The sequence below is a fragment of the Vicugna pacos genome, unplaced genomic scaffold (genome assembly GCF_048564905.1).
Source record: "Vicugna pacos unplaced genomic scaffold, VicPac4 SAC-SAT, whole genome shotgun sequence".
Classification (NCBI taxonomy): domain Eukaryota; kingdom Metazoa; phylum Chordata; class Mammalia; order Artiodactyla; family Camelidae; genus Vicugna; species Vicugna pacos.
The window spans coordinates 50,093,553-50,236,795 of NW_027328721.1; positions in this window are offsets into that span (position 1 = coordinate 50,093,553).

The following is a 143,243-nucleotide window of genomic DNA, read 5'->3' on the forward strand; positions in this document are numbered from 1 at the left end:
CACTCAGGGGAGTCCAGCTCAGGCATTCCGTTGGAACCCACGCGCTGCCGACCGTTGGAGGAACCACCCCACTCTCAGGGCTCCGGAACCATTGTCAGTGCGTGTGGGAGATCGAGAGACAGCTCCACGCAGCTCTCTTCAGTCACAGGTGTTCCCTGTACGGGGAAGTCCTGGAAATAGCTTCCCTGACCTGGGGGAGGCAGCCGCTCTCACTGGGATTTCCTGCAAACACCCCTAGCAATCCCTGGCACAGAGACATTAGGAAAACCCCCAGGGGAGACCAGCTCAGGCATTCCGTTGGAACCCACGCGCTGCCGACCGTTGGTGGAACCTCCCCACGTTCAGGGTTCCGGAACAATTGTCAGTGCGAGGGGGAGCTCGAGAGACAGCTCCACGCAGCTCTCTTCAGTCACAGGTGTTCCCTGTCCGGGGAAGTCCGAGAAATACCTTCCCTGACCTTGGGGAGGCAGCCTCTGTCACTGGGATTTCCTGCAAACCCCCCTAGCAATCCCTGGCACAGAGACATTAGGAAAACCCCCAGGGGAGTCCAGCTCAGGCATTCCGTTGGAACCCACGCCCTGCCGACCGTTGGTGGAACCTCCCCACGCTCAGGGTTCCGGAACCATTGTCAGTGCGTGGGGGAGCTCGAGAGACAGCTGCACGCAGCTCTCTTCAGTCACAGGTGTTCCCTGTCCGGGGAAGTCCGAGAAATACCTTCCCTGACCTTGGGGAGGCAGCCTCTGTCACTGGAATTTCCTGCAAACCCCCCTTGCATTCCCTGGCACAGAGATATTAGGAAAACCCTCAGGGGAGACAAGCTCAGGCATTCCGTTGGAACCCACGCGCTGCCGACCGTTGGTGGAACCTCCCAACTCTCAGGGTTCCGGAACAATTGTCAGTGCTTGGGGGAGCTCGAGAGACAGCTCCACGCAGCTCTCTTCAGTCACAGGTGTTCCCTGTCAGGGGATGTCCGAGAAATACCTTCCCTAACCTTGGGGAGGCAGCCTCTGTCATTGGGATTTCCTGCAAAACCCCCTAGCATTCACTGGGACAGAGACATTAGTAAAATCCTCAAGAGAGAACAGCTCAGGCATTCCGTTGGAACCCACGCGCCGCCGACCATTGGTGGAACCTCCACACGCTCAGGGTTCCGGAACCATTGTCAGTGCGTGGGGGAGCTCGAGAGACAACTCCAAGCAACTCTCTTCAGTCACAGGTGTTCCCTGTCCGGGGAAGTCCGAGAAATAAATTCCCTGACCTTGGGGAGCCTGCCCCTGTCACTGGGATTTCCTGCAAACCCCCCTAGCATTCCCTGGCACAGAGACATTAGGAAAACCCTCAGGGGAGACCAGCTCAGGCATTCCGTTGGAACCCACGCGCTGCCGACCGTTGGTGGAACCTCCCCACGCTCAGGGTTCCGGAACCATTGTCAGTGCGTGGGGGACCTCGAGAGACAGCTCCACGCAGCTCTCTTCAGTCACAGGTGTTCCCTGTCCGAGGAAGTCCGAGAAATAACTTCCCTGACTTTGGGGAGGCAGCCTCTCTCACTGGGACTTCCTGCAAACCCCCCTAGCATTCCCTGGCACAGAGATATTAGGAAAACCCTCAAGGGAGACCAGCTCAGGCATTTCGTTGGAACACACGCGCTGCCGACCGATGTGGAACCTCCCCACGCTCAGGGCTCCGGAACCATTGTCAGTGCGTGGGGGAGCTCGAGAGTCATCTCCATGCAGCTCTCTTCAGTCACAGGTGTTCCCTGTCCGGGGAAGTCCGAGAAATACCATCCCTGACCTTGGTGAGGCAGCCTCTGTCACTGGGATTTCCTGCAAACCCCCGTAGCATTCCCTGGCACAGAGACATTAGGAAAAGCCTCAGGGGAGACCAGCTCAGGCATTCCGTTTTAACCCACGCGCTGCCGACCGTTGGTGAAACCTCCCCACGCTCAGGGTTCCGGAAACATTGTCAATGCGTTGGGGAGCTCGAGAGACGGCTCCACGCAGCTCTCTTAAGTCACAGGTGTTCCCTGTACGGGGAAGTCCGAGAAAAACCTTCCCTGACCTTGGGGAGGCAGCCTCTGTCACTGGGATTTCCTGCAAACCCCCCTAGCATTCCCTGGCACAGAGATATTAGGAAAACCCACAGGGGAGACCAGCTCAGGCATTCCGTTGGAACCCAAGCGCTGCCGACCTTTGTTGGAACCTCCCCACACTCAGGGTTCCGGAAACATTGTCAGTGCGTGGGGGAGCTCGAGAGACGGCTCCACACAGCTCTCTTCAGTCACAGTTGTTCCCTGTCCGGGGAAGTCCGAGAAATACCTTCCCTGACCTTGGGGAGGCAGCCTCTGTCACTGGGATTTCCTGCAAACCCCCGTAGCATTCCCTGGCACAGAGACATTAGGAAAAGACTCAGGGGAGACCAGCTCAGGCATTCCGTTGGAACCAACGCGCTGCCGACCATTGGTGGAACCTTCCCACGCTCAGGGTTCCGGAACAATTGTCAGTGCGTGGGGGAGCTCGAGAGACGGCTCCACGCATCTCTATTCAGTCACATGTGATCCCTGTCCGGGGAAGTCCAAGAAATAACTTCCCTGATCTTGGGGAGGCAACCTCTGTCACTGGGATTTCCTGCAAACCCCCCTTGCATTCCCCGGCACAGAGACATTAGGAAAACACTCAGGGGAGACCAGCTCAGGCATTCCGTTGGAACCCACGCGCTGCCGTCCGTTGGTGGAACCTCCCCACGCTCAGGGTTCCGGAACCATTGTCAGTGCGTGGGGGATTTCGAGAGACAGCTCCACGCAGCTCTCTTCAGTCACAGGTGTTCCCTGTCAGGGGAAGTCCGAGAAATACCTTCCCTGACCTTGGGGAGGCAGCCTCTGTCACTGGGATTTCCTGCAAACACCCCTAGCATTCCCTGTCATAGAGAAATTAGGAAAACACTCAGGGGAGACCAGCTCAGGCATTCCGTTGGAACCCACGCGCTGCCGACCGTTGGTGGAACCTCCCCACGCTCAGGGTTCCGGAACAATTGTCAGCGCGTAGAGGAGCTCGAGAGACAGCTCCACGCAGCTCTCTTCACTCACAGGTGTTCCCTGTCCGGGGAAGTCCGAGAAATACCTTCCCTGAACTTGGGGAGGCAGCCTCTGTCACTGGGATTTCCTGCAAACCCCCCTACCATTCCCTGGCACAGAGACATTAGGAAAACCCTCAGGGGAGACCAGCTCAGGCATTCCGTTGGAATCCACGCTCTGCCGACCGTTGGTGGAACCTCCCCACGCTCAGGGATCCGGAACCATTGTCAGTGCGTGGGGGAGCTCGAGAGACGGCTCCACGCAGCTCTCTTCAGTCACAGGTGTTCCCTGTCCGGGGAAGTCCGAGAAATAACTTCCCTGACCTTGGGGAGGCAGCCTCTGTCACTGGGATTTCCTGTAAATCATCCCAGCATTCCCTGGCACAGAGACATTAGGAAAAGCCTCAGGGGAGACCAGCTCAGGCATTCCGTTGGAACCCACGCGCTGCCGACCGTTGGTGGATCCTCTCCACGCTCAGGGTTCCGGAACCATTGTCAGTGCGTGGGGGACCTCGAGAGATGGCTCCAAGCAGCTCTCTTCAGTCACAGGTGTTCCCTGTCCGGGGAAGTCCGAGAAATACCTTCCCTGACCTTGGGGAGGCAGCCTCTGTCACTGGGATTTCCTGCACCCCCCCTAGCATTCCCTGGCACAGAGAAATTAGGAAAAGCCTCAGGGGAGACCAGCTCAGGCATTCCGTTGGAACCCACGTGCTGCCGAACGTTGGTGGAACCTCCCTACGCTCAGGGTTACGGAACCATTGTCAGTGCGTGGTGGAGCTCGAGAGACAACTCCACGCAGCTCTCTTAAGTCACAGGTGTTCCCTGTCCCGGGAAGTCCGAGAAATACCTTCCCTGACCTTGGGGAAGCAGCCTCTGTCAGTGGGATTTCTTGCAAACCCCCCTAGCATTCCCTGGCACAGAGACATTAGGAAAACACTCAGGGGAGTCCAGCTCAGGCATTCCGTTTGAACCCCCGCGCTGCCGACCGTTGGTGGAACCTCCCCACGCTCAGGGTTCCGGAACCATTGTCAGTGCGTGGGGGAGCTCGAGAGAAAGCTCCACGCAGCTCTATTCAGTCACAGGTGTTCCCTGTCCTGGGAAGTCCGAGAAATACCTTCCCTGACCTTGGGGAGGCAGCCTCTGTCACTGGGATTTCCCGCAAACCCCCCTAGCATTCCCTGGCACAGAGACATTAGGAAAAGACTCAGGGGAGACCAGCTCAGGCATTCCGTTGGAACCCACGCGCTGCCGACCGTTGGTGGAACCTCCCCACGCTGAGGGTTCCGGAAAAATTGTCAGTGCGTTGGGGAGCTCGAGAGACAGCTAGACGCAGCTCTCTTCAGTCACAGGTGTTCCCTGTCCGGGGAAGTCCGAGAAATACCTTCCCTGACCTTGGGGTGGCAGCCTCTGTCACTGGGAATTCCTGCAAACCCCCCTAGCATTCCCTGGCACAGAGACATTAGGAATAACCTCAGGGGAGACCAGCTCAGGTATTCCGTTGGAACCCACGCGCTGCCGACCGTTGGTGGAACCTCCCCACGCTCAGGTTTCCGGAACCATTGTCAGTGCGTGGGGGAGCTCGAGAGAGAGCTCCACGAATCTCTCTTCAGTCACAGGTGTTCCCTGTCCGGGGAAGTCCGAGAAATACCTTCCCTGACCTTGGGGAGGCAGCCTCTGTCACTGGGATTTCCTGCAAAACCCCCTAGCATTCCCTGGCACAGAGACATTAGGAAAAGACTCAGGGGAGACCAGCTCAGGCTTTCCTTTGGAACCCACGCGCTGCCGACCGTTGGTGGAACCTCCCCACCCTCAGTGTTCCGGAACCATTGTCATTGCGTGGGGAGCTCGAGAGACAGCTAGACGCAGCTCTCTTCAGTCACAGGTGTTCCCTGTCCGGGGAAGTCCGAGAAATACCTTCCCTGACCTTGGGGAGGCAGCCTCTGTCACTGGGAATTCCTGCAAACCCCCCTAGCATTCCCTGGCACAGAGACATTAGGAATAACCTCAGGGGAGACCAGCTCAGGTATTCCGTTGGAACCCACGCGCTGCCGACCGTTGGTGGAACCTCCCCACGCTCAGGTTTCCGGAAACATTGTCAGTGCGTGGGGGAGCTCGAGAGAGAGCTCCACGAATCTCTCTTCAGTCACAGGTGTTCCCTGTCCGGGGAAGTCTGAGAAATACCTTCCCTGACCTTGGGGAGGCAGCCTCTGTCACTGGGATTTCCTGCAAAACACCCTAGCATTCCCTGGCACAGAGACATTAGGAAAAGACTCAGGGGAGACCAGCTCAGGCTTTCCTTTGGAACCCACGCGTTGCCGACCGTTGGTGGAACCTCCCCACCCTCAGTGTTCCGGAACCATTGTCATTGCGTGGGGGAGCTCGAGAGACGGCTCCACGAAGCTCTCTTCAGTCACATGTGTTCCCTGACCGGGGAAGTCCGAGAAATACATTCCCTGACCTTGGGGAGGCAGCCACTGTAACTGGGATTTCCTGGAAACCACCCCTAGCATTCCCTGGCACAGAGACTTTAGGAAAAGCCTCTGGGGAGACCAGCCCAGGCATTCCGTTGGAACCCACGCGCTGCCCACCGTTGGTGGAACCTCCCCACGCTCAGGGTTCCGGAACAATTGTCAGTGCGTGGGGAATCTCGAGAGACAACTCCACGCAGCTCTTTACAGTCACAGGTGTTCCCTGTCCGGGGAAGTCCGAGAAATACCTTCCCTGATCTTGGGGAGGCAACCTCTGTCACTGGGATTTCCAGCAAACCCCCCTAGCATTCCCTGGCACAGAGACATTAGGAAAAGCCTCAGGGGAGAACAGCTCAGGCATTCCGTTGGAACCCACGTGCTGCCGAACGTTGGTGGAACCTCCCTACGCTCAGGTTTCCGGAAACATTGTCAGTGCGTGGGGGAGCTCGAAAGACAACTCCACGCAGCTCTCTTAAGTCACAGGTGTTCCCTGTCCGGGGAAGTCCGAGAAATACCTTCCCTGACCTTGGGGAAGCAGCCTCTGTCAGTGGGATTTCCTGCAAACACCCCTAGCATTCCCTGGCAAAGAGACATTAGGAAAACCCTCAGGGGAGTCCAGCTCAGGCATTCCGTTTGAACCCCCGCGCTGCCGACCGTTGGTGGAACCTCCCCACGCTCAGGGTTCCGGAACCATTGTCAGTGAGTGGGGGAGCTCGAGAGACGGCTCCACGCAGCTCTCTTCATTCACAGGTGTTCCCTGTCCGGGGAAGTCCGAGAAATATCTTCCCTGACCTTTGGGAGGCAGCCTCTGTCCCTGGGATTTCCTGTAAACCCCCCTAGCATTCCCTGGCACAGAGACATCAGGAAAACACTCAGGGGAGACCAGCTCAGGCATTCCGTTGGAACCCACGCGCTGCCGACGGTTGGTGGAACCTCCCCACGCTCAGGGTTCCGGAACCATTGTCAGTGCGTGGGGGAGCTCGAGAGACAGCTCCAAACAGCTGTCTTCAGTCACACGTGTTCCCTGTACGGGGAAGTCCGAGAAATACCTTCCCTGACCTTGGGGAGGCAGCCTCTGTCTCTGGGAATTCCTGCAAACCCCCCTAGCATTCCCTGGCACAGAGACTTTAGGAAAACCCTCAGGGGAGACCAGCTCAGGCATTCCGTTGGAACCCACGCGCTGACGACCGTTTGTGGACCTCCCCACGCTCAGGAATCTGGAACAATTCTCAGTGCTTCGGGGAGCTCGAGAGGCAACTACACGCAGCTCTCTTCAGTCACAGGTGTTCCCTGTACGGGTAAGTCCGAGAAATTCCTTCCCCTGCCTTGTGGAGGCATCCTGTGTCCCTGGGATTTCCTATAAATCCCCTAGCAATCCCTGACACAGAGATTTTAGGAAAAATTTCAGGGGAGACGATCTTAGGCATTTCGTTAGAACCCACGTGCTGCCGACCGTTGGTGGATCCTCCCCACCCTCAGGATTCCGGTAACATTCTCAGTGCGTGGGGAACTCGAGAGGCAACTCCACGCAGCTCTCTTTTGTCACAGGTGTTCCCTGTTAGGGGGAAGTCCGAGAAATACATTCCCTGAACTTGGTGTCGCATCCCCTGAACCTGGGCATTCCAGCCCAGATCCCTAGCATTCCCTGGCAGCCAGAAATTAGGAATAGCCTCAGGGGAGACAGCTTAGGCATTCCGTTAGAACCCACGCGCTGCCGACCTTTGGTGGAACTCCCCAAGCTCAGGATTCTGGAACAATTCTCAGTGTTTGGGGGAGCTCGAGAGGCAACTCCACGCAGCTCTCTTCAGTCACAGGTGTTCCCTGTTAAGTGGAAGCCCGAGAAATATATTCCCTGAACTTGGGGTGGCAGCCCCTGTCCCTGGGCATTCCAGCGCAGATCCCTAGCATTCCCTGGCAGCCAGAAATTAGGAAAACACTCAGGGGAGACGAGCTAAGGCATTCCGTTAGAACCCACGCGCTGCTGACCTTTGGTGGAACCTCCCCACGCTCAGATTCCGGAAAAATTCTCAGTGTGTGGGGGAGCTCGAGAGGCAACTCCACGAAGCACTCTTCACTCACAGGTGTTCCCTGTAAGGGGAAGTCCGAGAAATAACTTCCCTGGCCTTGGGGAGGCATCCTCTATCACTGGGATTTCCTTAAACCCACCTAGCATTCCCTGGCACAGAGACATTAGGAAAATACTCAGGGGAGACGAGTTTAAGCATTCCGTTAGAACCCACGCGCTTCCGACCGTTGGTGGACCTCCCCACTCTCAGGATTCCGGAAACATTCTCAGTGCGTGGGGAGCTCGAGAGGCAAATCCACACAGCTCTCTTCAGTCACAGGTGTTCCCTTTTAGGGTGAAGTCCGATAAATACATTCCCTGAACTTGGGGTGGCAGCCCCTGACCCTGGGCATTCCAGCGAGGATCCCTATCATTCTCTGGCAGCCAGAAATTAGGAAAAAACTCACTGGAGACGAACTTAGGCATTCCCTTTAAACGCACGCGCTGTCGACCGTTGGTGAAACGTCCCTACGCTCAGGATTTCGGAAACTTTCTCAGTGCGTGGGGGAACTCGAGAGGCAACTCCACTAAGCTCCCTTCAGTTCCAGGTGTTCCCTGTTCGGGGAAGTCCGAGAAATACATTCCCTGGCCTTGGGGAGGCAGCCTCTGTCACTGTGATTTCCTGAAACCCCCCTAGCATTCCCTGGCAGAGAGATATTAGAAAAATCCACAGGGAAGACGAGCTTAGGCTTTCCGTTAGAACCCAAGTGCTGCCGACCGTTGGTGGACCTCCCCACGCTCAGGATTCTGGAACCATTCTCAGTGCGTGGGGGAGCTCGAGAGGCAACTCCACGCAGCTCCCTTCAGTTACACGTGTTCCCTGTACGGGGAAGTCCGAAAAATATCTTCCCATGGATTGGTGAGGCATCCTGTGTCACTAGGATTTCCTGAAAACCCCCTAGCATTGCCTGACACAGAAATATTAGGAAAACCCTCTGGGGAGACGAACTTAGGCATTCCGGTAGAACCCATGCGCTGCCGAACTTTGGTGGAACCTCCCCACGCTCAGGATTCCGGAAAAATTCTCAGTGCGTGGGGGAGCTCGAGGGGCAACTCCACGCAGCTGTCTTCAGTGACAGGTGTTCCCTGTTAGGGGGAAGTCCGGGAAATAATTTCCCTGAACTTGGGGTGGCAGCCCCTGACCTTGGGCATTCCAGCACAGATCCCTAGCATTCCCTGGCAGCCAGAAATTAGGAAAACACTCAGGGGAGACGAGCTTAGGCATTCCGTTAGAACCCACGTGCTGCCGACCGTTGGTGGACCTCTCCACGCTCAGGATTCTGGAACAATTCTCAGTGCGTGGGGGAGCTCGAGAGGCAACTCCACGAAGCTCTCTTCAGTTACAAGTGTTCCCTGTATGGGGAAGTCCGAGAAATAAATTCCCCGGCCTTGGGGAGGCATCCTGTGTCCCTGGGATTTCCTGAAAATCCCCTAACATTCCCTGACACAGAGATATTAGGAAAATACTCAGGGTAGACGAGATTAGGCATTCCGTTAGAACCCACGCGCTGCCGACCGTTGGTGGAACTTCCCAACGCTCAGGATTCCGGAACCATTCTCAGTGCGTGTGGCAGCTCGAGAGGCAACTCCACGCAGTTCTCTTTAGTCAAAAGTGTTCCCTGTTTGGGGAAGTCCGAGAAATACCTTCCCTGGCCTTAGGGAGGCAACTTCTGTCACTGGGATTTTATGAAAATCCCCTAGCATTCCCTGGCAGAGAGATATTAGGAAAATCCTCAGGGGAGACGAGTTTATGCATTCCGTTAGAACACAAGCGCTGCCGACCGTTGGTGTACCTCCCCACGCTCAGGATTCCGGAACCATTCTCAGTGCGTGGGGGAGCTCGAGAGGCAAATCCACGCAGCTGTCTTCAGTCACAGGTGTTCCCTGTTAGGGCGAAGTTGGAGAAATTCATTCCCTGAACTTAGTGTGGCAGCCCCTGACCCTGGGCATTCCAGCGCAGATCCCTAGCATTCTCTGGCAGCCAGAAATTAGGAAAACCCTCAGGGGTGTCGAGTTTAGGCAATCCGTTTGAACCCACGCGCTGCCGACCGTTGGTGAAAGCTCCCCACGCTCAGGATTCTGGAAACATTCTCAGTGCTTGGGGGATCTCGAGACGCAAATCCACGCAGCTCTCTTCATTCACAGGTGTTCCCTGTTAGGGGGAACTCCGAGAAATACATTCCCTGAACTTGGGGTGGCAGACCCTGACTCTGGGCATTCCAGCGCATATCCCTAGCATTCTATGGCAGCCAGAAATTAGGAAAATACTCAGGGGAGACGAGCTTAGGCATTCCGTTAGAACCCATGCGCTGCCGAACGTTGGTGGAACCTCCCCACGCTCAGGATTCTGGAAACATTCTCAGTGCTTGTGGGAGCTCAAGAGGGAACTCCACGCAGCTGTCTTCAGTCACAGGTGTTCCCTGTTAGTGGGAAGTCCGAGAAATACATTCCCTGAACTTGGGGTGGCAGCCCCTGACACTGGGCATTCTAGTGCATATCCCTAGCATTCTATGGCAGCCAGAAATTAGGAAAATCCTCAGGGGAGACGAGTTTAGGCATTCCGTTAGAACCCACCCGCTGCCGACCGTTCGTGGAATCTCCCCACGCTCAGGATTCCGGAAAAATTCTCAGTGCGTGGGGGAGCTCGAGAGGCAACTCCACGCAGCTCTCTTCAGTCACAGGTATTCCCGGTTTGGGGAAGTCCTAGAAATAAATTCCCTGCCCTTGGTGGGGCAACCTCTATCACTGGGATATTCTGAATATCCCCTAGCATTCCCTGGCAGAGAGATATAAGGAAAATCCTCAGGGGAGAAGAGCTTAGGCATTCCGTTAGAGCCCACGCGCTGCTGACCGTTGGTGGAACCTCCCACGCTCAGGATTCCGAAACCATTCTCAGTGCGTTGGGGAGCTCGAGAGGCAACTCCACGCAGCTCTCTTCAGTCACAGGTGTTCCCTGTTCGGGGAAGTCCGAGAAATAACTTCCCTGGCCTTGGGGAGGCAACCTCGGACACTGTGATTTCCTGAAAAATTTCTAGCTTTCCCTGGCAGAGAGATATTAGGAAAATCCTCAGGGGAGACGAGCTTAGGCATTCCGTTGGAACCCACGCGCTGCCGACCGTTGGTGGACCTCCCCACGCTCATGATTCTGGAACCATTCTCAGTGCGTGGGGGAGCTCGAGAGGCAACTCCACGCAGCTCTCTACACTTACACGTGTTCCCTGTACGGGGAAGTCCGAGAAATACCTTCCCCTGCCTTGGGGAGTCATCCTGAGTCCCTGGGATTTACTGAAAACCCCCTAGCATTCCCTGACACAGAGATTTTAGGAAACCCTCAGGGGAGACGAGCTTAGGCATTCCGTTAGAACCCACGCGCTGCCGACCGTTGGTGGAACCTCCCCACGCTCAGGATTCCGGAAACATTCTCAGTGCGTGTGGGAGCTCGAGAGGCAACTCCACGCAGCTCCCTTCAGTTACACGTGTTCCCTGTACGGGGAAGTCTGAGAAATATCTTCCCATGCATTGGTGAAGCCTCCTCTGTCACTAGGAGTTCATGAAAACCCCCTAGCTTTGCCTGACACAGAAATATTAGGAAAACCCACTGGGGAGACGAACTTAGGCATTCCGTTAGAACCCACGCGCTGCCGAACGTTGGTCTAACCTCCCCACGCTCAGGATTCCGGTAAAATTCTCAATGCGTGGGGGAGCTCGAGAGGCAACTCCACGCAGCTCTCTTCAGTCACAGGTGTTCCCTGTTAGGGGGAAGTCCGAGGAATACATTCCCTGGACTTGGGGTGGCAGCCCCTGACCCTGGGCATTCCAGCGCAGATTGCTAGCATTCCCTGGCAGCCAGAAATTAGGAAAACCCTCAGAGGAGACGAGCTTAGGCATTCCGTTAGAACCCAACACTGCCGACCGTTCGTGGAACCTCCCCACGCTCAGGATTCTGGAACAATACTCAGTGCGTGGGGGAGCTCGAGAGGCAACTCCACGCAGCTCTCTTCCGTCAGAGTTGTTCCCAGTTCGGGGAAGTCCGAGAAATAACTTCCCTTGCCTTGGTTAGGAAACCTCAGTCACTGGGATTTCCTGAAACCCCCCTAGAATTCCCTGGCAGAGAGATATTAGAAAAATCCACAGGGAAGACGAGCTTAGGCTTTCAGTTAGAACCCAAGTGCTGCCGACCGTTGGTGGACCTCCACACGCTCAGGATTCTGGAACGTTTCTCACTGGGTGAGGGAGCTCGAGAGGCAACTCCACACATCTCCCTTCAGTTACACGTGTTCCCTATACGGGGAAGTCCGAGAAATATCTTCCCATGCATTGGTGAGGCATCATGTGTCACTAGGATTTCCTGAAACCCCCTAGCATTGCCTGACACAGAAATATTAGGAAAACCCTCCGAGGTGACGAGATTAGGCATTACGTAAGAACCAACGCGCTGCCGACCGTTGGTCTAACCTCCCCACGCTCAGGATTCCGGTACAATTCTCAGTACGTGGGGGAGCTCGAGAGGCAACTCCACGCAGCTCTCTTCAGTCACAGGTGTTCCCTGTTAGGGGGAAGTCCGAGAAATACTTTCCCTGGACTTGGGGTGGCAACCCCTGACCCTGGGCATTCCAGCGCAGATTCCTAGCTTTCCCTGGCAACCAGAAATTAGGAAAACCCTCAGAGGAGACGAGCTTAGGCATTCCGTTAGAACCCAACACTGCCGATCGTTCATGGAACCTCCCCACGCTCAGGATTCCAGAACCATTCTCAGTGCGTGGGGGATCTCGAGAGGCAACTCCACGCAAGTCTCTATAGTCACAGGTGTTCCCTGTTTTGGGGAAGTCCGAGAAATATATTCCCCGAAATTGGGGTGGCAGCCCCTGAACCTGGGCATTCCAGCGCAGATCCCTAGCATTCCCTGGCAGTCAGAAATTAGGAAAATCCTCAGGGGAGACGAGCTTTGGCATTCCGTTAGAACCCACGCGCTGCCGACCGTTGGTGGACCTCCCCACGCTCAGGATTCCGGAACTATGCTCAGTGCATGGGGGAGCTCGAGGGGCCACTCCACGCAGCTCTCTTAAGTCACAGGTGTTCCCTGTTAGGGGGAATTCCGAGAAATACATTCCCTTAACGTGGGGTGGCAGCCCCTAACCCTGGGCATTCCAGTGCAGAGGCCTAGCATTCCCTGGCAGCCAGAAATTAGGAAAACCCTCAGGGGAGACGAGCTAATGCATTCCGTTAGAACCCACGCGCTGGCGACTGTTGGTGGAACCTCCCCACGCTCAGGATTCCGGAAACATTCTCAGTGCGTGGGGGAGCTCGAGAGGCATCTCCACGCAAGTCTCTATAGTCACAGGTGTTCCCTGTTTTGTGGAAGTCCGAGAAATATATTCCCTGAATTTGGGGTGGCAGCCCCTGACCCTGGGCATTCCAGCGCAGATCCCTAGCATTCCCTGGCAGCCAGAAATTAGGAAAACCCTCAGGGGAGACGAGCTTAGGCATTCCGTTAGAACCCATGCGCTGCCGAACGTTGGTGGAACCTCCCCACGCTCAGGATTCTGGAAACATTCTCAGTGCTTGTGGGAGCTCAAGAGGGAACTCCACGCAGCTGTCTTCAGTCACAGGTGTTCCCTGTTAGTGGAAAGTCCGAGAAATACATTCCCTGAACTTGGGGTGGCAGCCCCTGACCCTGGGCATTCCAGTGCATATCCCTAGCATTCTCTGGCAGCCAGAAATTAGGAAAATCCTCAGGGGAGACGAGTTTAGGCATTCCGTTAGAACCCACCCGCTGCCGACCGTTCGTGGAATCTCCCCACGCTCAGAATTCCGGAAAAATTCTCAGTGCGTGGGGGAGCTCGAGAGGCAACTCCACGCAGCTCTCTTCAGTCACAGGTGTTCCCGGTTTGGGGAAGACCTAAAATAAATTCCCTGGCCTTGGGGGGGCAACCTCTGTCACTGGGATATTCTGAATATCCCCTAGAATTCCCTGGCAGAGAGATATAAGGAAAATCCTCAGGGGAGAAGAGCTTAGGCATTCAGTTAGAGCTCACGCGCTGCTGACGGTTGGTGGAACCTCCCACGCTCAGGATTCCGAAACCATTCTCAGTGCGTGGGGGAGCTCGAGAGGCAACTCCACGCAGCTCTCTTCAGTCACAGGTGTTCCCTGTTCGGGGAAGTCCGAGAAAAACTTTCCCTCGCCTTGGGGAGGCAACCTCGGACACTGTGATTTCCTGAAAAATTTCTAGCTTTCCCTGGCAGAGAGATATTAAGAAAATCCTCAAGGGAGACGAGCTTAGGCATTCCGTTGGAACCCACGTGCTGCCGACAGTTGGTGGACCTCCCCACGCTCAGGATTCTGGAACCATTCTCAGTGAATGGGGGAGCTCGAGAGGCAACTCCACGCAGCTCTCTTCAGTCACAGGTGTTCCCTGTACGGGGAAGTCCGAGAAATTCCTTCCCCTGACTTGTGGAGGCATCCTGTGTCCCTGGGATTTCCTGAAAAGCCCCTAGCATTCCCTGACACAGAGATTTTAGGAAAAATTTCAGGGAAGACGAGCTTAGGCATTTCGTTAGAACCCACGCGCTGCCGACTGTTGGTGGAACCTCCCCAGCCTCAGGATTCGGGTAACATTCTCAGTGCATGGGGGAGCTCGAGAGGCAACTCCACGCAGCTCTCTTTTGTCACAAGTGTTCCCCGTTAGGGGGAAGCCCGAGAAATACATTCCCTGAACTTGGTGTCGCATCCCCTGAACCTGGGCATTCCAGCGCAGATCCCTAGCATTCCCTGGCAGCCAGAAATTAGGAATAGCCTCAGGGGAGACGAGCTTAGGCATTCCGTTAGAACCCACGCGCTGCCGACCTTTGGTGGAACTCCCCAAGCTCAGGATTCTGGAACAATTCTCAGTGTGTGGGGGAGCTCGAGAGGCAACTCCACGCAGCTCTCTTCAGTCACAGGTGTTCCCTGGTAGGTGGAAGCCCGAGAAATATATTCCCTGAAATTGGGGTGGCAGCCCCTGTTCCTGTGCATTCCAGCGCAGATCCCTAGCATTCCCTGGCAGCCAGAAATTAGGAAAACCCTCAGGGGAGACGAGCTTAGGCATTCCGCTAGAACCCACGCCCTGCCGACCGTTGGTGAAACGTCCCTACGCTCAGGATTCCGGAATCTATCTCAGTGCGTGGGGGAGCTCGAGAGGCAACTCCACTAATCTCCCTTCAGTCACAGGTGTTCCCTGTTCGGGGAAGTCCGAGAAATACATTCCCTGGCCTTGGGGAGGCAGCCTCTGTCACTGTGATTTCCTGAAACCCCCCTAGAATTCCCTGGCAGAGAGATATTAGAAAAATCCACAGGGAAGACGAGCTTAGGCTTTCCGTTAGAACCCAAGTGCTGCCGACCGTTGGTGGACCTCCACACGCTCAGGATTCTGGAACGTTTCTCACTGGGTGGGGGAGCTCGAGAGGCAACTCCACGCATCTCCCTTCAGTTACACGTGTTCCCTGTACGGGGAAGTCCGAGAAATATCTTCCCATGCATTGGTGAGGCATCATGTGTCACTAGGATTTCCTGAAACCCCCTAGCATTGCCTGACACAGAAATATTAGGAGAACCCTCCGAGGTGACGAAATTAGGCATTACGTAAGAACCCACGCGCTGCCGACCGTTGGTCTAACCTCCCCACGCTCAGGATTCCGGTACAATTCACAGTGCGTGGGGGAGCTCGAGAGGCAACTCCACGCAGCTCTCTTCAGTCACAGGTGTTCCCTGTTTTGGGGAAGTCCGAGAAATATATTCCCCGAAATTGGGGTGGCAGCCCCTGACCCTGGGCATTCCAGCGCAGATCCCTGGCATTCCCTGGCAGTCAGAAATTAGGAAAACCCTCAGAGGAGACGAGCTTTGGCATTCCGTTAGAACCCACGCGCTGCCGACCGTTGGTGGAACCTCCCCATGCTAAGGATTCCGGAACAATTCTCAGAGGGTGGGGGAGCTCGAGATGAAAATCCACGCAGCTCTCCTCAGTCACAGGTGTTCCCTGATCTGGGAAGTCCGAGAAATAACTTCCCTGGCCTTGGGGAGGCAACCTCGGTCACAGTGATTTCCTGAAAATCTTCTAGCTTTCACTGGCAGAGAGATATTAGGAAAATCCTCAGGGGAGACGAGCTTAGGCATTCCGTTAGAACCCACGCGCTGCCGACCGTTGGTGGACCTCCCCACGCTCATGATTCTGGAACCATTCTCAGTGCGTGGGGGAGCTCGAGAGGCAACTCCACGCAGCTCTCTACACTTACACGTGTTCCCTGTACGGGGAAGTCCGAGAAATACCTTCCCCTGCCTTGGGGAGTCATCCTGAGTCCCTGGGATTTACTGAAAACCCCCTAGCATTCCCTGACACAGAGATTTTAGGAAACCCTCAGGGGAGACGAGCTTAGGCATTCCGTTAGAACCCACGCGCTGCCGACCGTTGGTGGAACCTCCCCACGCTCAGGATTCCGGAAACATTCTCAGTGCGTGTGGGAGCTCGAGAGGCAACTCCACGCAGCTCCCTTCAGTTACACGTGTTCCCTGTACGGGGAAGTCTGAGAAATATCTTCCCATGCATTGGTGAAGCCTCCTCTGTCACTAGGAGTTCATGAAAACCCCCTAGCTTTGCCTGACACAGAAATATTAGGAAAACCCACTGGGGAGACGAACTTAGGCATTCCGTTAGAACCCACGCGCTGCCGAACGTTGGTCTAACCTCCCCACGCTCAGGATTCCGGTAAAATTCTCAATGCGTGGGGGAGCTCGAGAGGCAACTCCACGCAGCTCTCTTCAGTCACAGGTGTTCCCTGTTAGGGGGAAGTCCGAGGAATACATTCCCTGGACTTGGGGTGGCAGCCCCTGACCCTGGGCATTCAGCGCAGATTGCTAGCATTCCCTGGCAGCCAGAAATTAGGAAAACCCTCAGAGGAGACGAGCTTAGGCATTCCGTTAGAACCCAACACTGCCGACCGTTCGTGGAACCTCCCCACGCTCAGGATTCTGGAACAATACTCAGTGCGTGGGGGAGCTCGAGAGGCAACTCCACGCAGCTCTCTTCCGTCAGAGTTGTTCCCAGTTCGGGGAAGTCCGAGAAATAACTTCCCTTGCCTTGGTTAGGAAACCTCAGTCACTGGGATTTCCTGAAACCCCCCTAGAATTCCCTGGCAGAGAGATATTAGAAAAATCCACAGGGAAGACGAGCTTAGGCTTTCAGTTAGAACCCAAGTGCTGCCGACCGTTGGTGGACCTCCCCACGCTCAGGATTCTGGAACCATTCTCAGTGAATGGGGGAGCTCGAGAGGCAACTCCACGCAGCTCTCTTCAGTCACAGGTGTTCCCTGTACGGGGAAGTCCGAGAAATTCCTTCCCCTGACTTGTGGAGGCATCCTGTGTCCCTGGGATTTCCTGAAAAGCCCCTAGCATTCCCTGACACAGAGATTTTAGGAAAAATTTCAGGGAAGACGAGCTTAGGCATTTCGTTAGAACCCACGCGCTGCCGACTGTTGGTGGAACCTCCCCAGCCTCAGGATTCCGGTAACATTCTCAGTGCATGGGGGAGCTCGAGAGGCAACTCCACGCAGCTCTCTTTTGTCACAAGTGTTCCCTGTTAGGGGGAAGTCCGAGAAATACATTCCCTGAACTTGGTGTCGCATCCCCTGAACCTGGGCATTCCAGCGCAGATCCCTAGCATTCCCTGGCAGCCAGAAATTAGGAATAGCCTCAGGGGAGACGAGCTTAGGCATTCCGTTAGAACCCACGCGCTGCCGACCTTTGGTGGAACTCCCCAAGCTCAGGATTCTGGAACAATTCTCAGTGTGTGGGGGAGCTCGAGAGGCAACTCCACGCAGCTCTCTTCAGTCACAGGTGTTCCCTGGTAGGTGGAAGCCCGAGAAATATATTCCCTGAAATTGGGGTGGCAGCCCCTGTTCCTGGGCATTCCAGCGCAGATCCCTAGCATTCCCTGGCAGCCAGAAATTAGGAAAACACTCAGGGGAGACGAGCTAAGGCAGTCCGTTAGAACCCAAGCGCTGCTGACCGTTGGTGGAACCTCGCCACGCTCAGATTCCGGAAAAATTCTCAGTGCGTGGGGGAGCTCGAGGGGCAACTCCACGAAGCACTCTTCAGTCACAGGTGTTCCCTGTACGGGGAAGTCCGAGAAATAACTTCCCTGGCCTTGGGGAGGCATCCTCTGTCACTGGGATTTCCTTAAACCCACCTAGCATTCCCTGGCACAGAGATATTAGGAAAACCCTCAGGGGAGACGAGTTTAAGCATTCCGTTAGAACCCACGCGCTGCCGACCGTTGGTGGACCTCCCCACTCTCAGGATTCCGGAAACATTCTCAGTGCGTGGGGAGCTCGAGAGGCAACTCCACGCAGCTCTCTTCAGTCACAGGTGTTCCCTTTTAGGGTGAAGTCCGATAAATACATTCCCTGAACTTGGGGTGGCAGCCCCTGACCCTGGGCATTCCAGCGAGGATCCCTATCATTCTGTGGCAGCCAGAAATTAGGAAAACCCTCAGGGGAGACGAACTTAGGCATTCCGTTAAAACCCACGCGCTGCCGACCGTTGCTGAAATGTCCCTACCCTCAGGATTCCGGAACCTTTCTCAGTGCGTGGGGGAACTCGAGAGGCAACTCCACGAAGCTCCCTTCAGTCACAGGTGTTCCCTGTTCGGGGAAGTTCGAGAAATACATTCCCAGGCCTTGGGGAGGCAGCCTTTGTCAATGTGATTTCCTGAAACCCCCCTAGCATTCCCTGGCAGAGAGATATTAGAAAAATCCACAGGGAAGGCGAGCTTAGGCTTTCCGTTTGAACCCACGCGCTGCCGACCGTTGGTGGAACATCCCCACGCCCAGGATTCCGGAACCATTCTCAGTGCGTGTGGCAGCTCAAGAGGCAACTCCACGCAGTTCTCTTCAGTCAAAGGTGTTCCCTGTTCGGGGAAGTCCGAGAAATACCTTCCCTGGCCTTAGGGAGGCAACCTCTGTCACTGGGATTTTATGAAAATCCCCTAGCATTCCCTGGCAGAGAGATATTAGGAAAATCCTCAGGGGAGACGAGTTTATGCATTCCGTTAGAACAAAAGCGCTGCCGACCCTTGGTGTACCTCCCCACGCTCAGGATTCCGGAAATATTCTCAGTGCGTGGGGGAGCTCGAGAGGAAAATCCACGCAGCTGTCTTCAGTCACAGGTGTTCCCTGTTCGGGGAAGTCCGAGAAATAATTTCCCTGACCTTGGGGAGGCAGCCTCTGTCACTGGGATATCCTGCAAACCCCCCTAGCATTCCCTGGCACAGAGACATTAGGAAAACCCTCAGGGGAGACGAGCTTAGGCATTCCGTTAGAACCCACGCGCTGCCGACCGTTGGTGGAACATCCCCACGCTCAGGATTCCGGAACCATTCTCAGTGCGTGTGGCAGCTCAAGAGGCAACTCCACGCAGTTCTCTTCAGTCAAATGTGTTCCCTGTTTGGGGAAGTCCGAGAAATACCTTCCCTGGCCTTAGGGAGGCAACCTCTGTCACTGGGATTTTATGAAAATCCCCTAGCATTCCCTGGCAGAGAGATATAAGGAAAGACCTCATGGGAGACGAGTTTATGCATTCCGTTAGAACAAAAGCGCTGCCGACCGTTGGTGTACCTCCCCACGCTCAGGATTCCGGAAATATTCTCAGTGCGTGGGGGAGCTCGAGAGGCAAATCCACGCAGCTGTCTTCAGTCACAGGTGTTCCCTGTTAGGGCGAAGTTGGAGAAATTCATTCCCTGAACTTAGTGTGGCAGCCCCTGACCCTGGGCATTCCAGCGCAGATCCCTAGCATTCTCTGGCAGCCAGAAATTAGGAAAACCCTCAGGGGTGTCGAGTTTAGGCATTCCGTTTGAACCCACACGCTGCCGACGGTTGGTGAAAGCTCCCCAAGCTCAGGATTCCGGAACAATTCTCAGTGCTTGGGGGATCTCGAGACGCAAATCCACGCAGCTCTCTTCATTCAGAGGTGTTCCCTGTTAGGGGGAAGTCCGAGAAATACCTTCCCTGGCCTTAGGGAGGCAACCTCTGTCACTGGGATTTTATGAAAATCCCCTAGCATTCCCTGGCAGAGAGATATTAGGAAAATCCTCAGGGGAGACGAGTTTATGCATTCCGTTAGAACACAAGCGCTGCCGACCGTTGGTGTACCTCCCCACGCTCAGGATTCCGGAACCATTCACAGTGCGTGGGGGAGCTCGAGAGGCAAATCCACGCAGCTCTCTTCAGTCACAGGTGTTCCCGGTTAGGGGGAAGTCCGAGAAATACCTTCACTGAACTTGGTGTCGCATCCCCTGACCCTGGGCTTTCCAGCGCAGATCCCTAGCATTCCCTGGCAGCCAGAAATTAGGAAAACCCTCAGGGGAGACGAGCTTAGGCATTCCGCTAGAACCCACGCCCTGCCGACCGTTGGTGAAACGTCCCCACGCCCAGGATTCCGGAATCTTTCTCAGTGCGTGGGGGAGCTCGAGAGGCAACTCCACTAATCTCCCTTCAGTCACAGGTGTTCCCTGTTCGGGGAAGTCTGAGAAATACATTCCCTGGCCTTGGGGAGGCAGCCTCTGTCACTGTGATTTCCTGAAACCCCCCTAGAATTCCCTGGCAGAGAGATATTAGAAAAATCCACAGGGAAGACGATCTTAGGCTTTCCGTTAGAACCCAAGTGCTGCCGAACGTTGGTGGACCTCCACACGCTCAGGATTCTGGAACGATTCTCACTGGGTGGGGGAGCTCGAGAGGCAACTCCACGCATCTCCCTTCAGTTACACGTGTTACCTGTACGGGGAAGTCCGAGAAATATCTTCCCATGCATTGGTGAGGCATCATGTGTCACTAGGATTTCCTGAAAACCCCCTAGCATTGCCTGACACAGAAATATTAGGAAAACCCTCCGAGGTGACGAGATTAGGCATTACGTAAGAACCCACGCGCTGCCGACCGTTGGTCTAACCTCCCCACGCTCAGGATTCCGGTACAATTCTCAGTGCGTGGGGGAGCTCGAGAGGCAACTCCACGCAGCTCTCTTCAGTCACAGGTGTTCCCTGTTAGGGGGAAGTCCGAGAAATACATTCCCTGGACTTGGGGTGGCAACCCCTGACCCTGGGCATTCCAGCGCAGATCCCTATCATTCCCTGGCAGCCAGAAATTAGGAATAGCCTCAGGGGAGACGAGCTTAGGCATTCCGTTAGAACCCACGCGCTGCCGACCTTTGGTGGAACTCCCCACGCTCAGGATTCTGGAACAATTCTCAGTGTGTGGGGGAGCTCGAGAGGCAACTCCACGCAGCTCTCTTCAGTCACAGGTGTTCCCTGGTAGGTGGAAGCCCGAGAAATATATTCCCTGAAATTGGGGTGGCAGCCCCTGTCCCTGGGCATTCCAGCGCAGATAACTAGCATTCCCTGGCAGCCAGAAATTAGGAAAACACTCAGGGGAGACGAGCTAAGGCAGTCCGTTAGAACCCACGCGCTGCTGACCGTTGGTGGAACCTCGCCACGCTCAGATTCCGGAAAAATTCTTAGTGCGTGGGGGAGCTCGAGGGGCAACTCCACGAAGCACTCTTCACTCACAGGTGTTCCCTGTACGGGGAAGTCCGAGAAATAACTTCCCTGGCCTTGGGGAGGCATCCTCTGTCACTGGGATTTCCTTAAACCCACCTAGCATTCCCTGGCACAGAGATATTAGGAAAACCCTCAGGGGAGACGAGTTTAGGCATTCCGTTAGAACCCACGCGCTGCCGACCGTTGGTGGACCTCCCCACTCTCAGGATTCCGGAAACATTCTCAGTGCGTGGGGAGCTCGAGAGGCAACTCCACGCAGCTCTCTTCAGTCACAGGTGTTCCCTTTTAGGGTGAAGTCCGATAAATACATTCCCTGAACTTGGGGTGGCAGCCCCTGACCCTGGGCATTCCAGCGAGGATCCCTATCATTCTGTGGCAGCCAGAAATTAGGAAAACCCTCAGGGGAGATGAACTTAGGCATTCCGTTAGAACCCACGCGCTGCCGACCGTTGCTGAAATGTCCCTACCCTCAGGATTCCGGAACCTTTCTCAGTGCGTGGGGGAACTCGAGAGGCAACTCCACTAAGCTCCCTTCAGTCACAGGTGTTCCCTGTTCGGGGAAGTTCGAGAAATACATTCCCTGGCCTTGGGGAGGCAGCCTCTGTCACTGTGATTTCCTGAAACCCCCCTAGCATTCCCTGGCAGAGAGATATTAGAAAAATCCACAGGGAAGGCGAGCTTAGGCTTTCCGTTTGAACCCACGCGCTGCCGACCGTTGGTGGAACATCCCCACGCCCAGGATTCCGGAACCATTCTCAGTGCGTGTGGCAGCTCAAGAGGCAACTCCACGCAGTTCTCTTCAGTCAAAGGTGTTCCCTGTTTGGGGAAGTCCGAGAAATACCTTCCCTGGCCTTTGGGAGGCAACCTCTGTCACTGGGATTTTATGAAAATCCCCTAGCATTCCCTGGCAGAGAGATATTAGGAAAATCCTCAGGGGAGACGAGTTTATGCATTCCGTTAGAACAAAAGCGCTGCCGACCCTTGGTGTACCTCCCCACGCTCAGGATTCCGGAAATATTCTCAGTGCGTGGGGGAGCTCGAGAGGCAAATCCACGCAGCTGTCTTCAGTCACAGGTGTTCCCTGTTCGGGGAAGTCCGAGAAATAATTTCCCTGACCTTGGGGAGGCAGCCTCTGTCACTGGGATATCCTGCAAACCCCCCTAGCATTCCCTGGCACAGAGACATTAGGAAAACCCTCAGGGGAGACGAGCTTAGGCATTCCGTTAGAACCCACGCGCTGCCGACCGTTGGTGGAACATCCCCACGCTCAGGATTCCGGAACCATTCTCAGTGCGTGTGGCAGCTCAAGAGGCAACTCCACGCAGTTCTCTTCAGTCAAAGGTGTTCCCTGTTTGGGGAAGTCCGAGAAATACCTTCCCTGGCCTTAGGGAGGCAACCTCTGTCACTGGGATTTTATGAAAATCCCCTAGCATTCCCTGGCAGAGAGATATAAGGAAAGACCTCATGGGAGACGAGTTTATGCATTCCGTTAGAACAAAAGCGCTGCCGACCGTTGGTGTACCTCCCCAAGCTCAGGATTCCGGAAATATTCTCAGTGCGTGGGGGAGCTCGAGAGGCAAATCCACGCAGCTCTCTTCAGTCACAGGTGTTCCCTGTTAGGGCGAAGTTGGAGAAATTCATTCCCTGAACTTAGTGTGGCAGCCCCTGACCCTGGGCATTCCAGCGCAGATCCCTAGCATTCTCTGGCAGCCAGAAATTAGGAAAACCCTCAGGGGTGTCGAGTTTAGGCATTCCGTTTGAACCCACACGCTGCCGACGGTTGGTGAAAGCTCCCCAAGCTCAGGATTCCGGAACAATTCTCAGTGCTTGGGGGATCTCGAGACGCAAATCCACGCAGCTCTCTTCATTCAGAGGTGTTCCCTTTTCGGGGAAGTCCGAGAAATACATTCCCTGGCCTTGGGGAGGCAAACTCGGTCACTGTGATTTCCTGAAAAACTTCTAGCTTTCCCTGGCAGAGAGATATTAGGATAATCCTTAGGGGAGACGAGCTTAGGCATTCCGTTAAAACCCACGTGCTGCCGACCGTTGGTGGACCTCCCCACGCTCAGGATTCTGGAACCATTCTCAGTGCGTGGGGGAGCTCGAGAGGCAACTCCACGCAGCTCTCTTCACTTACACGTGTTCCCTGTACGGGGAAGTCCGAGAAATTCCTTCCCCTGCCTTGGGGAGGCATCCTGTGTCCCTGGGATTTCCTGAAAACCCCCTAGCAGTCCCTGACACAGAGATATTAGGAAAATACTCAGGGTAGACGAGCTTAGGCATTCCGTTAGAACCCACGCGCTGCCGACCGTTGGTGGAATATCCCCACGCTCAGGATTCCGGAACCATTCTCAGTGCGTGTGGCAGCTCGAGAGGCAACTCCACGCAGTTCTCTTCAGTCAAATGTGTTCCCTGTTTGGGGAAGTCCGAGAAATACCTTCCCTGGCCTTAGTGAGGCAACCTCTGTCACTGGGATTTTATGAAAATCCCCTAGCATTCCCTGGCAGAGAGATATTAGGAAAATCCTCAGGGGAGACGAGTTTATGCATTCCGTTAGAACACAAGCGCTGCCGACCGTTGGTGTACCTCCCCACGCTCAGGATTCCGGAACCATTCACAGTGCGTGGGGGAGCTCGAGAGGCAAATCCACGCAGCTCTCTTCAGTCACAGGTGTTCCCGGTTAGGGGGAAGTCCGAGAAATATCTTCACTGAACTTGGTGTCGCATCCCCTGACCCTGGGCTTTCCAGCGCAGATCCCTAGCATTCCCTGGCAGCCAGAAATTAGGAAAACCCTCAGGGGAGACGAGCTTAGGCATTCCGCTAGAACCCACGCCCTGCCGACCGTTGGTGGAACGTCCCCACGCTCAGGATTCCGGAATCTTTCTCAGTGCGTGGGGGAGCTCGAGAGGCAACTCCACTAATCTCCCTTCAGTCACAGGTGTTCCCTGTTCGGGGAAGTCTGAGAAATACATTCCCTGGCCTTGGGGAGGCAGCCTCTGTCACTGTGATTTCCTGAAACCCCCCTAGAATTCCCTGGCAGAGAGATATTAGAAAAATCCACAGGGAAGACGATCTTAGGCTTTCCGTTAGAACCCAAGTGCTGCCGAACGTTGGTGGACCTCCACACGCTCAGGATTCTGGAACGATTCTCACTGGGTGGGGGAGATCGAGAGGCAACTCCACGCATCTCCCTTCAGTTACACGTGTTACCTGTACGGGGAAGTCCGAGAAATATCTTCCCATGCATTGGTGAGGCATCATGTGTCACTAGGATTTCCTGAAAACCCCCTAGCATTGCCTGACACAGAAATATTAGGAAAACCCTCCGAGGTGACGAGATTAGGCATTACGTAAGAACCCACGCGCTGCCGACCGTTGGTCTAACCTCCCCACGCTCAGGATTCCGGTACAATTCTCAGTGCGTGGGGGAGCTCGAGAGGCAACTCCACGCAGCTCTCTTCAGTCACAGGTGTTCCCTGTTAGGGGGAAGTCCGAGAAATACATTCCCTGGACTTGGGGTGGCAACCCCTAACCCTGGGCATTCCAGTGCAGAGCCCTAGCATTCCCTGGTAGCCAGAAATTAGGAATAGCCTCAGGGGAGACGAGCTTATGCATTCCGTTAGAACCCACGCGCTGGCGACCGTTGGTGGAACCTCCCCACGCTCAGGATTCCAGAACCATTCTCAGTGCGTGTGGGAGCTCGAGAGGCAACTCCACGCAAGTCTCTATAGTCACAGGTGTTCCCTGTTTTGGGGAAGTCCGAGAAATATATTCCCCGAAATTGGGGTGGCAGCCACTGACCCTGGGCATTCCAGCGCAGATCCCTGGCATTCCCTGGCAGTCAGAAATTAGGAAAATCCTCAGGGGAGACGAGCTTTGGCATTCCGTTAGAACCCACGCGCTGCCGACCGTTGGTGGAACCTCCCCATGCTAAGGATTCCGGAACAATTCTCAGAGGGTGGGGGAGCTCGAGATGAAAATCCACGCAGCTCTCCTCAGTCACAGGTGTTCCCTGTTCGGGGAAGTCCGAGAAATAACTTCCCTGGCCTTGGGGAGGCAAACTCGGTCACAGTGATTTCCTGAAAATCTTCTAGCTTTCACTGGCAGAGAGATATTAGGAAAATCCTCAGGGGAGACGAGCTTAGGCATTCCCTTAGAAACCACGCGCTGCCGACCGTTGGTGGACCTCCCCACGCTCATGATTCTGGAACCATTCTCAGTGCGTGGGGGAGCTCGAGAGGCAACTCCACGCAGCTCTCTACACTTACACGTGTTCCCTGTACGGGGAAGTCTGAGAAATACCTTCCCCTGCCTTGGGGAGTCATCCTGAGTCCCTGGGATTTACTGAAAATCCCCTAGCATTCCCTGACACAGAGATTTTAGGAAAACCCTCAGGGGAGACGAGCTTAGGCATTCCGTTAGAACCCACGCGCTGCCGACCGTTGGTGGAACCTCCCCACGCTCAGGATTCCGGAAATATTCTCAGTGCGTGTGGGAGCTCGAGAGGCAACTCCACGCCGCTCCCTTCAGTTACACGTGTTCCCTGTTAGGGGGAAGTCCGAGGAATACATTCCCTGGACTTGGGGTGGCAGCCCCTGACCCTGGGCATTCCAGCGCAGATTGCTAGCATACCCTGGCAGCCAGAAATTAGGAAAACCCTCAGAGGAGACGAGCTTAGGCATTCTGTTAGAACCCAACACTGCCGACCGTTCGTGGAACCTCCCCACGCTCAGGATTCCGGAACAATACTCAGTGCGTGGGGGAGCTCGAGAGGCAACTCCACGCAGCTCTCTTCCGTCAGAGTTGTTCCCAGTTCGGGGAAGTCCGAGAAATAACTACCCTTGCCTTGGTTAGGAAACCTCGGTCACTGGGATTTCCTGAAAACCCCCTAGCTTTCCCTGGCAGAGAGATAATAGGAAAATCCTCAGGGGAGACGAGCTTAGGCATTCCGTTTGAACCCACGCGCTACCGACCGTTGGTGGACCTCCCCACGCTCAGGATTCCGGAACGATGCTCAGTGCGTGGGGGAGCTCGAGGGGCCACTCCACGCAGCTCTCTTAAGTCACAGGTGTTCCCTGTTAGGGGGAATTCCGAGAAATACATTCCCTTAACGTGGGGTGGCAGCCCCTAACCCTGGGCATTCCAGTGCAGAGCCCTAGCATTCCCTGGCAGCCAGAAATTAGGAAAACCCTCAGGGGAGACGAGCTTATGCATTCCGTTAGAACCCACGCGCTGGCGACCGTTGGTGGAACCTCCCCACGCTCAGGATTCCAGAACCATTCTCAGTGCGTGGGGGAGCTCGAGAGGCAACTCCACGCAAGTCTCTATAGTCACAGGTGTTCCCTGTTTTGTGGAAGTCCGAGAAATATATTCCCTGAACTTGGGGTGGCAGCCCCTGACCCTGGGCATTCCAGCGCAGATCCCTAGCATTCCCTGGCAGCCAGAAATTAGGAAAACCCTCAGGGGAGACGAGCTTAGGCATTCCGTTAGAACCCATGCGCTGCCGAACGTTGGAGGAACCTCCCCACGCTCAGGATTCTGGAAACATTCTCAGTGCGTGGGGGAGCTCGAGAGACAACTCCAGGCAGCTCTCTTCATTCTGAGGTGTTCCTTGTTAGGGGGAATTCCGAGAAATACATTCCCAGAACTTGGGGTGGCAGCCCCTGTCTCTGGACATTCCAGCGCATATCCCTGTCATTCCCTGGCAGCCAGAAATTAGGAAATCCCTCAGGGCAGAAGAGCTTAGGCATTTCGTTAGAACCCACGCGCTGCCGACCGTTGGTGGAACCTCCCCACGCTCAGGATTCCGGAACCATTGTCAGTGCGTGGGGGAGCTCGAGAGACAACTCCAGGCAGCTCTGTTCAGTCACAGGTGTTCCCTGTTAGGGGAAGCCCGAGAAATACCATGCCTGACCTTGGGGAGGCAGCCTCTGACACTGGGATATCCTGCAATCACCCGTAGCATTCCCTGGCACAGAGACATTAGGGAAACCCTCAGGGGAGACGAGCTTATGCATTCCGTTAGAACCCAAGCGCTACCGACCGTTAGTAAACCTCCCCACGCTCAGGATTCCGGAACCATTCTCAGTGCGTGGGGTGCTCGAGAGACAACTTCACTCAGCTATGTTCAGTCACAGGTTTTCATTGTTAGGGGGAAGTCCGAGAAATACATTCCCTGAACATGGGGTGGCAGTCCCTGACCCTGGGAATAACAGTGCAGATCCCTAGCTTTCCCTGGCAGCCAGAAATTAGGAAAATCCTCAGGGGAGACGAGCTTATGCATTCCGTAAGAACACACACGCTGCCGACCGTTGGTGGAACCGCCCCACGCTCAGGATTCCGGAACCATTCTCAGTGCGTGGGGGAGCTCGAAATGCAACTCCACGAAGCTCTCTTCATTAAAAGGAGTTCCCTGTTAGGGGGATCCGACATATAAATTCCCTGGCCTTGGGGATGCAGCTTCTGTCACTGGGATTTCCTGAAAACCCCCTACCATTCCCTGGCATAGAGATATTAGGAAAATACTCAGGGGAGACGAGCTTAGGCATTCCGTTAAAACCCGTTAAAACCCAGGCGCTGCCGACAGTTGGTGGAACCTCCCCACGCTAAGGATTCTGGAACCATTCTCAGTGCGTGGGGGAGCTCGAGAGGCAACTCCACGCAGCTCTCTTCACTTACACGTGTTCCCTGTAAGGGGAAGTCCGAGAAATTCCTTCCCCTGCCTTGGGGAGGCATCCTGTGTCCCTGGGATTTCCTGAAAACCCCCTAGCAGTCCCTGACACAGAGATATTAGGAAAATACTCAGGGTAGACGAGCTTAGGCATTCCGTTAGAACCCACGCGCTGCCGACCGTTGGTGGAATATCCCCACGCTCAGGATTCCGGAACCATTCTCAGTGCGTGTGGCAGCTCGAGAGGCAACTCCACGCAGTTCTCTTCAGTCAAATGTGTTCCCTGTTTGGGGAAGTCCGAGAAATACCTTCCCTGGCCTTAGTGAGGCAACCTCTGTCACTGGGATTTTATGAAAATCCCCTAGCATTCCCTGGCAGAGAGATATTAGGAAAATCCTCAGGGGAGACGAGTTTATGCATTCCGTTAGAACACAAGCGCTGCCGACCGTTGGTGTACCTCCCCACGCTCAGGATTCCGGAACCATTCACAGTGCGTGGGGGAGCTCGAGAGGCAAATCCACGCAGCTCTCTTCAGTCACAGGTGTTCCCGGTTAGGGGGAAGTCCGAGAAATACCTTCACTGAACTTGGTGTCGCATCCCCTGACCCTGGGCTTTCCAGCGCAGATCCCTAGCATTCCTTGGCAGCCAGAAATTAGGAAAACCCTCAGGGGAGACGAGCTTAGGCATTCCGCTAGAACCCACGCCCTGCCGACCGTTGGTGAAACGTCCCCACGCTCAGGATTCCGGAATCTTTCTCAGTGCGTGGGGGAGCTCGAGAGGCAACTCCACTAATCTCCCTTCAGTCACAGGTGTTCCCTGTTCGGGGAAGTCTGAGAAATACATTCCCTGGCCTTGGGGAGGCAGCCTCTGTCACTGTGATTTCCTGAAACCCCCCTAGAATTCCCTGGCAGAGAGATATTAGAAAAATCCACAGGGAAGACGATCTTAGGCTTTCCGTTAGAACCCAAGTGCTGCCGAACGTTGGTGGACCTCCACACGCTCAGGATTCTGGAACGATTCTCACTGGGTGGGGGAGATCGAGAGGCAACTCCACGCATCTCCCTTCAGTTACACGTGTTACCTGTACGGGGAAGTCCGAGAAATATCTTCCCATGCATTGGTGAGGCATCATTTGTCACTAGGATTTCCTGAAAACCCCCTAGCATTGCCTGACACAGAAATATTAGGAAAACCCTCCGAGGTGACGAGATTAGGCATTACGTAAGAACCCACGCGCTGCCGACCGTTGGTCTAACCTCCCCACGCTCAGGATTCCGGTACAATTCTCAGTGCGTGGGGGAGCTCGAGAGGCAACTCCACGCAGCTCTCTTCAGTCACAGGTGTTCCCTGTTATGGGGAAGTCCGAGAAATACATTCCCTGGACTTGGGGTGGCAACCCCTGACCCTGGGCATTCCAGCGCAGATTCCTAGCATTCCCTGGCAACCAGAAATTAGGAAAACCCTCAGAGGAGACGAGCTTAGGCATTCCGTTAGAACCCAACACTGCCGATCGTTCGTGGAACCTCCCCACGCTCAGGATTCCAGAACCATTCTCAGTGCGTGGGGGATCTCGAGAGGCAACTCCACGCAAGTCTCTATAGTCACAGGTGTTCCCTGTTTTGGGGAAGTCCGAGAAATATATTCCCCGAAATTGGGGTGGCAGCCCCTGACCCTGGGCATTCCAGCGCAGATCCCTGGCATTCCCTGGCAGTCAGAAATTAGGAAAATCCTCAGGGGAGACGAGCTTTGGCATTCCGTTAGAACCCACGCGCTGCCGACCGTTGGTGGAACCTCCCCATGCTAAGGATTCCGGAACAATTCTCAGAGGGTGGGGGAGCTCGAGATGAAAATCCACGCAGCTCTCCTCAGTCACAGGTGTTCCCTGTTCGGGGAAGTCCGAGAAATAACTTCCCTGGCCTTGGGGAGGCAAACTCGGTCACAGTGATTTCCTGAAAATCTTCTAGCTTTCACTGGCAGAGAGATATTAGGAAAATCCTCAGGGGAGACGAGCTTAGGCATTCCGTTAGAACCCACGCGCTGCCGACCGTTGGTGGACCTCCCCACGCTCAGGATTCTGGAACCATTCTCAGTGCGTGGGGGAGCTCGAGAGGCAACTCCACGCAGCTCTCTACACTTACACGTGTTCCCTGTACGGGGAAGTCCGAGAAATACCTTCCCCTGCCTTGGGGAGGCATCCTGTGTCCCTGGGATTTCCTGAAAACCCCCTAGCAGTCCCTGACACAGAGATATTAGGAAAATACTCAGGGTAGACGAGCTTAGGCATTCCGTTAGAACCCACGCGCTGCCGACCGTTGGTGGAATATCCCCACGCTCAGGATTCCGGAACCATTCTCAGTGCGTGTGGCAGCTCGAGAGGCAACTCCACGCAGTTCTCTTCAGTCAAATGTGTTCCCTGTTTGGGGAAGTCCGAGAAATACCTTCCCTGGCCTTAGTGAGGCAACCTCTGTCACTGGGATTTTATGAAAATCCCCTAGCATTCCCTGGCAGAGAGATATTAGGAAAATCCTCAGGGGAGACGAGTTTATGCATTCCGTTAGAACACAAGCGCTGCCGACCGTTGGTGTACCTCCCCACGCTCAGGATTCCGGAACCATTCACAGTGCGTGGGGTAGCTCGAGAGGCAAATCCACGCAGCTCTCTTCAGTCACAGGTGTTCCCGGTTAGGGGGAAGTCCGAGAAATAACTTCACTGAACTTGGTGTCGCATCCCCTGACCCTGGGCTTTCCAGCGCAGATCCCTAGCATTCCCTGGCAGCCAGAAATTAGGAAAACCCTCAGGGGAGACGAGTTTATGCATTCCGTTAGAACAAAAGCGCTGCCGACCCTTGGTGTACCTCCCCACGCCCAGGATTCTGGAACCATTCTCAGTGCGTGTGGCAGCTCAAGAGGCAACTCCACGCAGTTCTCTTAAGTCAAAGGTGTTCCCTGTTTGGGGAAGTCCGAGAAATACCTTCCCTGGCCTTAGGGAGGCAACCTCTGTCACTGGGATTTTATGAAAATCCCCTAGCATTCCCTGGCAGAGAGATATTAGGAAAATCCTCAGGGGAGACGAGTTTATGCATTGCGTTAGAACACAAGCGCTGCCGACCGTTGGTGTACCTCCCCACGCTCAGGATTCCGGAACCATTCACAGTGCGTGGGGGAGCTCGAGAGGCAAATCCACGCAGCTCTCTTCAGTCACAGGTGTTCCCGGTTAGGGGGAAGTCCGAGAAATACCTTCACTGAACTTGGTGTCGCATCCCCTGACCCTGGGCTTTCCAGCGCAGATCCCTAGCATTCCCTGGCAGCCAGAAATTAGGAAAACCCTCAGGGGAGACGAGCTTAGGCATTCCGCTAGAACCCACGCCCTGCCGACCGTTGGTGAAACGTCCCCACGCTCAGGATTCCGGAATCTTTCTCAGTGCGTGGGGGAGCTCGAGAGGCAACTCCACTAATCTCCCTTCAGTCACAGGTGTTCCCTGTTCGGGGAAGTCTGAGAAATACATTCCCTGGCCTTGGGGAGGCAGCCTCTGTCACTGTGATTTCCTGAAACCCCCCTAGAATTCCCTGGCAGAGAGATATTAGAAAAATCCACAGGGAAGACGATCTTAGGCTTTCCGTTAGAACCCAAGTGCTGCCGAACGTTGGTGGACCTCCACACGCTCAGGATTCTGGAACGATTCTCACTGGGTGGGGGAGATCGAGAGGCAACTCCACGCATCTCCCTTCAGTTACACGTGTTACCTGTACGGGGAAGTCCGAGAAATATCTTCCCATGCATTGGTGAGGCATCATGTGTCACTAGGATTTCCTGAAAACCCCCTAGCATTGCCTGACACAGAAATATTAGGAAAACCCTCCGAGGTGACGAGATTAGGCATTACGTAAGAACCCACGCGCTGCCGACCGTTGGTCTAACCTCCCCACGCTCAGGATTCCGGTACAATTCTCAGTGCGTGGGGGATCTCGAGAGGCAACTCCACGCAAGTCTCTATAGTCACAGGTGTTCCCTGTTTTGGGGAAGTCCGAGAAATATATTCCCCGAAATTGGGGTGGCAGCCCCTGACCCTGGGCATTCCAGCGCAGATCCCTGGCATTCCCTGGCAGTCAGAAATTAGGAAAATCCTCAGGGGAGACGAGCTTTGGCATTCCGTTAGAACCCACGCGCTGCCGACCGTTGGTGGAACCTCCCCATGCTAAGGATTCCGGAACAATTCTCAGAGGGTGGGGGAGCTCGAGATGAAAATCCACGCAGCTCTCCTCAGTCACAGGTGTTCCCTGTTCGGGGAAGTCCGAGAAATAACTTCCCTGGCCTTGGGGAGGCAAACTCGGTCACAGTGATTTCCTGAAAATCTTCTAGCTTTCACTGGCAGAGAGATATTAGGAAAATCCTCAGGGGAGACGAGCTTAGGCATTCCGTTAGAACCCACGCGCTGCCGACCGTTGGTGGACCTCCCCACGCTCATGATTCTGGAACCATTCTCAGTGCGTGGGGGAGCTCGAGAGGCAACTCCACGCAGCTCTCTACACTTACACGTGTTCCCTGTACGGGGAAGTCCGAGAAATACCTTCCCCTGCCTTGGGGAGTCATCCTGAGTCCCTGGGATTTACTGAAAACCCCCTAGCATTCCCTGACACAGAGATTTTAGGAAAACCCTCAGGGGAGACGAGCTTAGGCATTCCGTTAGAACCCACGCGCTGCAGACCGTTGGTGGAACCTCCCCACGCTCAGGATTCCGGAAACATTCTCAGTGCGTGTGGGATCTCGAGAGGCAACTCCACGCAGCTCCCTTCAGTTACACGTGTTCCCTGTACGGGGAAGTCCGAGAAATATCTTCCCATGCATTGGTGAGGCCTCCTGTGTCACTAGGAGTTCATGAAAACCCCCTAGCTTTGCCTGACACAGAAATATTAGGAAAACCCACTGGGGAGACGAGCTTAGGCATTCCGTTAGAACCCACGCGCTGCCGACCGTTGGTCTAACCTCCCCACGCTCAGGATTCCGGTAAAATTCTCAGTGCGTGGGGGAGCTCGAGAGGCAACTCCACGCAGCTCTCTTCAGTCACAGGTGTTCCCTGTTAGGGGGAAGTCCGAGGAATACATTCCCTGGACTTGGGGTGGCAGCCCCTGACCCTGGGCATTCCAGCGCAGATTGCTAGCATACCCTGGCAGCCAGAAATTAGGAAAACCCTCAGAGGAGACGAGCTTAGGCATTCCGTTAGAACCCAACACTGCCGACCGTTCGTGGAACCTCCCCACGCTCAGGATTCCGGAACAATACTCAGTGCGTGGGGGAGCTCGAGAGGCAACTCCACGCAGCTCTCTTCCGTCAGAGTTGTTCCCAGTTCGGGGAAGTCCGAGAAATAACTTCCCTTGCCTTGGTTAGGAAACCTCGGTCACTGGGATTTCCTGAAAACCCCCTAGCTTTCCCTGGCAGAGAGATAATAGGAAAATCCTCAGGGGAGACGAGCTTAGGCATTCCGTTTGAACCCACGCGCTACCGACCGTTGGTGGACCTCCCCACGCTCAGGATTCCGGAACGATGCTCAGTGCGTGGGGGAGCTCGAGGGGCCACTCCACGCAGCTCTCTTAAGCCACAGGTGTTCCCGGTTAGGGGGAAGTCCGAGAAATACCTTCACTGAACTTGGTGTCGCATCCCCTGACCCTGGGCTTTCCAGCGCAGATCCCTAGCATTCCCTGGCAGCCAGAAATTAGGAAAACCCTCAGGGGAGACGAGCTTAGGCATTCCGCTAGAACCCACGCCCTGCCGACCGTTGGTGAAACGTCCCCACGCTCAGGATTCCGGAATCTTTCTCAGTGCGTGGGGGAGCTCGAGAGGCAACTCCACTAATCTCCCTTCAGTCACAGGTGTTCCCTGTTCGGGGAAGTCTGAGAAATACATTCCCTGGCCTTGGGGAGGCAGCCTCTGTCACTGTGATTTCCTGAAACCCCCCTAGAATTCCCTGGCAGAGAGATATTAGAAAAATCCACAGGGAAGACGATCTTAGGCTTTCCGTTAGAACCCAAGTGCTGCCGAACGTTGGTGGACCTCCACACGCTCAGGATTCTGGAACGATTCTCACTGGGTGGGGGAGCTCGAGAGGCAACTCCACGCATCTCCCTTCAGTTACACGTGTTACCTGTACGGGGAAGTCCGAGAAATATCTTCCCATGCATTGGTGAGGCATCATGTGTCACTAGGATTTCCTGAAAACCCCCTAGCATTGCCTGACACAGAAATATTAGGAAAACCCTCCGAGGTGACGAGATTAGGCATTACGTAAGAACCCACGCGCTGCCGACCGTTGGTCTAACCTCCCCACGCTCAGGATTCCGGTAGAATTCTCAGTGCGTGGGGGAGCTCGAGAGGCAACTCCACGCAGCTCTCTTCAGTCACAGGTGTTCCCTGTTAGGGGGAAGTCCGAGAAATACATTCCCTGGACTTGGGGTGGCAACCCCTGACCCTGGGCATTCCAGCACAGATTCCTAGCATTCCCTGGCAACCAGAAATTAGGAAAACCCTCAGAGGAGACGAGCTTAGGCATTCCGTTAGAACCCAACACTGCCGATCGTTCGTGGAACCTCCCCACGCTCAGGATTCCAGAACCATTCTCAGTGCGTGGGGGATCTCGAGAGGCAACTCCACGCAAGTCTCTATAGTCACAGGTGTTCCCTGTTTTGGGGAAGTCCGAGAAATATATTCCCCGAAATTGGGGTGGCAGCCCCTGACCCTGGGCATTCCAGCGCAGATCCCTGGCATTCCCTGGCAGTCAGAAATTAGGAAAATCCTCAGGGGAGACGAGCTTTGGCATTCCGTTAGAACCCACGCGCTGCCGACCGTTGGTGGAACCTCCCCATGCTAAGGATTCCGGAACAATTCTCAGAGGGTGGGGGAGCTCGAGATGAAAATCCACGCAGCTCTCCTCAGTCACAGGTGTTCCCTGTTCGGGGAAGTCCGAGAAATAACTTCCCTGGCCTTGGGGAGGCAAACTCGGTCACAGTGATTTCCTGAAAATCTTCTAGCTTTCACTGGCAGAGAGATATTAGGAAAATCCTCAGGGGAGACGAGCTTAGGCATTCCGTTAGAACCCACGCGCTGCCGACCGTTGGTGGACCTCCCCACGCTCATGATTCTGGAACCATTCTCAGTGCGTGGGGGAGCTCGAGAGGCAACTCCACGCAGCTCTCTACACTTACACGTGTTCCCTGTACGGGGAAGTCCGAGAAATACCTTCCCCTGCCTTGGGGAGTCATCCTGAGTCCCTGGGATTTACTGAAAACCCCCTAGCATTCCCTGACACAGAGATTTTAGGAAAACCCTCAGGGGAGACGAGCTTAGGCATTCCGTTAGAACCCACGCGCTGCAGACCGTTGGTGGAACCTCCCCACGCTCAGGATTCCGGAAACATTCTCAGTGCGTGTGGGATCTCGAGAGGCAACTCCACGCAGCTCCCTTCAGTTACACGTGTTCCCTGTACGGGGAAGTCCGAGAAATATCTTCCCATGCATTGGTGAGGCCTCCTGTGTCACTAGGAGTTCATGAAAACCCCCTAGCTTTGCCTGACACAGAAATATTAGGAAAACCCACTGGGGAGACGAGCTTAGGCATTCCGTTAGAACCCACGCGCTGCCGACCGTTGGTCTAACCTCCCCACGCTCAGGATTCCGGTAAAATTCTCAGTGCGTGGGGGAGCTCGAGAGGCAACTCCACGCAGCTCTCTTCAGTCACAGGTGTTCCCTGTTAGGGGGAAGTCCGAGGAATACATTCCCTGGACTTGGGGTGGCAGCCCCTGACCCTGGGCATTCCAGCGCAGATTGCTAGCATACCCTGGCAGCCAGAAATTAGGAAAACCCTCAGAGGAGACGAGCTTAGGCATTCCGTTAGAACCCAACACTGCCGACCGTTCGTGGAACCTCCCCACGCTCAGGATTCCGGAACAATACTCAGTGCGTGGGGGAGCTCGAGAGGCAACTCCACGCAGCTCTCTTCCGTCAGAGTTGTTCCCAGTTCGGGGAAGTCCGAGAAATAACTTCCCTTGCCTTGGTTAGGAAACCTCGGTCACTGGGATTTCCTGAAAACCCCCTAGCTTTCCCTGGCAGAGAGATAATAGGAAAATCCTCAGGGGAGACGAGCTTAGGCATTCCGTTTGAACCCACGCGCTACCGACCGTTGGTGGACCTCCCCACGCTCAGGATTCCGGAACGATGCTCAGTGCGTGGGGGAGCTCGAGGGGCCACTCCACGCAGCTCTCTTAAGCCACAGGTGTTCCCGGTTAGGGGGAAGTCCGAGAAATACCTTCACTGAACTTGGTGTCGCATCCCCTGACCCTGGGCTTTCCAGCGCAGATCCCTAGCATTCCCTGGCAGCCAGAAATTAGGAAAACCCTCAGGGGAGACGAGCTTAGGCATTCCGCTAGAACCCACGCCCTGCCGACCGTTGGTGAAACGTCCCCACGCTCAGGATTCCGGAATCTTTCTCAGTGCGTGGGGGAGCTCGAGAGGCAACTCCACTAATCTCCCTTCAGTCACAGGTGTTCCCTGTTCGGGGAAGTCTGAGAAATACATTCCCTGGCCTTGGGGAGGCAGCCTCTGTCACTGTGATTTCCTGAAACCCCCCTAGAATTCCCTGGCAGAGAGATATTAGAAAAATCCACAGGGAAGACGATCTTAGGCTTTCCGTTAGAACCCAAGTGCTGCCGAACGTTGGTGGACCTCCACACGCTCAGGATTCTGGAACGATTCTCACTGGGTGGGGGAGCTCGAGAGGCAACTCCACGCATCTCCCTTCAGTTACACGTGTTACCTGTACGGGGAAGTCCGAGAAATATCTTCCCATGCATTGGTGAGGCATCATGTGTCACTAGGATTTCCTGAAAACCCCCTAGCATTGCCTGACACAGAAATATTAGGAAAACCCTCCGAGGTGACGAGATTAGGCATTACGTAAGAACCCACGCGCTGCCGACCGTTGGTCTAACCTCCCCACGCTCAGGATTCCGGTAGAATTCTCAGTGCGTGGGGGAGCTCGAGAGGCAACTCCACGCAGCTCTCTTCAGTCACAGGTGTTCCCTGTTAGGGGGAAGTCCGAGAAATACATTCCCTGGACTTGGGGTGGCAACCCCTGACCCTGGGCATTCCAGCACAGATTCCTAGCATTCCCTGGCAACCAGAAATTAGGAAAACCCTCAGAGGAGACGAGCTTAGGCATTCCGTTAGAACCCAACACTGCCGATCGTTCGTGGAACCTCCCCACGCTCAGGATTCCAGAACCATTCTCAGTGCGTGGGGGATCTCGAGAGGCAACTCCACGCAAGTCTCTATAGTCACAGGTGTTCCCTGTTTTGGGGAAGTCCGAGAAATATATTCCCCGAAATTGGGGTGGCAGCCCCTGACCCTGGGCATTCCAGCGCAGATCCCTGGCATTCCCTGGCAGTCAGAAATTAGGAAAATCCTCAGGGGAGACGAGCTTTGGCATTCCGTTAGAACCCACGCGCTGCCGACCGTTGGTGGAACCTCCCCATGCTAAGGATTCCGGAACAATTCTCAGAGGGTGGGGGAGCTCGAGATGAAAATCCACGCAGCTCTCCTCAGTCACAGGTGTTCCCTGTTCGGGGAAGTCCGAGAAATAACTTCCCTGGCCTTGGGGAGGCAAACTCGGTCACAGTGATTTCCTGAAAATCTTCTAGCTTTCACTGGCAGAGAGATATTAGGAAAATCCTCAGGGGAGACGAGCTTAGGCATTCCGTTAGAACCCACGCGCTGCCGACCGTTGGTGGACCTCCCCACGCTCATGATTCTGGAACCATTCTCAGTGCGTGGGGGAGCTCGAGAGGCAACTCCACGCAGCTCTCTACACTTACACGTGTTCCCTGTACGGGGAAGTCCGAGAAATACCTTCCCCTGCCTTGGGGAGTCATCCTGAGTCCCTGGGATTTACTGAAAACCCCCTAGCATTCCCTGACACAGAGATTTTAGGAAAACCCTCAGGGGAGACGAGCTTAGGCATTCCGTTAGAACCCACGCGCTGCCGACCGTTGGTGGAACCTCCCCACGCTCAGGATTCCGGAAACATTCTCAGTGCGTGTGGGATCTCGAGAGGCAACTCCACGCAGCTCCCTTCAGTTACACGTGTTCCCTGTACGGGGAAGTCCGAGAAATATCTTCCCATGCATTGGTGAGGCCTCCTGTGTCACTAGGAGTTCATGAAAACCCCCTAGCTTTGCCTGACACAGAAATATTAGGAAAACCCACTGGGGAGACGAGCTTAGGCATTCCGTTAGAACCCACGCGCTGCCGACCGTTGGTCTAACCTCCCCACGCTCAGGATTCCGGTAAAATTCTCAGTGCGTGGGGGAGCTCGAGAGGCAACTCCACGCAGCTCTCTTCAGTCACAGGTGTTCCCTGTTAGGGGGAAGTCCGAGGAATAAATTCCCTGGACTTGGGGTGGCAGCCCCTGACCCTGGGCATTCCAGCGCAGATTGCTAGCATACCCTGGCAGCCAGAAATTAGGAAAACCCTCAGAGGAGACGAGCTTAGGCATTCCGTTAGAAAACAACACTGCCGACCGTTCGTGGAACCTCCCCACGCTCAGGATTCCGGAACAATACTCAGTGCGTGGGGGAGCTCGAGAGGCAACTCCACGCAGCTCTCTTCCGTCAGAGTTGTTCCCAGTTCGGGGAAGTCCGAGAAATAACTTCCCTTGCCTTGGTTAGGAAACCTCGGTCACTGGGATTTCCTGAAAACCCCCTAGCTTTCCCTGGCAGAGAGATAATAGGAAAATCCTCAGGGGAGACGAGCTTAGGCATTCCGTTTGAACCCACGTGCTACCGACCGTTGGTGGACCTCCCCACGCTCAGGATTCCGGAACGATGCTCAGTGCGTGGGGGAGCTCGAGGGGCCACTCCACGCAGCTCTCTTAAGTCACAGGTGTTCCCTGTTAGGGGGAATTCCGAGAAATACATTCCCTTAACGTGGGGTGGCAGCCCCTAACCCTGGGCATTCCAGTGCAGAGCCCTAGCATTCCCTGGCAGCCAGAAATTAGGAAAACCCTCAGGGGAGACGAGCTTATGCATTCCGTTAGAACCCACGCGCTGGCGACCGTTGGTGGAACCTCCCCACGCTCAGGATTTCAGAACCATTCTCAGTGCGTGGGGGAGCTCGAGAGGCAACTCCACGCAAGTCTCTATAGTCACAGGTGTTCCCTGTTTTGTGGAAGTCCGAGAAATATATTTCCTGAACTTGGGGTGGCAGCCCTTGAGCCTGGGCATTCCAGCGCAGATCCCTAGCATTCCCTGGCAGCCAGAAATTAGGAAAACCCTCAGGGGAGACGAGCTTAGGCATTCCGTTAGAACCCATGTGCTGCCGAACGTTGGTGGAACCTCCCCACGCTCAGGATTCCGGAAACATTCTCAGTGCGTGGGGGAGCTCGAGAGACAACTCCAGGCAGCTCTCTTCAGTCACAGGTGTTCCCTGTTAGGGGAACCCCGAGAAATACCATGCCTGACCTTGGGGAGGCAGCCTCTGACACTGGGATATCCTGCAATCACCCGTAGCATTCCCTGGCACAGAGACATTAGGGAAACCCTCAGGGGAGACGAGCTTATGCATTCCGTTAGAACCCAAGCGCTACCGACCGTTAGTAAACCTCCCCACGCTCAGGATTCCGGAACCATTCTCAGTGCGTGGGGTGCACGAGAGACAACTTCACTCAGCTCTGTTCAGTCACAGTTTTTCATTGTTAGGGGGAAGTCCGAGAAATACATTCCCTGAACATGGGGTGGCAGTCCCTGACCCTGGGAATAACCGTGCAGATCCCTAGCTTTCCCTGGCAGCCAGAAATTAGGAAAATCCTCAGGGGAGACGAGCTTATGCATTCCGTAAGAACACACACGCTGCCGACCGTTGGTGGAACCTCCCCACGCTCAGGATTCCGGAACCATTCTCAGTGCGTGGGGGAGCTCGAAAGGCAACTCCACGAAGCTCTCTTCATTAAAAGGAGTTCCCTGTTAGGGGGATCCGACATATAAATTCCCTGGCCTTGGGGATGCAGCTTCTGTCACTTGGATTTCCTGAAAACCCCCTACCATTCCCTGGCATAGAGATATTAGGAAAATACTCAGGGGAGACGAGCTTAGGCATTCCGTTAAAACCCGTTAAAACCCAGGCGCTGCCGACAGTTGGTGGAACCTCCCCACGCTCAAGATTCTGGAACCATTCTCAGTGCGTGGGGGAGCTCGAGAGGCAACTCCACGCAGCTCTCTTCACTTACACGTGTTCCCTGTAAGGGGAAGTCCGAGAAATTCCTTCCCCTGCCTTGGGGAGGCATCCTGTGTCCCTGGGATTTCCTGAAAACCCCCTAGCAGTCCCTGACACAGAGATATTAGGAAAATACTCAGGGTAGACGAGCTTAGGCATTCCGTTAGAACCCACGCGCTGCCGACCGTTGGTGGAATATCCCCACGCTCAGGATTCCGGAACCATTCTCAGTGCGTGTGGCAGCTCGAGAGGCAACTCCACGCAGTTCTCTTCAGTCAAATGTGTTCCCTGTTTGGGGAAGTCCGAGAAATACCTTCCCTGGCCTTAGTGAGGCAACCTCTGTCACTGGGATTTTATGAAAATCCCCTAGCATTCCCTGGCAGAGAGATATTAGGAAAATCCTCAGGGGAGACGAGTTTATGCATTCCGTTAGAACACAAGCGCTGCCGACCGTTGGTGTACCTCCCCACGCTCAGGATTCCGGAACCATTCACAGTGCGTGGGGGAGCTCGAGAGGCAAATCCACGCAGCTCTCTTCAGTCACAGGTGTTCCCGGTTAGGGGGAAGTCCGAGAAATACCTTCACTGAACTTGGTGTCGCATCCCCTGACCCTGGGCTTTCCAGCGCAGATCCCTAGCATTCCCTGGCAGCCAGAAATTAGGAAAACCCTCAGGGGAGACGAGCTTAGGCATTCCGCTAGAACCCACGCCCTGCCGACCGTTGGTGAAACGTCCCCACGCTCAGGATTCCGGAATCTTTCTCAGTGCGTGGGGGAGCTCGAGAGGCAACTCCACTAATCTCCCTTCAGTCACAGGTGTTCCCTGTTCGGGGAAGTCTGAGAAATACATTCCCTGGCCTTGGGGAGGCAGCCTCTGTCACTGTGATTTCCTGAAACCCCCCTAGTATTCCCTGGCAGAGAGATATTAGAAAAATCCACAGGGAAGACGATCTTAGGCTTTCCGTTAGAACCCAAGTGCTGCCGAACGTTGGTGGACCTCCACACGCTCAGGATTCTGGAACGATTCTCACTGGGTGGGGGAGCTCGAGAGGCAACTCCACGCATCTCCCTTCAGTTACACGTGTTACCTGTACGGGGAAGTCCGAGAAATATCTTCCCATGCATTGGTGAGGCATCATGTGTCACTAGGATTTCCTGAAAACCCCCTAGCATTGCCTGACACAGAAATATTAGGAAAACCCTCCGAGGTGACGAGATTAGGCATTACGTAAGAACCCACGCGCTGCCGACCGTTGGTCTAACCTCCCCACGCTCAGGATTCCGGTACAATTCTCAGTGCGTGGGGGAGCTCGAGAGGCAACTCCACGCAGCTCTCTTCAGTCACAGGTGTTCCCTGTTAGGGGGAAGTCCGAGAAATACATTCCCTGGACTTGGGGTGGCAACCCCTGACCCTGGGCATTCCAGCGCAGATTCCTAGCATTCCCTGGCAACCAGAAATTAGGAAAACCCTCAGAGGAGACGAGCTTAGGCATTCCGTTAGAACCCAACACTGCCGATCGTTCGTGGAACCTCCCCACGCTCAGTATTCCAGAACCATTCTCAGTGCGTGGGGGATCTCGAGAGGCAACTCCACGCAAGTCTCTATAGTCACAGGTGTTCCCTGGTTTGGGGAAGTCCGAGAAATATATTCCCCGAAATTGGGGTGGCAGCCCCTGACCCTGGGCATTCCAGCGCAGATCCCTGGCATTCCCTGGCAGTCAGAAATTAGGAAAATCCTCAGGGGAGACGAGCTTTGGCATTCCGTTAGAACCCACGCGCTGCCGACTGTTGGTGGAACCTCCCCATGCTAAGGATTCCGGAACAATTCTCAGAGGGTGGGGGAGCTCGAGATGAAAATCCACGCAGCTCTCCTCAGTCACAGGTGTTCCCTGTTCGGGGAAGTCCGAGAAATAACTTCCCTGGCCTTGGGGAGGCAAACTCGGTCACAGTGATTTCCTGAAAATCTTCTAGCTTTCACTGGCAGAGAGATATTAGGAAAATCCTCAGGGGAGACGAGCTTAGGCATTCCGTTAGAACCCACGCGCTGCCGACCGTTGGTGGACCTCCCCACGCTCATGATTCTGGAACCATTCTCAGTGCGTGGGGGAGCTCGAGAGGCAACTCCACGCAGCTCTCTACACTTACACGTGTTCCCTGTACGGGGAAGTCCGAGAAATACCTTCCCCTGCCTTGGGGAGTCATCCTGAGTCCCTGGGATTTACTGAAAATCCCCTAGCATTCCCTGACACAGAGATTTTAGGAAAACCCTCAGGGGAGACGAGCTTAGGCATTCCGTTAGAACCCACGCGCTGCCGACCGTTGGTGGAACCTCCCCACGCTCAGGATTCCGGAAACATTCTCAGTGCGTGTGGGAGCTCGAGAGGCAACTCCACGCAGCTCCCTTCAGTTACACGTGTTCCCTGTACGGGGAAGTCCGAGAAATATCTTCCCATGCATTGGTGAGGCCTCCTGTGTCACTAGGAGTTCATGAAAACCCCCTAGCTTTGCCTGACACAGAAATATTAGGAAAACCCACTGTGGAGACGAGATTAGGCATTCCGTTAGAACCCACGCGCTGCCGACCGTTGGTCTAACCTCCCCACGCTCAGGATTCCGGTAAAATTCTCAGTGCGTGGGGGAGCTCGAGAGGCAACTCCACGCAGCTCTCTTCAGTCACAGGTGTTCCCTGTTAGGGGGAAGTCCGAGGAATAAATTCCCTGGACTTGGGGTGGCAGCCCCTGACCCTGGGCATTCCAGCGCAGATTGCTAGCATACCCTGGCAGCCAGAAATTAGGAAAACCCTCAGAGGAGACGAGCTTAGGCATTCCGTTAGAAAACAACACTGCCGACCGTTCGTGGAACCTCCCCACGCTCAGGATTCCGGAACAATACTCAGTGCGTGGGGGAGCTCGAGAGGCAACTCCACGCAGCTCTCTTCCGTCAGAGTTGTTCCCAGTTCGGGGAAGTCCGAGAAATAACTTCCCTTGCCTTGGTTAGGAAACCTCGGTCACTGGGATTTCCTGAAAACCCCCTAGCTTTCCCTGGCAGAGAGATAATAGGAAAATCCTCAGGGGAGACGAGCTTAGGCATTCCGTTTGAACCCACGCGCTACCGACCGTTGGTGGACCTCCCCACGCTCAGGATTCCGGAACGATGCTCAGTGCGTGGGGGAGCTCGAGGGGCCACTCCACGCAGCTCTCTTAAGTCACAGGTGTTCCCTGTTAGGGGGAATTCCGAGAAATACATTCCCTTAACGTGGGGTGGCAGCCCCTAACCCTGGGCATTCCAGTGCAGAGCCCTAGCATTCCCTGGCAGCCAGAAATTAGGAAAACCCTCAGGGGAGACGAGCTTATGCATTCCGTTAGAACCCACGCGCTGGCGACCGTTGGTGGAACCTCCCCACGCTCAGGATTCCAGAACCATTCTCAGTGCGTGGGGGAGCTCGAGAGGCAACTCCACGCAAGTCTCTATAGTCACAGGTGTTCCCTGTTTTGTGGAAGTCCGAGAAATATATTCCCTGAACTTGGGGTGGCAGCCCCTGACCCTGGGCATTCCAGCGCAGATCCCTAGCATTCCCTGGCAGCCAGAAATTAGGAAAACCCTCCGGGGAGACGAGCTTAGGCATTCCGTTAGAACCCATGCGCTGCCGAACGTTGGTGGAACCTCCCCACGCTCAGGATTCCGGAAACATTCTCAGTGCGTGGGGGAGCTCGAGAGGCATCTCCACGCAACTCTCTTCATTCTGAGGTGTTCCTTGTTAGGGGGAATTCCGAGAAATACATTCCCAGAACTTGGGGTGGCAGCCCCTGTCTCTGGACATTCCAGCGCATATCCCTGTCATTCCCTGGCAGCCAGAAATTAGGAAATCCCTCAGGGCAGACGAGCTTAGGCATTTCGTTAGAACCCACGCGCTGCCGACCGTTGGTGGAACCTCCCCACGCTCAGGATTCCGGAACCATTGTCAGTGCGTGGGGAACTCGAGAGACAACTCCATGCAGCTCTCTTCAATCACAGGTGTTCCCTGTTCGGGGAAGCCCGAGAAATACCTTCCCTTACCTTGGGGAGGCAGCCTCTGTCACTGTGATATCCTGCAAACCCCCCTAGCATTCCCTGGCACAGAGACATTAGGAAAATACTCAGGGTAGACGAGCTTACGCTTTCCGTTAGAACCCACGCACTACCGACCGTTGGTGGAACCTCCCCACGCTCAGGATTCCGGAACCATTGTCAGTGCGTGGGGGAGCTCGAGAGACAACTCCACGCATCTCTCTTCAGTCACAGGTGTTCCCTGTTCGTGGAAGTACCAGAAAAAACTTCCCTGTCCTTGGGGAGGCAGCCTCTGACACTGGGATATCCTGCAAATCCCCCTAGCACTCCCTGGCACAGAGACATTAGGAAAACCCTCAGGGAGACGAGCTTAGGCATTCCGTTTGAACCCACGCACTCCCGACCGTTGGTGGAACCTCCCCACGCTCAGGATTCCGGAACCATTGTCAGTGCGTTGGGGAGCTCGAGAGACAACTCCACGCAGCTCTCTGCAGTCACAGGTGTTTCCTGTTTAGGGAAGTCCGGGAAATAATTTCCCTGAACTTGGGGAGGCAGCCTCTGACACTGGGATATCCTGCAGTCACCCCTAGCATTCCCTGGCACAGAGACATTAGGAAAACCCTCAGGTGAAACGAGCTTAGGCATTCCGTTAGACCCCACGCGCTGCCGACCGTTGGTGGAACCTCCCCACGCTCAGGATTTCGGAACCATTGTCAGTGCGTGGGGGAGCTCGAGAGACAACTCCAGGCAGCTCTCTTCAGTCACAGGTGTTCCCTGTTAGGGGAAGCCCGAGAAATACCATGCCTGACCTTGGGGAGGCAGCCTCTGACACTGGGATATCCTGCAATCACCCGTAGCATTCCCTGGCACAGAGACATTAGGGAAACCCTCAGGGGAGACGAGCTTATGCATTCCGTTAGAACCCAAGCGCTACCGACCGTTAGTAAACCTCCCCACGCTCAGGATTCCGGAACCATTCTCAGTGCGTGGGGTGCTCGAGAGACAACTTCACTCAGCTCTGTTCAGTCACAGGTTTTCATTGTTAGGGGGAAGTCCGAGAAATACATTCCCTGAACATGGGGTGGCAGTCCCTGACCCTGGGAATAACAGTGCAGATCCCTAGCTTTCCCTGGCAGCCAGAAATTAGGAAAATCCTCAGGGGAGACGAGCTTATGCATTCCGTAAGAACACACACGCTGCCGACCGTTGGTGGAACCTCCCCACGCTCAGGATTCCGGAACCATTCTCAGTGCGTGGGGGAGCTTGAAAGGCAACTCCACGAAGCTCTCTTCATTAAAAGGAGTTCCCTGTTAGGGGGATCCGACATATAAATTCCCTGGCCTTGGGGATGCAGCTTCTGTCACTGGGATTTCCTGAAAACCCCCTACCATTCCCTGGCATAGAGATATTAGGAAAATACTCAGGGGAGACGAGCTTAGGCATTCCGTTAAAACCCGTTAAAACCCAGGCGCTGCCGACAGTTGGTGAAACCTCCCCACGCTAAGGATTCCGGAACCATCCTCATTGCGTGGGGGAGCTCGAGAGGCAACTCCACGCAGCTCTCTTCAGTAACAGGTGTTCCCTGTTAGGGGGAAGTCCGAGAAATACATTCCCTGAACTTCTGGTGCCTGCCCCTGACCCTGGGCATTCCAGCGCAGATCCCTAGCATTTCCTGGCAGCCAGAACTTAGAAAAACCCTCAGGGGAGTCGGTCTTAGGCAATCCGATAGAACCCACGCGCTGCCGACATTTGGTGGAACCTCCCCACTCTCAGGATTCCGGAAAAATTCTCAGGGCGTGGGGGATCTCGAGAGGAAACTCCACGCAGCTCTCTTCAGTCACAGGTGTTCCCGGTACGGGGAAGTCTTTGAAATAACTTCCCTGGCCTTGTGGAGGCAACCTCTTTCACTGGGATTTTCTGAAACACCCCTAGAATTCCCTGGCAGAGAGATATTAGGAAAATCCTCAGGTGAGACTAGCTTCGGCATTCCGTTAGAGCCCACGCGCTGCCGACCGTTGGTGTAGCCTCCACACGCTCAAGATTCCGGAACCATTCTCAGTGCGTGGGGGAGCTCGAGAGGCAACTCCACGCAGCTCTCTTCAGTCACAGGTGTTCCCTGTCCGGGGAAGTCTGAGAAATACCTTCCCTGGCCTTGGGAAGGCAACCTCTGTCAGTGGGATTTCCTGAAAATCCCCTAGCATTCCCTGGCAGAGAGATATTAGGAAAATACTCAGGGGAGAATAACTTTGGCATTCGGTTAGAGCTCACGCGCTTCCGACCTTTGGTGGAACCTCCCCACGCTCAGGATTCCGGAACAATTCTCAGTGCGTGGGGGAGCTGGAGAGGTAACTCCACGCAGCTCTCTTCAGTCACAGGTGTTCCCTGATAGGGGGAAGTCCTAGAAATACTTTCCCTGAACTTGGGGTGGCAGCACCTGAACCTGGGCATTCCAGCGCAGATCCCTAGCATTCCCTGGCAGCCAGAAATTAGGAAAACACTCAGGGGAGACGAGCTTAGGCATTCCGTTAGAACCCACGCGCTGCCGACCGTTGGTGGACCTCCCCACGCTCATGATTCTGGAACCATTCTCAGTGCGTGGGGGAGCTCGAGAGGCAACTCCACGCAGCTCTCTACACTTACACGTGTTCCCTGTACGGGGAAGTCCGAGAAATACCTTCCCCTGCCTTGGGGAGTCATCCTGAGTCCCTGGGATTTACTGAAAACCCCCTAGCATTCCCTGACACAGAGATTTTAGGAAAACCCTCAGGGGAGACGAGCTTAGGCATTCCGTTAGAACCCACGCGCTGCAGACCGTTGGTGGAACCTCCCCACGCTCAGGATTCCGGAAACATTCTCAGTGCGTGTGGGATCTCGAGAGGCAACTCCACGCAGCTCCCTTCAGTTACACGTGTTCCCTGTACGGGGAAGTCCGAGAAATATCTTCCCATGCATTGGTGAGGCCTCCTGTGTCACTAGGAGTTCATGAAAACCCCCTAGCTTTGCCTGACACAGAAATATTAGGAAAACCCACTGGGGAGACGAGCTTAGGCATTCCGTTAGAACCCACGCGCTGCCGACCGTTGGTCTAACCTCCCCACGCTCAGGATTCCGGTAAAATTCTCAGTGCGTGGGGGAGCTCGAGAGGCAACTCCACGCAGCTCTCTTCAGTCACAGGTGTTCCCTGTTAGGGGGAAGTCCGAGGAATACATTCCCTGGACTTGGGGTGGCAGCCCCTGACCCTGGGCATTCCAGCGCAGATTGCTAGCATACCCTGGCAGCCAGAAATTAGGAAAACCCTCAGAGGAGACGAGCTTAGGCATTCCGTTAGAACCCAACACTGCCGACCGTTCGTGGAACCTCCCCACGCTCAGGATTCCGGAACAATACTCAGTGCGTGGGGGAGCTCGAGAGGCAACTCCACGCAGCTCTCTTCCGTCAGAGTTGTTCCCAGTTCGGGGAAGTCCGAGAAATAACTTCCCTTGCCTTGGTTAGGAAACCTCGGTCACTGGGATTTCCTGAAAACCCCCTAGCTTTCCCTGGCAGAGAGATAATAGGAAAATCCTCAGGGGAGACGAGCTTAGGCATTCCGTTTGAACCCACGCGCTACCGACCGTTGGTGGACCTCCCCACGCTCAGGATTCCGGAACGATGCTCAGTGCGTGGGGGAGCTCGAGGGGCCACTCCACGCAGCTCTCTTAAGCCACAGGTGTTCCCGGTTAGGGGGAAGTCCGAGAAATACCTTCACTGAACTTGGTGTCGCATCCCCTGACCCTGGGCTTTCCAGCGCAGATCCCTAGCATTCCCTGGCAGCCAGAAATTAGGAAAACCCTCAGGGGAGACGAGCTTAGGCATTCCGCTAGAACCCACGCCCTGCCGACCGTTGGTGAAACGTCCCCACGCTCAGGATTCCGGAATCTTTCTCAGTGCGTGGGGGAGCTCGAGAGGCAACTCCACTAATCTCCCTTCAGTCACAGGTGTTCCCTGTTCGGGGAAGTCTGAGAAATACATTCCCTGGCCTTGGGGAGGCAGCCTCTGTCACTGTGATTTCCTGAAACCCCCCTAGAATTCCCTGGCAGAGAGATATTAGAAAAATCCACAGGGAAGACGATCTTAGGCTTTCCGTTAGAACCCAAGTGCTGCCGAACGTTGGTGGACCTCCACACGCTCAGGATTCTGGAACGATTCTCACTGGGTGGGGGAGCTCGAGAGGCAACTCCACGCATCTCCCTTCAGTTACACGTGTTACCTGTACGGGGAAGTCCGAGAAATATCTTCCCATGCATTGGTGAGGCATCATGTGTCACTAGGATTTCCTGAAAACCCCCTAGCATTGCCTGACACAGAAATATTAGGAAAACCCTCCGAGGTGACGAGATTAGGCATTACGTAAGAACCCACGCGCTGCCGACCGTTGGTCTAACCTCCCCACGCTCAGGATTCCGGTAGAATTCTCAGTGCGTGGGGGAGCTCGAGAGGCAACTCCACGCAGCTCTCTTCAGTCACAGGTGTTCCCTGTTAGGGGGAAGTCCGAGAAATACATTCCCTGGACTTGGGGTGGCAACCCCTGACCCTGGGCATTCCAGCGCAGATTCCTAGCATTCCCTGGCAACCAGAAATTAGGAAAACCCTCAGAGGAGACGAGCTTAGGCATTCCGTTAGAACCCAACACTGCCGATCGTTCGTGGAACCTCCCCACGCTCAGGATTCCAGAACCATTCTCAGTGCGTGGGGGATCTCGAGAGGCAACTCCACGCAAGTCTCTATAGTCACAGGTGTTCCCTGTTTTGGGGAAGTCCGAGAAATATATTCCCCGAAATTGGGGTGGCAGCCCCTGACCCTGGGCATTCCAGCGCAGATCCCTGGCATTCCCTGGCAGTCAGAAATTAGGAAAATCCTCAGGGGAGACGAGCTTTGGCATTCCGTTAGAACCCACGCGCTGCCGACCGTTGGTGGAACCTCCCCATGCTAAGGATTCCGGAACAATTCTCAGAGGGTGGGGGAGCTCGAGATGAAAATCCACGCAGCTCTCCTCAGTCACAGGTGTTCCCTGTTCGGGGAAGTCCGAGAAATAACTTCCCTGGCCTTGGGGAGGCAAACTCGGTCACAGTGATTTCCTGAAAATCTTCTAGCTTTCACTGGCAGAGAGATATTAGGAAAATCCTCAGGGGAGACGAGCTTAGGCATTCCGTTAGAACCCACGCGCTGCCGACCGTTGGTGGACCTCCCCACGCTCATGATTCTGGAACCATTCTCAGTGCGTGGGGGAGCTCGAGAGGCAACTCCACGCAGCTCTCTACACTTACACGTGTTCCCTGTACGGGGAAGTCCGAGAAATACCTTCCCCTGCCTTGGGGAGTCATCCTGAGTCCCTGGGATTTACTGAAAACCCCCTAGCATTCCCTGACACAGAGATTTTAGGAAAACCCTCAGGGGAGACGAGCTTAGGCATTCCGTTAGAACCCACGCGCTGCCGACCGTTGGTGGAACCTCCCCACGCTCAGGATTCCGGAAACATTCTCAGTGCGTGTGGGATCTCGAGAGGCAACTCCACGCAGCTCCCTTCAGTTACACGTGTTCCCTGTACGGGGAAGTCCGAGAAATATCTTCCCATGCATTGGTGAGGCCTCCTGTGTCACTAGGAGTTCATGAAAACCCCCTAGCTTTGCCTGACACAGAAATATTAGGAAAACCCACTGGGGAGACGAGCTTAGGCATTCCGTTAGAACCCACGCGCTGCCGACCGTTGGTCTAACCTCCCCACGCTCAGGATTCCGGTAAAATTCTCAGTGCGTGGGGGAGCTCGAGAGGCAACTCCACGCAGCTCTCTTCAGTCACAGGTGTTCCCTGTTAGGGGGAAGTCCGAGGAATAAATTCCCTGGACTTGGGGTGGCAGCCCCTGACCCTGGGCATTCCAGCGCAGATTGCTAGCATACCCTGGCAGCCAGAAATTAGGAAAACCCTCAGAGGAGACGAGCTTAGGCATTCCGTTAGAAAACAACACTGCCGACCGTTCGTGGAACCTCCCCACGCTCAGGATTCCGGAACAATACTCAGTGCGTGGGGGAGCTCGAGAGGCAACTCCACGCAGCTCTCTTCCGTCAGAGTTGTTCCCAGATCGGGGAAGTCCGAGAAATAACTTCCCTTGCCTTGGTTAGGAAACCTCGGTCACTGGGATTTCCTGAAAACCCCCTAGCTTTCCCTGGCAGAGAGATAATAGGAAAATCCTCAGGGGAGACGAGCTTAGGCATTCCGTTTGAACCCACGTGCTACCGACCGTTGGTGGACCTCCCCACGCTCAGGATTCCGGAACGATGCTCAGTGCGTGGGGGAGCTCGAGGGGCCACTCCACGCAGCTCTCTTAAGTCACAGGTGTTCCCTGTTAGGGGGAATTCCGAGAAATACATTCCCTTAACGTGGGGTGGCAGCCCCTAACCCTGGGCATTCCAGTGCAGAGCCCTAGCATTCCCTGGCAGCCAGAAATTAGGAAAACCCTCAGGGGAGACGAGCTTATGCATTCCGTTAGAACCCACGCGCTGGCGACCGTTGGTGGAACCTCCCCACGCTCAGGATTTCAGAACCATTCTCAGTGCGTGGGGGAGCTCGAGAGGCAACTCCACGCAAGTCTCTATAGTCACAGGTGTTCCCTGTTTTGTGGAAGTCCGAGAAATATATTTCCTGAACTTGGGGTGGCAGCCCTTGAGCCTGGGCATTCCAGCGCAGATCCCTAGCATTCCCTGGCAGCCAGAAATTAGGAAAACCCTCAGGGGAGACGAGCTTAGGCATTCCGTTAGAACCCATGTGCTGCCGAACGTTGGTGGAACCTCCCCACGCTCAGGATTCCGGAAACATTCTCAGTGCGTGGGGGAGCTCGAGAGACAACTCCAGGCAGCTCTCTTCAGTCACAGGTGTTCCCTGTTAGGGGAACCCCGAGAAATACCATGCCTGACCTTGGGGAGGCAGCCTCTGACACTGGGATATCCTGCAATCACCCGTAGCATTCCCTGGCACAGAGACATTAGGGAAACCCTCAGGGGAGACGAGCTTATGCATTCCGTTAGAACCCAAGCGCTACCGACCGTTAGTAAACCTCCCCACGCTCAGGATTCCGGAACCATTCTCAGTGCGTGGGGTGCACGAGAGACAACTTCACTCAGCTCTGTTCAGTCACAGTTTTTCATTGTTAGGGGGAAGTCCGAGAAATACATTCCCTGAACATGGGGTGGCAGTCCCTGACCCTGGGAATAACAGTGCAGATCCCTAGCTTTCCCTGGCAGCCAGAAATTAGGAAAATCCTCAGGGGAGACGAGCTTATGCATTCCGTAAGAACACACACGCTGCCGACCGTTGGTGGAACCTCCCCACGCTCAGGATTCCGGAACCATTCTCAGTGCGTGGGGGAGCTCGAAAGGCAACTCCACGAAGCTCTCTTCATTAAAAGGAGTTCCCTGTTAGGGGGATCCGACATATAAATTCCCTGGCCTTGGGGATGCAGCTTCTGTCACTTGGATTTCCTGAAAACCCCCTACCATTCCCTGGCATAGAGATATTAGGAAAATACTCAGGGGAGACGAGCTTAGGCATTCCGTTAAAACCCGTTAAAACCCAGGCGCTGCCGACAGTTGGTGGAACCTCCCCACGCTCAGGATTCTGGAACCATTCTCAGTGCGTGGGGGAGCTCGAGAGGCAACTCCACGCAGCTCTCTTCACTTACACGTGTTCCCTGTACGGGGAAGTCCGAGAAATTCCTTCCCCTGCCTTGGGGAGGCATCCTGTGTCCCTGGGATTTCCTGAAAACCCCCTAGCAGTCCCTGACACAGAGATATTAGGAAAATACTCAGGGTAGACGAGCTTAGGCATTCCGTTAGAACCCACGCGCTGCCGACCGTTGGTGGAATATCCCCACGCTCAGGATTCCGGAACCATTCTCAGTGCGTGTGGCAGCTCGAGAGGCAACTCCACGCAGTTCTCTTCAGTCAAATGTGTTCCCTGTTTGGGGAAGTCCGAGAAATACCTTCCCTGGCCTTAGTGAGGCAACCTCTGTCACTGGGATTTTATGAAAATCCCCTAGCATTCCCTGGCAGAGAGATATTAGGAAAATCCTCAGGGGAGACGAGTTTATGCATTCCGTTAGAACACAAGCGCTGCCGACCGTTGGTGTACCTCCCCACGCTCAGGATTCCGGAACCATTCACAGTGCGTGGGGGAGCTCGAGAGGCAAATCCACGCAGCTCTCTTCAGTCACAGGTGTTCCCGGTTAGGGGGAAGTCCGAGAAATACCTTCACTGAACTTGGTGTCGCATCCCCTGACCCTGGGCTTTCCAGCGCAGATCCCTAGCATTCCCTGGCAGCCAGAAATTAGGAAAACCCTCAGGGGAGACGAGCTTAGGCATTCCGCTAGAACCCACGCCCTGCCGACCGTTGGTGAAACGTCCCCACGCTCAGGATTCCGGAATCTTTCTCAGTGCGTGGGGGAGCTCGAGAGGCAACTCCACTAATCTCCCTTCAGTCACAGGTGTTCCCTGTTCGGGGAAGTCTGAGAAATACATTCCCTGGCCTTGGGGAGGCAGCCTCTGTCACTGTGATTTCCTGAAACCCCCCTAGTATTCCCTGGCAGAGAGATATTAGAAAAATCCACAGGGAAGACGATCTTAGGCTTTCCGTTAGAACCCAAGTGCTGCCGAACGTTGGTGGACCTCCACACGCTCAGGATTCTGGAACGATTCTCACTGGGTGGGGGAGCTCGAGAGGCAACTCCACGCATCTCCCTTCAGTTACACGTGTTACCTGTACGGGGAAGTCCGAGAAATATCTTCCCATGCATTGGTGAGGCATCATGTGTCACTAGGATTTCCTGAAAACCCCCTAGCATTGCCTGACACAGAAATATTAGGAAAACCCTCCGAGGTGACGAGATTAGGCATTACGTAAGAACCCACGCGCTGCCGACCGTTGGTCTAACCTCCCCACGCTCAGGATTCCGGTACAATTCTCAGTGCGTGGGGGAGCTCGAGAGGCAACTCCACGCAGCTCTCTTCAGTCACAGGTGTTCCCTGTTAGGGGGAAGTCCGAGAAATACATTCCCTGGACTTGGGGTGGCAACCCCTGACCCTGGGCATTCCAGCGCAGATTCCTAGCATTCCCTGGCAACCAGAAATTAGGAAAACCCTCAGAGGAGACGAGCTTAGGCATTCCGTTAGAACCCAACACTGCCGATCGTTCGTGGAACCTCCCCACGCTCAGTATTCCAGAACCATTCTCAGTGCGTGGGGGATCTCGAGAGGCAACTCCACGCAAGTCTCTATAGTCACAGGTGTTCCCTGGTTTGGGGAAGTCCGAGAAATATATTCCCCGAAATTGGGGTGGCAGCCCCTGACCCTGGGCATTCCAGCGCAGATCCCTGGCATTCCCTGGCAGTCAGAAATTAGGAAAATCCTCAGGGGAGACGAGCTTTGGCATTCCGTTAGAACCCACGCGCTGCCGACTGTTGGTGGAACCTCCCCATGCTAAGGATTCCGGAACAATTCTCAGAGGGTGGGGGAGCTCGAGATGAAAATCCACGCAGCTCTCCTCAGTCACAGGTGTTCCCTGTTCGGGGAAGTCCGAGAAATAACTTCCCTGGCCTTGGGGAGGCAAACTCGGTCACAGTGATTTCCTGAAAATCTTCTAGCTTTCACTGGCAGAGAGATATTAGGAAAATCCTCAGGGGAGACGAGCTTAGGCATTCCGTTAGAACCCACGCGCTGCCGACCGTTGGTGGACCTCCCCACGCTCATGATTCTGGAACCATTCTCAGTGCGTGGGGGAGCTCGAGAGGCAACTCCACGCAGCTCTCTACACTTACACGTGTTCCCTGTACGGGGAAGTCCGAGAAATACCTTCCCCTGCCTTGGGGAGTCATCCTGAGTCCCTGGGATTTACTGAAAATCCCCTAGCATTCCCTGACACAGAGATTTTAGGAAAACCCTCAGGGGAGACGAGCTTAGGCATTCCGTTAGAACCCACGCGCTGCCGACCGTTGGTGGAACCTCCCCACGCTCAGGATTCCGGAAACATTCTCAGTGCGTGTGGGAGCTCGAGAGGCAACTCCACGCAGCTCCCTTCAGTTACACGTGTTCCCTGTACGGGGAAGTCCGAGAAATATCTTCCCATGCATTGGTGAGGCCTCCTGTGTCACTAGGAGTTCATGAAAACCCCCTAGCTTTGCCTGACACAGAAATATTAGGAAAACCCACTGTGGAGACGAGATTAGGCATTCCGTTAGAACCCACGCGCTGCCGACCGTTGGTCTAACCTCCCCACGCTCAGGATTCCGGTAAAATTCTCAGTGCGTGGGGGAGCTCGAGAGGCAACTCCACGCAGCTCTCTTCAGTCACAGGTGTTCCCTGTTAGGGGGAAGTCCGAGGAATAAATTCCCTGGACTTGGGGTGGCAGCCCCTGACCCTGGGCATTCCAGCGCAGATTGCTAGCATACCCTGGCAGCCAGAAATTAGGAAAACCCTCAGAGGAGACGAGCTTAGGCATTCCGTTAGAAAACAACACTGCCGACCGTTCGTGGAACCTCCCCACGCTCAGGATTCCGGAACAATACTCAGTGCGTGGGGGAGCTCGAGAGGCAACTCCACGCAGCTCTCTTCCGTCAGAGTTGTTCCCAGTTCGGGGAAGTCCGAGAAATAACTTCCCTTGCCTTGGTTAGGAAACCTCGGTCACTGGGATTTCCTGAAAACCCCCTAGCTTTCCCTGGCAGAGAGATAATAGGAAAATCCTCAGGGGAGACGAGCTTAGGCATTCCGTTTGAACCCACGCGCTACCGACCGTTGGTGGACCTCCCCACGCTCAGGATTCCGGAACGATGCTCAGTGCGTGGGGGAGCTCGAGGGGCCACTCCACGCAGCTCTCTTAAGTCACAGGTGTTCCCTGTTAGGGGGAATTCCGAGAAATACATTCCCTTAACGTGGGGTGGCAGCCCCTAACCCTGGGCATTCCAGTGCAGAGCCCTAGCATTCCCTGGCAGCCAGAAATTAGGAAAACCCTCAGGGGAGACGAGCTTATGCATTCCGTTAGAACCCACGCGCTGGCGACCGTTGGTGGAACCTCCCCACGCTCAGGATTCCAGAACCATTCTCAGTGCGTGGGGGAGCTCGAGAGGCAACTCCACGCAAGTCTCTATAGTCACAGGTGTTCCCTGTTTTGTGGAAGTCCGAGAAATATATTCCCTGAACTTGGGGTGGCAGCCCCTGACCCTGGGCATTCCAGCGCAGATCCCTAGCATTCCCTGGCAGCCAGAAATTAGGAAAACCCTCCGGGGAGACGAGCTTAGGCATTCCGTTAGAACCCATGCGCTGCCGAACGTTGGTGGAACCTCCCCACGCTCAGGATTCCGGAAACATTCTCAGTGCGTGGGGGAGCTCGAGAGGCATCTCCACGCAACTCTCTTCATTCTGAGGTGTTCCTTGTTAGGGGGAATTCCGAGAAATACATTCCCAGAACTTGGGGTGGCAGCCCCTGTCTCTGGACATTCCAGCGCATATCCCTGTCATTCCCTGGCAGCCAGAAATTAGGAAATCCCTCAGGGCAGACGAGCTTAGGCATTTCGTTAGAACCCACGCGCTGCCGACCGTTGGTGGAACCTCCCCACGCTCAGGATTCCGGAACCATTGTCAGTGCGTGGGGAACTCGAGAGACAACTCCATGCAGCTCTCTTCAATCACAGGTGTTCCCTGTTCGGGGAAGCCCGAGAAATACCTTCCCTTACCTTGGGGAGGCAGCCTCTGTCACTGTGATATCCTGCAAACCCCCCTAGCATTCCCTGGCACAGAGACATTAGGAAAATACTCAGGGTAGACGAGCTTACGCTTTCCGTTAGAACCCACGCACTACCGACCGTTGGTGGAACCTCCCCACGCTCAGGATTCCGGAACCATTGTCAGTGCGTGGGGGAGCTCGAGAGACAACTCCACGCATCTCTCTTCAGTCACAGGTGTTCCCTGTTCGTGGAAGTACCAGAAAAAACTTCCCTGTCCTTGGGGAGGCAGCCTCTGACACTGGGATATCCTGCAAATCCCCCTAGCACTCCCTGGCACAGAGACATTAGGAAAACCCTCAGGGAGACGAGCTTAGGCATTCCGTTTGAACCCACGCACTCCCGACCGTTGGTGGAACCTCCCCACGCTCAGGATTCCGGAACCATTGTCAGTGCGTGGGGGAGCTCGAGAGACAACTCCACGCAGCTCTCTGCAGTCACAGGTGTTTCCTGTTTAGGGAAGTCCGGGAAATAATTTCCCTGAACTTGGGGAGGCAGCCTCTGACACTGGGATATCCTGCAGTCACCCCTAGCATTCCCTGGCACAGAGACATTAGGAAAACCCTCAGGTGAAACGAGCTTAGGCATTCCGTTAGACCCCACGCGCTGCCGACCGTTGGTGGAACCTCCCCACGCTCAGGATTTCGGAACCATTGTCAGTGCGTGGGGGAGCTCGAGAGACAACTCCAGGCAGCTCTCTTCAGTCACAGGTGTTCCCTGTTAGGGGAAGCCCGAGAAATACCATGCCTGACCTTGGGGAGGCAGCCTCTGACACTGGGATATCCTGCAATCACCCGTAGCATTCCCTGGCACAGAGACATTAGGGAAACCCTCAGGGGAGACGAGCTTATGCATTCCGTTAGAACCCAAGCGCTACCGACCGTTAGTAAACCTCCCCACGCTCAGGATTCCGGAACCATTCTCAGTGCGTGGGGTGCTCGAGAGACAACTTCACTCAGCTCTGTTCAGTCACAGGTTTTCATTGTTAGGGGGAAGTCCGAGAAATACATTCCCTGAACATGGGGTGGCAGTCCCTGACCCTGGGAATAACAGTGCAGATCCCTAGCTTTCCCTGGCAGCCAGAAATTAGGAAAATCCTCAGGGGAGACGAGCTTATGCATTCCGTAAGAACACACACGCTGCCGACCGTTGGTGGAACCTCCCCACGCTCAGGATTCCGGAACCATTCTCAGTGCGTGGGGGAGCTTGAAAGGCAACTCCACGAAGCTCTCTTCATTAAAAGGAGTTCCCTGTTAGGGGGATCCGACATATAAATTCCCTGGCCTTGGGGATGCAGCTTCTGTCACTGGGATTTCCTGAAAACCCCCTACCATTCCCTGGCATAGAGATATTAGGAAAATACTCAGGGGAGACGAGCTTAGGCATTCCGTTAAAACCCGTTAAAACCCAGGCGCTGCCGACAGTTGGTGAAACCTCCCCACGCTAAGGATTCCGGAACCATCCTCATTGCGTGGGGGAGCTCGAGAGGCAACTCCACGCAGCTCTCTTCAGTAACAGGTGTTCCCTGTTAGGGGGAAGTCCGAGAAATACATTCCCTGAACTTCTGGTGCCTGCCCCTGACCCTGGGCATTCCAGCGCAGATCCCTAGCATTTCCTGGCAGCCAGAACTTAGAAAAACCCTCAGGGGAGTCGGTCTTAGGCAATCCGATAGAACCCACGCGCTGCCGACATTTGGTGGAACCTCCCCACTCTCAGGATTCCGGAAAAATTCTCAGGGCGTGGGGGATCTCGAGAGGAAACTCCACGCAGCTCTCTTCAGTCACAGGTGTTCCCGGTACGGGGAAGTCTTTGAAATAACTTCCCTGGCCTTGTGGAGGCAACCTCTTTCACTGGGATTTTCTGAAACACCCCTAGAATTCCCTGGCAGAGAGATATTAGGAAAATCCTCAGGTGAGACTAGCTTCGGCATTCCGTTAGAGCCCACGCGCTGCCGACCGTTGGTGTAGCCTCCACACGCTCAAGATTCCGGAACCATTCTCAGTGCGTGGGGGAGCTCGAGAGGCAACTCCACGCAGCTCTCTTCAGTCACAGGTGTTCCCTGTCCGGGGAAGTCTGAGAAATACCTTCCCTGGCCTTGGGAAGGCAACCTCTGTCAGTGGGATTTCCTGAAAATCCCCTAGCATTCCCTGGCAGAGAGATATTAGGAAAATACTCAGGGGAGAATAACTTTGGCATTCGGTTAGAGCTCACGCGCTTCCGACCTTTGGTGGAACCTCCCCACGCTCAGGATTCCGGAACAATTCTCAGTGCGTGGGGGAGCTGGAGAGGTAACTCCACGCAGCTCTCTTCAGTCACAGGTGTTCCCTGATAGGGGGAAGTCCTAGAAATACTTTCCCTGAACTTGGGGTGGCAGCACCTGAACCTGGGCATTCCAGCGCAGATCCCTAGCATTCCCTGGCAGCCAGAAATTAGGAAAACACTCAGGGGAGACGAGCTTAGGCATTCCGTTAGAACCCACGCGCTGCCGACCGTTGGTGGACCTCCCCACGCTCATGATTCTGGAACCATTCTCAGTCGTGGGGGAGCTCGAGAGGCAACTCCACGCAGCTCTCTACACTTACACGTGTTCCCTGTACGGGGAAGTCCGAGAAATACCTTCCCCTGCCTTGGGGAGTCATCCTGAGTCCCTGGGATTTACTGAAAACCCCCTAGCATTCCCTGACACAGAGATTTTAGGAAAACCCTCAGGGGAGACGAGCTTAGGCATTCCGTTAGAACCCACGCGCTGCAGACCGTTGGTGGAACCTCCCCACGCTCAGGATTCCGGAAACATTCTCAGTGCGTGTGGGATCTCGAGAGGCAACTCCACGCAGCTCCCTTCAGTTACACGTGTTCCCTGTACGGGGAAGTCCGAGAAATATCTTCCCATGCATTGGTGAGGCCTCCTGTGTCACTAGGAGTTCATGAAAACCCCCTAGCTTTGCCTGACACAGAAATATTAGGAAAACCCACTGGGGAGACGAGCTTAGGCATTCCGTTAGAACCCACGCGCTGCCGACCGTTGGTCTAACCTCCCCACGCTCAGGATTCCGGTAAAATTCTCAGTGCGTGGGGGAGCTCGAGAGGCAACTCCACGCAGCTCTCTTCAGTCACAGGTGTTCCCTGTTAGGGGGAAGTCCGAGGAATACATTCCCTGGACTTGGGGTGGCAGCCCCTGACCCTGGGCATTCCAGCGCAGATTGCTAGCATACCCTGGCAGCCAGAAATTAGGAAAACCCTCAGAGGAGACGAGCTTAGGCATTCCGTTAGAACCCAACACTGCCGACCGTTCGTGGAACCTCCCCACGCTCAGGATTCCGGAACAATACTCAGTGCGTGGGGGAGCTCGAGAGGCAACTCCACGCAGCTCTCTTCCGTCAGAGTTGTTCCCAGTTCGGGGAAGTCCGAGAAATAACTTCCCTTGCCTTGGTTAGGAAACCTCGGTCACTGGGATTTCCTGAAAACCCCCTAGCTTTCCCTGGCAGAGAGATAATAGGAAAATCCTCAGGGGAGACGAGCTTAGGCATTCCGTTTGAACCCACGCGCTACCGACCGTTGGTGGACCTCCCCACGCTCAGGATTCCGGAACGATGCTCAGTGCGTGGGGGAGCTCGAGGGGCCACTCCACGCAGCTCTCTTAAGCCACAGGTGTTCCCGGTTAGGGGGAAGTCCGAGAAATACCTTCACTGAACTTGGTGTCGCATCCCCTGACCCTGGGCTTTCCAGCGCAGATCCCTAGCATTCCCTGGCAGCCAGAAATTAGGAAAACCCTCAGGGGAGACGAGCTTAGGCATTCCGCTAGAACCCACGCCCTGCCGACCGTTGGTGAAACGTCCCCACGCTCAGGATTCCGGAATCTTTCTCAGTGCGTGGGGGAGCTCGAGAGGCAACTCCACTAATCTCCCTTCAGTCACAGGTGTTCCCTGTTCGGGGAAGTCTGAGAAATACATTCCCTGGCCTTGGGGAGGCAGCCTCTGTCACTGTGATTTCCTGAAACCCCCCTAGAATTCCCTGGCAGAGAGATATTAGAAAAATCCACAGGGAAGACGATCTTAGGCTTTCCGTTAGAACCCAAGTGCTGCCGAACGTTGGTGGACCTCCACACGCTCAGGATTCTGGAACGATTCTCACTGGGTGGGGGAGCTCGAGAGGCAACTCCACGCATCTCCCTTCAGTTACACGTGTTACCTGTACGGGGAAGTCCGAGAAATATCTTCCCATGCATTGGTGAGGCATCATGTGTCACTAGGATTTCCTGAAAACCCCCTAGCATTGCCTGACACAGAAATATTAGGAAAACCCTCCGAGGTGACGAGATTAGGCATTACGTAAGAACCCACGCGCTGCCGACCGTTGGTCTAACCTCCCCACGCTCAGGATTCCGGTAGAATTCTCAGTGCGTGGGGGAGCTCGAGAGGCAACTCCACGCAGCTCTCTTCAGTCACAGGTGTTCCCTGTTAGGGGGAAGTCCGAGAAATACATTCCCTGGACTTGGGGTGGCAACCCCTGACCCTGGGCATTCCAGCGCAGATTCCTAGCATTCCCTGGCAACCAGAAATTAGGAAAACCCTCAGAGGAGACGAGCTTAGGCATTCCGTTAGAACCCAACACTGCCGATCGTTCGTGGAACCTCCCCACGCTCAGGATTCCAGAACCATTCTCAGTGCGTGGGGGATCTCGAGAGGCAACTCCACGCAAGTCTCTATAGTCACAGGTGTTCCCTGTTTTGGGGAAGTCCGAGAAATATATTCCCCGAAATTGGGGTGGCAGCCCCTGACCCTGGGCATTCCAGCGCAGATCCCTGGCATTCCCTGGCAGTCAGAAATTAGGAAAATCCTCAGGGGAGACGAGCTTTGGCATTCCGTTAGAACCCACGCGCTGCCGACCGTTGGTGGAACCTCCCCATGCTAAGGATTCCGGAACAATTCTCAGAGGGTGGGGGAGCTCGAGATGAAAATCCACGCAGCTCTCCTCAGTCACAGGTGTTCCCTGTTCGGGGAAGTCCGAGAAATAACTTCCCTGGCCTTGGGGAGGCAAACTCGGTCACAGTGATTTCCTGAAAATCTTCTAGCTTTCACTGGCAGAGAGATATTAGGAAAATCCTCAGGGGAGACGAGCTTAGGCATTCCGTTAGAACCCACGCGCTGCCGACCGTTGGTGGACCTCCCCACGCTCATGATTCTGGAACCATTCTCAGTGCGTGGGGGAGCTCGAGAGGCAACTCCACGCAGCTCTCTACACTTACACGTGTTCCCTGTACGGGGAAGTCCGAGAAATACCTTCCCCTGCCTTGGGGAGTCATCCTGAGTCCCTGGGATTTACTGAAAACCCCCTAGCATTCCCTGACACAGAGATTTTAGGAAAACCCTCAGGGGAGACGAGCTTAGGCATTCCGTTAGAACCCACGCGCTGCCGACCGTTGGTGGAACCTCCCCACGCTCAGGATTCCGGAAACATTCTCAGTGCGTGTGGGATCTCGAGAGGCAACTCCACGCAGCTCCCTTCAGTTACACGTGTTCCCTGTACGGGGAAGTCCGAGAAATATCTTCCCATGCATTGGTGAGGCCTCCTGTGTCACTAGGAGTTCATGAAAACCCCCTAGCTTTGCCTGACACAGAAATATTAGGAAAACCCACTGGGGAGACGAGCTTAGGCATTCCGTTAGAACCCACGCGCTGCCGACCGTTGGTCTAACCTCCCCACGCTCAGGATTCCGGTAAAATTCTCAGTGCGTGGGGGAGCTCGAGAGGCAACTCCACGCAGCTCTCTTCAGTCACAGGTGTTCCCTGTTAGGGGGAAGTCCGAGGAATACATTCCCTGGACTTGGGGTGGCAGCCCCTGACCCTGGGCATTCCAGCGCAGATTGCTAGCATACCCTGGCAGCCAGAAATTAGGAAAACCCTCAGAGGAGACGAGCTTAGGCATTCCGTTAGAAAACAACACTGCCGACCGTTCGTGGAACCTCCCCACGCTCAGGATTCCGGAACAATACTCAGTGCGTGGGGGAGCTCGAGAGGCAACTCCACGCAGCTCTCTTCCGTCAGAGTTGTTCCCAGTTCGGGGAAGTCCGAGAAATAACTTCCCTTGCCTTGGTTAGGAAACCTCGGTCACTGGGATTTCCTGAAAACCCCCTAGCTTTCCCTGGCAGAGAGATAATAGGAAAATCCTCAGGGGAGACGAGCTTAGGCATTCCGTTTGAACCCACGCGCTACCGACCGTTGGTGGACCTCCCCACGCTCAGGATTCCGGAACGATGCTCAGTGCGTGGGGGAGCTCGAGGGGCCACTCCACGCAGCTCTCTTAAGTCACAGGTGTTCCCTGTTAGGGGGAATTCCGAGAAATACATTCCCTTAACGTGGGGTGGCAGCCCCTAACCCTGGGCATTCCAGTGCAGAGCCCTAGCATTCCCTGGCAGCCAGAAATTAGGAAAACCCTCAGGGGAGACGAGCTTATGCATTCCGTTAGAACCCACGCGCTGGCGACCGTTGGTGGAACCTCCCCACGCTCAGGATTTCAGAACCATTCTCAGTGCGTGGGGGAGCTCGAGAGGCAACTCCACGCAAGTCTCTATAGTCACAGGTGTTCCCTGTTTTGTGGAAGTCCGAGAAATATATTTCCTGAACTTGGGGTGGCAGCCCTTGAGCCTGGGCATTCCAGCGCAGATCCCTAGCATTCCCTGGCAGCCAGAAATTAGGAAAACCCTCAGGGGAGACGAGCTTAGGCATTCCGTTAGAACCCATGTGCTGCCGAACGTTGGTGGAACCTCCCCACGCTCAGGATTCCGGAAACATTCTCAGTGCGTGGGGGAGCTCGAGAGACAACTCCAGGCAGCTCTCTTCAGTCACAGGTGTTCCCTGTTAGGGGAACCCCGAGAAATACCATGCCTGACCTTGGGGAGGCAGCCTCTGACACTGGGATATCCTGCAATCACCCGTAGCATTCCCTGGCACAGAGACATTAGGGAAACCCTCAGGGGAGACGAGCTTATGCATTCCGTTAGAACCCAAGCGCTACCGACCGTTAGTAAACCTCCCCACGCTCAGGATTCCGGAACCATTCTCAGTGCGTGGGGTGCACGAGAGACAACTTCACTCAGCTCTGTTCAGTCACAGTTTTTCATTGTTAGGGGGAAGTCCGAGAAATACATTCCCTGAACATGGGGTGGCAGTCCCTGACCCTGGGAATAACAGTGCAGATCCCTAGCTTTCCCTGGCAGCCAGAAATTAGGAAAATCCTCAGGGGAGACGAGCTTATGCATTCCGTAAGAACACACACGCTGCCGACCGTTGGTGGAACCTCCCCACGCTCAGGATTCCGGAACCATTCTCAGTGCGTGGGGGAGCTCGAAAGGCAACTCCACGAAGCTCTCTTCATTAAAAGGAGTTCCCTGTTAGGGGGATCCGACATATAAATTCCCTGGCCTTGGGGATGCAGCTTCTGTCACTTGGATTTCCTGAAAATCCCCTACCATTCCCTGGCATAGAGATATTAGGAAAATACTCAGGGGAGACGAGCTTAGGCATTCCGTTAAAACCCGTTAAAACCCAGGCGCTGCCGACAGTTGGTGGAACCTCCCCACGCTCAGGATTCTGGAACCATTCTCAGTGCGTGGGGGAGCTCGAGAGGCAACTCCACGCAGCTCTCTTCACTTACACGTGTTCCCTGTACGGGGAAGTCCGAGAAATTCCTTCCCCTGCCTTGGGGAGGCATCCTGTGTCCCTGGGATTTCCTGAAAACCCCCTAGCAGTCCCTGACACAGAGATATTAGGAAAATACTCAGGGTAGACGAGCTTAGGCATTCCGTTAGAACCCACGCGCTGCCGACCGTTGGTGGAATATCCCCACGCTCAGGATTCCGGAACCATTCTCAGTGCGTGTGGCAGCTCGAGAGGCAACTCCACGCAGTTCTCTTCAGTCAAATGTGTTCCCTGTTTGGGGAAGTCCGAGAAATACCTTCCCTGGCCTTAGTGAGGCAACCTCTGTCACTGGGATTTTATGAAAATCCCCTAGCATTCCCTGGCAGAGAGATATTAGGAAAATCCTCAGGGGAGACGAGTTTATGCATTCCGTTAGAACACAAGCGCTGCCGACCGTTGGTGTACCTCCCCACGCTCAGGATTCCGGAACCATTCACAGTGCGTGGGGGAGCTCGAGAGGCAAATCCACGCAGCTCTCTTCAGTCACAGGTGTTCCCGGTTAGGGGGAAGTCCGAGAAATACCTTCACTGAACTTGGTGTCGCATCCCCTGACCCTGGGCTTTCCAGCGCAGATCCCTAGCATTCCCTGGCAGCCAGAAATTAGGAAAACCCTCAGGGGAGACGAGCTTAGGCATTCCGCTAGAACCCACGCCCTGCCGACCGTTGGTGAAACGTCCCCACGCTCAGGATTCCGGAATCTTTCTCAGTGCGTGGGGGAGCTCGAGAGGCAACTCCACTAATCTCCCTTCAGTCACAGGTGTTCCCTGTTCGGGGAAGTCTGAGAAATACATTCCCTGGCCTTGGGGAGGCAGCCTCTGTCACTGTGATTTCCTGAAACCCCCCTAGTATTCCCTGGCAGAGAGATATTAGAAAAATCCACAGGGAAGACGATCTTAGGCTTTCCGTTAGAACCCAAGTGCTGCCGAACGTTGGTGGACCTCCACACGCTCAGGATTCTGGAACGATTCTCACTGGGTGGGGGAGCTCGAGAGGCAACTCCACGCATCTCCCTTCAGTTACACGTGTTACCTGTACGGGGAAGTCCGAGAAATATCTTCCCATGCATTGGTGAGGCATCATGTGTCACTAGGATTTCCTGAAAACCCCCTAGCATTGCCTGACACAGAAATATTAGGAAAACCCTCCGAGGTGACGAGATTAGGCATTACGTAAGAACCCACGCGCTGCCGACCGTTGGTCTAACCTCCCCACGCTCAGGATTCCGGTACAATTCTCAGTGCGTGGGGGAGCTCGAGAGGCAACTCCACGCAGCTCTCTTCAGTCACAGGTGTTCCCTGTTAGGGGGAAGTCCGAGAAATACATTCCCTGGACTTGGGGTGGCAACCCCTGACCCTGGGCATTCCAGCGCAGATTCCTAGCATTCCCTGGCAACCAGAAATTAGGAAAACCCTCAGAGGAGACGAGCTTAGGCATTCCGTTAGAACCCAACACTGCCGATCGTTCGTGGAACCTCCCCACGCTCAGTATTCCAGAACCATTCTCAGTGCGTGGGGGATCTCGAGAGGCAACTCCACGCAAGTCTCTATAGTCACAGGTGTTCCCTGGTTTGGGGAAGTCCGAGAAATATATTCCCCGAAATTGGGGTGGCAGCCCCTGACCCTGGGCATTCCAGCGCAGATCCCTGGCATTCCCTGGCAGTCAGAAATTAGGAAAATCCTCAGGGGAGACGAGCTTTGGCATTCCGTTAGAACCCACGCGCTGCCGACTGTTGGTGGAACCTCCCCATGCTAAGGATTCCGGAACAATTCTCAGAGGGTGGGGGAGCTCGAGATGAAAATCCACGCAGCTCTCCTCAGTCACAGGTGTTCCCTGTTCGGGGAAGTCCGAGAAATAACTTCCCTGGCCTTGGGGAGGCAAACTCGGTCACAGTGATTTCCTGAAAATCTTCTAGCTTTCACTGGCAGAGAGATATTAGGAAAATCCTCAGGGGAGACGAGCTTAGGCATTCCGTTAGAACCCACGCGCTGCCGACCGTTGGTGGACCTCCCCACGCTCATGATTCTGGAACCATTCTCAGTGCGTGGGGGAGCTCGAGAGGCAACTCCACGCAGCTCTCTACACTTACACGTGTTCCCTGTACGGGGAAGTCCGAGAAATACCTTCCCCTGCCTTGGGGAGTCATCCTGAGTCCCTGGGATTTACTGAAAATCCCCTAGCATTCCCTGACACAGAGATTTTAGGAAAACCCTCAGGGGAGACGAGCTTAGGCATTCCGTTAGAACCCACGCGCTGCCGACCGTTGGTGGAACCTCCCCACGCTCAGGATTCCGGAAACATTCTCAGTGCGTGTGGGAGCTCGAGAGGCAACTCCACGCAGCTCCCTTCAGTTACACGTGTTCCCTGTACGGGGAAGTCCGAGAAATATCTTCCCATGCATTGGTGAGGCCTCCTGTGTCACTAGGAGTTCATGAAAACCCCCTAGCTTTGCCTGACACAGAAATATTAGGAAAACCCACTGTGGAGACGAGATTAGGCATTCCGTTAGAACCCACGCGCTGCCGACCGTTGGTCTAACCTCCCCACGCTCAGGATTCCGGTAAAATTCTCAGTGCGTGGGGGAGCTCGAGAGGCAACTCCACGCAGCTCTCTTCAGTCACAGGTGTTCCCTGTTAGGGGGAAGTCCGAGGAATAAATTCCCTGGACTTGGGGTGGCAGCCCCTGACCCTGGGCATTCCAGCGCAGATTGCTAGCATACCCTGGCAGCCAGAAATTAGGAAAACCCTCAGAGGAGACGAGCTTAGGCATTCCGTTAGAAAACAACACTGCCGACCGTTCGTGGAACCTCCCCACGCTCAGGATTCCGGAACAATACTCAGTGCGTGGGGGAGCTCGAGAGGCAACTCCACGCAGCTCTCTTCCGTCAGAGTTGTTCCCAGTTCGGGGAAGTCCGAGAAATAACTTCCCTTGCCTTGGTTAGGAAACCTCGGTCACTGGGATTTCCTGAAAACCCCCTAGCTTTCCCTGGCAGAGAGATAATAGGAAAATCCTCAGGGGAGACGAGCTTAGGCATTCCGTTTGAACCCACGCGCTACCGACCGTTGGTGGACCTCCCCACGCTCAGGATTCCGGAACGATGCTCAGTGCGTGGGGGAGCTCGAGGGGCCACTCCACGCAGCTCTCTTAAGTCACAGGTGTTCCCTGTTAGGGGGAATTCCGAGAAATACATTCCCTTAACGTGGGGTGGCAGCCCCTAACCCTGGGCATTCCAGTGCAGAGCCCTAGCATTCCCTGGCAGCCAGAAATTAGGAAAACCCTCAGGGGAGACGAGCTTATGCATTCCGTTAGAACCCACGCGCTGGCGACCGTTGGTGGAACCTCCCCACGCTCAGGATTCCAGAACCATTCTCAGTGGGTGGGGGAGCTCGAGAGGCAACTCCACGCAAGTCTCTATAGTCACAGGTGTTCCCTGTTTTGTGGAAGTCCGAGAAATATATTCCCTGAACTTGGGGTGGCAGCCCCTGACCCTGGGCATTCCAGCGCAGATCCCTAGCATTCCCTGGCAGCCAGAAATTAGGAAAACCCTCCGGGGAGACGAGCTTAGGCATTCCGTTAGAACCCATGCGCTGCCGAACGTTGGTGGAACCTCCCCACGCTCAGGATTCCGGAAACATTCTCAGTGCGTGGGGGAGCTCGAGAGGCATCTCCACGCAACTCTCTTCATTCTGAGGTGTTCCTTGTTAGGGGGAATTCCGAGAAATACATTCCCAGAACTTGGGGTGGCAGCCCCTGTCTCTGGACATTCCAGCGCATATCCCTGTCATTCCCTGGCAGCCAGAAATTAGGAAATCCCTCAGGGCAGACGAGCTTAGGCATTTCGTTAGAACCCACGCGCTGCCGACCGTTGGTGGAACCTCCCCACGCTCAGGATTCCGGAACCATTGTCAGTGCGTGGGGAACTCGAGAGACAACTCCATGCAGCTCTCTTCAATCACAGGTGTTCCCTGTTCGGGGAAGCCCGAGAAATACCTTCCCTTACCTTGGGGAGGCAGCCTCTGTCACTGTGATATCCTGCAAACCCCCCTAGCATTCCCTGGCACAGAGACATTAGGAAAATACTCAGGGTAGACGAGCTTACGCTTTCCGTTAGAACCCACGCACTACCGACCGTTGGTGGAACCTCCCCACGCTCAGGATTCCGGAACCATTGTCAGTGCGTGGGGGAGCTCGAGAGACAACTCCACGCATCTCTCTTCAGTCACAGGTGTTCCCTGTTCGTGGAAGTACCAGAAAAAACTTCCCTGTCCTTGGGGAGGCAGCCTCTGACACTGGGATATCCTGCAAATCCCCCTAGCACTCCCTGGCACAGAGACATTAGGAAAACCCTCAGGGAGACGAGCTTAGGCATTCCGTTTGAACCCACGCACTCCCGACCGTTGGTGGAACCTCCCCACGCTCAGGATTCCGGAACCATTGTCAGTGCGTGGGGGAGCTCGAGAGACAACTCCACGCAGCTCTCTGCAGTCACAGGTGTTTCCTGTTTAGGGAAGTCCGGGAAATAATTTCCCTGAACTTGGGGAGGCAGCCTCTGACACTGGGATATCCTGCAGTCACCCCTAGCATTCCCTGGCACAGAGACATTAGGAAAACCCTCAGGTGAAACGAGCTTAGGCATTCCGTTAGACCCCACGCGCTGCCGACCGTTGGTGGAACCTCCCCACGCTCAGGATTTCGGAACCATTGTCAGTGCGTGGGGGAGCTCGAGAGACAACTCCAGGCAGCTCTCTTCAGTCACAGGTGTTCCGTGTTAGGGGAAGCCCGAGAAATACCATGCCTGACCTTGGGGAGGCAGCCTCTGACACTGGGATATCCTGCAATCACCCGTAGCATTCCCTGGCACAGAGACATTAGGGAAACCCTCAGGGGAGACGAGCTTATGCATTCCGTTAGAACCCAAGCGCTACCGACCGTTAGTAAACCTCCCCACGCTCAGGATTCCGGAACCATTCTCAGTGCGTGGGGTGCTCGAGAGACAACTTCACTCAGCTCTGTTCAGTCACAGGTTTTCATTGTTAGGGGGAAGTCCGAGAAATACATTCCCTGAACATGGGGTGGCAGTCCCTGACCCTGGGAATAACAGTGCAGATCCCTAGCTTTCCCTGGCAGCCAGAAATTAGGAAAATCCTCAGGGGAGACGAGCTTATGCATTCCGTAAGAACACACACGCTGCCGACCGTTGGTGGAACCTCCCCACGCTCAGGATTCCGGAACCATTCTCAGTGCGTGGGGGAGCTTGAAAGGCAACTCCACGAAGCTCTCTTCATTAAAAGGAGTTCCCTGTTAGGGGGATCCGACATATAAATTCCCTGGCCTTGGGGATGCAGCTTCTGTCACTGGGATTTCCTGAAAACCCCCTACCATTCCCTGGCATAGAGATATTAGGAAAATACTCAGGGGAGACGAGCTTAGGCATTCCGTTAAAACCCGTTAAAACCCAGGCGCTGCCGACAGTTGGTGAAACCTCCCCACGCTAAGGATTCCGGAACCATCCTCATTGCGTGGGGGAGCTCGAGAGGCAACTCCACGCAGCTCTCTTCAGTAACAGGTGTTCCCTGTTAGGGGGAAGTCCGAGAAATACATTCCCTGAACTTCTGGTGCCTGCCCCTGACCCTGGGCATTCCAGCGCAGATCCCTAGCATTTCCTGGCAGCCAGAACTTAGAAAAACCCTCAGGGGAGTCGGTCTTAGGCAATCCGATAGAACCCACGCGCTGCCGACATTTGGTGGAACCTCCCCACTCTCAGGATTCCGGAAAAATTCTCAGGGCGTGGGGGATCTCGAGAGGAAACTCCACGCAGCTCTCTTCAGTCACAGGTGTTCCCGGTACGGGGAAGTCTTTGAAATAACTTCCCTGGCCTTGTGGAGGCAACCTCTTTCACTGGGATTTTCTGAAACACCCCTAGAATTCCCTGGCAGAGAGATATTAGGAAAATCCTCAGGTGAGACTAGCTTCGGCATTCCGTTAGAGCCCACGCGCTGCCGACCGTTGGTGTAGCCTCCACACGCTCAAGATTCCGGAACCATTCTCAGTGCGTGGGGGAGCTCGAGAGGCAACTCCACGCAGCTCTCTTCAGTCACAGGTGTTCCCTGTCCGGGGAAGTCTGAGAAATACCTTCCCTGGCCTTGGGAAGGCAACCTCTGTCAGTGGGATTTCCTGAAAATCCCCTAGCATTCCCTGGCAGAGAGATATTAGGAAAATACTCAGGGGAGAAAAACTTTGGCATTCGGTTAGAGCTCACGCGCTTCCGACCTTTGGTGGAACCTCCCCACGCTCAGGATTCCGGAACAATTCTCAGTGCGTGGGGGAGCTGGAGAGGTAACTCCACGCAGCTCTCTTCAGTCACAGGTGTTCCCTGATAGGGGGAAGTCCTAGAAATACTTTCCCTGAACTTGGGGTGGCAGCACCTGAACCTGGGCATTCCAGCGCAGATCCCTAGCATTCCCTGGCAGCCAGAAATTAGGAAAACACTCAGGGGAGACGAGCTTAGGCATTCCGTTAGAACCCACGCGCTGCCGACCGTTGGTGGAACCTCCGCACGCTCAGGATTCCGGTACCTTTCTCAGTGCGTGGGGGATTTCGAGAGGCAAATCCACGCAGCTCTCTTCAGTCACAGGTGTTCCCTGTTAGGGGTAAGTCCGAGAAATATATTCCCTGAACTTGGGGTGGCAGACTCTGGCCCTGGGCATTCCAGCGTAGAAACCTAGCATTCCCTGGCAGCCAGAAATTAGGAAAACCATCAGGGGATATGAGCTTCGGCATTCCGTTAGAACCCAAATTCTGCCGACCGTTGGTGGAACCTCCCCAAAACAGGATTCTGGAACCATTCTCAGTGCGTGGGGGAGCTCGAGAGGCAACTCCACGCAGCTCTCTTCAGTCAAAGGTGTTCCATGTTCTGGGAAGTCTGAGAAATAACTTCCCTGGCCTTGGGAAAGCAACCTCTGTCAGTGGGATTTCCTGAAAACCACCTAGCATTCCCTGGCAGAGAGATATTAGGAAAATACTCAGGGGAGAATAGCTTTGGCATTCCGTTAGAGCCCACGCGCTTCCGATCTTTGGTGGAAACTCCCCACGCTCAGGATTCCGCAACAATTCTCAGTGCGTGGTGGAGGTCGAGAGGCAATTCCACGCAGCTCTCTTCAGTCACAGGTGTTCCCTGTTACGGGGAAGTCCTAGAAATACATTCCCTGAACTTGGGGTGTGAGCCCCTGACCCTGGGCATTCCAGCGAGATCCCTAGCATTCCCTGGCAGCCAGAAATTAGGAAAACCCTCAGGGGATGCGAGCTTAATCATTCCGTTAGAACCTACGCGCTGCCAACCGTTGGTGGAACATCCCCAATTTCAGGATTCCGGAACCATTCTCAGTGCGTGGGGGAGCTCGAGAGGCAACTCCACGCAGCTCTCTTCAGTCACAGGTGTTCCCTGTTAGGGGGAAGTCCGAGAAATACATTCCCTGAACTTGGGGTGGCAGCCCGTGACCCTGGGCATTCCAGCGCAGATCCCTAGCATTCCCTGGCAGCCAGAAATAAGGAAAAACCTCAGAGGAGACGAGCTTAGGCATTCCGTTAGAACTCAAGTTCTGCCGACCGTTGGTGGAACCTCCCCAAATCAGGATTCCGGAACCATTCTCAGTGCGTGGGGGAGCTCGAGATGCAACTCCACGCAGCTCTCTTCAGTCACAGGTGTTCCCTGTTAGGGGGAAGTCCGAGAAATACATTCCCTGAACTTGGGGTGGCAGCACCTGACCCTGGGCATTGCAGCGCAGATCCCTAGCATTTCCTGGCAGCCAGAAATTAGGAAAACCCCCAGGGGAGACTAGCTTAGGCATTCCGTTAGAACCAACGCGCTGCCGACCGTTGGTGAAACCTCATCACGCTCAGGATTCCAGAAACTTTCTCAGTGCGTGGGGGATCTCGAGAGGCAACTCCACGCAGCTCTCTTCAGTCACAGGTGTTCCCTGTTCCAGGAAGACCGGGAAATACCTTCCCTGACCTTGGGCAGGCAGCCTCGGTCTCTGGGATATCCTGCAATCACCCCTACAATTCCCTGGCCCAGAGACATTAGGAAAACCCTCAGGGGATACGAGCTTAGGCATTCGGTTAGAACCCACGCGCTGCCGACCGTTGGTGGATCCTCCCCACGCTCAGGATTCCGAATCAATTGTCAGTGCATGGGGGAACTCGAGAGACAACTCCACGAAGCTCTCTTCTGTCACAGGTGTTCCCTGTTCCAGGAAGTCCGGGAAATACCTTCCCTGAACTTGGGGATGCAGCCTCGGTCACTGGGATATCATGCAATCACCCCTAGCATTCCCTGGCACAGAGATATTAGGAAAACCCTCAGGGGAGACGAGCTTAGGCATTCCGTTAGAACCCACGCGCTGCCGACCGTTGGTGGAACCTCCCCACGCTCAGGATTCCGGAACCATTGTCAGTGCGTGGGGGAGCTCGAGAGACAACTCCACGCAGCTCTCTTCAGTCACAGGTGTTCCCTGTTTAGGGAAGTCCGGGAAATAATTTCCCTGAACTTGGGGAGGCAGCCTCGGTCACTGGGATATCCTGCAATCACCCCTAGCATTCCCTGGCACAAAGACATTAGGAAAACCGTCAGGGGAGACGAGCTTAGGCATTCCGTTAGAACCCACGCGCTGCCGACCGTTGGTGGAACCTCCCCACGCTCAGGATTCCGGAACAATTGTCAGTGCGTGGGGGAGCTCGAGAGACAACTCCACGAAGCTCTCTTCAGTCACAGGTGTTCCCTGTTCCAGGAAGTCCGAGAAATATCTTCCCTGACCTTGGGGAGGCAGCCTCGGTCACGTGGATATCCTGCAATCAACCCTAGCATTCCCTGGCACATAGATATTAGGAAAACACTCAGGGGAGACGAGTTTAGGCATTCCGTTAGAACCGACGCGCTGCCGACCGTTGATGGAACCTCCCCAAGCTCAGTATTCCGGAACCATTGTCAGTGCGTGGGGGAGCTCGAGAGATAACTCCACGCAGCTCTCTTCAGTCACAGGTGTTCCCTGTTTGGGGAAGTCCGAGAAATACTTTCCCTGAACTTGGGGAGGCAGCCTCGGTCACTGGGATATCCTGCAATCTCCCCGACCATTCCCTGGCACAGAGACATTAGAAAAACCCTCAGATGAGACGAGCTTAGGCTTTCCGTTAGAACCCACGCGCTGCAGACCGTTGGTGGAACCTCCCCACGCTCAGGATACCGGAACCATTGTCAGTGCGTGGGGGAGCTCGAGAGACAACTCCACGCAGCTCTCTTCAGTCACAGGTGTTCCCTGTTCCAGGAAGTCCAATAAATATCTTCCCTGACCTTGGGGAGGCAGCCTCGGTCACTGGGATATCCTGCAATCACCCCTAGCATTCCCTGGCACGGAGACATTAGGAAAACACTCAGGGGAGACGAGCTTAGGCATTCCGTTAGAACCCACGCGCTGCCGACCGGTGGTGGAACCTAGCCACGCCCAGGATTCCGGAACAATTTTCAGTGCGTGGGGGAGCTCGAGAGACAACTCCACGCAGCTCTCTTCAGTCACAGGTGTTCCCTGTTCCAGGAAGTCCGAGAAATATCTTCCCTGAACATGGGGAGGCAGCCTCGGTCACTGGGATATTCTGCAATCACCCCTAGCATTCTCTGGCACAGAGATATTAGGAAAACCCTGATTGGAGACGAGCTAAGGCATTCCGTTAAAACCCACGCGCTGCCGACCGTTGGTGGAACCTCCCCACGCTCAGGATTCCGGAACCATTGTCAGTGCGTGGGGGAGCTCGAGAGACAACTCCACGCAGCTCTCTTCAGTCACAGTTGTTCCCTGTTCCAGGAAGTCCGAGAAATATCTTCCCTGAACTTGGGGAGTCAGCCTCGGTCATTGGGATATCCAGCAAACACCCGTAGCATTCCCTGGCACAGAGATATAAGGAAAACCCTCAGGGGAAACGAGCTCAGGCATTCGGTTAGAACCCACGCGCTGCCGACCGTTGGTGGAACCTCCCCACGCTCAGGATTCCGGAACCATTGTCAGTGCGTGGGGGAGCTCGAGGGACAACTCCACGCAGCTCTCTTCATTCACAGGTGTTCCCTGTTCCAGGAAGTCCGGGAAATACCTTCCCTGACGTTGGGGAGGCAGCCTCGGTCACTGGGATATCCTGCAATCACCCCTAGCATTCCCTGGCACATAGATATTAGGAAAACACTCAGGGGAGACAAGTTTACGCATTCCGTTAGACCCGACGCGCTGCCGACCGTTGGTGGAACCTCCCCACGCTCAGGATTCCGTAACCATTGTCAGTGCGTAGGGAGATCGAGAGACAACTCCACGCAGCTCTCTTCAGTCACATGTGTTCCCTGTTCCAGGAAGTCCGAGAAATATCTTCCCTGACTTTGGGGATGCAGCCTCGCTCACTGGGATATCCTGCAGTCACCCCTAGCATTCCCTGGCACAGAGACATTAGGAAAACCCTCAGGAGAGACGAGTTAGGCATTCCGTTATAACCAACGCGCTGCCGACCGTTGGTGGAATCTCCCCACGCTCAGGAATCCGGAACCATTGTCAGTGCGTGGGGGAGCTCGAGAGACAACTCCACGCAGCTCTCTTCAGTCACAGGTGTTCCCCGTTCCAGAAAGTCCGGGAAATAACTTCCCTGATTTTGGGGAGGTAGCCTCGGTCACTGGGATATCCTGCAATCACCCCTAGCATTCCCTGGCACAGAGACATTAGGAAACCCCTCATTGGAGGCGAGCTTAGGCATTCCGTAAGAACCCAAGCGCTGCCGACCGTCGGTGGAACCTCCCCACGCTCAGGATTCCGGAACCATTGTCAGTGCGTGGGGGAGCTCGAGAGACAACTCCACGCAGCTCTCTTCAGTCACAGGTGTTCCCTGTACGGGGAAGTCCGAGAAATAAATTCCATGACCTTGGGGAGGCATCTTCTATCACTGGGATTTCCTGCAAACCCCCCTATCATTCCCTGGCACAAAGAAATTAGGAAAACCCTCAGGGGAGACCAGCTCAGGCATTCCGTTGGAACCCAAGTGTGGTCGACCGTTGGTGGAACCTCCCTACGCTCACGGTTCCGGAAACATTGTCAGTGCGTGGGGGAGCTCGAGAGACAGCTCCACGCAGCTCTCTTCAGTCACAGGTGTTCCCTGTCTGGGGAAGTCCGAGAAATAACTTCCCTGACCTTGGGGAGGCAGCCTCTGTCACTGGGATTTCCTGCAAACCCACCTAGCATTCCCTAGCACAGAGACATTAGGAAAAGCCTCAGGGGAGACCAGCTCAGGCATTCCGTTGGAACCAACGCGCTGCCGACCGTTGGTGGAACCTCCCCACGCTCAGTGTTCTGGAACCATTGTCAGTGCGTGGGGGATATCGAGAGACAGCTCCACGCAGCTCTCTTCAGTCACAGGTGTTCCCTGTCCGGGGAAGTCCGAGAAATAACTTCCCTGAACTTGGGGAGGCAGCCTCTGTCACTGGGATTTCCTGCAAACCCCCCTAGAATTCCCTGGCACAGAGACATTAGGAAAACCCTCAGGGGAGATCAGCTCAGGCATTCCGTTGGAACCCACGCGCTGCCGACCGTTGGTGGCACCTCCCCACGCTCAGGGTTCCGGAAATATTGTCAGTGCGTGGGGGAGCTCGAGAGACAGCTCCACGCAGCTCTCTTCAGTCACACGTGTTCTCTGTCCGGTGAAGTCCGAGAAATACATTCCCTGACCTTGGGGAGGCAGCATCGGTCACTGGGATTCCTGCAAACCCCCCTAGCATTCCCTGGCAGGGAGACATTAGGAAAACCCTCAGGGGAGACCAGCTCAGGCATTCCGTTGGAACCCACGCGCTGCCGACCGTTGGTGGAACCTCCCCACGCTCAGGGTTCCGGAAAAATTGTCAGTGCGTGGGGAACTCGAGAGACAGCTTCACGCAGCTCTCTTCTTTCACACGTGTTCCCTGTACGGGGAAGTCCGAGAAATACCTTCCCTGACCTTGGGGAAGCAGCCTCTGTCACTGGGATTTCCTGCAAACCCCCCTAGCATACCCTGGCACAGAGATATTAGGAAAAGCCTCAGGGGAGACCAGCTCAGGCATTCCGTTGGAACCCAAGCGCTGCCGACCGTTGGTGGAACCTCCCCACGCTCAGGGTTCCGGAACAATTGTCAGTGAGTGGGGGAGCTCGAAAGACAGCTCCACGCAGCTCTCTTAAGTCACAGGTGTTCCCTGTTTGTGGAAGTCCGAGAAATACTTTCCCTGAACTTGGGGAGGCAGCCTCGGTCACTGGGATATCCTGCAGTCACCCCTACCATTCCCTGGCACAGAGACATTAGGAAAACCCTCAGGGGAGACGAGCTTAGGCATTCCGTTAGAACCCATGCGCTGCCGACCGTTGGTGGAACCACCCCAAGCTCAGGATTCCGGAAACATTGTCAGTGCGTGGGGGAGCTCAAGAGACAACTCCACGCAGCTCTCTTCAGTCACAGGTGTTCCCTGTTTGTGGAAGTCCGAGAAATACTTTCCTTGAACTTGGGGAGGTAGCCTCGGTCACTGGGATATCCTGCAATCACCCCTAGCATTCCCTGGCACAGAGACATTAGGAAAAAACTCAGGGGAGACGAGATTAGGCATTCCGTTAGAACCCACGCGCTGCCGACCGTTGGTGGAATCTCCCCACGCTCAGGATTCCGGAAGCATTGTCAGTGCGTGGGGGAGCTCGAGAGACAACTCCACGCAGCTCTCTTCAGTCACAGGTGTTCCCTGTTCCAGGAAGTCCGGGAAACACATTCCCTAAACTTGTGGAGTCAACCTCGGTCACTGGGATATCCTGCAATCACCCCTAGCATTCCCTGGCACAGAGACATTAGGAAAACCCTCAGGGGAGGCGAGTTAGGCATTCCGTTAGGACCCACGCGCTGCCGACATTTGGTGGAACCTCCCCACGCTCAGGAATCCGGAACAATTTTCATTGCGATGGGGAGCTCGAGAGACAACTCCACGCAGCTCTCTTCAGTCACAGGTGTTCCCTGTTCCAGGAAGTCCGAGAAATATCTTCCCTGACCTTGGGGAGGCAGCCTCTGTCACTAGGATTTCCTGCAAACCCCCCTAGCATTCCCTGGCACAGAGACATGAGGAAAAGCCTCAGGGGAGACCAGCTCAGGAATTCCGTTGGAACCCACGCGCTGCCGACCGAGGGTGGAACCTCCCCACCCTCAGGTTTCCGGAACCATTGTCAGTGCTTGGGGGAGCTCGAGAAACAGCTCCACGAAGCTCTCTTCAGTCACAAGTGTTCCCTGTCCGGGGAAGTCCGAGAAATATCTTCCCTGACCTTGGGGAGGCAGCCTCTGTCACTAGGATTTTCTGCAAACCCCCCTAGCATTCCCTGGCACAGAGACATGAGGAAAAGCCTCAGGGGAGACCAGCTCAGGAATTCCGTTGGAACCCACGCGCTGCCGACCGAGGGTGGAACCTCCCCACCCTCAGGTTTCCGGAACCATTGTCAGTGCGTGGGGGAGCTGGAGAGACAGTTCCACGAAGCTCTCTTCAGTCACAGGTGTTCCCTGTCCGGGGAAGTCCGAGAAATACAATCCCTGATCTTGGGGAGGAAGCCTCTGTCACTGGGATTTCCTGCAAAACCCCCCTTGCATTCCCTGGCACAGAGACATTAGGAAAACCCTCAGGGGAGGCCAGCCCTAGCATTCCGTTGGAACCCACGCGCTGCCGACCGTTGGTGGATCCTCCCCACCCTCAGGGTTCCTGAACCATTTTCAGTGCGTGGGGGAGCTCGAGAGACAGCTCCACGCAGCTCTCTTCAGTCACAGGTGTTCCCTGTACGGGGAAGTCCGAGAAAAAAATTCCATGACCTTGGGGAGGCATCTTCTGTCACTGGGATTTCCTGCAAACCCCCCTATCATTCCCTGGCACAAAGAAATTAGGAAAACCCTCAGGGGAGACCAGCTCAGGCATTCCGTTGGAACCCAAGTGTGGTCGACCGTTGGTGGAACCTCCCTACGCTCACGGTTCCGGAACCATTGTCAGTGCGAGGGGGAGCTCGAGAGACAGCTCCACGCAGCTCTCTTCAGTCACAGGTGTTCCCTGTCTGGGGAAGTCCGAGAAATAACTTCCCTGACCTAGGGGAGGCAGCCTCTGTCACTGGGATTTCCTGCAAACCCACCTAGCATTCCCTAGCAGAGAGACATTAGGAAAAGCCTCAGGGGAGACCAGCTCAGGCATTCCGTTGGAACCAACGCACTGCCGACCGTTGGTGGAACCTCCCCACGCTCAGTGTTCTGGAACCATTGTCAGTGCGTGGGGGATATCGAGAGACAGCTCCACGCAGCTCTCTTCAGTCACAGGTGTTCCCTGTCCGGGGAAGTCCGAGAAATACTTTCCCTGACGTTGGGGAGGCAGCCTCTGTCACTGGGAATTCCGGCAAACACCCCTAGCATTCCCTGTCACAGAGACATTAGGAAAAGCCTCAGGGGAGACCAGCTCAGGCATTCCGTTGGAACTCACACGCTGCTGACCGATGGTGGAACCTCCACACGCTCAGTGTTCCGGAACCATTGTCAGTGCGTGGGGGAGCTGGAGAGACAGCTCCACGCAGCTCTATTCAGTCACAGGTGTTCCCTGTCCTGGGAAGTCCGAGAAATAACTTCCCTGAACTTGGGGAGGCAGCCTCTGTCACTGGGATTTCCTGCAAACCACCCTAGCATTCCCTGTCACAGAGACATTAGGAAAACACTCAGGGGAGACCAGCTCAGGCATTCCTTTGAACCCACGCGCTGCCGACCGTTGGTGGAACCTCCCCACGCTCAGGGTTCCGGAACCATTGTCAGTGCGTGGGGGAGCTCGAGAGACATCTCCACGAAGCTGTCTTCAGTCACAGGTGTTCCCTGTCCGGGGAAGTCCGAGAAATTCCTTCCCTGACTTGGGGAGGCAGCCTCTGTCACTGGGATTTCCTGCAAAACCCCCTAGCATTCCCTGGCACAGAGACATTAGGAAAACACTCAGGGGAGACCAGCTCAGGCATTCCGTTGGAACCCACGCGCTGACGACCGTTGGTGGTACCTCCCCACGCTCAGGGTTCCGGAAACATTGTCAGTGCGTGGGGGAGCTCGAGAGAAAGCTCCACGCAGCTCTCTTCAGTCACAGGTGTTCCCTGTCCGGGGAAGTCCGAGAAATAACTTTCCTGACCTTGGGGAGAGAGCCTCTGTCACTGTGAATTCCTGCAAATCCCCCTCGCATTCCCTGTCAAAGAGATATTAGGAAAACCCTCAGGGGAGTCCAGCTCAGGCATTCCGTTGGAACCCAAGCGCTGACGACCTTTGGTGTAACCTCCCCACGCTCAGTGTTCCGGAACCATTGTCAGTGCGTGGGGGAGCTCGAGGGACAGCTCCACGCAGCTCTCTTCAGTGACAGGTGTTCCCTGTCCGGGGAAGTCCGAGAAATACCTTCCCTTACCTTGGGGAGGCAGCCTCTGTCACTGGGATTTCCTGCAAACCCCCCTAGCATTCCCTGGCACAGAGATATTAGCAAAACCCGCAGGGGAGACCAGCTCAGGCATTCCGTTGGAACCAACGCGCTGCCGACCGTTGGTGGAACCTCCCCACGCTCAGGGTTCCGGAACCATTGTCAGTGCGTGGGGGAGCTCGAAAGACAGCTCCACGCAGCTCTCTTCAGTCACAGGTATTCCCTGTACGGGGAAGTCCGAGAAATACCTTCCCTGACCTTGGGGGGGAAGCCTCTGTCACTGGGATTTCCTGCAAACCCCCCTAGCATTCACTGGCACAGAGACATTAGGAAAACCCTCAGGGGAGACCAGCTCAGGCATTCCGTTGGAACCCACGCGCTGCCGACGATTGGTGGAACCTCCCTACGCTCAGGGTTCCGGAAACATTGTCAGTGCGTGGGGGAGCTCGAGAGACAACTCCACGCAGCTCTCTTCAGTCACAGGTGTTCCCTGTTCGGGGAAGTCCGAGAAATACCGTCCCTGACCTTGGGGTGGCAGCCTCTGTCACTGGGATATCCTGCAAAGCCCCCAAGCATTCCCTGGCACAGAGACATTAGGAAAATCCTCAGGGGAGACGAGCTTAGGCTTTCCGTTAGAACCCACGCGCTGCCGACCGTTGGTGTAACCTCCCCACTCTCAGGATTCCAGAACCATTGTCAGTGCGTCGGGGAGCTCGAGAGAAAAATCCACGCAGCTCTCTTCAGTCACAGGTGTTCCCTGTTCGGGAAAGTCCGAGAAATAACTTCCCTGAACTTGGGGAGGCAGCCTCTGTCACTGGGATATCCTGCAAAACCCCCTAGCATTCCCTGGCAGAGAGACATTAGGAAAACCCTCAGGGGAGACGAGCTTAGGCTTTCCGTTAGAACCCACGCTCTGCCGACCATTGGTGGAACCTCCCCACGCTCAGGATTCCGGAACCATTGTCAGTGCGTTGGGGAACTCTAGAGACAACTCCACGCAGCTCTCTTCAGTCACAGGTGTTCCCTGTTCGGGGAAGTCCGAGAAATACGTTCCCTGACCTTGGGGAGGCAACCTCTAACACTGGGATATCCTGCAAAACACCCAAGCATTCCCTGGCACAGAAATATTAGGAAAACCCTCAGGGTAGACGAGCTTAGGCTTTCCGTTAGAACACACGCGCTGCCGACCGTTGGTGGATCCTCCCCACGCTCAGTATTCCGGAACAATTGTCAGTGCGCGGGGGAGCTCGAGAGACAACTCCACGCATCTCTCTTCAGTCAGAGGTGTTCCCTATTCGGGGAAGTCCGAGAAATACCTTCCCTGGACTTGGGGAGGCAGCCTCTGTCACTGGGATATCCTGCAAACCCCCCAAGCATTCCCTGGCACAGAGACATTAGGAAAACCCTCAGGGGAGACGAGCTTAGGCTTTCCGTTAGAACCCACGTGCTGCCGACCGTTTGTGGAACCTCCCCACGCTCAGGATTCCGGAACCATTGTCAGTGCGTGGGGGAGCTCGAGAGACAACTCCACGCAGCTCTCTTCAGTCACAGGTGTTCCCTGTTCGGGGAAGTCCGAGAAATACCTTCCCTGACGTTGGGGAGGCCGCCTCTGTCACTGGGATATCCTGCAAACCCCTCTAGCATTCCCTGGCACAGAGACATTAGGAAAACCCTCAGGGAGACGAGCTTAGGCTTTCCTTTCGAACCCACGCTCTGCCGACCGTTGGTGGAACCTCCACACGCTCAGGATTCCGGAAACATTGTCAGTGCGTGGTTGAGCTCGAGAGACAAATCCACGCAGCTCTCTTCAGTCACAGGTGTTCCCTGTCCGTGGAAGTCCGAGAAATACATTCCCTTACCTTGGGGAGACAGCCTCTGTCACTGGGATATCCTGCAAAACCCCCTAGCATTCCCTGGCACAGAGACATTAGGAAAACCCTCAGGGGAGACGAGCTTAGGCTATCAGTTATAACCCACGCGCTGCCGACCGTTGGTGGAACCTCCCCACGCTCAGGATGCCGGAAACATTGTCAGTGCGTGGGGGAGCTCGAGAGACAACTCCACGCAGCTCTCTTCAGTCACAGGTGTTCCCTGTTCGGGGAAGTCCGTGAAATAACTTCCCTGACCTTGGGGCGGCAGCCTCTGTCACTAGGATATCCTTCAAACCCACCTAGCATTCCCTGGCACAGAGACATTAGGAAAAAACTAAGGGGAGACGAGCTTAGGCTTTCCGTTAGCACCCACGCGCTGCCGACCGTTGTTGGAACCTCCCCACGCTCAGGATTCCGGAACAATACTCAGTGCGTGGGGGAGCTCGAGAGGCAACTCCACGCAGCTCTCTTCCGTCAGAGTTGTTCCCAGTTCGGGGAAGTCCGAGAAATAACTTCCCTTGCCTTGGTTAGGAAACCTCGGTCACTGGGATTTCCTGAAAACCCCCTAGCTTTCCCTGGCAGAGAGATAATAGGAAAATCCTCAGGGGAGACGAGCTTAGGCATTCCGTTTGAACCCACGCGCTACCGACCGTTGGTGGACCTCCCCACGCTCAGGATTCCGGAACGATGCTCAGTGCGTGGGGGAGCTCGAGGGGCCACTCCACGCAGCTCTCTTAAGCCACAGGTGTTCCCGGTTAGGGGGAAGTCCGAGAAATACCTTCACTGAACTTGGTGTCGCATCCCCTGACCCTGGGCTTTCCAGCGCAGATCCCTAGCATTCCCTGGCAGCCAGAAATTAGGAAAACCCTCAGGGGAGACGAGCTTAGGCATTCCGCTAGAACCCACGCCCTGCCGACCGTTGGTGAAACGTCCCCACGCTCAGGATTCCGGAATCTTTCTCAGTGCGTGGGGGAGCTCGAGAGGCAACTCCACTAATCTCCCTTCAGTCACAGGTGTTCCCTGTTCGGGGAAGTCTGAGAAATACATTCCCTGGCCTTGGGGAGGCAGCCTCTGTCACTGTGATTTCCTGAAACCCCCCTAGAATTCCCTGGCAGAGAGATATTAGAAAAATCCACAGGGAAGACGATCTTAGGCTTTCCGTTAGAACCCAAGTGCTGCCGAACGTTGGTGGACCTCCACACGCTCAGGATTCTGGAACGATTCTCACTGGGTGGGGGAGCTCGAGAGGCAACTCCACGCATCTCCCTTCAGTTACACGTGTTACCTGTACGGGGAAGTCCGAGAAATATCTTCCCATGCATTGGTGAGGCATCATGTGTCACTAGGATTTCCTGAAAACCCCCTAGCATTGCCTGACACAGAAATATTAGGAAAACCCTCCGAGGTGACGAGATTAGGCATTACGTAAGAACCCACGCGCTGCCGACCGTTGGTCTAACCTCCCCACGCTCAGGATTCCGGTAGAATTCTCAGTGCGTGGGGGAGCTCGAGAGGCAACTCCACGCAGCTCTCTTCAGTCACAGGTGTTCCCTGTTAGGGGGAAGTCCGAGAAATACATTCCCTGGACTTGGGGTGGCAACCCCTGACCCTGGGCATTCCAGCGCAGATTCCTAGCATTCCCTGGCAACCAGAAATTAGGAAAACCCTCAGAGGAGACGAGCTTAGGCATTCCGTTAGAACCCAACACTGCCGATCGTTCGTGGAACCTCCCCACGCTCAGGATTCCAGAACCATTCTCAGTGCGTGGGGGATCTCGAGAGGCAACTCCACGCAAGTCTCTATAGTCACAGGTGTTCCCTGTTTTGGGGAAGTCCGAGAAATATATTCCCCGAAATTGGGGTGGCAGCCCCTGACCCTGGGCATTCCAGCGCAGATCCCTGGCATTCCCTGGCAGTCAGAAATTAGGAAAATCCTCAGGGGAGACGAGCTTTGGCATTCCGTTAGAACCCACGCGCTGCCGACCGTTGGTGGAACCTCCCCATGCTAAGGATTCCGGAACAATTCTCAGAGGGTGGGGGAGCTCGAGATGAAAATCCACGCAGCTCTCCTCAGTCACAGGTGTTCCCTGTTCGGGGAAGTCCGAGAAATAACTTCCCTGGCCTTGGGGAGGCAAACTCGGTCACAGTGATTTCCTGAAAATCTTCTAGCTTTCACTGGCAGAGAGATATTAGGAAAATCCTCAGGGGAGACGAGCTTAGGCATTCCGTTAGAACCCACGCGCTGCCGACCGTTGGTGGACCTCCCCACGCTCATGATTCTGGAACCATTCTCAGTGCGTGGGGGAGCTCGAGAGGCAACTCCACGCAGCTCTCTACACTTACACGTGTTCCCTGTACGGGGAAGTCCGAGAAATACCTTCCCCTGCCTTGGGGAGTCATCCTGAGTCCCTGGGATTTACTGAAAACCCCCTAGCATTCCCTGACACAGAGATTTTAGGAAAACCCTCAGGGGAGACGAGCTTAGGCATTCCGTTAGAACCCACGCGCTGCCGACCGTTGGTGGAACCTCCCCACGCTCAGGATTCCGGAAACATTCTCAGTGCGTGTGGGATCTCGAGAGGCAACTCCACGCAGCTCCCTTCAGTTACACGTGTTCCCTGTACGGGGAAGTCCGAGAAATATCTTCCCATGCATTGGTGAGGCCTCCTGTGTCACTAGGAGTTCATGAAAACCCCCTAGCTTTGCCTGACACAGAAATATTAGGAAAACCCACTGGGGAGACGAGCTTAGGCATTCCGTTAGAACCCACGCGCTGCCGACCGTTGGTCTAACCTCCCCACGCTCAGGATTCCGGTAAAATTCTCAGTGCGTGGGGGAGCTCGAGAGGCAACTCCACGCAGCTCTCTTCAGTCACAGGTGTTCCCTGTTAGGGGGAAGTCCGAGGAATAAATTCCCTGGACTTGGGGTGGCAGCCCCTGACCCTGGGCATTCCAGCGCAGATTGCTAGCATACCCTGGCAGCCAGAAATTAGGAAAACCCTCAGAGGAGACGAGCTTAGGCATTCCGTTAGAAAACAACACTGCCGACCGTTCGTGGAACCTCCCCACGCTCAGGATTCCGGAACAATACTCAGTGCGTGGGGGAGCTCGAGAGGCAACTCCACGCAGCTCTCTTCCGTCAGAGTTGTTCCCAGTTCGGGGAAGTCCGAGAAATAACTTCCCTTGCCTTGGTTAGGAAACCTCGGTCACTGGGATTTCCTGAAAACCCCCTAGCTTTCCCTGGCAGAGAGATAATAGGAAAATCCTCAGGGGAGACGAGCTTAGGCATTCCGTTTGAACCCACGTGCTACCGACCGTTGGTGGACCTCCCCACGCTCAGGATTCCGGAACGATGCTCAGTGCGTGGGGGAGCTCGAGGGGCCACTCCACGCAGCTCTCTTAAGTCACAGGTGTTCCCTGTTAGGGGGAATTCCGAGAAATACATTCCCTTAACGTGGGGTGGCAGCCCCTAACCCTGGGCATTCCAGTGCAGAGCCCTAGCATTCCCTGGCAGCCAGAAATTAGGAAAACCCTCAGGGGAGACGAGCTTATGCATTCCGTTAGAACCCACGCGCTGGCGACCGTTGGTGGAACCTCCCCACGCTCAGGATTTCAGAACCATTCTCAGTGCGTGGGGGAGCTCGAGAGGCAACTCCACGCAAGTCTCTATAGTCACAGGTGTTCCCTGTTTTGTGGAAGTCCGAGAAATATATTTCCTGAACTTGGGGTGGCAGCCCTTGAGCCTGGGCATTCCAGCGCAGATCCCTAGCATTCCCTGGCAGCCAGAAATTAGGAAAACCCTCAGGGGAGACGAGCTTAGGCATTCCGTTAGAACCCATGTGCTGCCGAACGTTGGTGGAACCTCCCCACGCTCAGGATTCCGGAAACATTCTCAGTGCGTGGGGGAGCTCGAGAGACAACTCCAGGCAGCTCTCTTCAGTCACAGGTGTTCCCTGTTAGGGGAACCCCGAGAAATACCATGCCTGACCTTGGGGAGGCAGCCTCTGACACTGGGATATCCTGCAATCACCCGTAGCATTCCCTGGCACAGAGACATTAGGGAAACCCTCAGGGGAGACGAGCTTATGCATTCCGTTAGAACCCAAGCGCTACCGACCGTTAGTAAACCTCCCCACGCTCAGGATTCCGGAACCATTCTCAGTGCGTGGGGTGCACGAGAGACAACTTCACTCAGCTCTGTTCAGTCACAGTTTTTCATTGTTAGGGGGAAGTCCGAGAAATACATTCCCTGAACATGGGGTGGCAGTCCCTGACCCTGGGAATAACAGTGCAGATCCCTAGCTTTCCCTGGCAGCCAGAAATTAGGAAAATCCTCAGGGGAGACGAGCTTATGCATTCCGTAAGAACACACACGCTGCCGACCGTTGGTGGAACCTCCCCACGCTCAGGATTCCGGAACCATTCTCAGTGCGTGGGGGAGCTCGAAAGGCAACTCCACGAAGCTCTCTTCATTAAAAGGAGTTCCCTGTTAGGGGGATCCGACATATAAATTCCCTGGCCTTGGGGATGCAGCTTCTGTCACTTGGATTTCCTGAAAACCCCCTACCATTCCCTGGCATAGAGATATTAGGAAAATACTCAGGGGAGACGAGCTTAGGCATTCCGTTAAAACCCGTTAAAACCCAGGCGCTGCCGACAGTTGGTGGAACCTCCCCACGCTCAGGATTCTGGAACCATTCTCAGTGCGTGGGGGAGCTCGAGAGGCAACTCCACGCAGCTCTCTTCACTTACACGTGTTCCCTGTACGGGGAAGTCCGAGAAATTCCTTCCCCTGCCTTGGGGAGGCATCCTGTGTCCCTGGGATTTCCTGAAAACCCCCTAGCAGTCCCTGACACAGAGATATTAGGAAAATACTCAGGGTAGACGAGCTTAGGCATTCCGTTAGAACCCACGCGCTGCCGACCGTTGGTGGAATATCCCCACGCTCAGGATTCCGGAACCATTCTCAGTGCGTGTGGCAGCTCGAGAGGCAACTCCACGCAGTTCTCTTCAGTCAAATGTGTTCCCTGTTTGGGGAAGTCCGAGAAATACCTTCCCTGGCCTTAGTGAGGCAACCTCTGTCACTGGGATTTTATGAAAATCCCCTAGCATTCCCTGGCAGAGAGATATTAGGAAAATCCTCAGGGGAGACGAGTTTATGCATTCCGTTAGAACACAAGCGCTGCCGACCGTTGGTGTACCTCCCCACGCTCAGGATTCCGGAACCATTCACAGTGCGTGGGGGAGCTCGAGAGGCAAATCCACGCAGCTCTCTTCAGTCACAGGTGTTCCCGGTTAGGGGGAAGTCCGAGAAATACCTTCACTGAACTTGGTGTCGCATCCCCTGACCCTGGGCTTTCCAGCGCAGATCCCTAGCATTCCCTGGCAGCCAGAAATTAGGAAAACCCTCAGGGGAGACGAGCTTAGGCATTCCGCTAGAACCCACGCCCTGCCGACCGTTGGTGAAACGTCCCCACGCTCAGGATTCCGGAATCTTTCTCAGTGCGTGGGGGAGCTCGAGAGGCAACTCCACTAATCTCCCTTCAGTCACAGGTGTTCCCTGTTCGGGGAAGTCTGAGAAATACATTCCCTGGCCTTGGGGAGGCAGCCTCTGTCACTGTGATTTCCTGAAACCCCCCTAGTATTCCCTGGCAGAGAGATATTAGAAAAATCCACAGGGAAGACGATCTTAGGCTTTCCGTTAGAACCCAAGTGCTGCCGAACGTTGGTGGACCTCCACACGCTCAGGATTCTGGAACGATTCTCACTGGGTGGGGGAGCTCGAGAGGCAACTCCACGCATCTCCCTTCAGTTACACGTGTTACCTGTACGGGGAAGTCCGAGAAATATCTTCCCATGCATTGGTGAGGCATCATGTGTCACTAGGATTTCCTGAAAACCCCCTAGCATTGCCTGACACAGAAATATTAGGAAAACCCTCCGAGGTGACGAGATTAGGCATTACGTAAGAACCCACGCGCTGCCGACCGTTGGTCTAACCTCCCCACGCTCAGGATTCCGGTACAATTCTCAGTGCGTGGGGGAGCTCGAGAGGCAACTCCACGCAGCTCTCTTCAGTCACAGGTGTTCCCTGTTAGGGGGAAGTCCGAGAAATACATTCCCTGGACTTGGGGTGGCAACCCCTGACCCTGGGCATTCCAGCGCAGATTCCTAGCATTCCCTGGCAACCAGAAATTAGGAAAACCCTCAGAGGAGACGAGCTTAGGCATTCCGTTAGAACCCAACACTGCCGATCGTTCGTGGAACCTCCCCACGCTCAGTATTCCAGAACCATTCTCAGTGCGTGGGGGATCTCGAGAGGCAACTCCACGCAAGTCTCTATAGTCACAGGTGTTCCCTGGTTTGGGGAAGTCCGAGAAATATATTCCCCGAAATTGGGGTGGCAGCCCCTGACCCTGGGCATTCCAGCGCAGATCCCTGGCATTCCCTGGCAGTCAGAAATTAGGAAAATCCTCAGGGGAGACGAGCTTTGGCATTCCGTTAGAACCCACGCGCTGCCGACTGTTGGTGGAACCTCCCCATGCTAAGGATTCCGGAACAATTCTCAGAGGGTGGGGGAGCTCGAGATGAAAATCCACGCAGCTCTCCTCAGTCACAGGTGTTCCCTGTTCGGGGAAGTCCGAGAAATAACTTCCCTGGCCTTGGGGAGGCAAACTCGGTCACAGTGATTTCCTGAAAATCTTCTAGCTTTCACTGGCAGAGAGATATTAGGAAAATCCTCAGGGGAGACGAGCTTAGGCATTCCGTTAGAACCCACGCGCTGCCGACCGTTGGTGGACCTCCCCACGCTCATGATTCTGGAACCATTCTCAGTGCGTGGGGGAGCTCGAGAGGCAACTCCACGCAGCTCTCTACACTTACACGTGTTCCCTGTACGGGGAAGTCCGAGAAATACCTTCCCCTGCCTTGGGGAGTCATCCTGAGTCCCTGGGATTTACTGAAAATCCCCTAGCATTCCCTGACACAGAGATTTTAGGAAAACCCTCAGGGGAGACGAGCTTAGGCATTCCGTTAGAACCCACGCGCTGCCGACCGTTGGTGGACCTCCCCACGCTCATGATTCTGGAACCATTCTCAGTGCGTGGGGGAGCTCGAGAGGCAACTCCACGCAGCTCTCTACACTTACACGTGTTCCCTGTACGGGGAAGTCCGAGAAATACCTTCCCCTGCCTTGGGGAGTCATCCTGAGTCCCTGGGATTTACTGAAAATCCCCTAGCATTCCCTGACACAGAGATTTTAGGAAAACCCTCAGGGGAGACGAGCTTAGGCATTCCGTTAGAACCCACGCGCTGCCGACCGTTGGTCTAACCTCCCCACGCTCAGGATTCCGGTAAAATTCTCAGTGCGTGGGGGAGCTCGAGAGGCAACTCCACGCAGCTCTCTTCAGTCACAGGTGTTCCCTGTTAGGGGGAAGTCCGAGGAATAAATTCCCTGGACTTGGGGTGGCAGCCCCTGACCCTGGGCATTCCAGCGCAGATTGCTAGCATACCCTGGCAGCCAGAAATTAGGAAAACCCTCAGAGGAGACGAGCTTAGGCATTCCGTTAGAAAACAACACTGCCGACCGTTCGTGGAACCTCCCCACGCTCAGGATTCCGGAACAATACTCAGTGCGTGGGGGAGCTCGAGAGGCAACTCCACGCAGCTCTCTTCCGTCAGAGTTGTTCCCAGTTCGGGGAAGTCCGAGAAATAACTTCCCTTGCCTTGGTTAGGAAACCTCGGTCACTGGGATTTCCTGAAAACCCCCTAGCTTTCCCTGGCAGAGAGATAATAGGAAAATCCTCAGGGGAGACGAGCTTAGGCATTCCGTTTGAACCCACGCGCTACCGACCGTTGGTGGACCTCCCCACGCTCAGGATTCCGGAACGATGCTCAGTGCGTGGGGGAGCTCGAGGGGCCACTCCACGCAGCTCTCTTAAGTCACAGGTGTTCCCTGTTAGGGGGAATTCCGAGAAATACATTCCCTTAACGTGGGGTGGCAGCCCCTAACCCTGGGCATTCCAGTGCAGAGCCCTAGCATTCCCTGGCAGCCAGAAATTAGGAAAACCCTCAGGGGAGACGAGCTTATGCATTCCGTTAGAACCCACGCGCTGGCGACCGTTGGTGGAACCTCCCCACGCTCAGGATTCCAGAACCATTCTCAGTGCGTGGGGGAGCTCGAGAGGCAACTCCACGCAAGTCTCTATAGTCACAGGTGTTCCCTGTTTTGTGGAAGTCCGAGAAATATATTCCCTGAACTTGGGGTGGCAGCCCCTGACCCTGGGCATTCCAGCGCAGATCCCTAGCATTCCCTGGCAGCCAGAAATTAGGAAAACCCTCCGGGGAGACGAGCTTAGGCATTCCGTTAGAACCCATGCGCTGCCGAACGTTGGTGGAACCTCCCCACGCTCAGGATTCCGGAAACATTCTCAGTGCGTGGGGGAGCTCGAGAGGCATCTCCACGCAACTCTCTTCATTCTGAGGTGTTCCTTGTTAGGGGGAATTCCGAGAAATACATTCCCAGAACTTGGGGTGGCAGCCCCTGTCTCTGGACATTCCAGCGCATATCCCTGTCATTCCCTGGCAGCCAGAAATTAGGAAAACCCTCCGGGGAGACGAGCTTAGGCATTTCGTTAGAACCCACGCGCTGCCGACCGTTGGTGGAACCTCCCCACGCTCAGGATTCCGGAACCATTGTCAGTGCGTGGGGAACTCGAGAGACAACTCCATGCAGCTCTCTTCAATCACAGGTGTTCCCTGTTCGGGGAAGCCCGAGAAATACCTTCCCTTACCTTGGGGAGGCAGCCTCTGTCACTGTGATATCCTGCAAACCCCCCTAGCATTCCCTGGCACAGAGACATTAGGAAAATACTCAGGGTAGACGAGCTTACGCTTTCCGTTAGAACCCACGCACTACCGACCGTTGGTGGAACCTCCCCACGCTCAGGATTCCGGAACCATTGTCAGTGCGTGGGGGAGCTCGAGAGACAACTCCACGCATCTCTCTTCAGTCACAGGTGTTCCCTGTTCGTGGAAGTACCAGAAAAAACTTCCCTGTCCTTGGGGAGGCAGCCTCTGACACTGGGATATCCTGCAAATCCCCCTAGCACTCCCTGGCACAGAGACATTAGGAAAACCCTCAGGGAGACGAGCTTAGGCATTCCGTTTGAACCCACGCACTCCCGACCGTTGGTGGAACCTCCCCACGCTCAGGATTCCGGAACCATTGTCAGTGCGTGGGGGAGCTCGAGAGACAACTCCACGCAGCTCTCTGCAGTCACAGGTGTTTCCTGTTTAGGGAAGTCCGGGAAATAATTTCCCTGAACTTGGGGAGGCAGCCTCTGACACTGGGATATCCTGCAGTCACCCCTAGCATTCCCTGGCACAGAGACATTAGGAAAACCCTCAGGTGAAACGAGCTTAGGCATTCCGTTAGACCCCACGCGCTGCCGACCGTTGGTGGAACCTCCCCACGCTCAGGATTTCGGAACCATTGTCAGTGCGTGGGGGAGCTCGAGAGACAACTCCAGGCAGCTCTCTTCAGTCACAGGTGTTCCCTGTTAGGGGAAGCCCGAGAAATACCATGCCTGACCTTGGGGAGGCAGCCTCTGACACTGGGATATCCTGCAATCACCCGTAGCATTCCCTGGCACAGAGACATTAGGGAAACCCTCAGGTGAGACGAGCTTATGCATTCCGTAAGAACACACACGCTGCCGACCGTTGGTGGAACCTCCCCACGCTCAGGATTCCGGAACCATTCTCAGTGCGTGGGGGAGCTTGAAAGGCAACTCCACGAAGCTCTCTTCATTAAAAGGAGTTCCCTGTTAGGGGGATCCGACATATAAATTCCCTGGCCTTGGGGATGCAGCTTCTGTCACTGGGATTTCCTGAAAACCCCCTACCATTCCCTGGCATAGAGATATTAGGAAAATACTCAGGGGAGACGAGCTTAGGCATTCCGTTAAAACCCGTTAAAACCCAGGCGCTGCCGACAGTTGGTGAAACCTCCCCACGCTAAGGATTCCGGAACCATCCTCATTGCGTGGGGGAGCTCGAGAGGCAACTCCACGCAGCTCTCTTCAGTAACAGGTGTTCCCTGTTAGGGGGAAGTCCGAGAAATACATTCCCTGAACTTCTGGTGCCTGCCCCTGACCCTGGGCATTCCAGCGCAGATCCCTAGCATTTCCTGGCAGCCAGAACTTAGAAAAACCCTCAGGGGAGTCGGTCTTAGGCAATCCGATAGAACCCACGCGCTGCCGACATTTGGTGGAACCTCCCCACTCTCAGGATTCCGGAAAAATTCTCAGGGCGTGGGGGATCTCGAGAGGAAACTCCACGCAGCTCTCTTCAGTCACAGGTGTTCCCGGTACGGGGAAGTCTTTGAAATAACTTCCCTGGCCTTGTGGAGGCAACCTCTTTCACTGGGATTTTCTGAAACACCCCTAGAATTCCCTGGCAGAGAGATATTAGGAAAATCCTCAGGTGAGACTAGCTTCGGCATTCCGTTAGAGCCCACGCGCTGCCGACCGTTGGTGTAGCCTCCACACGCTCAAGATTCCGGAACCATTCTCAGTGCGTGGGGGAGCTCGAGAGGCAACTCCACGCAGCTCTCTTCAGTCACAGGTGTTCCCTGTCCGGGGAAGTCTGAGAAATACCTTCCCTGGCCTTGGGAAGGCAACCTCTGTCAGTGGGATTTCCTGAAAATCCCCTAGCATTCCCTGGCAGAGAGATATTAGGAAAATACTCAGGGGAGAATAACTTTGGCATTCGGTTAGAGCTCACGCGCTTCCGACCTTTGGTGGAACCTCCCCACGCTCAGGATTCCGGAACAATTCTCAGTGCGTGGGGGAGCTGGAGAGGTAACTCCACGCAGCTCTCTTCAGTCACAGGTGTTCCCTGATAGGGGGAAGTCCTAGAAATACTTTCCCTGAACTTGGGGTGGCAGCACCTGAACCTGGGCATTCCAGCGCAGATCCCTAGCATTCCCTGGCAGCCAGAAATTAGGAAAACACTCAGGGGAGACGAGCTTAGGCATTCCGTTAGAACCCACGCGCTGCCGACCGTTGGTGGAACCTCCGCACGCTCAGGATTCCGGTACCTTTCTCAGTGCGTGGGGGATTTCGAGAGGCAAATCCACGCAGCTCTCTTCAGTCACAGGTGTTCCCTGTTAGGGGTAAGTCCGAGAAATATATTCCCTGAACTTGGGGTGGCAGACTCTGGCCCTGGGCATTCCAGCGTAGAAACCTAGCATTCCCTGGCAGCCAGAAATTAGGAAAACCATCAGGGGATATGAGCTTCGGCATTCCGTTAGAACCCAAATTCTGCCGACCGTTGGTGGAACCTCCCCAAAACAGGATTCTGGAACCATTCTCAGTGCGTGGGGGAGCTCGAGAGGCAACTCCACGCAGCTCTCTTCAGTCAAAGGTGTTCCATGTTCTGGGAAGTCTGAGAAATAACTTCCCTGGCCTTGGGAAAGCAACCTCTGTCAGTGGGATTTCCTGAAAACCACCTAGCATTCCCTGGCAGAGAGATATTAGGAAAATACTCAGGGGAGAATAGCTTTGGCATTCCGTTAGAGCCCACGCGCTTCCGATCTTTGGTGGAAACTCCCCACGCTCAGGATTCCGGAACAATTCTCAGTGCGTGGTGGAGGTCGAGAGGCAATTCCACGCAGCTCTCTTCAGTCACAGGTGTTCCCTGTTACGGGGAAGTCCTAGAAATACATTCCCTGAACTTGGGGTGTGAGCCCCTGACCCTGGGCATTCCAGCGAGATCCCTAGCATTCCCTGGCAGCCAGAAATTAGGAAAACCCTCAGGGGATGCGAGCTTAATCATTCCGTTAGAACCTACGCGCTGCCAACCGTTGGTGGAACATCCCCAATTTCAGGATTCCGGAACCATTCTCAGTGCGTGGGGGAGCTCGAGAGGCAACTCCACGCAGCTCTCTTCAGTCACAGGTGTTCCCTGTTAGGGGGAAGTCCGAGAAATACATTCCCTGAACTTGGGGTGGCAGCACCTGACCCTGGGCATTGCAGCGCAGATCCCTAGCATTTCCTGGCAGCCAGAAATTAGGAAAACCCCCAGGGGAGACTAGCTTAGGCATTCCGTTAGAACCAACGCGCTGCCGACCGTTGGTGAAACCTCATCACGCTCAGGATTCCAGAAACTTTCTCAGTGCGTGGGGGATCTCGAGAGGCAACTCCACGCAGCTCTCTTCAGTCACAGGTGTTCCCTGTTCCAGGAAGACCGGGAAATACCTTCCCTGACCTTGGGCAGGCAGCCTCGGTCTCTGGGATATCCTGCAATCACCCCTACAATTCCCTGGCCCAGAGACATTAGGAAAACCCTCAGGGGATACGAGCTTAGGCATTCGGTTAGAACCCACGCGCTGCCGACCGTTGGTGGAACCTCCCCACGCTCAGGATTCCGAATCAATTGTCAGTGCATGGGGGAACTCGAGAGACAACTCCACGAAGCTCTCTTCTGTCACAGGTGTTCCCTGTTCCAGGAAGTCCGGGAAATACCTTCCCTGAACTTGGGGATGCAGCCTCGGTCACTGGGATATCATGCAATCACCCCTAGCATTCCCTGGCACAGAGATATTAGGAAAACCCTCAGGGGAGACGAGCTTAGGCATTCCGTTAGAACCCACGCGCTGCCGACCGTTGGTGGAACCTCCCCACGCTCAGGATTCCGGAACCATTGTCAGTGCGTGGGGGAGCTCGAGAGACAACTCCACGCAGCTCTCTTCAGTCACAGGTGTTCCCTGTTTAGGGAAGTCCGGGAAATAATTTCCCTGAACTTGGGGAGGCAGCCTCGGTCACTGGGATATCCTGCAATCACCCCTAGCATTCCCTGGCACAAAGACATTAGGAAAACCGTCAGGGGAGACGAGCTTAGGCATTCCGTTAGAACCCACGCGCTGCCGACCGTTGGTGGAACCTCCCCACGCTCAGGATTCCGGAACAATTGTCAGTGCGTGGGGGAGCTCGAGAGACAACTCCACGAAGCTCTCTTCAGTCACAGGTGTTCCCTGTTCCAGGAAGTCCGAGAAATATCTTCCCTGACCTTGGGGAGGCAGCCTCGGTCACGTGGATATCCTGCAATCAACCCTAGCATTCCCTGGCACATAGATATTAGGAAAACACTCAGGGGAGACGAGTTTAGGCATTCCGTTAGAACCGACGCGCTGCCGACCGTTGGTGGAACCTCCCCAAGCTCAGTATTCCGGAACCATTGTCAGTGCGTGGGGGAGCTCGAGAGATAACTCCACGCAGCTCTCTTCAGTCACAGGTGTTCCCTGTTTGGGGAAGTCCGAGAAATACTTTCCCTGAACTTGGGGAGGCAGCCTCGGTCACTGGGATATCCTGCAATCTCCCCGACCATTCCCTGGCACAGAGACATTAGAAAAACCCTCAGATGAGACGAGCTTAGGCTTTCCGTTAGAACCCACGCGCTGCAGACCGTTGGTGGAACCTCCCCACGCTCAGGATACCGGAACCATTGTCAGTGCGTGGGGGAGCTCGAGAGACAACTCCACGCAGCTCTCTTCAGTCACAGGTGTTCCCTGTTCCAGGAAGTCCAATAAATATATTCCCTGACCTTGGGGAGGCAGCCTCGGTCACTGGGATATCCTGCAATCACCCCTAGCATTCCCTGGCACGGAGACATTAGGAAAACACTCAGGGGAGACGAGCTTAGGCATTCCGTTAGAACCCACGCGCTGCCGACCGGTGGTGGAACCTAGCCACGCCCAGGATTCCGGAACAATTTTCAGTGCGTGGGGGAGCTCGAGAGACAACTCCACGCAGCTCTCTTCAGTCACAGGTGTTCCCTGTTCCAGGAAGTCCGAGAAATATCTTCCCTGAACATGGGGAGGCAGCCTCGGTCACTGGGATATTCTGCAATCACCCCTAGCATTCTCTGGCACAGAGATATTAGGAAAACCCTGATTGGAGACGAGCTAAGGCATTCCGTTAAAACCCACGCGCTGCCGACCGTTGGTGGAACCTCCCCACGCTCAGGATTCCGGAACCATTGTCAGTGCGTGGGGGAGCTCGAGGGACAACTCCACGCAGCTCTCTTCATTCACAGGTGTTCCCTGTTCCAGGAAGTCCGGGAAATACCTTCCCTGACGTTGGGGAGGCAGCCTCGGTCACTGGGATATCCTGCAATCACCCCTAGCATTCCCTGGCACATAGATATTAGGAAAACACTCAGGGGAGACAAGTTTACGCATTCCGTTAGACCCGACGCGCTGCCGACCGTTGGTGGAACCTCCCCACGCTCAGGATTCCGTAACCATTGTCAGTGCGTAGGGAGATCGAGAGACAACTCCACGCAGCTCTCTTCAGTCACATGTGTTCCCTGTTCCAGGAAGTCCGAGAAATATCTTCCCTGACTTTGGGGATGCAGCCTCGCTCACTGGGATATCCTGCAGTCACCCCTAGCATTCCCTGGCACAGAGACATTAGGAAAACCCTCAGGAGAGACGAGTTAGGCATTCCGTTATAACCAACGCGCTGCCGACCGTTGGTGGAATCTCCCCACGCTCAGGAATCCGGAACCATTGTCAGTGCGTGGGGGAGCTCGAGAGACAACTCCACGCAGCTCTCTTCAGTCACAGGTGTTCCCCGTTCCAGAAAGTCCGGGAAATAACTTCCCTGATTTTGGGGAGGTAGCCTCGGTCACTGGGATATCCTGCAATCACCCCTAGCATTCCCTGGCACAGAGACATTAGGAAACCCCTCATTGGAGGCGAGCTTAGGCATTCCGTAAGAACCCAAGCGCTGCCGACCGTCGGTGGAACCTCCCCACGCTCAGGATTCCGGAACCATTGTCAGTGCGTGGGGGAGCTCGAGAGACAACTCCACGCAGCTCTCTTCAGTCACAGGTGTTCCCTATTCCAGGAAGTCCGAGAAATAACTTCCCTGACCTTGGGGAGGCAGCCTCGTTTACTGGGATATCCTGCAATCACCCCTAGCATTCCCTGGCACAGAGACATTAGGAAAACACTCAGGGGAGACGAGCTTTGGCATTCCGTTGGAACCCACGCACTGCCGACCGTTGCTGGAACCTCCTCACACTCAGGATTTCGGAACCATTGTCAGTGCGTGGGGGAGCTCGAGAGACAACTCCACGCAGCTCTCTCCAGTCACAGGTGTTCCCTGTTCCAGGAGGTCCGGGAAATTTATTCCCTGACCTTGGGGAGGCAGCCTCGGTCACTGGGATATCCTGCAATCACCCCTAGCATTCCCTGGCACAGAGATATTAAGAAAACCCTCAGGGGAGACGAGCTTAGGCATTCCGTTAGAACCCACGCGCTGCCGACCGTTGGTGGAACCACCCCACGCTCAGGATTCCCGAAACATTGTCAGTGTGTGGGGGAACTCGAGGGACAACTCCACGCAGCTCTCTTCAGTCACAGGTGTTCCCTGTTCCAGGAAGTCCGGGAAATACCTTCCCTTACCTTCGGGATGCAGCCTCGGTCACTGGGATATCCTGCAATCACCCCTAGCATTCCCTGGCACAGAGACATTTGGAAAACCCTCAGGGGAGACCAGCTTAGGCATTCCGTTAGAACCCACGCGCTGCCGACCGTTGGTGGAACCACCCCACGCTCAGGATTCCGGAAACATTGTCAGTGCGTGGGGGAACTCGAGGGACAACTCCACGCAGCTCTCTTCAGTCACAGGTGTTCCCTGTACCAGGAAGTCCGGGAAATACCTTCCCTGACCTTGGGGATGCAGCCTCGGTCACTGGGATATACTGCAATCACCCCTAGCATTCCCTGGCACAGAGACATTAGGAAACCCCTCAGGGGAGACGAGTTTAGGCATTCCGTTAGAACCCACGCGCTGCCGACCGTTGGTGGACCTCCCCAAGCTCAGGATTCCGGAACCATTGTCAGTGCGTGGGGGAGCTCGAGAGACAACTCCACGCAGCTCTCTTCAGTCACAGGTGTTCCCTGTTTGTGGAAGTCCGAGAAATATTTTCCTTGAACTTGGGGAGGCAGACTCGGTCACTGGGATATCCTGCAATCACCCCAAGCATTCCCTGGCACAGAGACATTAGGAAAACACTCAGAGGAGACGAGCTTAGGCATTCCGTTAAAACCCACGCGCTGCCGACCATTGGTGGAATCTCCCCACGCTCAGGATTCCGGAACCATTGTCAGTGCGTGGGGGAGCTCGAGAGACAACTCCACGCAGCTCTCTCCAGTCACAGGTGTTCCCTGTTCCAGGAAGTCCGGGAAATTTATTCCCTGAACTTGGGGAGGCAGCCTCGGTCACTGGGATATCCTGCAATCACCCCTAGCATTCCCTGGCACAGAGACATTAGGAAAACCCTCAGGGGAGACGAGTTAGGCATTCCGTTAGAACCCACGCGCTGCCGACCGTTGGTGGAACCTCCCCACGCTCAGGATTCCGGAACAATTGTCATTGCGTGGGGGAACTCTAGAGACAACTCCACGCAGCTCTCTTCAGTCACAGGTGTTCCCTGTCCGGGGAAGTCCGAGAAATACATTCCCTGATCTTGGGGAGGAAGCCTCTGTCACTGGGATTTCCTGCAAAACCCCCCTTGCATTCCCTGGCACAGAGACATTAGGAAAACCCTCAGGGGAGGCCAGCCCTAGCATTCCGTTGGAACCCACGCGCTGCCGACCGTTGGTGGATCCTCCCCACGCTCAGGGTTCCTGAACCATTGTCAGTGCGTGGGGGAGCTCGAGAGACAGCTCCACGCAGCTCTCTTCAGTCACAGGTGTTCCCTGTACGGGGAAGTCCGAGAAATAAATTCCATGACCTTGGGGAGGCATCTTCTATCACTGGGATTTCCTGCAAACCCCCCTATCATTCCCTGGCACAAAGAAATTAGGAAAACCCTCAGGGGAGACCAGCTCAGGCATTCCGTTGGAACCCAAGTGTGGTCGACCGTTGGTGGAACCTCCCTACGCTCACGGTTCCGGAAACATTGTCAGTGTGTGGGGGAGCTCGAGAGACAGCTCCACGCAGCTCTCTTCAGTCACAGGTGTTCCCTGTCTGGGGAAGTCCGAGAAATAACTTCCCTGACCTTGGGGAGGCAGCCTCTGTCACTGGGATTTCCTGCAAACCCACCTAGCATTCCCTAGCACAGAGACATTAGGAAAAGCCTCAGGGGAGACCAGCTCAGGCATTCCGTTGGAACCAACGCGCTGCCGACCGTTGGTGGAACCTCCCCACGCTCAGTGTTCTGGAACCATTGTCAGTGCGTGGGGGATATCGAGAGACAGCTCCACGCAGCTCTCTTCAGTCACAGGTGTTCCCTGTCCGGGGAAGTCCGAGAAATAACTTCCCTGAACTTGGGGAGGCAGCCTCTGTCACTGGGATTTCCTGCAAACCCCCCTAGAATTCCCTGGCACAGAGACATTAGGAAAACCCTCAGGGGAGATCAGCTCAGGCATTCCGTTGGAACCCACGCGCTGCCGACCGTTGGTGGCACCTCCCCACGCTCAGGGTTCCGGAAATATTGTCAGTGCGTGGGGGAGCTCGAGAGACAGCTCCACGCAGCTCTCTTCAGTCACACGTGTTCTCTGTCCGGTGAAGTCCGAGAAATACATTCCCTGACCTTGGGGAGGCAGCATCGGTCACTGGGATTCCTGCAAACCCCCCTAGCATTCCCTGGCAGGGAGACATTAGGAAAACCCTCAGGGGAGACCAGCTCAGGCATTCCGTTGGAACCCACGCGCTGCCGACCGTTGGTGGAACCTCCCCACGCTCAGGGTTCCGGAAAAATTGTCAGTGCGTGGGGAACTCGAGAGACAGCTTCACGCAGCTCTCTTCTTTCACACGTGTTCCCTGTACGGGGAAGTCCGAGAAATACCTTCCCTGACCTTGGGGAAGCAGCCTCTGTCACTGGGATTTCCTGCAAACCCCCCTAGCATACCCTGGCACAGAGATATTAGGAAAAGCCTCAGGGGAGACCAGCTCAGGCATTCCGTTGGAACCCAAGCGCTGCCGACCGTTGGTGGAACCTCCCCACGCTCAGGGTTCCGGAACAATTGTCAGTGAGTGGGGGAGCTCGAAAGACAGCTCCACGCAGCTCTCTTAAGTCACAGGTGTTCCCTGTTTGTGGAAGTCCGAGAAATACTTTCCCTGAACTTGGGGAGGCAGCCTCGGTCACTGGGATATCCTGCAGTCACCCCTACCATTCCCTGGCACAGAGACATTAGGAAAACCCTCAGGGGAGACGAGCTTAGGCATTCCGTTAGAACCCATGCGCTGCCGACCGTTGGTGGAACCACCCCACGCTCAGGATTCCGGAAACATTGTCAGTGCGTGGGGGAGCTCAAGAGACAACTCCACGCAGCTCTCTTCAGTCACAGGTGTTCCCTGTTTGTGGAAGTCCGAGAAATACTTTCCTTGAACTTGGGGAGGTAGCCTCGGTCACTGGGATATCCTGCAATCACCCCTAGCATTCCCTGGCACAGAGACATTAGGAAAAAACTCAGGGGAGACGAGATTAGGCATTCCGTTAGAACCCACGCGCTGCCGACCGTTGGTGGAATCTCCCCACGCTCAGGATTCCGGAAGCATTGTCAGTGCGTGGGGGAGCTCGAGAGACAACTCCACGCAGCTCTCTTCAGTCACAGGTGTTCCCTGTTCCAGGAAGTCCGGGAAACACATTCCCTAAACTTGTGGAGTCAACCTCGGTCACTGGGATATCCTGCAATCACCCCTAGCATTCCCTGGCACAGAGACATTAGGAAAACCCTCAGGGGAGGCGAGTTAGGCATTCCGTTAGGACCCACGCGCTGCCGACAGTTGGTGGAACCTCCCCACGCTCAGGAATCCGGAACAATTTTCATTGCGAGGGGGAGCTCGAGAGACAACTCCACGCAGCTCTCTTCAGTCACAGGTGTTCCCTGTTCCAGGAAGTCCGAGAAATATCTTCCCTGACCATGGGGAGGCAGCCTCTGTCACTAGGATTTCCTGCAAACCCCCCTAGCATTCCCTGGCACAGAGACATGAGGAAAAGCCTCAGGGGAGACCAGCTCAGGAATTCCGTTGGAACCCACGCGCTGCCGACCGAGGGTGGAACCTCCCCACCCTCAGGTTTCCGGAACCATTGTCAGTGCTTGGGGGAGCTCGAGAAACAGCTCCACGAAGCTCTCTTCAGTCACAAGTGTTCCCTGTCCGGGGAAGTCCGAGAAATATCTTCCCTGACCTTGGGGAGGCAGCCTCTGTCACTAGGATTTTCTGCAAACCCCCCTAGCATTCCCTGGCACAGAGACATGAGGAAAAGCCTCAGGGGAGACCAGCTCAGGAATTCCGTTGGAACCCACGCGCTGCCGACCGAGGGTGGAACCTCCCCACCCTCAGGTTTCCGGAACCATTGTCAGTGCGTGGGGGAGCTGGAGAGACAGTTCCACGAAGCTCTCTTCAGTCACAGGTGTTCCCTGTCCGGGGAAGTCCGAGAAATACAATCCCTGATCTTGGGGAGGAAGCCTCTGTCACTGGGATTTCCTGCAAAACCCCCCTTGCATTCCCTGGCACAGAGACATTAGGAAAACCCTCAGGGGAGGCCAGCCCTAGCATTCCGTTGGAACCCACGCGCTGCCGACCGTTGGTGGATCCTCCCCACCCTCAGGGTTCCTGAACCATTGTCAGTGCGTGGGGGAGCTCGAGAGACAGCTCCACGCAGCTCTCTTCAGTCACAGGTGTTCCCTGTACGGGGAAGTCCGAGAAAAAAATTCCATGACCTTGGGGAGGCATCTTCTGTCACTGGGATTTCCTGCAAACCCCCCTATCATTCCCTGGCACAAAGAAATTAGGAAAACCCTCAGGGGAGACCAGCTCAGGCATTCCGTTGGAACCCAAGTGTGGTCGACCGTTGGTGGAACCTCCCTACGCTCACGGTTCCGGAACCATTGTCAGTGCGAGGGGGAGCTCGAGAGACAGCTCCACGCAGCTCTCTTCAGTCACAGGTGTTCCCTGTCTGGGGAAGTCCGAGAAATAACTTCCCTGACCTAGGGGAGGCAGCCTCTGTCACTGGGATTTCCTGCAAACCCACCTAGCATTCCCTAGCAGAGAGACATTAGGAAAAGCCTCAGGGGAGACCAGCTCAGGCATTCCGTTGGAACCAACGCACTGCCGACCGTTGGTGGAACCTCCCCACGCTCAGTGTTCTGGAACCATTGTCAGTGCGTGGGGGATATCGAGAGACAGCTCCACGCAGCTCTCTTCAGTCACAGGTGTTCCCTGTCCGGGGAAGTCCGAGAAATACTTTCCCTGACGTTGGGGAGGCAGCCTCTGTCACTGGGAATTCCGGCAAACACCCCTAGCATTCCCTGTCACAGAGACATTAGGAAAAGCCTCAGGGGAGACCAGCTCAGGCATTCCGTTGGAACTCACACGCTGCTGACCGATGGTGGAACCTCCACACGCTCAGTGTTCCGGAACCATTGTCAGTGCGTGGGGGAGCTGGAGAGACAGCTCCACGCAGCTCTATTCAGTCACAGGTGTTCCCTGTCCTGGGAAGTCCGAGAAATTCCTTCCCTGACTTGGGGAGGCAGCCTCTGTCACTGGGATTTCCTGCAAAACCCCCTAGCATTCCCTGGCACAGAGACATTAGGAAAACACTCAGGGGAGACCAGCTCAGGCATTCCGTTGGAACCCACGCGCTGACGACCGTTGGTGGTACCTCCCCACGCTCAGGGTTCCGGAAACATTGTCAGTGCGTGGGGGAGCTCGAGAGAAAGCTCCACGCAGCTCTCTTCAGTCACAGGTGTTCCCTGTCCGGGGAAGTCCGAGAAATAACTTTCCTGACCTTGGGGAGAGAGCCTCTGTCACTGTGAATTCCTGCAAATCCCCCTCGCATTCCCTGTCAAAGAGATATTAGGAAAACACTCAGGGGAGTCCAGCTCAGGCATTCCGTTGGAACCCAAGCGCTGACGACCTTTGGTGTAACCTCCCCACGCTCAGTGTTCCGGAACCATTGTCAGTGCGTGGGGGAGCTCGAGGGACAGCTCCACGCAGCTCTCTTCAGTGACAGGTGTTCCCTGTCCGGGGAAGTCCGAGAAATACCTTCCCTTACCTTGGGGAGGCAGCCTCTGTCACTGGGATTTCCTGCAAACCCCCCTAGCATTCCCTGGCACAGAGATATTAGCAAAACCCGCAGGGGAGACCAGCTCAGGCATTCCGTTGGAACCAACGCGCTGCCGACCGTTGGTGGAACCTCCCCACGCTCAGGGTTCCGGAACCATTGTCAGTGCGTGGGGGAGCTCGAAAGACAGCTCCACGCAGCTCTCTTCAGTCACAGGTATTCCCTGTACGGGGAAGTCCGAGAAATACCTTCCCTGACCTTGGGGGGGAAGCCTCTGTCACTGGGATTTCCTGCAAACCCCCCTAGCATTCACTGGCACAGAGACATTAGGAAAACCCTCAGGGGATACCAGCTCAGGCATTCCGTTGGAACCCACGCGCTGCCGACGATTGGTGGAACCTCCCTACGCTCAGGGTTCCGGAAACATTGTCAGTGCGTGGGGGAGCTCGAGAGACAACTCCACGCAGCTCTCTTCAGTCACAGGTGTTCCCTGTTCGGGGAAGTCCGTTAAATAACTTCCCTGACCTTGGGGAGGCATCCTCTGTCACTGGGATATCCTTCAAACCCCCCTAGAATTCCCTGGCACAGAGACATTAGGAAAACCCTCAGGGGAGACGAGCTTAGGCTTTCCGTTAGAACCCACGCGCTGCCGACCGTTGTTGGAACCTCCCCATGCTCAGGAATCCGGAACCATTGTCAGTGCGTGGGGGAGCTCGAGAGACAACTCCACGGAGCTCTCTTCAGTCACAGGTGTTCCCTGTTCGGGGAAGTCCGAGAAATACCTTCCCTGACCTTTGGGAGGCAGCCTCTGTCACTGGGATATCCTGCAAACGCCCCTAGCATTCCCTGGCACAGAGACATTAGGAAAACCCTCAGGGGAGACGAGCTTAGGCTTTCCGTTAGAACCCACGCGCTGCCGACCGTTGGTGGAACCTCCCCACGCTCAGGATTCCGGAACCATTGTCAGTGCGTGGGGGAGCTCGAGAGACAACTCCACGCAGCTCTCTTCAGTCACAGGTGTTCCCTGTTCGGGGAAGTCCGAGAAATACCGTCCCTGACCTTGGGGTGGCAGCCTCTGTCACTGGGATATCCTGCAAAGCCCCCAAGCATTCCCTGGCACAGAGACATTAGGAAAATCCTCAGGGGAGACGAGCTTAGGCTTTCCGTTAGAACCCACGCGCTGCCGACCGTTGGTGGAACCTCCCCACTCTCAGGATTCCAGAACCATTGTCAGTGCGTCGGGGAGCTCGAGAGAAAAATCCACGCAGCTCTCTTCAGTCACAGGTGTTCCCTGTTCGGGAAAGTCCGAGAAATAACTTCCCTGAACTTGGGGAGGCAGCCTCTGTCACTGGGATATCCTGCAAAACCCCCTAGCATTCCCTGGCAGAGAGACATTAGGAAAACCCTCAGGGGAGACGATCTTAGGCTTTCCGTTAGAACCCACGCTCTGCCGACCATTGGTGGAACCTCCCCACGCTCAGGATTCCGGAACCATTGTCAGTGCGTTGGGGAACTCTAGAGACAACTCCACGCAGCTCTCTTCAGTCACAGGTGTTCCCTGTTCGGGGAAGTCCGAGAAATACGTTCCCTGACCTTGGGGAGGCAACCTCTAACACTGGGATATCCTGCAAAACACCCAAGCATTCCCTGGCACAGAAATATTAGGAAAACCCTCAGGGTAGACGAGCTTAGGCTTTCCGTTAGAACACACGCGCTGCCGACCGTTGGTGGATCCTCCCCACGCTCAGTATTCCGGAACAATTGTCAGTGCGCGGGGGAGCTCGAGAGACAACTCCACGCATCTCTCTTCAGTCAGAGGTGTTCCCTATTCGGGGAAGTCCGAGAAATACCTTCCCTGGACTTGGGGAGGCAGCCTCTGTCACTGGGATATCCTGCAAACCCCCCAAGCATTCCCTGGCACAGAGACATTAGGAAAACCCTCAGGGGAGACGAGCTTAGGCTTTCCGTTAGAACCCACGTGCTGCCGACCGTTTGTGGAACCTCCCCACGCTCAGGATTCCGGAACCATTGTCAGTGCGTGGGGGAGCTCGAGAGACAACTCCACGCAGCTCTCTTCAGTCACAGGTGTTCCCTGTTCGGGGAAGTCCGAGAAATACCTTCCCTGACGTTGGGGAGGCCGCCTCTGTCACTGGGATATCCTGCAAACCCCTCTAGCATTCCCTGGCACAGAGACATTAGGAAAACCCTCAGGGAGACGAGCTTAGGCTTTCCTTTCGAACCCACGCTCTGCCGACCGTTGGTGGAACCTCCACACGCTCAGGATTCCGGAAACATTGTCAGTGCGTGGTTGAGCTCGAGAGACAAATCCACGCAGCTCTCTTCAGTCACAGGTGTTCCCTGTCCGTGGAAGTCCGAGAAATACATTCCCTTACCTTGGGGAGACAGCCTCTGTCACTGGGATATCCTGCAAAACCCCCTAGCATTCCCTGGCACAGAGACATTAGGAAAACCCTCAGGGGAGACGAGCTTAGGCTATCAGTTATAACCCACGCGCTGCCGACCGTTGGTGGAACCTCCCCACGCTCAGGATGCCGGAAACATTGTCAGTGCGTGGGGGAGCTCGAGAGACAACTCCACGCAGCTCTCTTCAGTCACAGGTGTTCCCTGTTCGGGGAAGTCCGTGAAATAACTTCCCTGACCTTGGGGCGGCAGCCTCTGTCACTAGGATATCCTTCAAACCCACCTAGCATTCCCTGGCACAGAGACATTAGGAAAAAACTAAGGGGAGACGAGCTTAGGCTTTCCGTTAGCACCCACGCGCTGCCGACCGTTGTTGGAACCTCCCCAGGCTCAGGATTCCGGAACCATTGTCAGTGCGTGTGGGAGCTCGAGAGACAACTCCACGGAGCTCTCTTCAGTCACAGGTGTTCCCTGTTCGGGGAAGTCCGAGAAATACCTTCCCTGACCTTGGGGAGGCAGCCACTGTCACTGGGATATCCTGCAAACCCCCCTAGCATTCCCTGGCACAGAGACATTAGGAAAACCCTCAGGGGAGACGAGCTTAGGCATTCCGTTAGAACCCACGCACTGCCGACCGTTGGTGGAACCTCCCCACGCTCAGGATTCCAGAACCATTGTCAGTGCGTGGGGGAGCTCGAGAGACAACTCCACGGAGCTCTCTTCAGTCACAGGTGTTCCCTGTTCGGGGAAGTCCGAGAAATACCTTCCCTGAACATGGGGAGGCAGCCTCTGTCACTGGGATATCCTGCAAACCCCCCTAGCATTCCCTGGCACAGAGACATTAGGAAAACCCTCAGGGGAGACGAGCTTAGGCTTTCGGTTAGAACCCACGCGCTGTCGACCGTTGGTGGAACCTCCCAATGCTCAGGATTCCGGAACCATTGTCAGTGCGTGGGGGAGCTCGAGAGACAACTCCACGCAGCTCTCTTCAGTCACAGGTGTTCCCTGTTCGGGGAAGTCCCAGAAATACCTTCCCTGACCTTGGGGAGGCAGCCTCTGTCACTGGGATATCCTGCAAACCCCCCTAGCATTCCCTGGCACAGAGACATTAGGAAAACCCTCAGGGAGACGAGCTTAGGCTTTCCGTTAGATCCCACGCGCTGCCGACCTTTGGTGGAACCTCCCCACGCTCAGGATTCCGGAAACATTGTCAGTGCGTGGGGGAGTTCGAGAGACAACTCCACGCAGCTCTCTTCATTCTTAGGTGTTCCCTGTTCTTGGAAGTCCGAGAAATACATTCCCTGACCTTGGGGAGCCAGCCTCTGTCACTGGGATATCCTGCAAAACCCCCTAGCATTCCCTGGCACAGAGACATTAGGAAAACCCTCAGGGGACACGAGCTTAGGCTTTCCGTTTGAACCCACGCGCTGCCGACCGTTGGTGGAACCTCCCCACCCTCAGGATTCCGGAACAATTGTCAGTGCGTGGGGGAGCTCGAGAGACAACTCCACGCAGCTCTCTTCAGTCACAGGTGTTCCCTTTTCGGGGAAGTCCGAGAAAAAACTTCCCTGACTTTGGGGAGGCAGCCTCTGTCACTGGGATATCCTGCAAAGCCCCCTAGCATTCCCTGGCACAGAGACATTAGGAAAATCCTCAGGGGAGACAAGCTTAGGCTTTCCGTTAGAACCCACGCGCTGCCGACCGTTGGTGGAACCTCCCCACGCTCAGGATTTCGGAACCATTGTCAGTGCGTGGGGAGCTCGAGAGAGAACTCCACGCAGCTCTCTTCAGTCACAGGTGTTCCCTGTTCGGGGAAGTCCGAGAAATACGTTCCCTGACCTTGGGGAGGCAGCCTTTAACACTGGGATATCCTGCAAACCACCCAAGCATTCCCTGGCACAGAAATATTAGGAAAACCCTCAGGGGAGACGAGCTTAGGCATTCCGTTAGAACCCATGCGCTGCCGACCGTTGGTGGAACCACCCCACGCTCAGGATTCCGGAAACATTGTCAGTGCGTGGGGGAGCTCAAGAGACAACTCCACGCAGCTCTCTTCAGTCACAGGTGTTCCCTGTTTGTGGAAGTCCGAGAAATACTTTCCTTGAACTTGGGGAGGTAGCCTCGGTCACTGGGATATCCTGCAATCACCCCTAGCATTCCCTGGCACAGAGACATTAGGAAAAAACTCAGGGGAGACGAGATTAGGCATTCCGTTAGAACCCACGCGCTGCCGACCGTTGGTGGAATCTCCCCACGCTCAGGATTCCGGAAGCATTGTCAGTGCGTGGGGGAGCTCGAGAGACAACTCCACGCAGCTCTCTTCAGTCACAGGTGTTCCCTGTTCCAGGAAGTCCGGGAAACACATTCCCTAAACTTGTGGAGTCAACCTCGGTCACTGGGATATCCTGCAATCACCCCTAGCATTCCCTGGCACAGAGACATTAGGAAAACCCTCAGGGGAGGCGAGTTAGGCATTCCGTTAGGACCCACGCGCTGCCGACAGTTGGTGGAACCTCCCCACGCTCAGGAATCCGGAACAATTTTCATTGCGAGGGGGAGCTCGAGAGACAACTCCACGCAGCTCTCTTCAGTCACAGGTGTTCCCTGTTCCAGGAAGTCCGAGAAATATCTTCCCTGACCATGGGGAGGCAGCCTCTGTCACTAGGATTTCCTGCAAACCCCCCTAGCATTCCCTGGCACAGAGACATGAGGAAAAGCCTCAGGGGAGACCAGCTCAGGAATTCCGTTGGAACCCACGCGCTGCCGACCGAGGGTGGAACCTCCCCACCCTCAGGTTTCCGGAACCATTGTCAGTGCTTGGGGGAGCTCGAGAAACAGCTCCACGAAGCTCTCTTCAGTCACAAGTGTTCCCTGTCCGGGGAAGTCCGAGAAATATCTTCCCTGACCTTGGGGAGGCAGCCTCTGTCACTAGGATTTTCTGCAAACCCCCCTAGCATTCCCTGGCACAGAGACATGAGGAAAAGCCTCAGGGGAGACCAGCTCAGGAATTCCGTTGGAACCCACGCGCTGCCGACCGAGGGTGGAACCTCCCCACCCTCAGGTTTCCGGAACCATTGTCAGTGCGTGGGGGAGCTGGAGAGACAGTTCCACGAAGCTCTCTTCAGTCACAGGTGTTCCCTGTCCGGGGAAGTCCGAGAAATACAATCCCTGATCTTGGGGAGGAAGCCTCTGTCACTGGGATTTCCTGCAAAACCCCCCTTGCATTCCCTGGCACAGAGACATTAGGAAAACCCTCAGGGGAGGCCAGCCCTAGCATTCCGTTGGAACCCACGCGCTGCCGACCGTTGGTGGATCCTCCCCACCCTCAGGGTTCCTGAACCATTGTCAGTGCGTGGGGGAGCTCGAGAGACAGCTCCACGCAGCTCTCTTCAGTCACAGGTGTTCCCTGTACGGGGAAGTCCGAGAAAAAAATTCCATGACCTTGGGGAGGCATCTTCTGTCACTGGGATTTCCTGCAAACCCCCCTATCATTCCCTGGCACAAAGAAATTAGGAAAACCCTCAGGGGAGACCAGCTCAGGCATTCCGTTGGAACCCAAGTGTGGTCGACCGTTGGTGGAACCTCCCTACGCTCACGGTTCCGGAACCATTGTCAGTGCGAGGGGGAGCTCGAGAGACAGCTCCACGCAGCTCTCTTCAGTCACAGGTGTTCCCTGTCTGGGGAAGTCCGAGAAATAACTTCCCTGACCTAGGGGAGGCAGCCTCTGTCACTGGGATTTCCTGCAAACCCACCTAGCATTCCCTAGCAGAGAGACATTAGGAAAAGCCTCAGGGGAGACCAGCTCAGGCATTCCGTTGGAACCAACGCACTGCCGACCGTTGGTGGAACCTCCCCACGCTCAGTGTTCTGGAACCATTGTCAGTGCGTGGGGGATATCGAGAGACAGCTCCACGCAGCTCTCTTCAGTCACAGGTGTTCCCTGTCCGGGGAAGTCCGAGAAATACTTTCCCTGACGTTGGGGAGGCAGCCTCTGTCACTGGGAATTCCGGCAAACACCCCTAGCATTCCCTGTCACAGAGACATTAGGAAAAGCCTCAGGGGAGACCAGCTCAGGCATTCCGTTGGAACTCACACGCTGCTGACCGATGGTGGAACCTCCACACGCTCAGTGTTCCGGAACCATTGTCAGTGCGTGGGGGAGCTGGAGAGACAGCTCCACGCAGCTCTATTCAGTCACAGGTGTTCCCTGTCCTGGGAAGTCCGAGAAATTCCTTCCCTGACTTGGGGAGGCAGCCTCTGTCACTGGGATTTCCTGCAAAACCCCCTAGCATTCCCTGGCACAGAGACATTAGGAAAACACTCAGGGGAGACCAGCTCAGGCATTCCGTTGGAACCCACGCGCTGACGACCGTTGGTGGTACCTCCCCACGCTCAGGGTTCCGGAAACATTGTCAGTGCGTGGGGGAGCTCGAGAGAAAGCTCCACGCAGCTCTCTTCAGTCACAGGTGTTCCCTGTCCGGGGAAGTCCGAGAAATAACTTTCCTGACCTTGGGGAGAGAGCCTCTGTCACTGTGAATTCCTGCAAATCCCCCTCGCATTCCCTGTCAAAGAGATATTAGGAAAACACTCAGGGGAGTCCAGCTCAGGCATTCCGTTGGAACCCAAGCGCTGACGACCTTTGGTGTAACCTCCCCACGCTCAGTGTTCCGGAACCATTGTCAGTGCGTGGGGGAGCTCGAGGGACAGCTCCACGCAGCTCTCTTCAGTGACAGGTGTTCCCTGTCCGGGGAAGTCCGAGAAATACCTTCCCTTACCTTGGGGAGGCAGCCTCTGTCACTGGGATTTCCTGCAAACCCCCCTAGCATTCCCTGGCACAGAGATATTAGCAAAACCCGCAGGGGAGACCAGCTCAGGCATTCCGTTGGAACCAACGCGCTGCCGACCGTTGGTGGAACCTCCCCACGCTCAGGGTTCCGGAACCATTGTCAGTGCGTGGGGGAGCTCGAAAGACAGCTCCACGCAGCTCTCTTCAGTCACAGGTATTCCCTGTACGGGGAAGTCCGAGAAATACCTTCCCTGACCTTGGGGGGGAAGCCTCTGTCACTGGGATTTCCTGCAAACCCCCCTAGCATTCACTGGCACAGAGACATTAGGAAAACCCTCAGGGGATACCAGCTCAGGCATTCCGTTGGAACCCACGCGCTGCCGACGATTGGTGGAACCTCCCTACGCTCAGGGTTCCGGAAACATTGTCAGTGCGTGGGGGAGCTCGAGAGACAACTCCACGCAGCTCTCTTCAGTCACAGGTGTTCCCTGTTCGGGGAAGTCCGTTAAATAACTTCCCTGACCTTGGGGAGGCATCCTCTGTCACTGGGATATCCTTCAAACCCCCCTAGAATTCCCTGGCACAGAGACATTAGGAAAACCCTCAGGGGAGACGAGCTTAGGCTTTCCGTTAGAACCCACGCGCTGCCGACCGTTGTTGGAACCTCCCCATGCTCAGGAATCCGGAACCATTGTCAGTGCGTGGGGGAGCTCGAGAGACAACTCCACGGAGCTCTCTTCAGTCACAGGTGTTCCCTGTTCGGGGAAGTCCGAGAAATACCTTCCCTGACCTTTGGGAGGCAGCCTCTGTCACTGGGATATCCTGCAAACGCCCCTAGCATTCCCTGGCACAGAGACATTAGGAAAACCCTCAGGGGAGACGAGCTTAGGCTTTCCGTTAGAACCCACGCGCTGCCGACCGTTGGTGGAACCTCCCCACGCTCAGGATTCCGGAACCATTGTCAGTGCGTGGGGGAGCTCGAGAGACAACTCCACGCAGCTCTCTTCAGTCACAGGTGTTCCCTGTTCGGGGAAGTCCGAGAAATACCGTCCCTGACCTTGGGGTGGCAGCCTCTGTCACTGGGATATCCTGCAAAGCCCCCAAGCATTCCCTGGCACAGAGACATTAGGAAAATCCTCAGGGGAGACGAGCTTAGGCTTTCCGTTAGAACCCACGCGCTGCCGACCGTTGGTGGAACCTCCCCACTCTCAGGATTCCAGAACCATTGTCAGTGCGTCGGGGAGCTCGAGAGAAAAATCCACGCAGCTCTCTTCAGTCACAGGTGTTCCCTGTTCGGGAAAGTCCGAGAAATAACTTCCCTGAACTTGGGGAGGCAGCCTCTGTCACTGGGATATCCTGCAAAACCCCCTAGCATTCCCTGGCAGAGAGACATTAGGAAAACCCTCAGGGGAGACGATCTTAGGCTTTCCGTTAGAACCCACGCTCTGCCGACCATTGGTGGAACCTCCCCACGCTCAGGATTCCGGAACCATTGTCAGTGCGTTGGGGAACTCTAGAGACAACTCCACGCAGCTCTCTTCAGTCACAGGTGTTCCCTGTTCGGGGAAGTCCGAGAAATACGTTCCCTGACCTTGGGGAGGCAACCTCTAACACTGGGATATCCTGCAAAACACCCAAGCATTCCCTGGCACAGAAATATTAGGAAAACCCTCAGGGTAGACGAGCTTAGGCTTTCCGTTAGAACACACGCGCTGCCGACCGTTGGTGGATCCTCCCCACGCTCAGTATTCCGGAACAATTGTCAGTGCGCGGGGGAGCTCGAGAGACAACTCCACGCATCTCTCTTCAGTCAGAGGTGTTCCCTATTCGGGGAAGTCCGAGAAATACCTTCCCTGGACTTGGGGAGGCAGCCTCTGTCACTGGGATATCCTGCAAACCCCCCAAGCATTCCCTGGCACAGAGACATTAGGAAAACCCTCAGGGGAGACGAGCTTAGGCTTTCCGTTAGAACCCACGTGCTGCCGACCGTTTGTGGAACCTCCCCACGCTCAGGATTCCGGAACCATTGTCAGTGCGTGGGGGAGCTCGAGAGACAACTCCACGCAGCTCTCTTCAGTCACAGGTGTTCCCTGTTCGGGGAAGTCCGAGAAATACCTTCCCTGACGTTGGGGAGGCCGCCTCTGTCACTGGGATATCCTGCAAACCCCTCTAGCATTCCCTGGCACAGAGACATTAGGAAAACCCTCAGGGAGACGAGCTTAGGCTTTCCTTTCGAACCCACGCTCTGCCGACCGTTGGTGGAACCTCCACACGCTCAGGATTCCGGAAACATTGTCAGTGCGTGGTTGAGCTCGAGAGACAAATCCACGCAGCTCTCTTCAGTCACAGGTGTTCCCTGTCCGTGGAAGTCCGAGAAATACATTCCCTTACCTTGGGGAGACAGCCTCTGTCACTGGGATATCCTGCAAAACCCCCTAGCATTCCCTGGCACAGAGACATTAGGAAAACCCTCAGGGGAGACGAGCTTAGGCTATCAGTTATAACCCACGCGCTGCCGACCGTTGGTGGAACCTCCCCACGCTCAGGATGCCGGAAACATTGTCAGTGCGTGGGGGAGCTCGAGAGACAACTCCACGCAGCTCTCTTCAGTCACAGGTGTTCCCTGTTCGGGGAAGTCCGTGAAATAACTTCCCTGACCTTGGGGCGGCAGCCTCTGTCACTAGGATATCCTTCAAACCCACCTAGCATTCCCTGGCACAGAGACATTAGGAAAAAACTAAGGGGAGACGAGCTTAGGCTTTCCGTTAGCACCCACGCGCTGCCGACCGTTGTTGGAACCTCCCCAGGCTCAGGATTCCGGAACCATTGTCAGTGCGTGTGGGAGCTCGAGAGACAACTCCACGGAGCTCTCTTCAGTCACAGGTGTTCCCTGTTCGGGGAAGTCCGAGAAATACCTTCCCTGACCTTGGGGAGGCAGCCACTGTCACTGGGATATCCTGCAAACCCCCCTAGCATTCCCTGGCACTGAGACATTAGGAAAACCCTCAGGGGAGACGAGCTTAGGCATTCCGTTAGAACCCACGCACTGCCGACCGTTGGTGGAACCTCCCCACGCTCAGGATTCCAGAACCATTGTCAGTGCGTGGGGGAGCTCGAGAGACAACTCCACGGAGCTCTCTTCAGTCACAGGTGTTCCCTGTTCGGGGAAGTCCGAGAAATACCTTCCCTGAACATGGGGAGGCAGCCTCTGTCACTGGGATATCCTGCAAACCCCCCTAGCATTCCCTGGCACAGAGACATTAGGAAAACCCTCAGGGGAGACGAGCTTAGGCTTTCGGTTAGAACCCACGCGCTGTCGACCGTTGGTGGAACCTCCCAATGCTCAGGATTCCGGAACCATTGTCAGTGCGTGGGGGAGCTCGAGAGACAACTCCACGCAGCTCTCTTCAGTCACAGGTGTTCCCTGTTCGGGGAAGTCCCAGAAATACCTTCCCTGACCTTGGGGAGGCAGCCTCTGTCACTGGGATATCCTGCAAACCCCCCTAGCATTCCCTGGCACAGAGACATTAGGAAAACCCTCAGGGAGACGAGCTTAGGCTTTCCGTTAGATCCCACGCGCTGCCGACCTTTGGTGGAACCTCCCCACGCTCAGGATTCCGGAAACATTGTCAGTGCGTGGGGGAGTTCGAGAGACAACTCCACGCAGCTCTCTTCATTCTTAGGTGTTCCCTGTTCTTGGAAGTCCGAGAAATACATTCCCTGACCTTGGGGAGCCAGCCTCTGTCACTGGGATATCCTGCAAAACCCCCTAGCATTCCCTGGCACAGAGACATTAGGAAAACCCTCAGGGGACACGAGCTTAGGCTTTCCGTTTGAACCCACGCGCTGCCGACCGTTGGTGGAACCTCCCCACCCTCAGGATTCCGGAACAATTGTCAGTGCGTGGGGGAGCTCGAGAGACAACTCCACGCAGCTCTCTTCAGTCACAGGTGTTCCCTTTTCGGGGAAGTCCGAGAAAAAACTTCCCTGACTTTGGGGAGGCAGCCTCTGTCACTGGGATATCCTGCAAAGCCCCCTAGCATTCCCTGGCACAGAGACATTAGGAAAATCCTCAGGGGAGACAAGCTTAGGCTTTCCGTTAGAACCCACGCGCTGCCGACCGTTGGTGGAACCTCCCCACGCTCAGGATTTCGGAACCATTGTCAGTGCGTGGGGAGCTCGAGAGAGAACTCCACGCAGCTCTCTTCAGTCACAGGTGTTCCCTGTTCGGGGAAGTCCGAGAAATACGTTCCCTGACCTTGGGGAGGCAGCCTTTAACACTGGGATATCCTGCAAACCACCCAAGCATTCCCTGGCACAGAAATATTAGGAAAACCCTCAGGGTAGACGAGCTTAGGCTTTCCGTTAGAACATACGCGCTGCCGACCGTTGGTGGATCCTCCCCACGCTCAGTATTCCGGAACCATTGTCAGTGCGTGGGGGAGCTCGAGAGACAACTCCACGCAGCTCTCTTCAGTCACAGGTGTTCCCTGTTCGGGGAAGTCCGAGAAATACCTTCCCTGACATTGGGGAGGCAGCCTATGTCACTGGGAAATCCTGCAAACCCCCCAAGCATTCCCTGGCACAGGGACATTAGGAAAACCCTCAGGGGAGACGAGCTTAGGCTTTCCGTTAGAACCCACGCGCTGCTGACCGATGGTGGAACCTCTCCACGCTCAGGATTCCGGAACCATTGTCAGTGCGTGGGGGAGCTCGAGAGACAACTCCACGCAGCTCTCTTCAGTCACAGGTGTTCCCTGTTCGGGGAGACCGAGAAATACCTTCCCTGACGTTGGGGAGGCCGCCTCTATCACTGGGATATCCTGCAAACCCCCCTAGCATTCCCTGGCACAGAGACATTAGGAAAACCCTCAGGGAGACGAGCTTAGGCTTTCCTTTCGAACCCACGCGCTGCCGACCGTTGGTGGAACCTCCCCACGCTCAGGATTCCGGAAACATTGTCAGTGCGTGGGGGAGCTCGAGAGACAACTCCACGCAGCTCTCTTCAGTCACAGGTGTTCCCTGTTCGGGGAAGTCCGTGAAATAACTTCCCTGACCTTGGGGCGGCAGCCTCTGTCACTAGGATATCCTTCAAACCCACCTAGCATTCCCTGGCACAGAGACATTAGGAAAACACTCAGGGGAGACGAGCTTAGGCTTTCCGTTAGCACCCACGTGCTGCCGACCGTTGTTGGAACCTCCCCATGCTCAGGATTCCGGAAACATTGTCAGTGCGTGGGGGAGCTCGAGAGACAACTCCACGGAGCTCTCTTCAGTCACAAGTGTTCCCTGTTCGGGAAGTCCGAGAAATAACTTCCCTGACCTTGGGGAGGCAGCCTCTGTCACTGGGATATCCTGCAAACCCCCCTAGCATTCCCTGGCACAGAGACATTTGGAAAACCATCAGGGGAGACGAGCTTAGGCTTTCCGTTAGAACCCACGCGCTGCCGACCGTTGGTGGAACCTCCCCACGCTCAGGATTCCGGAACCATTGTCAGTGCGTGGGGGAGCTCGAGAGACAACTCCACGGAGCTCTCTTCAGTCACAGGTGTTCCCTGTTCGGGGAAGTCCGAGAAATAACTTCCCTGACCTTTGGGAGGCAGCCTCTGTCACTGGGATATCCTGCAAACGCCCCTAGCATTCCCTGGCACAGAGACATTAGGAAAACCCTCAGGGGAGACGAGCTTAGGCTTTCCGTTAGAACCCACGCACTGCCGACCGTTGGTGGAACCTCCCCACGCTCAGGATTCCGGAACCATTGTCAGTGCGTGGGGGAGCTCGAGAGACAACTCCAAGCAGCTCTCTTCAGTCACAGTTGTTCCCTGTTCGGGGAAGTCCGAGAAATACCTTCCCTGACCTTGGGGTGGCAGCCTCTGTCACTGGGATATCCTGCAAAGCCCCCAAGCATTCCCTGGCACAGAGATATTAGGAAAATCCTCAGGGGAGACGAGCTTAGGCTTTCCGTTAGAACCCACGGGCTGCCGACCGTTGGTGGAACCTCCCCACTCTCAGGATTCCAGAACCATTGTCAGTGCGTCGTGGAGCTCGAGAGAAAACTCCACGCAGCTCTCTTCAGTCACAGGTGTTCCCTGTTCGGGGAAGTCCGAGAAATAACTTCTCTGACTTTGGGGAGGCAGCCTCTGTCACTGGGATATCCTGCAAAACACCCTAGCATTCCCTGGCACAGAGACATTAGGAAAACCCTCAGGGGAGACGAGCTTAGGCTTTCCGTTAGAACCCACGCTCTGCCGACCATTGGTGGAACCTCCCCACGCTCAGGATTCTGGAACCATTGTCAGTGCGTGGGGGAACTCTAGAGACAACTCCACGCAGCTCTCTTCAGTCACAGGTGTTCCCTGTTCGGGGAAGTCCGAGAAATACCTTCCCTGAACATGGGGAGGCAGCCTCTGTCACTGGGATATCCTGCAAACCCCCCTAGCATTCCCTGGCACAGAGACATTAGGAAAAAACTCAGGGTAGACGAGCTTAGGCTTTCGGTTAAAACCCACGCGCTGCCGACCGTTGGTGGAACCTCCCAATGCTCAGGATTCCGGAACCATTGTCAGTGCGTGGGGGAGCTCGAGAGACAACTCCACGCAGCTCTCTTCAGTCACAGGTGTTCCCTGTTCGGGGAAGTCCGAGAAATACCTTCCCTCACCTTGGGGAGGCAGCCTCTGTCACTCGGATATCCTGCAAACCCCCCTAGCATTCCCTGGCACAGAGATATTAGGAAAACCCTCAGGGAGACGAGCTTAGGCTTTCCGTTAGATCCCACGCGCTGCCGACCTTTGGTGGAACCTCCCCACGTTCAGGATTCCGGAAACATTGTCAGTGCGTGGGGGAGTTCGAGAGACAACTCCACGCAGCTCTCTTCATTCTTAGGTGTTCCCTGTTCTTGGAAGTCCGAGAAATACATTCCCTGACCTTGGGGAGCCAGCCTCTGTCACTGGGATATCCTGCAAAACCCCCTAGCATTCCCTGGCACAGAGACATTAGGAAAAACCTCAGGGGACACGAGCTTAGGCTTTCCGTTTGAACCCACGCGCTGCCGACCGTTGGTGGAACCTCCCCACGCTCAGGATTCCGGAACAATTGTCAGTGCGTGGGGGAGCTCGAGAGACAACTCCACGCAGCTCTCTTCATTCTTAGGTGTTCCCTGTTCTTGGAAGTCCGAGAAATACATTCCCTGACCTTGGGGAGCCAGCCTCTGTCACTGGGATATCCTGCAAAACCCCCTAGCATTCCCTGGCACAGAGACATTAGGAAAACCCTCAGGGGACACGAGCTTAGGCTTTCCGTTTGAACCCACGCGCTGCCGACCGTTGGTGGAACCTCCCCACCCTCAGGATTCCGGAACCATTGTCAGTGAGTGGGGGAGCTCGAGAGACAACTCCACGCAGCTCTCTTCAGTCACAGGTGTTCCCTGTTCGGGGAAGTCCGAGAAATACATTCCCTGACCTTGGGGAGGCAGCCTTTAACACTGGGATATCCTGCAAACCACCCAAGCATTCCCTGGCTCAGAAATATTAGGAAAACCCTCAGGGTAGACGAGCTTAGGCTTTCCGTTAGAACACACGCGCTGCCTACCGTTGGTGGATCCTCCCCACGCTCAGTATTCCGGAACCATTGTCAGTGCGTGGGGGAGCTCGAGAGACAACTCCACGCAGCTCTCTTCAGCCACAGGTGTTCCCTGTTCGGGGAAGTCCGAGAAATACCTTCCCTGACCTTGGGGAGGCAGCCTCTGTCACTGGGAAATCCTGCAAAACCCCCAAGCATTCCCTGGCACAGAGACATTAGGAAAACCCTCAGGGGAGACGAGCTTAGGCTTTCCGTTAGAACCCACGCGCTGCCGACCGTTTGTGGAACCTCCCCACGCTCAGGATTCCGGAAACATTGTCAGTGCGTGGGGGAGCTCGAGAGAAAACTCAACGCAGCTCTCTTCAGTCACAGGTGTTCCCTGTTCGGGGAAGTCCGAGAAATACATTCCCTGACCTTGGGGAGCCAGCCTCTGTCACTGGGATATCCTGCAATCCCCCCTAGCATTCCCTGGAACAGAGACATAAGGAAAAACCTCAGGGAGACGAGCTTAGGCTTTCCTTTCGAACCCACGCGCTGCCGACCGTTGGTGGAACCTCCCCAAGCTCAGGATTCCGGAAACATTGTCAGTGCGTGGGGGAGCTCGAGAGACAACTCCACGCAGCTCTCTTCAGTCACAGGTGTTCCCTGTTCGTGGAAGTCCGAGAAATACATTCCCTGACCTTGGGGAGCCAGCCTCTGTCACTGGGATATCCTGCAAAACCCCCTAGCATTCCCTGGCACAGAGACATTAGGAAAACCCTCAGGGGAGACGAGTTTAGGCTATCCGTTATAACCCATGCGCTGCCGACCGTTGGTGGAACCTCCCCACGCTCAGGATTCCGGAAACATTGTCAGTGCGTGGGGGAGCTCGAGAGACAACTCCACGCAGCTCTCTTCAGTCACAGGTGTTCCCTGTTCGGGGAAGTCCGTGAAATAACTTCCCTGACCTTGGGGCGGCAGCCTCTGTCACTGGGATATCCTTCAAAACCACCTAGCATTCCCTGGCACAGAGACATTAGGAAAACCCTCAGGGGAGACGAGCTTAGGCTCTCCGTTAGCACCCACGCGCTGCCGAACGTTGTTGGAACCTCCCCATGCTCAGGATTCCGGAACCATTGTCAGTGCGTGGGGGAGCTCGAGAGACAACTCCACGGAGCTCTCTTCAGTCACAGGTGTTCCCTGTTCGGGGAAGTCCGAGAAATAACTTCCCTGACCTTGGGGAGGCAGCCTCTGTCACTGGGATAACCTGCAAACCCCCCAAGCATTCCCTGGCACAGAGACATTAGGAAAACCCTCAGGGGAGACGAGCTTAGGCTTTCCGTTAGCTCCCACGCGCTGCCGACCGTTGGTGGAACCTCCCCATGCTCAGGATTCCGGAACCATTTTCAGTGCATGGGGGAGCTCGAGAGACAACTCCACGGAGCTCTCTTCAGTCACAGGTGTTCCCTGTTCGGGGAAGTCCGAGAAATACCTTCCCTGAACTTGGGGAGGCAACCTCTGTCACTGGGATATCCTGCAAACACAACTAGCATTCCCTGGCACAGAGACATTAGGAAAACCCTCAGGGGAGACGAGCTTAGGCTTTCCGTTTGAACCCACGCGCTACCGACCGTTGGTGGAACGTCCCCACGCTCAGGATTCCGGAACCATTGTCAGTGACTGGGGGAGCACGAGAGACAACTCCACGCAGCTCTCTTCAATCACAGGTGTTCCCTGTTCGGAGAAGTCCGAGAAATAAATTCCCTGTTCTTGGGGAGGCAGCCTCTGACACTGGGATTACCTGCAAACCCCCCTAACATTCCCTGACACAGAAAAATAAGAAAAATCCTCAGGGGAGGCGAGCTTAGGCTTTCCGTTAGAACCCATGCGCTGCCGAACGTTGGTGGAACCTCCCCACGCTCAGGATTCCGGAATAATTGTCAGTGCGTGGGGGAGCTCGAGAGACAACTCCACGCCGCTCTCTTCCGTCACAGGTGTTCCCTGTTCGGGGAAGTCCGTGAAATAACTTCCCTGTCCTTGGGGAGGCAGCCTCTGTCACTGGGATATCCTGCAAATGCCCCTAGCATTCCCTGGCACAGAGACATTAGGAAAACCCTCAGGGGAGACGAGCTAAGGCTTTCCGTTAGAACCCACGCGCTGCCGACCGTTGGTGGAACTTCCCCACTCTCAGGATTCCGGAATCATTGTCAGTGCGTGGGGGAGCTCGAGAGACAACTCCACGCAGCTCTCTTCAGTCACAGGTGTTCCCTGTTCGGGGAAGTCCGAGAAAAACCTTCCCTGACCTTGGGGAGGCAGCCTCTGTCACTGGGATATCCTGCAAACACCCCTAGCATTCCCTGGCACAGAGACATTAGGAAAACCCTCAGGGGAGACGAGCTTAGGCTTTCCGTTAGAACCCACGCGCTGCCGACCGTTGGTGGAACCTCCCCACTCTCAGGATTCCGGAATCATTGTCATTGCGTGGGGGAGCTCGTGAGACAACTCCACGCAGCTCTCTTCAGTCACAGGCGTTCCCTGTTCGGGGAAGTAGGAGAAATAATTTCCCTGTCCTTGGGGAGGCAGCCTCTGTCACTGGGATATCCTGCAAACCCCCCTAGCATTCCCTGGCACAGAGACATTAGGAAAACCCTCAGGGGAGACGAGCTTAGGCTTTCCGTTAGAACCCACGCGCTGCCGACCGTTGGTGGAACCTCCCCACGCTCAGGATTCCGGAACCATTGTCAGTGCGTGGGGGAGTTCGAGAGACAACTCCACGCAGCTCTCTTCAGTCACAGGTGTTCCCTGTTCGTGGAAGTTCGAGAAATAACTTCCCTGACCTTGGGGAGGCAGCCTCTGTCACTGGGATATCCTGCAAACACCCCTAGCATTCGCTGGCACAGAGATATTAGGAAAACCATCAGGGGAGACTAGTTTAGGCATTCCGTTAGAACCCACGCGCTGCCGACCGTTGGTGGATCCTCCCCAAGCTCAGGATTCCGGGACAATTCTCAGTGCGTGGGGGAGCTCGAGAAACAACTCCACGCAGCTCTCTTCAGTCACAGGTGTTCCCTGTTCGGGGAAGTCCGAGAAATACCTTCCCTGACCTTGGGGATGCAGCCTCTGTCACTGGGATATCCTGCAAACCCACCTAGCATTCCCTGGCACAGAAAAATTAGGAAAACCCTCAGGGGAGACGAGCTTAGGCTTTCCGTTAGAACCCACGCGCTGCCGACCGTTGGTGGAACCTCCCCACGCTCAGGATTCCGGAACTATTGTCAGTGCGTGGGGGAGCTCGAGAGACAACTCCACGCAGCTCTCTTCAGTCACAGGTGTTCCCTGTTCGGGGAAGTCCGAGAAATACCTTCCCTGACCTTGGGGAGGCAGCCTCTGTCACTGGGATATCCTGCAAACCTCCCAAGCATTCCCTGGCACAGAGACTCTAGGAAAACCCTCAGGGGAGACGAGCTTATGCTTTCCGTTAGAACCCACGCGCTGCCGACCGTTGGTGGATCCTCCCCACGCTCAGGATTTCGGAACCATTGACAGTGCGTGGGGGAGCTCGAGACACAAATCCACACAGCTCTCTTCAGTCACAGGTGTTCCCTGTTCGGGGAAGTCCGAGAAATACCTTCCCTGACCTTGGGTAGCCAGCCTCTGTCACTGGGATATCCTGCAAAACACCCTAGTATTCCCTGGCACAGAGACATTAGGAAAAACCTCAGGGGAGTCGAGCTTAGGCTTTCCGTTAGAACCGACGCGCTGCCGACTGTTGGTGGAACCTCCCAACGGTCAGCATTACGGAACCATTGTCAGTGCGTGGGGGAGCTCGAGAGACAACTACACGCAACTCTCTTCAGTCACTGGTGTTCCCTGTTCGGGGAAATCCGAGAAATAACTTCCCTTACCTTGGGGAGGCAGCCACTGTCACTGGGATATCCTGCAAACCCCCCTAGCATTCCCTGGCACAGAGACATTAAGAAAACCCTCAGGGGAGACGAGCTTAGGCTTTCCGTTAGAACCCACGCACTGCCGACCGCTGGTGGAACCTCCCCACGCTCAGGATTCCGGAAACATTGTCAGTGCGTGGGGGAGCTCGAGAGACAACTCCACGAAGCTCTCTTCAGTCACAAGTGTTCCCTGTACAGGGAAGTCCGAGAAATACCTTCCCTGACATTGGGGAGGCAGCCTCTGTCATTGGGATATCCTGCAAACCCCCATAGCATTCCCTGGCACAGAGACATTAGGAAAACCCTCAGGGGAGACGAGCTTAGGTATTCCGTTAGAACGCACGCGCTGTCGACCGTTGGTGGAACCTCCCCACGCTCAGGATTCCGGAACCATTGTCAGTGCGTGGGGGAGCTCGAGAGACAACTCCACGCAGCTCTCTTCAGTCACAGGTGTTCCCTGTTCGGGGAAGTCCGAGAAATACCTTCCCTGACCTTGGGGAGGCAGCCTCTGTCACTGGGATATCCTGCAAACCCCCCTAGCATTCCCTGGCACAGAGACATTAGGAAAACCCTCAGGGGAGACGAGCTTAGGCTTTCCGTTAGAACACACGTGCTGCCGACTGTTGGTGGAACCTCCCCACGGTCAGCATTCCGGAACCATTGTCAGTGCGTGGGGGAGCTCGAGAGACAACTCCACGCAGCTCTCTTCAGTCACTGGTGTTCCCTATTCGGGGAAGTCCGAGAAATAACTTCTCTTACCTTGGGGAGGCAGCCTCTGTCACTGGGATATCCTGCAAACACCCCTAGCATTCCCTGGCACAGAGACATTAAGAAAACCCTCAGGGGAGTCGAGCTTAGGCTTTCCGTTAGAACCCACGCACTGCCGACCGCTGGTGGAACCTCCCCACGCTCAGGATTCCGGAACCATTGTCAGTGCGTGGGAGACCTCGAGAGACAACTCCACGCAGCTCTCTTCAGTCACAGGTGTTCCCTGTTCGGGGAAGTCCGAGAAATACCTTCCCTGACCTTGGGGAGGCAGCCTCTGTCACTGGGATATCCTGCAAACCCCCCTAGCATTCCCTGGCACAGAGACATTAGGAAAACCCTCAGGGGAGACGAGCTTAGGCTTTCCGTTAGAACCCACGCGCTGCCGACCGTTGGTGAAACCTCCCCACGCTCAGGATTCTGGAAACATTGTCAGCGCGTGGGGGAGCTCGAGAGACAACTCCACGCAGCTCTCTTCAGTCACAGGTGTTCCCTGTTCGGGGAAGTCCGAGAAATACCTTCCCTGACCTTGGGGAGGCAGCCTCTGTCACTGGGATATCCTGCAAACCCCCCTAGCATTCCCTGGCACAGAGACATTAGGAAATCCCTCAGGGGAGACGAGCTTAGGCTTTCCGTTAGAACCCACGCGCTGCCGACCGTTGATGAAACCTCCCCACGCTCATGAATCCGGAACCATTGTCATTGCGTGGGGGAGCTCGAGAGACAACTCCACGCAGCTCTCTTCAGTCACAGGTGTTCCCTTTTCGGGGAAGTCAGAGAAATACCTTCCCTGACCTTGGGGAGGCAGTCACTTTCACTGGGATATCCTGCAAAACCCCCTAGCATTCCCTGGCACAGAGATATTAGGAAAACCCTCAGGGGAGACGAGATTAGGCTTTCCGTTAGAACTCACGCGCTGCCGACCGTTGGTGGAACCTCCCCACGCACAGGATTCCGGAACCATTTTCAGTCCGTGGGGGAACTCGAGAGACAACTCCACGCAGCTCTCTTCAGTCACAGGTGTTCCCTGTTCGGGGAAGTCCGAGAAATAACTTCCCTGAACTTGGTGTGGCAGCCTCTGTCACTGGGATATCCTGCAAACCCCCCTAGCATTCCCTGGCACAGAGACATTAGGAAAAAACTCAAGGAGACGAGCTTAGGCTTTCCGTTAGAACCCACGCGCTGCCGACCTTTGGTGGAACCTCCCCACGCTCAGGATTCCGGAACCATTGTCAGTGCGTGGGGGAGCTCGAGAGACAACTCCACGCAACTCTCTCCAGTCTTAGGTGTTCCCTGTTCTTGGAAGTCCGAGAAATACATTCCCTGACCTTGGGGAGCCATCCTCTGTCACTGGGATATCCTGCAAAACCCCCTAGCATTCCCTGGCACAGAGACATTAGGAAAACCCTCAGGGGAGACGAGCTTAGGCTTTCCGTTTGAACCCACGCGCTGCCGACCGTTGGTGGAACCTCCCCACCCTCAGGATTCCGGAACAATTGTCAGTGCGTGGGGGAGCTCGAGAGACAACTCCACGCAGCTCTCTTCAGTCACAGGTGTTCCCTGTTCGGGGAAGCCCGAGAAATAACTTCTCTGACCTTGGGGAGGCAGCGTCTGTCACTGGGATATCCTGCAAACCCCCCTAGCATTCCCTGGCATAGAGACATTAGGAAAACCCTCAGGGGAGATGAGCTTATACTTTCCGTTAGAACCCACGCGCTGCCGACCGTTGGTGGAACCTCCCCACTCTCAGGATTCCGGAACAATTGTCAGTGCGTGGGGGAGCTCGAGAGACAACTCCACGCAGCTCTCTTCAGTCACAGGTGTTCCCTGTTCGGGGAAGTCCGAGAAATACCTTCCCTGACCTTGGGGAGGCAGCCTCTGTCACTGGGATATCCTGCAAACCCCCCAAGCATTCCCTGGCCCAGAGACATTAGGAAAACCCTCAGGGGAGACGAGCTTAGGCTTTCCGTTAGAACCCAGGATTTGCCGACCGTTGGTGGAACCTCCCCACTCTCAGGATTCCAGAACCATTGTCAGTGTGTGGGGGAGCTCGAGAGAAAACTCCACGCAACTCTCTTCAGTCACAGGTGTTCCCTGTTCGGGGAAGTCCGAGAAATATCTTCCCTGACGTTGGGGAGGCAGCCTCTGTCACTGGGATATCCTGCAAACCCCCCTAGCATTCCCTGGCACAGAGACATTTGGAAAACCCTCAGGGAGACGAGCTTAGGCTTTCCGTTAGAACCCACGCGCTGCCGACCGTTGGTGGAACCTCCCCACGCTCAGGATTCCGGAAACATTGTCAGTGCGTGGGGGAGCTCGAGAGACAACTCCACGCAGCTCTCTTCAGTCACAGGTGTTCCCTGTTCGTGGAAGACCGAGAAATACATTCCCTGACCTTGGGGAGCCAACTTCTGTCACTGAGATATCCTGCAAAACCCCCTAGCATTCCCTGGAACAGAGACATAAGGAAAACCCTCAGGGGAGACGAGCTTAGGCTTTCCGTTAGAACACATGCGCTGCCGAGCGTTGGTGGAACCTCCCCACGCTCAGGATTCCGGAAACATTGTCAGTGCGTGGGGGAGCTCGAGAGACAACTCCACGCAGCTCTCTTCAGTCACAGGTGTTCCCTGTTGGGGAAGACCGAGAAATACTTTCCCTGACCTTGGGGAGGCAGCCTCTGTCACTGGAATATCCTGCAAACCACCCAAGCATTCCCTGGCACAGAGACATTAAGAAAACCCTCAGGGGAGGCGAGCTTAGGCTTTCCGTTAGAACCCATGCGCTGCCGACCGTTGGTGGAACCTCCCCACGCTCAGGATTCCGGAACAATTGTCAGTGCGTGGGGGAGCTCGAGAGACAACTCCACGCAGCTCTCTTCAGTCACAGGTGTTCCCTGTTGGGGAAGACCGAGAAATACTTTCCCTGACCTTGGGGAGGCAGCCTCTGTCACTGGGATATCCTGCAAACCACCCAAGCATTCCCTGGCACAGAGACATTAGGAAAATCCTCAGGGGAGACGAGCTTAGGCTTTCCGTTAGACCCCACGCGCTGTCGACCGTTGGTGGAACCTCCACACGCTCAGGATTCCGGAACCATTGTCAGTGCGTGGGGGAGCTCGAGAGACAACTCCACGCAGCTCTCTTCAGTCACAGGTGTTCCCAGTACGGGGAAGTCCGAGAAATAACTTCCCTGACCTTTGGGAGGCAGCCTCTGTCACTGGGATATCCTGCAAAAACCCCTAGCATTCCCTGGCACAGAGACATTAGGTAAAAACTCAGGGGAGGCGAGCTTAGGCTTTCCCTTAGCTCCCACACGCTGCCAACCGTTGGTGGAACCTCCCCATGCTCAGGATTCCGGAAATATTTTCAGTGCTTGGGGGAGCTCGAGAGACAACTCCACGTAGCTCTCTTCAGTCACAGGTGTTCCCTGTTCGGGGAAGTCCGAGAAATACCGTCCCTGACCTTGGGGTGGCAGCCTCTGTCACTGGGATATCCTGCAAAGCCCCCAAGCATTCCCTGGCACAGAGACATTAGGAAAACCCTCAGGGGAGACGAGCTTATGTTTTCCGTTTGAACCCACGCGCTGTCGACCGTTGGTGGAACCTCCCCACGCTCAGGATTCCGAAACCATTGTCAGTGCGTGGGGGAGCTCGAGAGACAACTCCACGCATCTCTCTTCAGTCACAGGCGTTCCCTGTTCGGTGAAGTCCGAGAAATACCTTCCCTGACCTTGGGGAGGCAGCCTCTGTCACTGGGATATCCTGCAAACACCCCTAGCATTCCCTGGCACAGAGACATTAGGAAAAACCTCAGGGAGACGAGCTTAGGCTTTCCGTTAGAACCCAAGCGCTGCCGACCGTTGGTGGAACCTCCCCACGCTCAGGATTCCGGAAACATTGTCAGTGCGTGGGGGAGCTCGAGAGACAACTCCACGCAGCTCTCTTCAGTCACAGGTGTTCCCAGTTCGGGGAAGTCCGAGAAATAACTTCCCTGACCTTGGGGAGGCAGCCTCTGTCACTGGGATATCCTGCAAACCCCCCTAGCAATCTCTGACACAGAGATATTAGGAAAACCCTCAGGGGAGACGAGCTTAGGCTTTCCGTTAGCACCCTCGGGTTGCCGAACGTTGGTGGAACCTCCCCATGCTCAGGATTCCGGAACCATTGTAAGTGCGTTGGGGAGCTCGAGAGACAACTCCACGGAGCTCTCTTCAATCACAGGTGTTCCCTTTCGGGTAAGTCCGAGAAATAACTTCCCTGAACTTGGGGAGGCAGTCTCTGTCACTGGGATATCCTGCAAACACCCCTAGAAATCCATGGCACAGAGACATTAGGAAAACCCTCAGGGGATACGAGCTTAGGCTTTCCGTTTGAACCCACGCACTGCCGACCGTTGGTGGAACCTCCCCACGCTCAGGATTCCGAAAAAATTGTCAGTGCGTGGGGGAGCTCGAGAGACAACTCCACGCAGCTCTCTTCAGTCACAGGTGTTCCCTGTTCGGGGAAGTCCGAGAAATACCTTCCCTGACCTTGTGGAGGCAGCCTCTGTCACTGGGATATCCTGCAAACCCCCCTAGCATTCCCTGGCACAGAGACATTAGGAAAACCCTCAGTGGAGACGAGCTTAGGCTTTCCGTTAGAACCCATGCGCTGCCGACCGTTGGTGGAACATCCACACGCTCAGGATTCCGGAACCATTTTCAGTGAGTGGGGGAGCTCGAGAGACAACTCCAGGCAGCTCTCTTCAGTCACAGGTGTTCCCTGTACGGGGAAGTCCGAGAAATACATTCCCTGACCTTGGGGAGCCAGCCTCTGTCACTGGGATATCCTGCAAACCCCCCTAGCATCCCCTGGCACAGAGACATTAGGAAAACCCTCAGGGGAGACGAGCTTAGGTTTTCCGTTTGAACCCACGCGCTGCCGACCATTGGTGGAACCTCCCCACGCTCAGGATTCCGAAACCATTGTCAGTGCGTGGGGGAGCTCGAGAGACAACTCCACGCATCTCTCTTCAGTCACAGGCGTTCCCTGTTCGGTGAAGTCCGAGAAATACCTTCCCTGAACTTGGGGAGGCAGCCTCTGTCACTGGGATATCCTGCAAACACCCCTAGCATTCCCTGGCACAGAGACATTAGGAAAAACCTCAGGGAGACGAGCTTAGGCTTTCCGTTAGAACCCAAGCGCTGCCGACCGTTGGTGGAACCTCCCCACGCTCAGGATTCCGGAAACATTGTCAGTGCGTGGGGGAGCTCGAGAGACAACTCCACGCAGCTCTCTTCAGTCACAGGTGTTCCCAGTTCGGGGAAGTCCGAGAAATAACTTCCCTGACCTTGGGGAGGCAGCCTCTGTCACTGGGATATCCTGCAAACCCCCCTAGCAATCTCTGACACAGAGATATTAGGAAAACCCTCAGGGGAGACGAGCTTAGGCTTTCCGTTAGCACCCTCAGGTTGCCGAACGTTGGTGGAACCTCCCCATGCTCAGGATTCCGGAACCATTGTAAGTGCGTTGGGGAGCTCGAGAGACAACTCCACGGAGCTCTCTTCAATCACAGGTGTTCCCTTTCGGGTAAGTCCGAGAAATAACTTCCCTGAACTTGGGGAGGCAGTCTCTGTCACTGGGATATCCTGCAAACACCCCTAGAATTCCATGGCACAGAGACATTAGGAAAACCCTCAGGGGATACGAGCTTAGGCTTTCCGTTTGAACCCACGCACTGCCGACCGTTGGTGGAACCTCCCCACGCTCAGGATTCCGAAAAAATTGTCAGTGCGTGGGGGAGCTCGAGAGACAACTCCACGCAGCTCTCTTCAGTCACAGGTGTTCCCTGTTCGGGGAAGTCCGAGAAATACCTTCCCTGACCTTGGGGAGGCAGCCTCTGTCACTGGGATATCCTGCAAACCCCCCTAGCATTCCCTGGCACAGAGACATTAGGAAAACCCTCAGTGGAGACGAGCTTAGGCTTTCCGTTAGAACCCACGCGCTGCCGACCGTTGGTGGATCCTCCCAATGCTCAGGATTCCGGAACCATTGTCAGTGCGTGGGGGAGTTCGAGAGACAACTCCACGCAGCTCTCTTCAGTCACAGGTGTTCCCAGTACGGGGAAGTCCGAGAAATAACTTCCCATACTTTGGGGAGGCAGCCTCTGTCACTGGGATATCCTGCAAACCCCCGTAGCATTCCCTGGCACAGAGACATTAGGAAAACCCTCAGGGGAGACGAGCTTAGGCTTTCCGTTTGCACTCACGCGCTACCGACCGTTGGTGGAACCTCCCCATGCTCAGAATTCCGGAACCATTGTCAGTGCGTGGGGGATCTCGAGAGACAACTCCACGGAACTCTCTTCATTCACAGGTGTTCCCTGTTCGGGGAAGTCCGAGAAATACCTTCCCTGAACTTGGGGAGGCAGCCTCTGTCACTGGGATATCCTGCAAACACCCCTAGCATTCCCTGGCACAGAGACATTAGGAAAACCCTCAGGGGAGTCGAGCTTAGGCTTTCCGTTAGAACCCATGCGCTGCCGACCGTTGGTGGAACCTCCCCACGCTCAGGATTCCGGAACAATTGTCAGTGCGTGGGGGATCTCGAGAGACAACTCCACGGAGCTCTCGTCAGTCACATGTGTTCCCTGTTCGGGGAAGTCCGAGAAATACCTTCCCTGACTTTGGGGAGGCAGCCCCTGTCACTGGGATATCCTGCAAACCCCCCAAGCATTCCCTGGCACAGAGACATTAGGAAAACCCTCAGGGGAGACGAGCTTAGGCTTTCCGTTAGAACCCATGCGCTGCCGGCCGTTGGTGGAACCTCCCCACGCTCAGGATTCCGGAAACATTCTCAGTGCGTGGGGGAGCTCGAGAGACAACTCCACGCAGCTCTCTTCAGTCACAGGCGTTCCCTGTACGGGGAAGTCCGAGAAATATCTTCCCTGTACTTGGGGAGGCAGCCTCTGACTCTGGGATATCCTGCAAACTCCCCTAGCATTCCCTGGCACAGAGACATTAGGAAAACCATCAGGGGAGACGAGCTTAGGCTTTCCGTGAGAACCCACGCGCTGCCGACCATTGGTGGAACCTCCCCATGCTCAGGATTCCGGAACCATTGTCAGTGCGTGGGGGAGCTCGAGAGACAACTCCACGCAGCTCTCTTCAGTCACAGGTGTTCCCTGTACGGGGAAGTCCGAGAAATAACTTCCCTGACCTTGGGGAGGCAGCCTCTGTCACTGGGATATCCTGCAAACCCCCCTAGCATTCCCTGGCAGTGAGACATTAGGAAAACCCTCAGGGGAGACGAGCTTAGACTTTCCGTTAGCACCCACGCGCTGCCGACCGTTGGTGGAACCTCCCCATGCTCAGGATTCCGGAATCATTGTCAGTGCGTGGGGGATCTCGAGAGACAACTCCACGGAGCTCTCTTCAGTCACAGGAGTTCCCTGTTCGGGGAAGTCCGAGAAAAACCTTCCCTGACCTTGGGGAGGCAGCCTCTGTCACTGGGATATCATGCAAACACCCCTAGCATTCCCTGGCACAGAGACATTAGGAAAATCCTCAGGGGAGACGAGCTTAGGCTTTCCGTTAGAACCCACGCGCTGCCGACCGTTGCTGGAACCTCCCCATGCTCAGGATTCCGGAACCATTTTCAGTGCGTGGGGGATCTCGAGAGACATCTCCACGGAGCTCTCTTCAGTCACAGGTGTTCCCTGTTCGGGGAAGTCCGAGAAATATCTTCCCTGACCTTGGGGAGGCAGCCTCTGTCACTGGGATATCCTGTAAAGCCCCCAAGCTTTCCCCGGCAGAGAGACATTAGGAAAACCCCCAAGGGAGACGAGCTTAGGCTTTCCGTTAGAACCCACGCGCTGCCGACCGTTGGTGGAACCTCCCCACGCTCAGGATTCCGGAAACATTGTCAGTGCGTGGGGGAGCTCGAGAGACAACTCCACGCAGCTCTCTTCAGTCACAGGTGTTCTCTGTTCGTGGAAGTCCGAGAAATATATTCCCTGACCTTGGGGAACCAGCCTGTGTCACTGGGATATCCTGCAAAACCCCCTAGCATTCCCTGGCACAGAGACATTAGGGAAAATCTCAGGGGAGACGAGCTTAGGCTTTCCATTAGAACCCATGCGCTGCCGACCGTTGGTGGAACCTCCCCACGCTCAGGATTCCGGAAACATTGTCAGTGCGTGGGGGATCTCGAGAGACAACTCCACGCAGCTCTCTTCAGTCACAGGTGTTCCCAGAACGGGGAAGTCCGAGAATTAACTTCCCTGACCTTGGGGAGGCAGCCTCTGTCACTGGGATATCCTGCAAACACCCCTAGCAATCCCTGACACAGAGACATTAGGAAAACCCTCAAGGGAGACGAGCTTAGGCTTTCCGTTAGAACCCACGCGCTGCCGACCGTTGGTGGAACCTCCCCATGCTCAGGATTCCGGAACCATTGTCAGTGCGTGGGGGATTTCGAGAGACAACTCCACGGATCTCTCTTCAGTCAGAGGTGTTCCCTGTTCGGGTAAGTCCGAGAAATACCTTCCCTGACCTTGGGGAGGCAGCCTCTGTCACTGGGATATCCTGCAAACTCCCCTAGAATTCCCTGGCACAGAGACATTAGGAAAACCCTCAGGGGAGACAAGCTTAAGCTTTCCGTTAGAACCCACGCGCTGCCGACCGTTGGTGGAACCTCCCCATGCTCAGGATTCCGGAACCATTGTCAGTGCGTGGAGGAACTCTAGAGATAACTTCACGCACCTCTCTTCAGACACAGGTGTTCCCTGTTCGGGGAAGTCCGAGAAATACCTTCCCTGAACAAGGGGAGGCAGCCTCTGTCACTGGGATATCCTGCAAACACCCCTAGCATTCCCTGGCACAGAGACATTAGGAAAAGCCTCAGGGGAGACGAGCTTAGGCTTTCCGTTAGAACCCACGCGCTGCCGACCGTTGGTGGAACCTCCCCACGCTCAGGATTCCGGAAACATTGTCAGTGCGTGGGGGAGCTCGAGAGACAACTCCACGCAGCTCTCTTCATTCACAGGTGTTCTCTGTTCGTGGAAGTCCGAGAAATATATTCCCTGACCTTGGGGAAAAAGCCTGTGTCACTGGGATATCCTGCAAAACCCCCTAGCATTCCCTGGCACAGAGACATTAGGGAAAATCTCAGGGGAGACGAGCTTAGGCTTTCCATTAGAACCCATGCGCTGCCGACCGTTGGTGGAACCTCCCCACGCTCAGGATTCCGGAAACATTGTCAGTGCGTGGGGGAGCTCGAGAGACAACTCCACGCAGCTCTCTTCAGTCACAGGTGTTCCCAGTTCGGGGAAGTCCGAAAAATAACTTCCCTGACCTTGGGGAGGCAGCCTCTGTCACTGGGATATCCTGCAAACCCCCCTAGCAATCCCTGACACAGAGATATTAGGAAAACCCTCAGGGGAGACGAACTTAGGCTTTCCGTTAGCACCCTCGGGTTGCCGACCGTTGGTGGAACCTCCCCATGCTCAGGATTCCGGAACCATTGTCAGTGCGTTGGGGAGCTCGAGAGACAACTCCACGGAGCTCTCTTCAATCACAGGTGTTCCCTTTCGGGGAAGTCCGAGAAATACCTTCCCTGACCTTGGGGAGGCAGCCTCTGTCACTGGGATATCCTGCAAACCCCCCTAGCATTCCCTGGCACAGAGACATTAGGAAAACCCTCAGTGGAGACGAGCTTAGGCTTTCCGTTAGAACCCACGCGCTGCCGACCGTTGGTGGATCCTCCCCATACTCAGGATTCCGGAACCATTGTCAGTGCGTGGGGGAGCTCGAGAGACAACTCCACGCAGCTCTCTTCAGTCACATGTGTTCCCTGTTCGGGGAAGTCCGAGAAATACATTCCCTGACCTTGGGGAGGCAGCCCCTGTCACTGGGATATCCTGCAATCCCCCCAAGCATTCCCTGGCACAGAGACATTAGGAAAACCCTCAGGGGAGACGAGCTTAGGCTTTCCGTTAGAACCCATGCGCTGCCGGCCGTTGGTGGAACCTCCCCACGCTCAGGATTCCGGAAACATTCTCAGTGCGTGGGGGAGCTCGAGAGACAACTCCACGAAGCTCTCTTCAGTCACAGGCGTTCCCTGTACGGGGAAGTCCGAGAAATACCTTCCCTGACCTTGGGGAGGCAGCCTCTCTCACTGGGATATCCTGCAAACCCCCCTAGCATTCCCTGGCAGAGAGACATTAGGAAAACCCTCAGGGGAGACGAGCTTAGACTTTCCGTTAGCACCCACGCGCTGCCGACCGTTGGTGGAACCTCCCCATGCTCAGGATTCCGGAACCATTGTCAGTGCGTGGGGGATCTCGAGAGACAACTCCACGGATCTCTCTTCAGTCACAGGTGTTCCCTGTTCGGGGAAGTCCGAGAAATACCTTCCCTGACCTTGGGGAGGCAGCCTCTGTCACTGGGATATCCTGCAAACCCCCCTAGCATTCCCTGGCACAGAGACATTAGGAAAATCCTCAGGGGAGACGAGCTTAGGCTTTCCGTTAGAACCCACGCGCTGCCGAACGTTGGTGGAACCTCCCCACGCTCAGGATTCTGAAAACATTGTCAGTGTGTGGGGGAGCTCGAGAGACAACTCCACGCAGCTCTCTTCAGTCACAGGTGTTCCCAGTTCGGGGAAGTCCGAGAAATAACTTCCCTGACCTTGGGGAGGCAGCCTCTGTCACTGGGATATCCTGCAAACACCCCTAGCAATCCCTGACACAGAGACATTAGGAAAACCCTCAGGGGAGACGGGCTTAGGCTTTCCGTTAGAACCCACGCACTGCCGACCCTTGGTGGAACCTCCCCACGCTCCGGATTCCGGAACCATTGTCAGTGCGTGGGGGAGCTCGAGAGACAACTCCACGCAGCTCTCTTCAGTCACAGGCGTTCCCTGTTCGGGGAAGTCCGAGAAATACCTTCCCTGTCCTTGGGGAGGCAGCCTCTGTCTCTGGGATATCCTGCAAACTCCACTAGAATTCCCTGGCACAGAGACATTAGGAAAACCCTCAGGGGAGACGAGCTTAGACTTTTCGTTAGCACCCACGCGCTGCCGACCGTTGGTGGAACCTCCCCATGCTCAGGATTCCGGAACCATTGTCAGTGCGTGGGGGATCTCGAGAGACAACTCCACGGATCTCTCTTCAGTCACAGGTGTTCCCTGTTCGGGTAAGACCGAGAAATACCTTCCCTGACCTTGGGGAGGCAGCCTCTGTCACTGGGATATCCTGCAAACCCCCCTAGCATTCCCTGGCACTGAGACATTAGGAAAATCATCAGGGGAGACGAGCTTAGGCTTTCCGTTAGAACCCACGCGCTGCCGACCGTTGGTGGAACCTCCCCACGCTCAGGATTCTGAAATCATTGTCAGTGTGTGGGGGAGCTCGAGAGACAACTCCACGAAGCTCTCTTCATTCACAGGTGTTCCCAGTTCGGGGAAGTCCGAGAAATAACTTCCCTGACCTTGGGGAGGCAGCCTCTGTCACTGGGATATCCTGCAAACACCCCTAGCAATCCCTGACACAGAGACATTAGGAAAACCCTCAGGGGAGACGAGCTTAGGCTTTCCGTTAGAACCCACGCGCTGCCGACCGTTGGTGGAACCTCCCCACGCTCAGGATTCTGGAACCATTGTCAGTGCGTGGGGGAGCTCGAGTGACAACTCCACGCAGCTCTCTTCAGTCACAGGCGTTCCCTGTTCGGGGAAGTCCGAGAAATACCTTCCCTGTCCTTGGGGAGGCAGCCTCTGTCTCTGGGATATCCTGCAAACTCCCCTAGAATTCCCTGGCACAGAGACATTAGGAAAACCCTCAGGGGAGACAAGCTTAAGCTTTCCGTTAGAACCCACGCGCTGCCGACCGTTGGTGGAACCTCCCCACGCTCAGGATTCCGGAACCATTGTCAGTGCGTGGGGGAGCTCGAGAGACAACTCCACGCAGCTCTCTTCAGTCACAGGTGTTCCCTGTTCGGGGAAGTCCGAGAAATACCTTCCCTGACCTTGGGGAGTCAGCCTCTGTCACTGGGATATCCTGCAAACCCCCCTAGCATTCCCTGGCACAGAGACATTAGGAAAACCCTCAGGGGAGACGAGCTTAGGCTTTCCGTTAGAACCCACGCGCTGCCGACCGTTGGTGGAACCTCCCCACGCTCAGGATTCCGGAAACTTTGTCATTTCGTGGGGGAGCTTGAGAGACAACTCCACGCAGCTCTCTTCAGTCACAGGTGTTCCCTGTTCGGGGAAGTCCGAGAAATACCTTCCCTGAACTTGGGGAGGCAGCCTCTGTCCCTGGGATATCCTGCAAACCCCCCTAGCATTCCCTGGCACAGAGACATTAGGAAAACACTCAGGGGAGACGAGCTTAGGCTTTCCGTTAGAACCCACGCGCTGCCGACCGTTGGTGGAACCTCCCCAAGCTCAGGATTCCGGAACCATTGTCAGTGCGTGGGGGAGCTCGAGAGACAACTCCACGCAGCTCTCTTCAGTCACAGGTGTTCCCTGTTCGGGGAAGTCCGAGAAATAACTTCCCTGACCTTGGGGATGAAGCCTCTGTCACTGGGATATCCTGCAAACCCCCCTAGCATTCCCTGGCACAGAGACATTAGGAAAACCCTCAGGGGAGACGAGCTTAGGCTTTCCGTTTGAACCAATGCGCTGCCGACCGTTGGTGGAACCTCCCCACGCTCAGGATTCCGGAACCATTGTCAGTGCGTGGGGGAGCTCGAGAGACAAATCCACGCAGCTCTCTTCAGTCACAGGTGTTCCATGTTCGGGGAAGTCCGAGAAATACCTTCCCTGACCTTGGGGAGGCAGCCTCTGTCATTGGGATATCCTGCAAACCATACGAGCATTCCCTGGCACAGAGATTTTAGGAAACCCCTCAGGGGAGACGAGCTTAGGCTTTCCGTTAGAACCCACGCTCTGCCGACCGCTGGTGGAACCTCCCCACGCTCAGAATTCCGGAACCATTGTCAGTGCGTGGGGGAGCTCGAGAGACAACTTCACGCAGCTCTCTTCATTCACAGGTGTTCCCTGTACGGGGAAGTCCGAGAAATATCTTCCCTGACCTTGGGGATGCAGCCTCTGTCACTGGGATATCCTTCAAACGCCCCTAGCATTCCCTGGCACAGAGATATAAGGAAAAACCTCAGGGGAGACGAGCTTAGGCTTTCCGTAAGAACCCACGCGCTGCCGACCGTTGGTGGAACCTCTCCACGCTCAGGATTCCGGAACCATTGTCAGTGCGTGGAGGATCTCGAGAGACAACTCCACGCAGCTGTCTTCAGTCACAGGTGTTCCCTTTTCGTGGAAGTCCGACAAATACCTTCCCTGACCTTGGGGAGGCAGCCTCTGTCACTGGGATATCCTGCAAACCCTCCTAGCGTTCCCTGGCACAGAGACATTAGGAAAACCATCAGGGGATGCGAGCTTAGGTTTTCCATTAGAACCCACGCGCTGCCGACCGTTGGTGGAACCTCCCCACGCTCAGGATTGCGGAACCAATGTCAGTGCGTGGGGGAGCTCGAGAGACAACTCCACGCAGCTCTCTTCAGTCACAGGTGTTCCCTGTTCGGAGAAGTCCGAGAAATAACTTCCCTGTTCTTGGGGAGGCAGCCTCTGACACTGGGATATCCTGCAAACCCCCCTAGCATTCCGTGACACAGAAAAATTAGTAAAATCCTCAGGGGAGGCGAGCTTAGGCTTTCCGTTAGAACCCACACGCTGCCGACCGTTGGTGGAACCTCCCCACGCTCAGGATTCCGGAATCATTGTCAGTGCGTGGGGGAGCTCGAGAGACAACTCCAAGCAGCTCTCTTCAGTCACAGGTGTTCCCTGTTCGGGGAAGTCCGAGAAATAACTTCCCTGACCTTCGGGAGGCAGCCTCTTTCACTGGGATATCCTGCAAATCCCCCTAGCATTCCCTGTCACAGAGATATTAGGAAAACCCTCAGGGGAGACGAGCTTATGCTATCCGTTTGAACCCACGCGCTGCCGACCGTTGGTGGAAGCTCCCCACGCTCAGGATTCCGGATCCATTGTCAGTGCGTGGGGGAGCTCGTGAGACAACTCCACGCAGCTCTCTTCAGTCACAGGCGTTCCCAGTTCGGGGAAGTCCGAGAAATACTTTCCCTGTCCTTGGGGAGGCAGCCTCTGTCACTGGGATGTCCTGCAAACCCCCCTAGCATTCCCTGGCACAGAGACATTAGGAAAACCCTCAGGGGAGACGAGCTTAGGCTTTTCGTTAGAACCCACGCGCTGCCGACCGTTGGTGGAACCTCCCCACGCTCAGGATTCCGGAACCATTGTCAGTGCGTGGGGGAGCTCGAGAGACAACTCCACGCAGCTCTCTTCAGTCACAGTTGTTCCCTGTCCAGGGAAGTCCGAGAAATATCTTCCCTGACCTTGGGGAGGCAGCCTCTATCACTGGGATATCCTGCAAACCCCCCAAGCATTCCCTGGCACAGAGATATTAGGAAAACCCTCAGGGGAGACGAGCTTAGGCTTTCCGTTAGAACCCACGCGCTGCCGACCGTTGGTGGAACCTCCCCACGCTCAGGATTCCGGAACCATTGTCAGTGCGTGGGGGAGCTCGAGAGACAACTCCACGCAGCTCTCTTCAGTCACAGGTGTTCCCTGTTCGGGGAATTCCGAGAAATACCTTCCCTGATCTTGGGGAGGCAACCTCTGTCACTGGGATATCCTGCAAACCCCCCAAACATTCCCTGGCACAGAGACATTAGCAAAACCCTCAGGGGAGACGAGCTTAGGCTTTCCGTTAGAACCCACGCGCTGCCGACCGGTGGTGGAACCTCCCCACGCTCAGGATTCCAGAAGCATTGTCAGTGTGTGGGGGAGCTCGAGAGAAAACTCCACGCAGCTCTCTTCAGTCACAGCTGATCCCTGTTCGGGGAAGTCCGAGAAATAACTTCCCTGACGTTGGGGAGGCAGCCTCTGTCACTGGGATATCCAGCAAACCCCCCTAGCATTCCCTGGCACAGAGACATTAGGAAAACCCTCAGGGAGACGAGCTTAGGCTTTCCTTTAGAACCCACGCGCTGCCGACAGTTGGTGGAACCTCCCCACGCTCAGGATTCCGGAACCACTGTCAGTGCGTGGAGGAGCTCGAGAGAAAACTCCACGCAGCTCTCTTCAGTCACAGGTGTTCCCTGTTCTTGGAAGTCCGAGAAATACATTCCCTGACCTTGGGGAGCCAACTTCTGTCACTGAGATATCCTGCAAAACCCCCTAGCATTCCCTGGCACAGAGACATTAGGAAAACCCTCAGGGGAGACGAGCTTAGGCTTTCCGTTAGAACCCATGCGCTGACGACCGTTGGTGGAACCTCCCCACGCTCAGGATTCCGGAACCATTGTCAGTGCGTGGTGGAGCTCGAGAGACAACTCCACGCAGCTCTCTTCAGTCACAGGTGTTCCCTGTTCGGGGAAGACCGAGAAATACTTTCCCTGACCTTGGGGAGGCAGCCTCTGTCACTGGGATATCCTGCAAACCACCCAAGCATTCCCTGGCACAGAGACATTAGGAAAACCCTCAGGGAAGGCGAGCTTAGGCTTTCCGTTAGAACCCACGCGCTGCCGACCGTTGGTGGAACCTCCCCACGCTCAGGATTCCGGAAAAATTGTCAGTTCGTGGGGGAGCTCGTGAGACAACTCCACGCAGCTCTCTTCAGTCACAGGTGTTCCCAGTTCGGGGAAGTTCGAGAAAAACATTCCCTGACCTTGGGGAGGCAGCCTCTGTCACTGGGATATCCTGCAAACCCCCCAAGCATTCCCTGGCACAGAGACATTAGGAAAACCCTCAGGGTAGACGAGCTTAGGCTTTCCGTTAGAACCCATGCGCTGCCGACCGTTGGTGGAACCTCCCCACGTTCAGGATTCCGGAACCATTCTCAGTGCGTGGGGGAGCTCGAGAGACAACTCCACGCAGCTCTCTTCAGTCACAGGCGTTCCCTGTTCGGGGAAGTCCGAGAAAAATCTTCCCTGTACTTGGGGAGGCAGCCTCTGTCTCTGGGATATCCTGCAAACTCCCCTAGCATTCCCTGGCACAGAGACATTAGGAAAACCCTCAGGGGAGACGAGCTTAGGCTTTCCGTTAGCACCAACGCGCTGCCGACCGTTGGTGGAACCTCCCCATGCTCAGGATTCCGGAACCATTGTCAGTGCGTGGGGGAGCTCGAGAGACAACTCCACGCAGCTCTCTTCAGTCACAGGTGTTCCCTGTTCGGGGAAGTCCGAGAAATACATTCCCTGACCTTGGGGAGGCAGCCTCTGTCATTGGGATGTACTGCAAACCCCCCAAGCATTCCATGGCACAGAGACATTAGGAAAACCCTCAGGGGAGACGAGCTTAGGCTTTCCGTAAGAACCCACGCGCTGCCGACCGTTGGTGGAACCTCCCCACGCTCAGGATTCCAGAACCATTTTCAGTGCGTGGAGGAGCTCGAGAGACAACTCCACGCAGCTCTCTTCACTCACAAGTGTTCCCTGTTCGGGGAAGTCCGAGTAATAACTTCCCTGACGTTGGGGAGGCAGACTCTGTCACTGGGATATCCTGCAAACCCCCCTAGCATTCCCTGGCACAGAGACATTAGGAAAAAACTCAGGGAGACGAGCTTAGGCTTTCCGTTAGAACCCACGTGCTGCCGACCGTTGGTGGAACCTCCCCACGCTCAGGATTCCGGAAACATTGTCAGTGCGTGGGGGAGCTCGAGAGACAACTCCACGCAGCTCTCTTCAGTCACAGGTGTTCTCTGTTCGTGGAAGTCCGAGAAATAAATTCCCTGAACTTGGGGAACCAGCCTCTGCCACTGGGATATCCTGCAAAACCCCCTAGCATTCCCTGGCACAGAGACATTAGGGAAAACCTCAGGGGAGACGAGCTTAGGCTTTCCGTTAGAACCCATGCGCTGCCGACCGTTGGTGGAACCTCCCCACGCTCAGGATTCCGGAAACATTGTCAGTGCGTGGGGGAGCTCGAGAGACAACTCCACGCAGCTCTCTTCAGTCACAGGTGTTCCCAGTTCGGGGAAGTCCGAGAAATAACTTCCCTGACCTTGGGGAGGCAGCCTCTGTCACTGGGATATCCTGCAAACCCCCCTAGCAATCCCTGACACAGAGATATTAGGAAAACCCTCAGGGGAGACGAGCTTAGGCTTTCCGTTAGCACCCTCGGGTTGCCGACCGTTGGTGGAACCTCCCCATGCTCAGGATTCCGGAACCATTGTAAGTGCGTTGGGGAGCTCGAGAGACAACTCCACGGAGCTCTCTTCAATCACAGGTGTTCCCTTTCGGGTAAGTCCGAGAAATAACTTCCCTGAACTTGGGGAGGCAGTCTCTGTCACTGGGATATCCTGCAAACACCCCTAGAATTCCCTGGCACAGAGACATTAGGAAAACCCTCAGGGGATACGAGCTTAGGCATTCCGTTTGAACCCACGCACTGCCGACCGTTGGTGGAACCTCCCCACGCTCAGGATTCCGAAAAAATTGTCAGTGCGTGGGGGAGCTCGAGAGACAACTCCACGCAGCTCTCTTCAGTCACAGGTGTTCCCTGTTCCGGGAAGTCCGAGAAATACCTTCCCTGACCTTGGGGAGGCAGCCTCTGTCACTGGGATATCCTGCAAACCCCCCTAGCATTCCCTGGCACAGAGACATTAGGAAAACCCTCAGTGGAGACGAGCTTAGGCTTTCCGTTAGAACCCATGCGCTGCCGACCGTTGGTGGATCCTCCCAATGCTCAGGATTCCGGAACCATTGTCAGTGCGTGGGGGAGCTCGAGAGACAACTCCACGCAGCTCTCTTCAGTCACAGGTGTTCCCAGTACGGGGAAGTCCGAGAAATAACTTCCCATACTTTGGGGAGGCAGCCTCTGTCACTGGGATATCCTGCAAACCCCCGTAGCATTCCCTGGCACAGAGACATTAGGAAAACCCACAGGGAAGACGAGCTTAGGCTTTCCGTTTGCACTCACGCGCTGCCGACCGTTGGTGGAACCTCCCCATGCTCAGAATTCCGGAACCATTGTCAGTGCGTGGGGGATCTCGAGAGACAACTCCACGGAACTCTCTTCATTCACAGGTGTTCCCTGTTCGGGGAAGTCCGAGAAATACCTTCCCTGAACTTGGGGAGGCAGCCTCTGTCACTGGGATATCCTGCAAACACCCCTAGCATTCCCTGGCACAGAGACATTAGGAAAACCCTCAGGGGAGTCGAGCTTAGGCTTTCCGTTAGAACCCATGCGCTGCCGGCCGTTGGTGGAACCTCCCCACGCTCAGGATTCCGGAACAATTGTCAGTGCGTGGGGGATCTCGAGAGACAACTCCACGGAGCTCTCTTCAGTCACATGTGTTCCCTGTTCGGGGAAGTCCGAGAAATACCTTCCCTGACCTTGGGGAGGCAGCCCCTGTCACTGGGATATCCTGCAAACCCCCCAAGCATTCCCTGGCACAGAGACATTAGGAAAACCCTCAGGGGAGACGAGCTTAGGCTTTCCGTTAGAACCCATGCGCTGCCGGCCGTTGGTGGAACCTCCCCACGCTCAGGATTCCGGAAACATTCTCAGTGCGTGGGGGAGCTCGAGAGACAACTCCACGCAGCTCTCTTCAGTCACAGGCGTTCCCTGTACGGGGAAGTCCGAGAAATATCTTCCCTGTACTTGGGGAGGCAGCCTCTGACTCTGGGATATCCTGCAAACTCCCCTAGCATTCCCTGGCACAGAGACATTAGGAAAACCATCAGGGGAGACGAGCTTAGGCTTTCCGTTAGAACCCACGCACTGCCGACCATTGGTGGAACCTCCCCATGCTCAGGATTCCGGAACCATTGTCAGTGCGTGGGGGAGCTCGAGAGACAACTCCACGCAGCTCTCTTCAGTCACAGGTGTTCCCTGTACGGGGAAGTCCGAGAAATACCTTCCCTGACCTTGGGGAGGCAGCCTCTGTCACTGGGATATCCTGCAAACCCCCCTAGCATTCCCTGGCAGTGAGACATTAGGAAAACCCTCAGGGGAGACGAGCTTAGACTTTCCGTTAGCACCCTCGGGTTGCCGACCGTTGGTGGAACCTCCCCATGCTCAGGATTCCGGAACCATTGTAAGTGCGTTGGGGAGCTCGAGAGACAACTCCACGGAGCTCTCTTCAATCACAGGTGTTCCCTTTCGGGTAAGTCCGAGAAATAACTTCCCTGAACTTGGGGAGGCAGTCTCTGTCACTGGGATATCCTGCAAACACCCCTAGAATTCCCTGGCACAGAGACATTAGGAAAATCCTCAGGGGATACGAGCTTAGGCATTCCGTTTGAACCCACGCACTGCCGACCGTTGGTGGAACCTCCCCACGCTCAGGATTCCGAAAAAATTGTCAGTGCGTGGGGGAGCTCGAGAGACAACTCCACGCAGCTCTCTTCAGTCACAGGTGTTCCCTCTTCCGGGAAGTCCGAGAAATACCTTCCCTGACCTTGGGGAGGCAGCCTCTGTCACTGGGATATCCTGCAAACCCCCGTAGCATTCCCTGGCACAGAGACATTAGGAAAACCCACAGGGAAGACGAGCTTAGGCTTTCCGTTTGCACTCACGCGCTGCCGACCGTTGGTGGAACCTCCCCATGCTCAGAATTCCGGAACCATTGTCAGTGCGTGGGGGATCTCGAGAGACAACTCCACGGAACTCTCTTCATTCACAGGTGTTCCCTGTTCGGGGAAGTCCGAGAAATACCTTCCCTGAACTTGGGGAGGCAGCCTCTGTCACTGGGATATCCTGCAAACACCCCTAGCATTCCCTGGCACAGAGACATTAGGAAAACCCTCAGGGGAGTCGAGCTTAGGCTTTCCGTTAGAACCCATGCGCTGCCGGCCGTTGGTGGAACCTCCCCACGCTCAGGATTCCGGAAACATTGTCAGTGCGTGGGGGAGCTCGAGAGACAACTCCACGCAGCTCTCTTCAGTCACAGGTGTTCTCTGTTCGTGGAAGTCCGAGAAATATATTCCCTGACCTTGGGGAACCAGCCTGTGACACTGGGATATTCTGCAAAACCCCCTAGCATTCCCTGGCACAGAGACATTAGGGAAAACCTCAGGGGAGACGAGCTTAGGCTTTACATTAGAACCCATGCGCTGCCGACCGTTGGTGGAACCTCCCCATGCTCAGGATTCCGGAAACATTGTCAGTGCGTGGGGGAGCTCGAGAGACAACTCCACGCAGCTCTCTTCAGTCACAGGTGTTCCCAGTTCGGGGAAGTCCGAGAAATATCTTCCCTGACCTTGGGGAGGCAGCCTCTGTCACTGGGATATCCTGCAAACCCCCCTAGCAATCCCTGACACAGAGATATTAGGAAAACCCTCAGGGGAGACGAGCTTAGGCTTTCCGTTAGCACCCTCGGGTTGCCGACCTTTGGTGGAACCTCCCCATGCTCAGGATTCCGGGACCATTGTCAGTGCGTTGGGGAGCTCGAGAGACAACTCCACGGAGCTCTCTTCAATCACAGGTGTTCCCTTTCGGGGAAGTCCGAGAAATACCTTCCCTGACCTTGGGGAGGCAGCCTCTGTCACTGGGATATCCTGCAAACCCCCCTAGCATTCCCTGGCACAGAGACATTAGGAAAACTCTCAGTGGAGACGAGCTTAGGCTTTCCGTTAGAACCCACGCGCTGCCGACCGTTGGTGGATCCTCCCCATGCTCAGGATTCCGGAACCATTGTCAGTGCGTGGGGGAGCTCGAAAGACAACTCCACGCAGCTCTCTTCAGTCACATGTGTTCCCTGTTCGGGGAAGTCCGAGAAATACATTCCCTGACATTGAGGAGGCAGCCCCTGTCACTGGGATATCCTGCAATCCCCCCAAGCATTCCCTGGCACAGAGACATTAGGAAAACCCTCAGGGGAGACGAGCTTAGGCTTTCCGTTAGAACCCATGCGCTGCCGGCCGTTGGTGGAACCTCCCCACGCTCAGGATTCCGGAAACATTCTCAGTGCGTGGGGGAGCTCGAGAGACAACTCCACGCAGCTCTCTTCAGTCACAGGCGTTCCCTGTACGGGGAAGTCCGAGAAATACCTTCCCTGACCTTGGGGAGGCAGCCTCTGTCACTGGGATATCCTGCAAACCCCCCTAGCATTCCCTGGCAGAGAGACATTAGGAAAACCCTCAGGGGAGACGAGCTTAGACTTTCCGTTAGCACCCACGCGCTGCCGACCGTTGGTGGAACCTCCCCATGCTCAGGATTCCGGAACCATTGTCAGTGCGTGGGGGATCTCGAGAGACAACTCCACGGATCTCTCTTCAGTCACAGGTGTTCCCTGTTCGGGGAAGTCCGAGAAATACCTTCCCTGACGATGGGGAGGCAGCCTCTGTCCCTGGGATATCCTGCAAAACCCCTAGCATTCCCTGGCACAGAGACATTAGGAAAACCCTCAGGGAGACGAGCTTAGGCTTTCCGTTAGGACCCACGCGCTGCCGACCGTTGGTGGAACCTCACCACGCTCAGGATCCGGAAATATTGTCAGTGCTTGGGGGAGCTCGAGAGACAACTCCACGCAGCTCTCTTCAGTCACAGGTGTTCCTTGTTCGTGGAAGTCCGAGAAATATATTCCCTGACCTTGGGGAGCCAGCCTCTGTCACTGGGATATCCTGCAAAACCCCCTAGCTTTCCCTGGCACAGAGACATTAG